Source organism: Lutjanus erythropterus, chromosome 3, assembly GCF_056507025.1.
Source record: "Lutjanus erythropterus isolate fLutEry1 chromosome 3, fLutEry1.hap2, whole genome shotgun sequence".
Classification (NCBI taxonomy): Eukaryota; Metazoa; Chordata; class Actinopteri; order Lutjaniformes; family Lutjanidae; genus Lutjanus; species Lutjanus erythropterus.
This window is the reverse complement of record NC_139319.1, coordinates 12,284,361-12,428,539: the sequence shown is the minus strand read 5'-3', so window position 1 is coordinate 12,428,539 and position 144,179 is coordinate 12,284,361. Positions and strand designations below refer to the sequence as shown.

Below are 144,179 nucleotides of genomic sequence, written 5' to 3'. Positions count from 1 at the left end.
GTCTGTGACAATATAATTATATTGTGGCAATTTTCTACTGCACGCAAATGGCACCATTTTTTTCTTGTCTCGGTGGAAATAGAAAGTTGTAATTTTAGATTCTTATCGTCGATATGTTTGGATGGAGACTCTAATTGTTTGATTTTTTTTAACTGTAGATAAAGCTCAGACACCATTTAGCTGATGTAATCTTGGTAAACCTTGACAAGAAAATCCAGTTTAAGAGATAAACAGTTTGAGTAAAAGGCACATTACTACTGTAAAGTACATCAAGATTCAGCATTCAGCTACTCACTGACTGGCCAGTGGGCGACTACAGTATATTACTGATAGGATGGCAGATGCCCTCACCTTTATAGGTTGCTATTATTTCTAACAAAAGAGACCAGCTGACAGATAAAAACAGACATAGAAAAATGGTTTCAGGATTTTTTCACATTTGATGCATATAAATACTAACAAAGGAATCCTGTCTAAATGGACTAAATGCTGCATAAAAGTCATAATCCTTAAAATCTTCATTAAATCAAATCCTATTTTTGAAACTATTTATGTCTCCGTTTATGCAGCAACACCTATTAAAGGTCCAATGTGTAAGATTTAGGAGGATCTACAGGAGGCAGAATATAGCAGAATATAATGGTCCTAAGTATGTTTCATTAGTGTGCTTGCGGATGGGAACCAGCTCGTCTCACCTTCCTCTTCCAAGTGTGTTGGAGAGGTTACGGTGGCCGTGAAATGTGGAAGGCCGTATCTGAGCTCGTGTTTGTCCGTTCTGGGCTACGGTAGAAACGTGAGGGTGCAACATGGTGGCCTCTGTCAATATAAAAACCTTATTCTAAGGTAACAAAAACGTTTTAGGTGATTATACACAAATAAAAACAATCTTATGAATGTTACACTCTATTCCTACCATATTGTGACAATAAATCCCCCTAAATCTTACACACTGGACTGTTTTTGTATTGTATTTACATTATAGTAGTTTTTATTGTTTGTGGCAGTGTTCTCCACTCCTGTAATGGACTAAAATGATCCACACAAAGGGATTTCCAGAAAACTATGCATGCCTGTAATCCAACATAACTGTTTGTATTGTATTGTATTGTATTGTCTTTGATCGTTTCAACATTTTGTCCTACTGCTAGTTCACATTAAAAGTGTTCATCATGCAAGGCGTCGCTTTTATTGTGAAAGAAGGAAGTACATTGTGGCCCAACTCCACTCCAGCTCCTACACATTTCCACACACGTGGCTGTGGAGGGTCTCTTAATTAAGGGGGAAGGTATAAATACACCGGCAAGCTTTGAGGCGCACCACGAACATTCGTCATGATGAATATTGTAATTAAAGAAATACTTTTCTAAAAGATGATCTTACACACAGCATGGACAAAGATGTAGGTGTATAGTTAATAGCATGGCACACATTAATGGCATAGTAAGCTTGTGAAAGGAAAAAAATATTAATTGAATAAAGAGACTCACTCCCACACTTCTTTGGCCGCATGTCTTTTATTCTTGCACATGTTTTCATTTGCCATTTTCAGTCTGATTAGGTGGTGCACGTGAGGGGAGTGCGGTTTGTAAGCCCACGCTGACGCAGACAGGGCTTTATATCTCATTCCCCCTTAAAGCTAATTGGTTTGTAATGGCACTTAATGTTCTGGAACACCATGCAAACGCACAAACGGTGTGAGAGTGGGTAGGGAAAGGGTGTAGGTGCTGCAACTGGAACTGGGACACTGGGGTTAACACAGACAGTCACTGTCAATCAAAAAGGCATCTACAAAACAGGATTTGCACCTGAGTGTATATACCCTGGCATTGCAGACAAGGACCCAGGCGTCCATAGTCAACACTATTTAGTATTTACACCTGAGGTGTAAATAGCCCTTTACACTCAGGCCTATATAGCCTAGCATGGCAGAGACAAGCACTCAGTAGGCAACAATGCTATTGCACTATGGGTGTAAGCAGCCAATGTGGCTATTTACACACATGCAGCAGAGATAAACCATGATTTTTCCCTAAACGCAACCAAGTACTTTTGTTTTCATAAACCTAACCAAGTAGTTTTGTTGCCTAAACCTGCTATTTAAAACTGAAAAGAATAATTAAGAAAAAACATTATCACTCTCCCGGCTCTCCCACAGGAAAGCCTTGTATTTAACTCTCTTATCTACCTCAGCCTCTATCAGTGGTGAATCTGCTGCTCTTTATAGCTAAAACAAGGTGGTCAGATAGCCAAATAGCTTCCATATGCCTGTTCATACACAAGTGCAAATAGACACTTCGTTTAAAATAATGGCATGATGAGAAAAGGCCAATTATTTTCAGACTTCTTGAAAAACTTGAGTTTGTTTGGCCAAACTATAAACAGACACAGCAGCTGCTCCTCTGTTGTGTTTCTGACAAAGAAGCTGCACAATGAGCGTTTGGTTTAGTATTAAACCACACTCGCTGTCACCACAGGTGTCACCAAATCAGCCAAATCTTAAAGAGGAACTTCACAGATTTTAACATCAAAGTCTGTTTACGGGTCTTGGGGAGTACTACTGCATATGCGAGGAAAAAGTTGTATAAAGACTTTTGAGGCTCCAGAGGGAGCTGCGAGAAATCTGCCTTTGGAAAAGTTCGGAAAGAAGTGAGCTTACCAGACCGCTGTCTGCTCCTCATTTTAATAAATACATTTTATGAAGGAGGCATCAAAATAATCTCAAAAGCACACCATGTTTAGCATTTAAATGTTATTTTTAGAAGGAATCTGAATAAATAACATATGGCCAAGCATAATACACAGATGCCACTGCAGAAGCATTGCCCTCCCTTTGACTTGTGGGTCACAACATCAGCATCTGTGAAGAGAATAAATATATGAATATACTGTATATATATAATTTGTTGTGTGTTTACCACGAACCCACAAACCATGATCATGAGCCTTTAATGATATGCTATGATGCCTGAGCCCTGACCATTCACACACTGAAAAAAAGAGACTAAGGGCATAAACATGCCAGAGATTTTAAAGATTGGACCGCATGTCTCACTAGCCAAGGGCAATTCCAGGGTGGAACTAAATGAATGATGATAATAACTTCCCAGGTCGCCCCTGCAGTTCTGCGAAATATCCCATCTAATGTATTTTTGATTCTCCAGTATCAGCCATGTCCGAGGGCTCTCCAGTCACTGGTGCCCAGTTTGCTGCACGTCTGATACTGCATGTCAGGCTGTGATGAAATGAAAGAATGAAATATTCACTTCAATTTCACTAACTTTGCAAAGGCAATTAAATTTTCATGATTTCTTTACTGCTTATGATAAAATAGTTATATTATTCTTTATCAATATTTCAGCTTCCATCCTGGTGGTTTTCTCAGATTCACATGCAGCACACATGAGTGTAAGAATATTAGGACGCACTTTTTTTGCCTTTATAAGATGTAACAAGCTGTACTTTGTATCAAATGAGACACAAACTAGAAATAATATGTTGTTTATTAGATGGCATTTGACCCTTTATTCGACCGTTAGCACACTTTAGGCTACTAGAGGGTAATTAGGGACACATTTCCTACACTTAGATCCATATTCGACTTTCTTAGAAGGTAACTGGGGACACATTATAACAATAAAGTGTATTATTTTCCACTCTTAGACCCTCATTAGGCTTTATTAGAGAGGATACGTTACAACAGAACTGTGTTTTAAACTGAAGTGAAATGACACATCTGGAACTTTCCTTATTTAAAAACAATATGTGAACCAGATCTACCAAGGGCGAAAATTAGCTAAATATATTAGTCTCTGGGTGACTGTACAGACTTACTGAAATACTGTAGGTACAAAATGTGATTTGATCAGATAAGTAAGCATTGGTCTTGGCTACTACTGCCAATTGACCCTTCGCTAAGCCCCACCCTCCTTAGTTACTGTTGCTAAGTATGCCAAACTTTCTATTCTCGCACTGCATTTATGCAGTTTACAGTGATAACGGTGGCAGATATAACATCGAAACTGGGGGCAATTGTTGAAACACAAGGTCTTTGAGCCCTTCGAGACGTATACAAAAGCAGCTTCTCATTTTTAGCCGACAACGGTGGATTTTGTCAGCTATAATAATGACTCACAAGCAGATTTTATAAGTGTAGCTGGCTGATGTAAGCTAGTGCTAACTCCTTGACTCGGCCAAAAAGTCCATTTCAATGTTAACACCTGACACGTTTTAAGACAACAACCCTGTAAAAGTGTAAATGTAAAGTTACCTAACAGTTGTGTGTATGATATAATGTTAATGCTAAAGACTGAGGCTAAAGCTAGCTTACATCTCAGCAAACATAGGTCGGATGGTAAAATACGGCAGGTATAGCTACATGATGACAGACATACACTCATTAGTGTGGAAAAAGAAAGCAGGGGGACTAGGTCAGAGCAGTGGACTTGGAGACCGGTCACTCAGCCAGATGAGCTGGACCGCAATCACGGAGCAAAGCCGGGATAGGAGCTAAGCTAACTCATCTTAGACCAGAGACAGCAAGCCAGAGTGAGATGCATCGTCATCGACTCACTTTAACTCCGCATGAGGCCACATCTTCCTCCTCAAACCCCCACATAACAAATGCAGATGCAGTGGTATCTAACAAGTTTGGCTGAAGGTAAAGTCACTGCAGCTAGTAAGCTTGTCTCAGTTAGCTGGACATGTGAATGTTAGCAGCTCATGTTAAGGCAGATGAAGACAGAGTTTAATCATTTGCCACGTGTGCTCTTGTGTTTCATGTTTTTGAGAGACTACAGAAAAGACGTCACTGTCCAGACTTGTGAAATGCAGAGTATCGCTCTTCTCTGAGCCTCCTGCACACGTCAACATGTAGAGAAATAGAAAGCTTGTCAGCACTAGTTACGGTTGCTAAGCTATGATTGGACAGTTGTCGTCGGAGGTGGGGCTTAGCGAAGGGTCAGTTGTATGGGACCAACCAAAGAAGGTGAGTCACAAATAGCATGTGATGTGACTTTAGTTTACAGTATAGTTCTAATATGTGTCTTTAATTACCCTCTAATAAAGTCCAATAACAGTCAAACAGTGGGAGACAATGCACTTTAGTTAAAGAACTTTCTTTTCAAGTTTCTGTCTTATTTAATGTAAAGTACAGCTTGTTACATCTTACTGAAAAATAAAGAATAATCACATATTATTCTTTAAAGCTGAGCACATAGACATTACTGTGTTGTGCGCTAATGACCATGTGGGCGAAATAAAACCCATTTGTTAATTCTGACAATTTCATAACTTATAACTGCAGTGAGTCAGTGCTGCACCACATTACATCTGCATTACATTATTCCAGTATAAAGACGACTCCTTGTCTCCCTCCTTATGGTCCGGATCTCCTCAGTTTGTCTTCAATCCCAGAGGAGTTGGGAGATAACTCGGTCTGATCAAAGAATTTGAATGAATCATTCTGTAGTCTGTGGGCCTTCAGCTCCAGGGAGAGTCACAGCCTGATTGGATTTTCCACTTTCAGGAGCAATCCTCTGTAATGTCACTGACACCTCACTAAAGCAACACTGTCACAGTCTGTTATCTGGTTCAATATTCTCCTATTGGCATTTTCCTGTCGGTGAAGAGCAGGGGGCACACCAAGAAAATGAGACAAGTGAGGGAATATTCCCCTTGTTATTTCCAGCCAGCAAGAAATGGAGGGGGAAAAAATGCTGTTTTGTTACATTGACAGAAATACGAAGCGAGCTGCCTTTTTCTCTGCAGGGAGCAGACTGTAACAGCATTTTGATACAGGTAGGTAGCATTACAGAGCACCGTATCAAACTGTTAGATCCACAAGTACAACAGCACTGCATCAATTATTCTCACAGACTAAACATGCAGGCTTATTGGCTCTCTTGGGAACACTCTGTCAGTTCGCTGAGCTCGTGTGTTTGTGTATCCATATCAGAGCGTAATGGCATGCTGTATGTGTTGTGTTTGTTTGTATGAGAACATAAATCATGAACTCTCTGAAGGAAATTTTGACAAACCCGCTCTGTAAGGGAATTCTTTTGGGTCGAAAATGGACAGGCTCTACAGCCTTTTTGTGACTCCAAAATATAGATGGTATAAAAATAGTCCAATTTTCCCCTCTCGCATTCACTCACCTGAAATATGCTGCAAGCTTAAAATAGTAGATGAAAGCTTTCCTGGAGATTAGTCACAGCAGTCTGTCAATTGTACTTATGTTTCCTTATCGTTTTCCCTCTCCGCTGGAACTCACCCTGATCATAATATATGAATATCTGATCCCTTATGAAAATATTGACTTTATGGAGCTCCAAATTCTTCTGATGCTATTCTCTCATTTCCCTTTTTGTCTATTTTTCTCTCAGATGGACTTCTTCTTCTTCCTCTTCTTCTTCAAATGTGATGGGCTTTTTATGAGGAAATGGTTTTGACAATGAACCTCAAAAACAAAACCACTGTGCTACTTATGCCAAAAGAATATGATAATAACTTTAATGGTATTGCTGATGAAGACAGTGCATGGATATTTTTTCTGTAAAAGTATATTCTGTCTTTTATATTACCTACCTCCACTACCTGCAGCAGAGGAGAACAGACAAGGGAGCAAAATTAGTGAAAAAGGAGGAAATGAATATGCTTATTTCTCTCTTTCAGGTGCATAACTTATCCTCGAGGTGTTCCCAGGCCAGGGTGGAGATATAATCCCTCCACCTACTTCTCGGTCTGCCCCTTGGCCTCCACCCAGCTGGACATGCGTGGAACACCTCCCTAGGGAGGCGACCAGGTGGCATCCTTACATGATGCCCAAACCACCTCAACTGGCCCCTTTCTACGCAGAGGAGCAGCGGCTCTACTCCAAGTTCCTCACAAATGACTGAGCTTCTCACCCTTTCCCTAAGGGAGATGCCAGCCACCCTCCTGAGAAAACCCATTTCAGATGCTTGTATCCATGATCTCGTTCTTTCGGTCATGACCGCAGATGACAGTAAGCACGAAGACTGACCGGTAGCCAGAAGGCAAAGCTCTCTTTTAGTCACAACGATGCGGTAAAACGAATGCAATACCTCTTCCAATGCTCCAGTTCTCCAGGCAATCTCTTGCTCCATTGTCCCTCACTCGAGAACAAGACCCTGAGATACTTCCCATATGTAATAATATATAATATGTCACAAGGCTTTTTAAAGGTCCAATTTGTAAGATGTATGCTTATGTATCTGTTGGAAGAATATGGCTAAAATGGAATAAAAGTATGTTTTCAATAATCATCTGAAAATAAGATTTTTTGTGTGCAGGCTGTGTTAGCTTGGCACAAGAACAGAAGGTCTGGGATGTGGTTAGCTTCTACCAAATGAAGAGAAATGCACCTCCTAGTAGCTCAACAGGTGTCTTATTTGCATGTGTCTAATCTGCTGTTGGCTTGCCACTGATAGTTTTACCTTGTTCATCTTTTTTTCTTTTTTTTTTTGAAGATGAGGCATTTCTGGAGCGCTGCATGTGTTCAGCCACCAGGGCTAAGCTAACGTTAATTGTTGATGCTCAGTAAATATCTTGTAAGCTAGCTGCAAGACATCTTATTATTTATTTCTGCTTGTGCTGCGGTAAATTGATAAGATGTGACTTGAGCGTTTGGAGTCTTTGTACTTGTTTAAAGATCAGGTGTGTAAGATTTTCAGAGATCTATTGGCAGAATATGGCAGAAATGGAATATAATACTTGTATTCATAAATGTGTTTTCATTAGGGTATAATCACCTCAAAACAAGAATCGGTGTGTTTTGGTTAGCTTAAAATGAGCCCCTGATATCTACAGAAGACATCTGACCTCTTGCGGGGGGGCCGCCATGTTGCACCAACATGTAACTACCGTAGCCCAGAAGAGACAAACCAAACACTGGCTCTAGATACATCCTTTTGCATTTTCTGTGAGTTTCGTGGCCACTGTAGTTTTTCTTACACGCTTGGAAGGGGAGAGGTGAGGCGAGGTGTACGAAATTTGCAATCTCACCGTTAGATGCCACTAAATCCTACACACTGGTCCTTTAAAGATGAATGTTGTTTTTTTATTTAGGCAGATATATATTCTCACAGTCTCAACTAACACCTCTCACATCTCAGTTCGCCCCCCCCCAAAAAACTGTATAACAACCCCAATTTCAACTTGCTGACTTCTTTCTAGCATCGGTCTGTTCATCAGCCTCTTGACATCACAAAAACCGGTCTGGTCGCTGGCAATTTCACGAAATGAGCACAATTTCGACAAACGCTAACCTTCCCTGTACAAGAAAAATGAGAGAATTGTATTTTCCAATCCCTGCAGGATTACATGGCAGCAATACACCTAGAAAAAGGCGGTGAAATAGAGTGGCAGAAAGTAAATCTGCAGGGGTCAGGGTGACGGATGGTTTACGAGCTTGCTATGTCTTTGTGAGTGAAGTTTTCAGTTTTTAAAAACCTTCCGTTTTTACATACTAAGTTGCTTTTTCATGATTTTAAAGGAGTGACATCTTTGCACACTCACCCACAAGGCACATTTTTACATTTCTGGGTTTGTGCTCATTTCTCGAACTCTTTTGAGATTGTCTCGTCGTACTGACAGTTCTGCTCACGGACTCTGGGAAACTGCCACCGTACAGAACATCCTGTTCCCAGGTGCAGTCATATCAAGGCTTGCACAGGACAGTGATGTTTGAACACCCTAATCCTCAGCCTTCATTCTTCCCAAACTTCAATAGCTGCCGCCGTTGCCACTTCCCCCCACAACAACTGCCTCTGTAATGTTTTGCACACAAACCCAAAGAGGACCCGGGCTGCAAGAAACATTCGTTAGACCTTCAAAGGGGAGCCGAACCTGCTTGATGATAAAACACTGTTTTGACCCATCTCTTTGAAGAATGTTACAATACATGAACTGTACCGAAAGCCTGAGCACACAAACACACACACACACACACACACACACACACACACGGGCATACATACAAAATGACACAGGGAAAAGATGGATAGCAGGAGCGAGTACAGTCCATTTTGCAGCAACCTTCAGATCAATCCCGAAAGGAAAGGGCAGGGTTCTCGGCCTATCAGTATAACAGAGTCTGTTGACCTTTTTAAATGAGTGAAAGATACGCTAAGGTAAAGTAAACAGTGGTTTGTTTGCAGCATCATGGCAAGCTGTATTGATCCCTGTTCTCAGAAAAGGTCATGCACTTGAGAGGTGATTGTTATTAGATAAGCAAAAAAAAAAAAAAAAACAGACCGTGAACTTTTCAGTTTTGCCAGCGCAAAGGCAGACAATGACATTTAATTGTATTAGCTCAGTATAATTTCAGCGCTGGAAGTTTATTTTCATTAAATGCACACTGTTGTGTGGGACTTTAGCTCAGCTTTGGCCGGACATCTGTGCTGAATCAGCGGCAGAGTTTTGTGTGGCAGGTCATTAGCTAACGAGGGCCAGTCTAATGTCTGTTAAATAGCTAATAACTGCAGTCTGAGGGAAGGCAGCCAGAAAAAGGATGAATGTGCTTTCAGCAGTCTCACACCGCTGCATTTAAAGTCTATAATGCTTTGTAGTCCTTTTGGTGATCAGTGCCCAGTTGCATAAAATGACTTCGGCTAAGGTTTCCCTGAAGTTTTCATCTCAGGATGCCTAAGGAGCAAATGATTAGCGGTGGAAAGAGTACTGATAATCTGTACTCACATGCAAATAATGTTACATTACTGAAATATTACTCAACTACAAGTAAAACTACTGGTGCTAAAAAATACTCAAGTAAAAGTATTCAAAAAGTATTCTTCTAAAAACGGAAAGGAGTCAAAAGGAGTTTCTGTTTCTCTAAATAACACCCAGCTGATATGTTGTTCTAGTCAGTGGTCACACTCACTTCTTCAAACCTGTGCCTGCAGCAATGTTTTGCTTTGGGTTTTTTTTGTCCATATGACATGATTTTCATTGGTCCATTTGCATTTGATTAGCTTTACAAAAATGCATTTGTACTACTTAGCGCTCATTATGATTTAAAAAGTAACAATGAAGATTACATGGTGTAACTCATATTTATGTTCAAGCAAAATTAGAGACTTGAAAAAATACTCATAAAAGAATTGAAAAAATATTCAATTACAGTAACTTGAGTAGTTGTAATTTGTTACTTCAATGCTTGAACATGAGTTGCATAAAATCACATAAGAATTTCCTGAGGATGGATATTTGGCGGAAACCCCTATAAGTGTTTGCCCTTAACCACTGAAGTATTCCCTTATGCGTTGCTAGAAGGCCCTTAGCAAACATTTTTAAGGGAAAGTTAAATAATTTGTGGAACATAAGTTGAATTTATGGTCACTGAAGAGGAGGAGGAGATACCAAAACACGCTAACTAACTCTGTTTCATATATCAGTGTAAGCTATATCATTTAATTGAAAAAACATCAGTTTTTGTGTGGATCCTCTGCTTCTGCATATTTGTCTGGACTGTGTGCTTGTTCCATAATTGTCAAAGAGAACAACAGTCTTTTCTTCTCTTCCTTTTTGTTTCTGTTCGTTGTCCAACACAGGCTATCTAAGCATGTCAGCTAAGCTAGCTAACAACTAACAACAATGTTGTCTAATAACACTGAAGAATGACAGGAGTGAAATATAACCATGAAAGCTGAAGTGCACATGTGCTGTGTTATGACACTAACTGCTGTGAAAGCCTTAGACACTCTAAGAGGTTTTTATTTTACACTCCTAACTGAACCTCTTAGCTGGTAGTTTATGCAACCAGGAACTGCTCCTGAATGATGCTTTGGTTTCACTGAAAATTGAAAACTATCTATCTATCGTCTATCCATCTACTGTCAGCTTCTTTCTTTGTTTTTGTCTATTCCTTTTGGATCTGAGGCTCAAAATCATGAATAAATCATGACTACCAAATTGTTCAACAGGCACATAAAGATACCTTCTGTTCCCCAGTATCTTCTCTGTAGGGGGAACCCCTCAGGCGCTGCTCCATCTTTGTACTGAAATTCATGGGTGAGCCAATCACAAGTGACTATACATAACATTAAAGGATGCTGGTGTGACCATGGCAACAAAACATGGGCAAAACATTGTTTCAGTGAGAGCATATTAGCAGGTTTGTATTGAGGTGTGTTTGCTATGATTGACAGGTGTCATGCCATTCCTCTCAACTGGTGCATGTTGCTTGCTTGTCTTCTTTTCCGCATTTGAATTTTCAGGCTTCAGCTGCCAAGATGACAGCGTGCAAATCAAACTCCAGACTTCAAAACATCTGTTCAGAAAGTCACATGTGACATGACAGATGCAATATTCCTATTTTTCTAAAATGTACGACATGAAACGTATTCCGATGCCAGATGTGAACAGCTGTTCCTCTCAACTGGATTTACATGTAAACATAATCTGTATACATGAAATCAGAGGGCATTGGAAACCTTCATCTTAATCCCAAGACTCCTGCATCTTGTTTAAAGGCACCTTTGATTTGCATTACATCTGTATAGCCACGAGGCATTATTCAGTTTAAAAAGCCGTATACGGCATGTAAGACATGAGCAACACTTACACTACGACTCAGTATTAATAATCGGTTGACTGATGTCCCTGATGTGTGCAACTACTTGAACTTTTACATCCACACTGCAAAAATAAACTATATGTTTTAACTTAAGGAATGTGTCCGGGCTGCCTTACTGAATTTGAAAAGACAAGCTGAAGTCATCCTGTTTTCAATAGGAGACAGGTCTGGACTGCAGGCAGGCCAGTCTAGCACCCGAACTCTTTTATTCCAAAGTCATACAGTGGTAAGACAGAATGTGTCTATCGGCCTTGTCTTGCTGAAATAATCAGGGACGTCTCTAAAAAAGACATCTGGATGGCAGATATGTTGCTCCAAAAGCTGTATGCACCTTTCAGCATTCATTTTCAGGATCATGTTGATGTGTGAACTTGCATTTGTAGATGCAGTGACAAACTGTGTTTAGCAGCAACGGTTTCTCAAGGTTTCCGGAGCCCATATAGCATCTTTTGTACATTTCTTTACTTTTTAATGTAGTGCCGAGGGGTCAAAGGTCACAGGCATTCAATGTTGTTTTCTGGCTTCGCCCCTTGCCTGCAGAGATTTCTTCAGATTCTCTGAATCAATTAAAGATATTGTGAATCGTAGGTGGTGAAATCCCTAAATTCCTTGCAGTTCTGTGTTGAGGAACATTTCCCCATGCTTTTTTTCCACAAAGTGGTGAACCTCCTCCATCTATGCTTGTGAACGACTGGGCCTTTTGAAGATGCCCCTTTAATACTTAATCATAGTAGCATTACAGAACTTTCCCAGTCTGTTAATTCCCTTGTCTCAACTTTTTTTAAATGTGTTGCAGACATCCAATTCAGAATGAGTGGACAAACAATACATTTTATTAGTCTGAACATTAAATATCTTGTTTTTGCGATTATTCATTAGAATGCAAGTCAAAAAAGATTTGCAAATCATTGCGTTCTGTTTTTATTTATGTTTAAATAAATCACAACTTTTATGAAATTTTGGTTGTTTTCTGTACTGTATGTTTTCATTGTGTTTTAACTCCCAAACAGTGCATGCTGGCAAGTATTCATTCATTCATTCATTCATTCATTCAACCTTTATTTATTTCTCAGGGAATACATTGAGGGATGGCCCTCATTTTCAGTGATGCCAAGATTATAATTAGGCAACAAAGCAGAAATACAATAGAAACAAAAGAAGAAAAGACAGAGAAATAATAAAATAAATAGCCAGTAAGAAATTTACAATTGATTAATATAATTCCTAGTTAAAACATGCATGTAAGAACATTAAAACTTCTAAGCATATACATATATGATCATATTTCTTTGGAAACTTAATTTAATGGGCTGACTGAGCTCTGTACAGTAAATTCACTCAACAAATCATCTCAAGTCAAGACTTAAATAACTAAGTTCTGTACTGTTCTAAAATTAAATACTAGAATTTTATGTGGGATTAACTTGAATAAATAAAACTTAAAACAGTACAAAGTAGCTCAATATTACAGCAGTATTACCAGTTCCAAGATTTTTTTTATACCAAGAAATCTGAAAAACTACTGAGTAAACCTGCTCCAAAGGCGACAAGTATTTTCTGCAACAAGTATCAAAATGTCAGCAAGTATTGTGTGAAGTCATTCTTTGAGGGGCAAACGCTGGAGACTGATGTATTAAAAATAACCCTGAGCACTGCAAGCGGGCACATTTTACCCCATTATATTTAATTGAATGACAGACAGAGAAGAAAGGGCTTTCACTCATAAAGCAGCTGACAAGCTCCTGCAGTGACGAGGAAGTTGATGAAAATGGAATGAATTATTCTTTCAGGCAATTTTAAATTCTTTTGAAATGTTTACATATGGACTATTGATTTAGACAAAATATGACGTGATAATGACCCTCTGTGCTGTGGTTTGGCTCTGTGTGTGTGTTTGCCTCTCGCTCTTGTCTCTCTGCTGTCCTGAGTTTGCCAGACTGCCGCTAAGAGAGAATGAATCCCATCAAACATTGATGAATGCCACTCTCCGCCTGCTGCTCCACTGATTTGCATCCCTGTCCTGGCACTGATTTCCAGCTCTCTGTCTTAGAGGGGGGACTGTAACACGCAGATGCACGTCAATTAGTCAGTATCTTAGGCCCCGCTCATTTATATAAAGTGTTACACATTTTAAAACACACAAGCTAAAACACAGGCGCGTGCACTTACACACAGTGGAACACACTGTCTTATTACAATGACAATGCTGTTGGGTCCACCAGCGCAGGCCTCTCTGAACATGTCCTGAGGGCAGGGTATTTGCCACCGATGCACTTTGCGGAGACACAATGTCAGTTTCTTGCACATGATACGCCTGAAAATACACCATTCATGTCCCGTGAATATTCGTAACTCTGGGGAGCGAAAGGCAAGCATGAAACAACCTGATCGACGCCTTAGTTACTGTCGCTATGCCTGTCAAACTTTCAGTTCATGCACACGCAGGTTCTGATAATAACAAGACCAGATGTATCACTTGAAATTCTAACATAACCCTTAAAAATAACGTAGGCTAGTAATCTAATGACATGCTCATTGGTTTTGATGGTGATAGTATGCTAGTTATTCAGACATGCTAACATTTGCAGCTAACTTTAGCACAGAAAAAGACTGTTTAATACATTCCTTACACTTTTGCTCTTGTGTTTTTGGTTTTGAAAATGCTCCAAACTGACACGCTCGACCAGCCAACTTTTGCTTGCTAAATTATGATTGGATGGTTGCTGTCTAAGGGGAGGGGTTTAGTGAATGGTTAATTTGGCATAAAAGTGATTCATGGTTTTGGGTTACCTGTGTCAAAAAACCTGGTGATTCACAGACTTCATCAACAAAAACACCTACAATTACGCAAGTGTAATTTGTACCTGCTGTGAAGAAGGGATACAGTCTGAACACGGTGGCCTGTCTGTTTGTTAGCAGATGTGATTACACAAAATATTGTCTGCAGGCGAGGACCGAGCTCCCATCCTCTGCTGTGACTGTGACTGTGCCAAGGACGTACACACATTATTCCAGCACTTAGTCACACAAATGTTCTCTGTTTTGTACACAAGATGGAGAGAGAAAAAAATGAGGGAAACTTTGGTCCTTTTAGGTCCTTTTATTCGCTCCCAGGAGTGATATGACATCCCCGAGATCTGAGGATTAGGAAGCAGTGCGAGGGCCTCAGGGCATTCCCTAAGCTGTCTAAATCTGAGACGCGATATGGCTCCTATTAGATAAGCAAATGTGTCTGTAAATACATAATACATGACTGCCAGAGGACTATGATTGGCTTGTTTTTGTACAAAGAATGCGATTGAAGAGCGAGGCAGTGTCTTGTGGAGACCCGAATGAATACACTGTGAAGTGCTTAATGGTTTCATTTTATTTGCAATTTTCTGTTTTCTGAGCAGCAGTTTGTTGAAGGGAAAATGTGGGCTGGGTGAGAGCGAAAGGCGGCATCATCCTCAGGGGTTCAAAGCACTCCCAATCCTCTGTATCGCAGTCTTGAAGCCCTGAGCTGCAAATGAACATACAGCATTTGGGTGTCTGTTGTTCTGAGTGGCTTGTTGACATGTGAAACTGTCCTTGTAAAGCAGAACGGTTCTGACTTGGGCATCTGTTTCTCGCTGATATATACAAATTCACAACTTTTATGGCAAGAGAAATTATCTATGCTCCCAGGGTGGGAGATGAGTAATGTGTGTTAACATGAAGTGGAGTGCCGCATCATTTTAATGTGCAACAACAAGAAGATGGAGGTTTCTCTACAAACACGAGCCTCCATTACAAGGCTTTACTAATCCATCCATGCAAATCCATGTCCAAAATGCGCCTTTTGTGTATAATCCCGACACAATTTCTGTGGGATTAGGATTTAGCAAGGGGAAAAAAAATGACTGGTGGAATACAGTGCATCAAAAATATCAGTCAGTGTTGTGTTCAATTTGTTTTTTGTTATCCCCCACCGCCTTTATATATTACATCACATCAAAGAGCTGGCTAAAGCTAAAGGAGGTGTGCTTCAGAAAAAAAAAGGAACCAAATTCTGTATGTTGACATGCTGCTTCCGCGTGACAATAAACTGCATAACCAGAGAGTTACTGTGCATGTTAAAGCAGATTAAATTACTTCATCCTAAATCATAACAATTTATTCTGCTTCAGTCTAGCTTTTGCCTGCACTGACACTGCACAGAGAGGCTGCACTGCATATGTTAAGCAGTCATGATATGTTTAGCACGCGCTCTTCGGTGATATTATCTGCCAGAGCCACCTTCTCCACCAGCCAATCAATCAGCACACAAGAGTCCAGAGTCTCTCGGGGAGAGGAGGGAAGGTGACTTGACAATAGGCGAGAAAAAAAAGAGGTTTCAGTGCATCTGAGCTACATGATTAAACAAGACCAATTACAATACTTCTCTGATAAGTGTAATGGGATAGTGCGACATTTTGGGAATTATACTCATTCACATTGTGAATGAGAATTAGATCAATACTATTCTTTGTCTGTATATGAAGCTGCCCTCAGCAGGTCATTAGCTTAGCATATAGACTGGAAAAGGGAGTAAACAGCTAGCTTGACTCTGCCCAAAGCTAGTCTGACTGGGAGTATAAGCCAGTTATTGGTTGCTTAGTTTCAGTCGGCTGCATCCCCTATCTGTGTTTTCAAAGTCCCAGGAAAAGAACAGTGGCATGAACATAAACAGGCTAGCAGCTGTTACATTTTCTTTTGGGGTGATTTAGCCATTTTAATGCCAGAGCAAGAACATGCAAGACTTCCACCAGAACAAGTTCCTTTACGCTGCATCCTGGCCCAAAACGATTGTGTTTAGTTTAAATAAATGCAAACACGGCAGGGTATTTTTTCCCCTAAAGTAGAATGTGCATGTGCCAGATCTTGTGAGATTAGCCCCAAGCTAACAAAAACTGTATTACAGCACCGCTAAAACTCAGTAATTATCACAGATTGTTGCTTTTACAGTTAAATTATTGAGAGGATTAAACAAACAGGGTATAATGTGTTAATTAGTAAGCTTTAGGTGATCATAGAGTTTGGTTGCAGTGACCAAATATCCTTGTTTGTCTGGGATTGTCTTGGTTTCACATCTCAAGTCAACAAATAGCTATAAAAACAGTAAGATGTCACCAGAATTTAAATAATAATTATAATATTGTACTAGTTTTCAGCACTAACATATACATTTATCATGTTCTTTCACACTCATTATTGCCTAATGCACCCCACATCTGAATTCAACATTAATTTGTATGTATGTGTGTTTGTCAAGGCTTTCTGACAGAACCTGTCAGTATGCTAACAGTTAGCTTTCACGTCAATGCTTATGGTGCATGCACATACATGGTTCCTGGTCTGGGGGGTTTGAAAATATGATCACCTGAGGTAGGGTTTCCAGTCAGTATGCTAAGCTAAGCAGCTGCTATTTATTATTCATTTGTATAAGTATGTTTTCAGTCGTCCAACACCGTGCTGGTTTGGGCTGGTTTGCTTTCTTTCTGAAATATTGTAACAAGAGCACCCACTATGCACATCAGCCACCACACCTCTGTTTTTTGTTAGGATTAAACAACAAGTTATAAAATGTTCATTAGTTTATTAGCTTTGGTGCTGCTGGTTATTGACATGTATGATGGACGACATGCCAGCTCCCCAAAAGTGAAGCCAAAACATTTTTATCGGCCCCTGGTGGCTGGCTGCAATATTGGTCATAAACCCCCCTCTCCTTCATGTTAGCAGATGGGACATTGGCCAACCTTAAACATCAGAGAACATGTCAGCTGTTCATTTCCATGCTTGCGACTGACCAGTGGCAGGGACCTCGATACCGCAGCTCCATCTGTAATCATTACCGCACATACTCTGGCTCTAAATGACATCACCCGTGCAAGACAGCAGGTCACATATCTGGGATATTTTGGCTTCAATTTTGCATAGTGGGAGGAAGTAGACGTGTCATCCATATTTATTTACAGTCACTGCTGCTGGTATGCAGATTTTGTTACCTCTGGACAGAGCTAGGTTAGCTGTTCCCAGTCTTTGGGCTAAGCTAAGCTACCTGGTTATAGCTTCATATTTAGCAAACAGATATGAGATACTGTCAAAATATAGAAAAGAAAATACAGTTTTAAAAGACAAAATCAACATCAGTGCCCTTTCTCTTCTCAGGTGACTAGATGGAGTTTTCTCACAGGATAATAAATTGAAAAATCTCTTTGTAATACATTTTGAACGTACTACTGTGATCCACCTGAGGACGTCTCCAGGCACGGCTATTCTATTTGGATTATGAACCAGTGAATAAGAGCTTTGAAAAGCGACCCCAGTCCGAGCCAAATGTCGAGTTTATAAGCAGGAGAAAAGAGGGTGATTTATGTCCCCGAGGGCACGGTACAGGTTTTCGTGATGGCCTTTGTATGCAGAGAGAAGTGCTCTAATCTATTTCACACATTTTATTTTTCACTCGCATGCTCTTTTAACAACACCAAATAAATAATGCAGTAATGTTAACTCTCCAAACAGGTCGTTCCAGATATAGCGTAGTGTATTCTTGTGTAATTTTTTTTAGGTAATTACGGAAGCCTCTACAACCAAGGGGCTTTGCTAAGATAATCTCCTGCTTTGCTTGAGGCAGCAGGAGACTTTATTTTCAGAGCACAGCAGTTTGTCTCCAGCTGCAGGGGAAATGTCACTTGTTTATTATTATTTCTCACGCATTTCTTATGTTATTTTCTAACAAAAAAGACAGGTACATTGTGCGACAAATAAAGATTAATTTTGAGGCCTAAAATATAGCTTCTTTAGTTCATTTTGAGATGGCATATTCTCTTCTTGCCCAAAGAAGAGTCGTCTTAAGAGCAGTGGCACTTGCTCTTGGAGGGTCGGTGTCTTTACTTGAGGACACCACAGCAGGGTAGATATTGAATTATTCTAATCTCTCTTACAGTTAAGCTCTGCCTCAGGATTCAGATTCTACACAGATTGGGTGGTGGGAGAAACAGATACCTGGGTGCTCTATTGCTGCAGGCACACTACAAATCATCTGTATCTCTTCCTGATCTCTATCCAGTTTCAAGTTGCAGGGGGAACCTTCAGCTTAAGACATTAGTCACGGGGAAAAGGAGAAGTAACTCACTCAGCACGCCGGTCCGTGCCCACTCCTAACATCTCTCAACGACATGAGGACAATCTGTAGCGGATTAGTGTGATTTTAAGAGGAAATTGAGCCTGCAGTGTGTTACATGAAAGAAAATATGCAGCATACTGCAGACTCTGTCATAATGAGGTATTTAGAATGAAGACTGACTTTCACACCAGTACGGCACATGAAGCAGGGGCGTAACTGATGTGTCAGTCATCCGGCTATCACAATAAATGCTGTCGAACGGCAGCGGTGGAATGAACATTTACTCAAGTACAAATTTTAGATAGTTCTACTTCACTGAAGTCTTTTCTTTTCTCTTTTTACAGCACTACAGATTTAAACAAAAAATATGAAGAACTTTGAAGGTCAGTTTATGCATGTGCAAATTAAATAATTAGTCCATTAATCAATTAGGTGATGGACAGAAAATGAGTCGCCAACTATTTTCATAATCACTTAAATGACCTGCATGTAGGATTTAGTGGTATCTAGTTCTGAGGTTGCAGACTGCAAACACCTTGCTTCACCCTCCTCTCCTAACCCTTGGGTCACACTGGCTGCTTGTACTTATGTGCGACGGCTGCCTTGTTGAACTGCTGCAGCTCGCCTGCCTGTGGTGGCCAAACAGACAGCGTCGCTACCGCCAGCCCCGTCTTTCGACACTAAGTTTGCAGAAGAGTTTTGAAGAGGAGAAAAGAGGTGTAACCAGAAAACAGAGTGATGTTTCCCCATAGCTCAGAGACAGAATGTAAAGGATGGAGAGAGGAGAGAAAACAGAAAAAGAAAAGGAGAGAGGACACTGGAAAAACAGAGCCCCGATTTTTTTGTCATGGCTGCAACATACTCTACAGATATAGATGCTGAAACTTAAGTGCGAGGTGTCATGTTGCTGGTATAATGTTAATATGATCTGAAAGCAGATCATTTTCACCATGTACCGCGTGCACCACATAAAAAAAATGGATTGGAACTGGAATCTCTAGATGAGGCATGGCTGCAGCCATGAGAGCCGTTGTTTAGTTTGTCCATTCTGGGCTACTGTAGAAACATCGCAGTGCAACATGGTGGCCTCTGTAGAGAGAACCTATGCTCTCTGTAGATTTAAATGCTCATTCTAAGGTAACAATAACACAGGTAGTTTAAAATGTGCTTATGAACAGTGGTGGACAAAATACTCAACCCCAGTACTTGAGTCAAAGTATAGATACTCCTGGTCAAATATTACTCAACTACAAGTGAAAGTTGCTCAGTCAAAATTTTACTCGAGTTAAAGTACTAGAGTTCTTGCTTTTAAAACATGTTTTTAAAAATATTTAAGTATTCAAAAGTACAAATTACAAAGTACATTTTCTAATATCAATACATGCTGTATTGTTTTCACGATGCATTTACAGAACCTTGTAACTCTCTGAAACCATCTAATGATGCACTGACCTGCGTGTAGAACCACTCTGCTACACAAAGCCTATAGAAACACCTATAAAAACTTCAGCATAGAAATGCAATCAAAAACAAGAAGGACAGCTATTGTCATTTTCTGATGTAACTGTATTAAAATCAATGCATAAAATTAGATTGAAGCCGACTGTAAGGAGTTCTCCAAGTCTTAAATAACTGAGAATTCTTTCTGTCTTCAGAGGCAGTATATACATGAATTTTGTGGTATTTTTCACCCCAATAAAAACAATCCAACTTTAAAAGCTACCTGGAATAATTAATAATTCTAATAACATCTTGAGATTTAATTTTGTGTTTCTCCTGCTGTCACCATTAATGCTTTTTGTTTGAATGACAGTGGGAGAGCTTGCTTGTTCTTGTTACAGAGCGCCTGAATGACGTATTTCCACTTTTACATCAGTCCCATTTGAGAGGAGCAACTGTGATTGGTTTCCTTCTGTGAGGAACACGGCATGTGACCAGTTGCATTTTAGAAAAGAAAAAACAGCAGCAGTTGACTTCAAAGCTGTGCTGTGGACATTTTTATTGACATCGGCATTGACTACGTTTTCCTAATTATAATCACATACTTCTTGTTAACGTTGTCAGTGCAGGACTTTAAATTGTACAGGAGTATTTTTAACTTAATGGACCAGTGTGTCGGATTTTGTGGCATCTAGCAGTGAGGTTGTCGATTGTAACAAAGTGAATAATTTTCAGCTCGCCCTCCCTGTAAGTGTGTAGGAGAAACTATGGTGGCCATGAAACCCACTCAAAATGCCCCGTCTAAAGCCAGTGTTTGGTTTGTTTGTTCTGGGCTACTGTAGAAACATGGCGGTTCAACATGGCAGCGTTCGTGGAAGAGGACCTGCTTCCTCTGAAGATATGAACAGCTCATTCTAAGCTAATAAAAGACATCAGTTCTTATTTTCAGGTGATGATACACTAATGAAAACAAACTTAATAATACTATATTCAATTTCTGCTATATTCTGCGAATAGATCCCTCTAAATCTTACACAGTCAAGGATGTGAATATTTCCATCACCACTGTCGGAGTTAATTTAACTTGTTATTAAGGGGCTGGAGAAGTTCCCCAATGCAAACACTATACATCCATAAGGTCTATAAGGCACCGGGACCTGACCCCCAGCAGCCAGGACTGCAAACACTTGGTGAGATCAAAGCAGAGGAAGCAGCCCTGGGCATCACCTGACCTGAATTCAATTAAAGCTTTACAGGCAGATCAGAGGGGAGGCTACGAGAGGAAAAAAAAAAGCTGTTTCAGATACCTAACATTGTCTTGAACAAAACTGGGAGCGAGATAGAGGGGAGACCAAGAGAGGAGAAGAGACATGAAACATTACAACACTTGCTCTCTGACACACAAGTTCAGTCATCCCCCCCCCCGCACACACACACACACACACACATGCACACACACCAAATCCATAGGTCTAGTTCGTTTACTCAGCCTGTGGGCAAATGTGACTTTAATGAGCCAGTGCTGAATGGACATTAGCCAGAGATTCTCACGCTGGACCGCCGGCTCCAACAGCCCCCTCCTCTGCTCTGGCATTTTTTGGCAGCCACTTCACAGCACGGTGTCGGGTTCAGCCGTTAACCACATGTTCAAGGAGCTGAATGAAGACATTAGCTTCTCTTGATGCTCGAGTGCATTCACTGATCACCATTAAAACTACATTGTAGTTTCTCAAAAGAGGCACAAGAACACCATTCATAAACAGAATGAATTGAGAACGTGAAAAAAAAAAAAAAAGAAGATGCCGTGAGGTGGTTGCTTGGATTCAGGAGAGAATAAACACAACAGCTAAGCTACAGGCACCACACTGAGCTGTGCATGCGTGGAATGAGAGAGGAATACATGACGTCAGAGCCGAAGGTGTCAGATCCTGGATGCCTTTAAGGAGATCTGATATGCTCCTACTTTCAAACTATTTTGAAAATGACTTTCAAGTGCCTTTGGTGTAGAAATCATAATAATAATAAAAAATAGGGAAGTCCAGGGATGATAGTAACACCTTTTGCTAGAGTATCAATAATCTCTCAAACTATGAGATGTGTTAACCATATTTGTTTACTATAAATAAAACTCACTTGGACGTCTACTACACAATCAGATTATGTGCGTTAATGTCTAATGAAAAGAGTTCCATTGTTGCAACTTACCCCACTATAGAGGTGAGCTGGGGATAGATGTAATAATGAGAGGTAATTTGGTGAAAAAAGATCCAATTTATCAAAGAACTTTGTTGAAGATTAAAGAATATATGTTTTGAATAAAGTGAACAATTTAAAGGGACAAAAAAGATGTCTGATATGTGCTGGAAAACCAAGACTTAACTCATGTCTGTGCAAGAGGACAGACAGAAAGACATTTTTAAAAGTCTCTGTGTGTTCAGCTCCCAGTACTTTTGTAGCTTCTAACTGAATCTCTGTGCTTTGAAATTTGGTTTCTCTCCTGCATCTGTTTGAGCTTTCAGGTATCTGCTTCATTTTACAATTTTATGTTCGCTTTCAGCTGGATAGGAGTCGTGTGTGGGCTTTTATTGTGAAGAATTTAAGCTGCGCGATTTAAAATGAGCGTGTCACCATAAAGACACACCTTCAAGCCGGTGCAAACTCTGCTGTGCTCTGCTAATGCGTAGAGTAAAACCGAGTCAAGCCAAGCAGGACATGTGCATGAAAAAGGAGCAAAAGAGTCGCTGACTGGAGCTAGAGCCGATAAATATCTGTGACTATTGCAGAGTCATTTGACCCGAGACAGAATCCTGATTGCACTCTTTTCCTCTGAGGACAAGAGCCAGATATTAGTGGGTGTTAGTGTGGTTTCTGTCCAGTGCAATAAGGGATAAAGTGCTCCGTGCACACGATGCAGAAATTCTTATCATTTTAATTAACTGTTGCAGCTATCTCCACCCGAAGGAGCCATTATGTAGCTAACTGTTTTAGCACGTGGGCTTGAATGTAGCATGAATCCAAAGCATAAAATTAAACTAGAGAAACTGCTACTTTAGATTATGCAAATCAAATTATTGTATCCACAATACAACAGATGCTGGGCAAAAATAATCCTGATTAAAAGAATGTACTTTCTCAGCTGGAAATCAGTTTTTAGTCATAAAATCTACATAGAGAATTGCCACTGATTGCCAGTGCCTCTGCTGTTTTCTCACTGGTCAAACTGGCAGTGTTACAACTGACCCAGTGTTACTATAGTCCCCAGTCTCCCCTACTGTAACTAAATGTGTCTTAATGGGTATTTTTGAATGAATCCAACTAAGAAATGGTGATGGAGAAAATGTGTATCAGACACACAATTCACTTTTTAATTAATTCATTAGACTAAGTGGGATTTATCAGCGTGACAAATAATCAGATAAGCTGAAAGCCAAAACAGAAACACATATAGGCTAATAATCACTTTCTCCTTCAGCTGTTGACTCCGCCCCCCCTCAGCAGCTCTGTCAGTTCTCCGAACGGAGACAAGTAGGCAAGAAAATCAGGTCTTTACTGTTTTTTCTACTTTTTCTTTTTTGTCTTCTTGTGCGCCCCTATCAGGGTTGCGATATTTCCGATTATCACCTGAAGGCAGCAACAGCATGCAACTCCACCTGAGCGGCTGGAGAAGAGAGGAGCGAGGCAAACCATAGCCTACAGCTCCACTGTATCAAGCCACCAAGTGAGATGACTCTGAGCGGATCGGAAGAAAAGAAGGCTCTGAAGAGGGACTGAAGAGGAGGAGGAAGGTGACGGATTCTCACAAACAGAGGAGAAATGCCCGCAAAAAAATGTTTATTTACCACAAACTGACAGGATTTATTTGAAAGTGAAGTTTGGAGCTTCAGCCGGCGATCATCCAGCTGGTCTGGTGAGTAGCTCTGAGTAAAATTAGAAGCGTTTTGTTTCTAAAAATGACTCCTAGAACTTTGTTCTCAACTCGAAGCATCTTTTAAAGGGCAATGAGGAAAAGTGAGTGTTTCTATCCTGACTTGTGCCAAACATCCAAATGCGCAAATACGCACGCTTAGCGCACTCTCACACGCACACGCAGACACACGGAAAGGAGCAGCAGTACAAGTTGACAAGTTGTCAAGCTGCATGCAGCAGCTCAGGCTTTTCTGCAGGCGCACCAGCTGTAGCGCTGCAGTCCGGGCAAGAGCAGTGAGACAGCGCCATCAATCGCATAGCAGCCACACACTCCTAAGCTCCTGACTGTGGAGGCAACGTGGTGGTGGTGGTGCAGCTTTTGGACTGAGAGAAACAGTCAGCATGACTGTGTGAGGAGGGGGGTTGATGGGATCAGCGCCTTCGTGGCGAGTGTTACCTCCACCATCAGTCACCCTGCTCTAATGCCAAAATGCAAACCCCGACTGGGACGTGCGCGCTGCTGCTGGGCACTATATTTTCAGGCTATTAAAAAACAATTACATTAGTAAGAATAATGAGAAGAAGATAATCTGCAGAACTGATGCTAAAACGCACAACATGCACCAACAGGAGCGAGAAAATGCATTAACAAGCATTATTAGATCATTAATCATCATCAGGGATTCCCTTCATTCGCAAAATAAGAGTTTCTCCACCTTTTTCATGCTGACAGCAAAATTATGATGTGAATCCGCGGGTCATTTTTCAGCACAGCGAGCATAAATTATTGTCTAATTCTAACTGTCTTTATAGTGTTTGTTTGCTTATCACGGGCTTGAGGTCAAACTAAACTCACCTTTTTTGTTTTTCACAAAACAGCCTCGTCACGGCACATAAGTGGTTTGGACTGCAGCTGTAGAGGTGGATATTGGATTAAGGTTAGTCCCATTTGGGCAGGACAGGGTTTTACCCTTTGTAAGGAAATCTCAGGGGACATATCCCACGTGTCGTCCCATAACCTCAGGAGAACTTTGTTGTAGGTTATTTCAACGGAATGATAAGCAAAGAGATAAAATACATGCAATGGAACTATAATTCATGAATGAAAAAATCACACAGGGAGTAGAGCTGGGCAATATATGTCGATATTATATCAAATATTGTGATACGAGAGTTGATATTATCTTAAATATGATTGTATTAATATTTGTGAAAGTGTTCTTAGTCATTCCTACAATATGACATTGCAATTTCAATGTGATTTTGTCCATCTGCCCAGCCCTATTAGAGAATTTAGAGTCTGTTACCTTAGAGAAAATGTGTATATCTAGTGGAGCCATACTGTCAGTCAACCTACATTATCAGCCTGATATTGGCTTGTCACCATACTGGTCTGTATTGATATCGGTGTGTGTGCTGTCTGATATGTGCCAATGTGGCAACTTTTTTTTTTTAAACAGAACATAATGTTTTTTAGTTTTAGCTTTACAGGCAGGACTTCATGTAGGTTATATTTAACAATTTTCTTAATTCAGGTTTAAAAATACAGGTTAGTGTTTTAATGCCCTCTCATTTTGAACAATAGCATTTATTGTTAAACTGTAAACTATCCTCCCTCCATTTCATATCTTTGTCACAAATAGTAACAACTTAAAAAATATATGTATTCTGTTTCTGTATGTATTCCATATGTATTCTATATCCAATGTATCATGGCCAATACTAGAATTTTTTTTACTCCCTAATACCGAAATGGGCATCATCCCCAAATATCCCTAATATAGATATATATCATATATCCCAAAATAGCATAAAAATATTGAGATAATAGACCTATGTATAATCCCAGAATTACACCTCATGCGCACACTAGCCGAACTGGTCACAATGAGATATATGAAGAAAATAATAATAATACCACATAAAAGTTTTAGTGACATATAATTTTGTTAAAGAGTGACTATAATAAAGAAAATATTTCCTTGTGGCTATTTTAAGTGATGCTTACGAGATTTTGGATTAATGCGCTTTAGTTGCGCGCAGCCTTTTGCCCATTTTCATTAAATTTTCGACCGATATCCGGTGCAGGCGCAGTAAATGACCGCGGTCGCACGTTCAGAGCGGAGAGGTTTTATCCTGCTACCAGTAAGTAGATCCGGACGTGCGCAGCGCGGAGAGATACCGGGCAGCTCGAGTGTGGGAGAGAGAGGGAAGCAGTGAGTGGAGGTGGGGGGGGGGTTTGGAAAGAGAGAGGCTGCCTGCCGCTGCTGCTGCTGCTGCTGGTGGTGGTAGATGGAGTAACGGAGAGGAGACAAGTCCACGTACTACCATGCCGAGATTTGGACTACATAAACTACATGAAAAACCTCCGAATATACGAGACTAATAAAAGAAGAGGTACGTGAATCGTTGTTTTTCTACTCGGCGGTGGTTTTTTCAGTCCGCGGCGGTTGAGCTCCGGCATCTTTGTAACGTTTAAAAAGTTGAGGTAGCTTAGGTCGGCTATTGTGAGCTGCGAAAGACGCCAGTCTCGGTCGCTTTCTCCGTGAAGTTTAACCTCAACTAAACAACTGTTTTCACGTCGGGTTTGATAACGTCAAGAGGTTTAAAGTTTATTATTCTGTCTGGCTGTAGTTTGAGAGTGTTTGGTGTTGTGTTGCTGAAGAGTGGGTCGTTTTCTTTCTTTTTTTTTTTTCCCCCAGCAGATTTGTGCTCAGCGCTCGGCTGCCGTCGCCTCATGAAGTGAATGGCTTCAGTTGGGGGATGGGGTTAGAAATGAAATAGCTCCTAACTTATTCTCTTCAATTTTGTGGTTTTTCTAAATGAAAGCAGGTAATTAGGTGGAGGCTGCAGAAATAAAAGAATATAGCAAATGCTAAACCTGTGTTGAATGTGTAAAATAAACTACAAGTTTTAGTTTTACTTGGGTTTTTTTTTCTCTCTCGCTTTTTTACAATGGTCGCACACAAGCAGATGGTTCTTTTGTACCTGCAGGCTATAGTTTTAGATTTGAGGTGACTTTAGCTCGACTCAGTCACTTATTAACCCTACATAAAGCATTAATAACTAAACCCTGCTCGGGTCATTTTGGCACGCCAAAAGTAAATAATGTAAGGTTTAGGGAGAGCAGCGCTCCTGCGCAGACATAGCAACGTCTTGCTTTTATTTGTCTTTGTACGGACTCCCACGCAGCCCGACACGCTGTAAAGCGGCTGTAAACCAATGAATCTGCAATTTTAAGGCAGTTTCAGACTCATCTCCTCTGTGGTTTGATCAGGGATTTTAGCTCGATGAGATACAAAGGAGAAATCTTGTGCTTGGTTAACCTGCTGGTGTTGCAGGCAGAAAGTCCAGAATATTTCTAAGTTATTATAGTATTTGTTGCTGCTTGTGTAAATTAGATTTTTAAGGCTCAGAAATTGAATTGCATGCATTTCCATACACAAGTAAGACATAGCAGTATTTAATGTGCAGTCTCACGTTAGAAATATTTTTTGCATCAACAAGGAAATAAAATATTTACATGTTTTAATATTTGCCAGTTCTTTTCTCAGAGCTCATTAAGACGATGTGGATAAATGAGGCTCCTCTGTGATGGAGTGCACAGAGTTGGCATCTGGTATTGTGCAGACATGGGAGCAGTGCAGGCTTAGATCTCGTCACCTGACGCACTGCTCTGCTTTATCTTATTTCCACATGCATCCTATTTAACCATGTATCGGCACAGGCATCGCTTGTCGTGACATTTAAAGGGGTCTGGAAAGTGCACATTGAAGAAAGGGATATATAGCTGCAGCAATTAATTGATTATTAAATGACTATTTTAAGGTAGAATCACTAGGGTTTGTCTGAGCTGTTTCTAAACGCATCAGCAAGATAGTTGATTGTTGAGGCTCATTCCCGGGATGTCAAAACAGGATGTTTTGGGTTGTTAAAACGTCCAGAGCACAGCAAAATAGTGACAAAATAAGAAAATACTGGCAGAAGGCAGGATCTCTGTAGACTCAGACACCACCACACACTATTAGTGGGTCATAAGTGATGACTTAAAGAGATTATGTTTACATTCTGTGTTTGGAAAATGTTGCATATCATGTCTTTAAATTAACCGCCAACTATTTTGATAATAGATTAATCATTTTGATTCATTTTTTAAGAAAAAAAAGTCAAAATTTTCTGATTTCAGCCTCAGCCTAATGGTCATATTAAATGGTTTCTTTACTTCTCCGTGACAGTAAACTAAATATCTTAGGATTGTCAACAAAGTAAGACATTTGACAAACATATTTTCTTTCTTTCCAGGTGGTTCTGTGAAGAACACGGTACGATAATGGGGAAGCACTTGGTTTCACTGCTCGTGCTGCTCCTGCAGCTCCTCTGTGGCTGCGCAGGGAACCAAAGGATGATGAGGGCCGCCTCCATGCAGTTCACCCACCCTGTTTACAACGCCACCATATACGAGAACTCTGCTGCTAAGACTTACTTAGAGAGTCACACCAAGATGGGGATCTATATCACAGACCCAACATGGGAGATACGGTACAAAATCATCTCTGGAGACAATGAGAACTTGTTCAAAGCAGAGGACTACTTGCTGGGAGATTTCAGTTTTTTGCGAATAAGGACCAAAGGAGGCAGCACTGCCATTCTGAACCGGGAGGTTAAAGACCACTACATGCTGACTGTTAAAGCATCAGAGAGGGGTACTAATATTGAGTGTCGCACTAGAGTTAAGGTGCAGGTACTGGACACCAATGATCTGAGGCCTCTCTTCTCACCCACATCCTACAGCATCTCTCTGCCGGAGAACACAGCCATACGCACCAGCGTGGCCAAGGTCACGGCGACGGATGCAGACATCGGTACGAATGGAGAATACTACTACAGTTTTAGAGAGTGGACGGACATGTTTGCAGTTCATCCAACAAGCGGTGTGGTGACACTGACCGGCAAACTTGACTTCTCTGAGACGAAGCTGTACGAGTTGGAGATCCTCGCGGTGGATAGAGGGATGAAGCTGTATGGCAGCAGTGGCTTCAGTAGCATGGCCAAGCTCACGGTGAGGGTGGAGCAGGCCAATGAGCATGCACCTGTAATCACTGCTGTAACTTTGGCCCCCTCGGATGCAGACCACGACCCCACTTATGCTATCGTGACAGTGGAAGACGGCGACCACGGACCAAATGGAGAGATAGCATCGTTGAGTATTGTGGCCGGTGACCCTCTTCAGCAGTTCAAAGCCGTGAGAACCAGCCCCGGGAGCAAGGAGTATAAAATAAAAGCAGTGAAAGATGTAGACTGGGACAGCCAGCCTTTTGGATATAACCTCACTTTACAGGCGAAGGACAAAGGCAGCCCCCCTCAATTTTCATCTGTTAAATTGGTACATGTCACTTCGGCACAGTTCAAAGTGGGCCCTCCTATCTTTGAAAAGGCCGTTTACAGAGTCAATCTGAGTGAATTTGCCCCTCTTCATACACCTGTCACTATGGTAACAGCCGTTCCAAAGTATCCCCAGCTAAAATATGCTTTTAGACATAAATCTGACAAGAACAGATTTACTATCAATCCGGATACCGGATTAATCAGCACTGCAGGGCCAATCAATGCTGATTTTGCTCCCCGATTTGAGCTAGATGTGATCACCACTGACAAAAAGGCGGCAACAAAAGTGATAGTTGAAGTGATTGATGTGAATAACAATGCACCTGAGTTCCAGCAGACGTCTTACAAGGCCAGTGTTGATGAGAATGTGCCCACAGGGACCAGCGTGGTTACGGTTAAAGCCACTGATCTCGACAGAGGCGAGAATGGCTACGTGACCTACAGCATCACCAATCTGAGTCCTCAGCCGTTTGTCATTGATTACTTCTCTGGTGTAATCAGCACCTCAGAGGTCCTAGATTATGAGCTCATGCCAAGGATTTACAATCTTAAAGTCAGGGCATCAGATTGGGGATCCCCTTTCCGGAGGGAGGTTGAGGCATCAGTCACCATAACATTAAATAACTTGAATGACAATAAGCCCTTGTTTGAAAATGTTGACTGTGAAGTGACTGTGCCCAGAGATCATGGCGTGGGAGAGCAAATAACAACAGTGTCTGCCATAGATGCTGATGAACTGCAGCTGGTACGGTACAATATTAAAGCTGGGAATGATCTTGACCTCTTTGAATTGAACCCAAACTCTGGTGTGCTCTCACTGAAGCACACTCTGAGTGAGGGAGAGGCAGCTAAAGTCTCCCTTCATAGTTTACAAATCATTGCGACGGACGGCGAGCACGAGACTCAGCCAATGTTCATGAATATAACTGTCATCACGGCACGCAAGCCTGTCCAGTTAAAGTGTGTGGAGACTGGCGTCGCTACCATGTTGGCTGAAAAGCTGCTTCAAGGCAGCAAAATCCACACGCAGACGGAGCCGGATGACAACTTAATGGACATTCACTCAGTCAACCGGTACTCTCCCCAGTTTGCAGAGTCCTTCCCCAGCGTTATTGAAGTTAAAGAGGACCTCCCCGTCGGCGCCCGGATTGTTCATTTAAGTGCCACGGACTCGGATAGCGGCTTCAATGGGAAGCTTGTGTACGTTATTTCAGGAGGAGACACTGAAAGCCGCTTTGTAGTAGATATGGAGACCGGTTGGCTTTTGGTTTATTCTCCTCTTGACAGGGAAACGACAGACTATTACACTCTCAATATCACAGTTTATGATCTTGGCATACCGCAGAAGTCCTCATCCCGCCTCTTGGGCGTTAAGATCCTGGATGCCAATGACAATAGCCCTCAATTTTTGCAAGATTCATATTCAGTTGAAATAAGCGAGAGCACACCTGTTGGGACGGAAATTATTCAGGTGGATTCGACAGACAAGGACCAAGGGGATAATGGAGTCGTGAAGTATTCAATTTTGGGAGGCACAGATCATTTCACGATCAATGAGGTGACCGGTGTAGTGACTGTGACAAAGCCATTGGATCGTGAGCTTCATCCGGTTTACGTCTTGAAGATCGCGGCACGTGATCAGGCTGTGAACGAGCCTCAGTTGGTGTCCACAGTGCCCCTTAAAATCACCTTGGAAGACGTGAATGATAACCCACCTAAATTTGTCCCGCCTAATTATCGTGTGAAGGTGAGGGAAGATCTTCCTATCGGTACGGTAATCATGTGGCTGGAGGCCCACGATCCCGACATCGGACCGTCCAGTCAGGTACGATACAGCCTTATTGACAATGGAGACGGGAATTTCGAAGTCGACAAACTCAGCGGTGCTCTGCGAATCGTGCAGAATCTAGATTACGAGACCAAACAGGTGTACAATCTGACGGCAAAAGCTAAAGACAAAGGGAAGCCCATGTCCTTGTCGTCGACCTGTTTCATTGAGGTGGATGTGGTGGACGTGAACGAGAATCTGTACAGGCCTTTGTTCCGATCTTTTGTTGAAAAGGGATTTATAAAAGAGGATGCACTCATTGGGACTTCTGTGATGACTGTGACAGCGGAAGATGAAGACGGAGGACGAGATGGAGAGATTCGATACTCCATAAGAGACGGATCTGGCCTGGGGATATTTACCATCGACGAGGAAACTGGTAAGTCTCTCTTCTCAGTGCTACTATAGAGCAGTGTGATGCTTTTGTTACTTTCTGAAATAGTCGTGCATCAGCTTGAAATAATTTGCATGAGGAAAGTTTTATGCAGCTAGAGTTTATTCAGTCATGTCACTGTGTGGAACAATGAGGTAAAGGAAGTCTTCCAGGAGATTGTTAAGGTTCCTGATTCCAGTCATTTTTCTTCTTTGGGGGAACTGACGGCAGGAACAGATGGACCAGCTGTCTCTCAGACCTTTGTGAACATTCCTGAGTAGTTGCTGTGGTATTAAGGAGATTCTGTGTGATTTCACCTCCTATTTCTGCAGTTATACTCTCACTGCAGAAATACTCTTGAACTATTCGAAATGTGAAAAATGGTCATATCTGTTGGATTCAAGGTTAAAAGTTTTTTTTATAAGTGCATTTTTCTGCCTTTTTGTACTGAAGGCAGGATTTGCTTGCTTATTATTTTGAAGAAAATATGTTAATACTTGCCCAGCTGCCCAGAATGATTTTAACAGCTGACTCAAATTAGCTCAAAATAAGCAGTCTGGAATTCCAGGAGTTCCTGCCCAAAACCTAGCAATCACCTGATTTGGATGTTTTGGACTTGGCTGGCTGCCCTCCTTTTTAAAACTTGGTAACCACATTCTCGGGTGGCTTAATGTGACTTTTTTTCCCCTATTTGAAATTAAATTTCTCTCAGCATTATACATATTTAATGTCTAAATGAGGCAGTGAAACTTAATGCATAATACATTGATTTCTCTTGGCACATGTAACCTCAGAGGTTCATATCTACATAAGAAAGTTAGAAATGCAGTTTAATAGTCTGCTGCTGACTTTCGCTGTTGTAAAAGTGCTTTAAATCTTTAGTTTAACGAATCAGGTATGTGTGAATTATTCAGGAAGTTGACAGGAAGTCTTCTCAGTGAACCTGTTGGGAAATACATTCTTCTGCCTGGTAAAATTTTGCATGAGGAGATGATCTTTTATGAGGCATCTGTCCTCCAGGGCTGTGTGTCAGCTGTGTGGAGTGTTTGTGATTGTTTCTGTGGTAGTGGTTGGATATTTGATTTATAATAAGATTTTGTTTTATGAACAGTCATGTTGTGATATTTAAAGCTTGAGCTACTGACTGTCTCTGCTGTAGTGCAAGAATTCCAAGTGCTGCTCTGTGTTGTTTTATTGCAGTTTCTTCATATTTATGCATTAATTTGACAGCAATGGAAGAAGTTTTAAGATAAATTGCAGGACTGCAGTGTTAGTCCTGATGGGGCCACATGCAGCCCAGCAGCCAGCCCGTTTCTAACTCAAAATCCTGTGTCGGCTACAGGCTCCGGGAGCCTGGTCTGATCTTCTACTTAATCCCAGAGGCCTATATTAAGTGATTATCAGGAGGTGCAATGATAGGATTGTCCTGGGTTGGGTCCTGTTATTATGGATTACATCTGAGGTCAGTAGACAACTAAATGCAGCCAAGGTGGTAATGCCCCTCCTATCATTTCACTAGACGAAGGGTGCGGTCGTTAAGGCTACCATATGCATTTAGAATATTTTGCTTCTAAAAGGAAAATATAAGCACGGGTGGGTGCGCACCCCGCTATATACTCATTGCTGCAGCTGCATGTTGTGAATGTTAACCAGAATGTTTTAAAAATGGTTTAAAATTAGAAAACAAATGAAAAAGTGGTGCGCGGAAACATGCCAGGAGCCACACACCTTCAGTTATGGAATTTGTGGGAAGGAGGGAGGGAGGACTGTTCAAGTCTTTTCCTGTTTTACCCGACGCTTGTAATTCTAAACCCATGCAGTTCTGTTTGTTAGGAGCACATCAGCATATTGCATGGTTTTGTCTGGGTTGTAGTGTTTTGTTTGCTCTACCACCACCGTATAAATCACTATTCTTTTTAGATATTCCTCTTACAGTGGCATCCACAACAACACAGTAACAACAATACTACTTTGTGGGTAACAAAGTGTTGCTGTGGAAAGCATCAGGCTCTCTGGTGGTTGACGCATGAAGACAGCGAGTGATTCTCACAGAGTAGGTGTATGTAGCAAATGTGAACAAAGGTTGTGTTTTAGAGCAGGCAAACAGGCCGTGCTTGCTTCCCACTTGACTGACGTTCCCAAACCACAAAACGAACAAACGAGTTATTTGTTTGTGAGAGATAGATTACATTAAAAAGTGGCGTCCTTGATTGCTGTTTATTGAATGCCACCCTGCTCTCATTTACACCGATTCAAGAAAAAACCCTTGTATGCAAGCCACGTCGTCTTCTCCAGATATGGTTCCTTTTCTGTCAGGCTGCTGAGGGAGTCCATGGCAACTGTTTGCCCAGACATTCTCTGTGTTATTAAAAACTCTGTGGTCACTGGCTCGGTGCCACCTTCATTTAAACTTACTCTTATCAAGACTCTTTCTTTTCTGGGCCCCTTCCCATGCTGTAGACCAAATTTACCATTCTTTGGAAAATTTGCTAAATGTCAAGTGATTTTTGACTGATAGGGACCTAAAAGACCTGGATAAACAAAACTGAACTTTGATTTACTAATAGCTTTTCAAGTCCTTATGTTTTACAACTTTGAGATTCAGCAGAAACGGAGCAAGTTGGACATGCTGCTGTTGAGAATTAGCTTTTAACCCTTGTCTATTCATCTAACCATAGAGAAAATAAAAAAACATGTTAACATCTTTCTTCTCCCTGGTTGGAATAAATATATTGTTACTGCAAGTCTACCCCATGTGGGGGTATAGCTGATGTATCACAAATGAGTTTCCAGGAGGGACAGAAATATTTTGGTAGCAAACAGAACTGGTTACAAACCTTAAAAGATTTTAGAAATATTAATATTGTTCCCACGATCTTTAAAGTTTCTTGTTTGTTGGTGGTTGGCAAACTGGAACTAGTTTTTCTGTTATATTTCTGGCATATCGAACAGAACCAGTGTCAAAAAGTTATATTCAGATTAGCCCTAATGCTTTGGCACGTGTAAACATGTTTTATTGGATCACTTTGTTTAGTGTACATGTAAACAGTTAAGTTGTAAATTCTAATCAGTAATATTTCAATTGGATTGAAGAAGTATTGTCCATGTAAACATAGTTTAAACACAGTTTGCGAGAGGCTTGAGATCCAGACACTGTAGTTCCTCCCCCATTTTGTGCTGAGGAGAAAGCATATACTTAACTTCTGAGGGCTTGTATGCCATAAGTGGCTGGCTCCAGCCTTATATGTTGGGGCCTTAGAGGTCAGCCGATATGGATTTTCAAGGGCTCATGCCAGTTTTGTGCGCCAAGTGTGGCAAAGGGCCGATGTAATGGCATTTTTTAAAAACCCATTTCCTTTTTAGAGAGGCTTTGCAGCTGGTGCTCTTAAAAACAATTTTTAAAGATGCGAGCCCTCCCCTGTTGGACACACAGCCTCAGCTGACAGTGTGGCTGTAGTGTAATCCAAAAGAGCACTGCGAACTGTATGTGGGTCAGTAGTGAGGAAAGTTGTGAGGATTATAACTCCTCGTGCAGCGCGCACAAATAAATATAGCCGGGGAAGTATGTGCCTTTACAGGGTCAACTACACTGAACCCATCTGAGGTCAGACTCCAGTGCTAGTCTAAACAGACAAGCAATAAAACAATACAAAGTCTCCACTCCTCACCTGACTCACATTCATCCTGACACACCTTACAGGCAGCAACTAACAGATATTGTAAATGAGTAACGTCTTTTCATCTCCTGTCGTCTGGGATGACTAAGGAAGATTGTGCAAAACAGGAAGTTGGGCACTAATTGATCACAAGCTGAGGTAGACGATTGCAATAATATGAAAAGAGAAAAGTATGAAAGCAACCCTCACAAGATGTCTTTTTCAGCACTTTTAGATTTACCAGTGCATGACTTGTTATAGGCTAATGTTGAGTGAAAAATATAGTGTGGGTTTGAACTGAAGGAACTGGGACATTGATGTTCGTGGCTCTACTTTTGCACACTAGCCAGGAATCTGCGGTCAAGAAGATCTGTAGCCAAACACTGCTACCAAATTAGCCCTAGAGCTGCAATGGGCAATGTGTTACATAGTTCAGGAGGTAAGAAAGAATGATAGGCTGTGTTTAGGGTTGGATACTGCTCATAGTGTAACCAATACTGGCACCAGTACCTTGAACAGGGTAACAGTACCCAGTGATAGCTTTTTCGGTACTTGTTGTACTTCAGTACGCTCTCTGTACAAAAATGTAATTTCAGTTGTAAAAGGTAAGTCCAAACTTCTCAATTTCAAAATTGTTATTTATTTAGATAATTTTACACCACACAAAATAAAACCCCTCTTTACCTTCCTCTCCCCCCACAAACCCGTCCCTACAACCTCCAGCCTGTCACAGACTGATGACACAATCTGTTACCAAGGCAAAGTGTGAGAACGCTGTCGTGTGTCTTGGAGTGTTTCCTCAGGTTAAAGGTGTTGCCCTCGCCAGCTTTGCGTCTCACATTACGAGTACTGCAGCGAGTGTTGTCTGCATTGAGTTTTGAAATGTGTAACTTGAACAAGCTGCAGCAGGGGTGATGTAGTCTTACTCTCTCCTTCTCTCTACGCTCTCTATACTCTAACTTACTCTCTCACCCAAATTAGCGCTACAGAAATTTGGCACAGATTGATTTAATGTGAATGCGAGTTTGGTAGTAGGGCTGCACGATGTGGTAAAGTCATATTGCAGTTTTGACTGAAATTGTGTTTGGGATATGATTAGTGGAAATGATAAGTTTTGCATTACAATTTTAATGTTCGGTGAAAAAAAAAATTAAAATCGTGATGATGTGGTATTTATTGAGGTCTGTACCAAGCAAACATCTGGAGAGCAAGATTTTTAGGCAATGTCATCTATGCAGCTCAACAGTACCTCATTATAATGCTGTTTTCTCGTACATTTTCTTATTTTAAAAATAACAATTTGGTTCTGTTTCTGCGATGTTCATGCACTCGGCCATATTTTGATTGTGATTAATTGTGCAGCCCTACTTTGTACCCAACCCTATCTGTGCTTGACTGAAAGTAAAGAGTTACACTGCTGTTTTATACCCATATTTTTATACCTAACTATGTAACTTAAGTAGATATTGAATTTCATTACATACATACATGTGTGTCCTTAAGGTGTAGTCTGTCTTAGATCAAAGCTACAATATGTAAAATATCCACATTAAAATGTCTTCAAACGCTCGACATATGTTGTTATATTTTGTTAAGTTCTGTACTAATATTATCCCATATATTACAAACAATGTATAAATGCAGAGAAATCTGTAATATCTTCAGGGTAACAGTATGTTTCTTGTTAGCCGTTGCTGGCTAGCTGCTAGTTATTATAAATTCCAGAAAAAAGGGAATACATTAGATACGTCAGCAAGTGAGGAAGGAAGTCAGCGTGCCTGCCTAAATGTAATGTGAATAAAATGTTAATATTCATGAAAATGATTCCTGACAGAGTGATGTCAGATTTTCATCAGCTATGGTGGTTGTTTAACTCCCATGATCCCACAACACTTCACAATGTTAACAAACTACATCTTCTGTTATTATTTTAAAATGAGAGCGACCCCTCATAGCAGAAATAACATATTGTGCGTTTAATATACAGTAATTTAAATTTTCTTCCATATCACCCAATCGTTCAGTGAATATCAACTATGTCGCACTGCACTTGAAAATAAAAGCCATACTGGACTAAAGGTGATTACGTGTATGGAGCTAGTCACAACTTACTTTGAAAATTTGTTCAAAGCAAGTTGTGCCCCAAGTTGAAGTGAAGTCATCCAGTATACAAGGTGACCAGAGCAGAGTGTGTTCAGTCTAGATGAGACACAGATGCTGATTGTATAATGTATGCATTGCCCTTTCTTGTTGGATAATATATGCATTGCCCTTTCACTTGAAGCTGTTTGCAGCCTGTGCTGTAAATGCATCCTTTGTGAAAGCAACTGAAACAGTTTGATGCATAATGACAAAGTCCTGTTAGTGTGTTTTTCAATTTCCACCAAAAACATAGCCTCTCCTGCATTTATCTTTCTGCTGTCCTTCTGTCAAAGTAAAGAGATTCTTGACAGTAATGAATAGACGTTTGTTTGTATTTGTTTATAGTCTGGATTTTTGACAGGGATAGTTCGCTAAAAGTGAAAACTGTGGTCCTCTGTCCCTAATTTTCTATTCACTGCCTATATGTTTGAGATAATAGTGGGACTGCAAAGTGGCACATGATTCCAAATAGTCTTTGCTTGAGTGCTGTTACTGTGGAGACGGGACCAGGAATGTGCAGCGGGACGAACTTGATTGTAGGTTGCTAAATGAAAAACACACTTTCCCTAGTTAAAAGTATGTCGTTCTCTCAGTCCATTTAATCTTTTTAAAGAAACTTAAGGCTGCCTTGTGCAGAGGACGTGCTTCATTGTGTGTTAATTGTTGTCATGCTAAGACTCATGAATTAGATTTATACTTTCTATTCCTGCTAATGCACTGTGGATAATGTTGCAGATTTTACATCTTTGAAGCAGTGGGCCCCGGGAAACATTCAGAAGTCTATAATGATGTTACGTACATTTGCTTATTCAATTTAGTAGAATACAATGCTCACATCCCGGTTACATTAAACTGTTTTAGTTTATTGCTTCAAACTTCAAACCAGTGGTGCTAAACAGAACCACTGCCCTAAACAGCACAGCATTAAATACAACCAGCAGTGATATTTTGAAGACATTAGCATCCTCCCCATGGCCACGTCTGAGCATCTTCACCAGGGGGCTCTGAATTATGGCAGCGATAGAAGAGATACTGACATGCCTTTATCCTTTTATTCAAATTTCAGCGACTATTTCAGGCATTTATAGCCAATTTCATGCTGTCTGATACTTGACAAGTGACAGCTCTGACCACAAATACACTCAGGTGCAGTGAAGTGGATGTTGTGTAATACATTTGCCTGTCTGTCAACCAGTAATTGCTGTGGCCGTGTTGGCTATTGCCAAAATTCTTTCTGTCACCTCAAGTTATCCAATACATTTTTTTTTATAAATTTACGTTAACACAATACTGGCTATAATGGTGCTATTTTTAACAGTATTATTTTGTCATTTTTGTCTTTATTCCAAGGTAGACAGAAGAGAAGTGATGAGAGAGGGAGAGGGGAGAATGACATACAACAAAAGTCCCTGGGCAAAAATCTAATTGTGGACGTTGCAGAGTATAGCATGGTGCATGTCTCACAATAACACCGGCACCTATACAAAAAGATCAATTATGGGAAGTTCGCTCATTCACTCTATTGTCTGGAGTTAGATAATTATTTTTATTATTACTATTATTTTTAAGTACTAGCCCCATGGCGCACCAGGCCCCTAAATTTGGTGGCCATAGCATTTTGGTGGGACAAATGCATATTTATGTAAAAACAAGACAAAAGGAACATTTGGCGAACACCTGCAGTATGCGGATAAAGCTACATGGAATATTTGGTGGGCACAGAGTAACTTTTTGTGGCCATTGTTAATATTGAACCCTCTGGAAGACCACTCTCATTTTTGAATGTAACATGAAGGTACAGCCATCAGCTGGATAGCTTTGCTAAGAATAAACTGACTGAAACAGAGGGGAAAATACTTAACACCAAATCTAAATTCAGTAATTAACGTGATCTTGTTTGTTAAATATGTAGAAAAAAGTGTGAAAACACCAAGCTGCATTTTTATGGGGAATTACCTGCTGGGTGTAGTGACTTCAGCCTCCTGTTGTTACAGTGAGGTTGCTATGCAACCAGCAGAGACACTGTATTAGCCATTCATTAGTGAATTTTAGAGGTGCTGGGAGGTAGATTTTTTACCATTGGGCAGAGTCAGGCTAACTGTTCCCCCTGCTTTCAATATTTATGATTAATTAACCTGCCTGGCTGCTGGCTGTAGCCTCATTAAATCGACTTGCACTACACAAACTAGTTCTAACTTAGACTTTGTTGTTACTAAATATTGTTATGTAACTGATGCATAGCTAACTGAATTGACTGGCAAAGCTGACATTAGCTTGCCCTGTTTAGCATAAAGAATGAAAAAGCTAACATGGAATATGGTTGACACATAAAAGTGCTGTTTATTAATTATGTATATTTGCTCATTCACTTTTTTGTCCAGAGTTGGACAGGAAACTGTCTCTCATGTTTGCATGGTAAATATGAAAGACAGTCATCAGCTGGTTAGCTTAGGTTAGCATGAAGACTGAAATGGGTGAAACCCCCTAATCAGCACCTCTAAAGCACAGTAATTAGCATGTTGTAGCCTATCTCATTTGTTAAATTTGCAGGAAAAAAGTGTGAAAATGCCAAGCTGCGTGTTTATGGGGAATTTCCTGCAGGGTGTAGTGACTTCAACCTCATGTTGTCAGAGGCTGGATTTTGTACCTTTGGGCAGTCTTCATTTCCTTTCTTTTCTTTGTTTCCTTTTCCTCCTTTGTGCTAAGCTAACCTACCTGGCTGCTAGCTGTCGCGTCATATTTACTTTTCAGCCGTGAGGGTGTTATCAGTCTTCTCATCTAACTTTTAATTATGTCAAATTATTCCTTTAAAGTAAATACTGCAGTTTTGTAGCTAATATTGTTTTGCCGTATTGAGTTGTGTTGTTCAAACTTTTGTTGTGACCGTTAAAGAGTTATCGATCTGAAGTTATGTACTACAGTGTTTGGCTTGGCTTCATGGACAGGAAGCCCTCAGGTCACTGAAGTGGTACCTGGGGAGAAAGCATGAATCTCCACTCTTATTATGCTGTCTTGGGGAAATTGTTTGCTGTCAGCTGAAAGTCAACATGCTCCTTTGGCCAGGCAGGATTGCCGTTCACAATGGGAATACAGAGAGAGCGACAGTGTAGGAAGGTAGAAGAATATTCAGAGTGGTGGGGGCATAGAAATGAATAAAGACGGACCCCCTCATTGTTATCAGAGGCAGAGAGCTCTTCAGGGCAAGGAGGTATAGTAACTGCTCCTAAATAACACTGTGATATTGAATCAAGGAGCATTGCTGTGAGGCCTGTTCAAAGGCCTTTGAAATAATGCAGTTCCCGGTAACAATGGAACCTTTGTATCGTCAGCTAAGTCCCAAAAGCTATCTCAACTGGAATTAATAGCCAACTTCTTTTTTAAAAAACGAGGAAGGAAAAAAACATTCAGTCATACATCACAGAGATGTAACAACTGTATCAAAAGATTATTTAATTTCTTTCCAGTTCTCACTCTCACTCAGCACACAAATAATCATTTTTTAGGTTTGCTTTAGATGTGAGTTTTTCATACATTACGGCTAAAGAAATTCTGAAGTCATTATCAGGAATTGTTGAGTCTCTGTAAATAACATTATAAAGACCACAGTCTAGATCTTCTCTGTATGAAAAGTGCCCCGAGATAACTTCTGTTATTACTTGGCAGTATAAATAAAATTGACTTCACTTAATCAGTACTGGAAACAGTTTTATATCCCACTGAAAACAGACAAACAAACAATAGGATTACACTGACACACAGAGTATCAGTGTTCTTCATTGTTAGGCTGGTGAAATGATGGGGCTTGTCTTATAAGTACCATTTCCCCTTAAGCCAGCTGTTGACAGCCATTTTTCTGCCTGTACTGACAGTATACAGCGTGCACAGTGATGCATGAAGTGGAAATGGCTCACTGGCTCAATGGGCCGGGATACTGAAGGAGATAAGATAGACATGTTTTTTGTGTGATACTATATCATCATTATGATTATCTCAGAGGCTCTTTTTTTATTTACTCCGACCCCTGTGTGCCCTTCAAACAAAACAGATGTGAGTGCAAGGCTGAATGACTTTGAAAAAAAAAGAAAGTCTGCTATAATTGCAATTGATTTGACTGCAATTGCGATATTAGAGGGATAATAATTTTTAGGCCCACATCAACATCATAATTGTGTGATTTCTGGAGTGGATCTGTTTCAAATAAAGATGCTTTCTCAAGTCTGTAGAATATATTGTGTAGGCCAGAATAAACGCCTGGATATTTCATTAAATATGGTATTTTGCACCTCATGCGACTTGAAAGTTCACAAGGTCAGGTTGTGATTTCAATAAAGTGTTTATAAACTGTTCTTTCTTAATTTCCTGTAACCCCTGTGTGCCCTTCAAACAAAAGAGGAATAGGTCTGAGTCTGAGAGCCGTGGTACTTGCTGTAATCCTGTTCACATTGTAATACAAGATCACCTTACCATTGAAACTCTGGCCATGATTGCTTCAGATTATTTAAGATCTAATTCCATACGACAAGGGAGGAAAATAGGTATTGCTAAAATAATCAGCTCAATGTAGGCTAAAAGTTAGCTTACTTTCAATGCAAGTGTTTCCAAAGTGGAGATTTAAACCTAAATTAAAACAAGTTGCTCTACAAAACTACTACAATTTCTAATGTAAAAATGTTGTTCTTACTAAATATTTACATCAAGTAACTGCCCAATGTAACTGTTGTTTAGCTAATGAAATTGACTGACAAAGCTAACATTAGCTTGCTAAAGTGTAGCCCATTTAGAGTCAAGAGTAAAAGTGATAATACTGAATATTGACCCAGTTTTGTTTATTTATGATTATTTATTTAGTATGTAATTTGAGGAGAACTGAATGAAAAAAGTACAGATTTTTCATTTTGCAAAAATGATAAGATGCCAAAAGATACTGTAACTTTTTGCTAAATTACCTACTAACATTAGCTAGGTTAAAGCTATAATATATAACATTTATGCATTAATAACTGTCCTAGTTTTGTATGTACATTAGCCCACAAACTATGTCTTTCATTATTGTTTTATTATTTATTTGACACCGCTAGCAGCAAAATTTACATATTGTACATTAAACATCATCAAATATTTCCCAACTACAAACAATTATTTCTTCATCTTGACAGATATGCAGAAATATTTAAGTGATTTAGTGAATCACTTGTTTGAAACTAGCCTGTGCAAACCAGTGCATTTTTCTCTAATCGCATGAGAAATGTCTTTGAATTCAACAAGAGAATATTTCTGTTGACTAAAGATTTTAAATCTTCTTTGCTTGTGACTCATAAGCACTGCATCACGCTGCACTAAAACGATGAAATCAATGCTTCAGGCGATGCTTTTAGTATACACCAACTAAACATCTTTTTTGCCTTGGACCACACTTTAGATCTTTGAGTTTTTCGATGGTTTCAGGCATTAATACCAACAGGCTTAACATCTTTGAAGCACAGATCTTGGCTACAGATGTCTGGGAACTTTGGGATGATGCGATATTAAGTTGCTGGGTAACAAGAAAGCTCAGTTTAGGACTCTTTCTATTACACTAGGCCTTACAACGTGGTAGAGGAATTTGAAGCATTTTGCCAGGGCTGTGGAAAGAGAGGCGGTGGGGGGAGGGCGGGGGGGGGGGAGAAGCACTGAGAAAGTTTATGTAAGCATGTGAGCTAGAGGCCTGAGAAGGCTGAGGAATGTGGGGAAGGGGTGAGCGGAATTAACGGAGGTAGTTCAAAGCAAGCCCCAACTTTTCAACTACAGAGTGAACAAGGAAGTCCTGGTGTACGTTGAACTGGCTGCACATAATCACAGCATTCTGGGTGAAGTGTTAACGGCTAAAGTTTCCAGAGTCGGGGCAGAAATGACAAAATCCGAACAAGAGACAATCTGGATTTTGTCTTTATCTTGTATTGACAGCATGTTCTATATTTAGCGTTCTGCTTTGTCTCACCAGGCAACTTGTGACATGCAGTGAACAGTTTCAAGCAGCTTTTCGAAAGCAAATTTCACCCTCTTCAAACCGTGCCCTCCCTGTGACTGTAGGTTTGCAGAGAATGAACTCATTGTGCATCTGTACAGGACGTTGCTTCAAGTACACTCACACGTAAAATACCTGCTGGCCTTGATAATTTCAAATCCTTCCACCGTCTGAAGGCTCCACTGCACTGCCACTGCGCTCAAGCAACTTTGAAGAACAAAGCCAGAGGGAGAAGAAAAGAGCAAGGGGAAAAAAAAGCGGAAAGCAAATCTGGCAGAGGCTGGTGCACAGTCTGTTTTTTTTTCTTGTGGCCTAAGGGCAGGTTTTGCTTCTGCCTTAGTGGATAGGTCAGGTTTATGGGAAGGGTGTGGCAACAAAATTCTTCAGATTCACCTTTCACGTGCTTTGTTTGTATCTATTCAGCCAAAGGCCATGGCAGACAGTTTTTCGTGTTCTGTGCCGTTTTACACATTTATGGTTACTTAGTTTTAGAGTCTCTTCAGAGATAAATACAAACTAAAGTGTCACTGGCATTGACATTCAGCCTGAGAAGACAGAAGTGTGGGCAGGGACATTCCTCTCGCAGCTGCAGTTGTATTCAAGTTTTTTAACAGCAAAATATGAAGTTATCTGCCGTATGCTGATAGATACAAGACAAAGAGCTGTGAGCAAAAAGCATGACCCCGGTGAAAGTGGAATTGTTCTGCTACGCTGGTGTCTGCCAGTCAAACAGAGGAGCACTCAAGCATGGGCATCTCCTTGGCAGAGGCACAAAAGATGTCTCATACTTTCCCTTTCGGCTCCTCTTTTCTCTTGTACTTTGTCTTATTAACACGTGTGCCTGTGCACACATGACCACCTCTGCTTCGCTGTACCTCGTCTCCTCACGCAAAACCCCGTTAACCATTTTCACCTACCCATTCACTCTCCTGAATCATTTTTCATCTATTGTCCCCTTTTTCCACTAATTCCCTTTCTGCAGGTGTGTGAAAAATTCATCCTCTTGTCCTTTTGTGTCTCCGCTCACATAAGCATCTACATATCTTATTTACGTCTGACATTTGCAATTTTCTGGGCATGTTTTCTCCCAGTAGCGATCCTTGTTATCCATTGCAAGTTGCTTCAGTAATATCACAAATTTGTCATTATTACAGCGTTATTTTATTTCTATATTTTTAAGCAAATTATCCAGTCCCTCCAGGATTTCACCGGCTTTTTTTTTGGATTGTTACAGCCTAAAATGCCTGATTTCGGGGCAGCTTTTCTGAAATATTGTGATTCATATTGTGACGTTTTTTTTAATGAGATTTTGAGAGTAAATTACAAAAAAAAAGGTTGTGATTTACTTTAAAAATCAATGGCAACTTGTTCCAGGAAGAATAAAACCACGCTCTGTTCTGGGCGTGCCAAGTAACTTTAGCAGAAAGGCTCAGAATTATACAAATTCTCACAAAATATGCTTTATTTGTAAATGAAGAAGTGCACCTGGGGGGTATTCCACAAAATAGTAACATCTTTTTGGAGCTCAACCTCGGTCAAAAATGCAAACACAAAATTAGAATATATAAAAGTGCACATGACATTGATAAATGTGTTCTTCTCAGCAACAAAACCAAAAAAAAAAACAAGACATAATAAATAATAAATCATTGAGTCGATTCATTGAGATGTACATTTATGACTTTTAAGTGGGCGGCTGCTGTGATTTGTGGAACGTGCGGGAAGCAATGTTGTGCAGAATTCACAGCATTGGTTAAATTTGTGTTAATTGATGGTCATGTTGTATCCCGTACTAGCGCTTAAAAGTTTGAAATTTTATCAAAATTGCAATATGGCCTGCTGCAATTTTCAAATCATAGGAAGTGCGACATTTTTGTTAAAAGGTGAAATGTGTGTCAGAATACCATTTTAAGTTTAATATTGTTGTGTTGCAGAGATGTCCTTACTCAACAGAGTTAAGACGTCTTTCTTTTGGACAGATCTCTGCAAAAATCACTTTATAATTAATTTATTTTTTCAACAAAGATGAGAATAATGATGTTAAAATGATCATTCCCTCTAATATTGCAAATCACATTGCAATTGCTATATCTATCAAAATAATCGCAATTAGAAAAGATGTATTTTTAAATGGTTTGACCCTATCTGTTACCCCTTTTCAATGATTTCTCCAAATGTTTGGTTGCGTTTCTCTTGGCATATTGTCAGCTTTAAGACAAATTTGATTATACAGTCATCTAATTTGCATTCTTGGTGTCCTGGTCGATGCTGTTTTTGCCGTGGGGCTCCTGGCTCTAGGAAACATCAGGGAGCTACCTATTTTCCCTCGCCTGACTACCCTTCTTATTACATGCTTCGAGCTAAGTTGAGAGAGCTATAATGATGACTAATGACAAGAGAGGATCCCAGGCCCAAAATGCAGGGGGACGTTAAAGTAAAGCAGGGCAAGAGAATAAATGAGCTGTACCCCCCACCCCCTCCTCCGAACTCCCCTGCCGTGTTAAATTTGAGAATTTTGTGACAAGTCATTTGGAGTGTTATCTCTTTTCTGAGAAATCTGTCACTTCCCCCAGGCAAGTTGTTTGGCTGCTCTCAGTTACACTCCTTCATAGCAGTTCATCAAGTTACAGTGGGTGAACAAAGGCGGCAGCAGCAGCGGCGGCAGAGACAGGCTACGTAAACTATCTGAAACGTGTCCTTATGTGTGTATGGTTTTGCCTTATCTGGGCCACGAGTAACTGTAAGTGTGTTATAGATTCAGACTCATTGTTGCAAATGGACAACACCCATACCTGATAATGATATGGGTGCGTCTGTACAATGATTCACTTTTATTAGTTTCAGATGATGATAAAATCAAATAAAGCTATAAATTTCCATTGCACTCATAAAGGTCATATGGGTATTGCATATGACACAGACACGAAATGGTTGTTATGATAGACGTTGTCAAGGTTTCCATTGTCTGCAAGATATTTTCTGTTTTGCCCTTCGCTGGCTTATATTTTGTGTTTGTTGAAATAATAGGACCTCACACTAGTTTAAAAATAATATAGTGTTGTTTCCTCTGTTTTCGCCCTCTGAGGACCTTATTTTGTTTTTGCCAAAGCAACAGAAGAAAACCCTATCAAAATGTCATTAATTTAGCATGAATTAGTTTGTTTATATTCACATTCTAACCTGATTACAGTGAATAGCCAATCAGGGTGACTGTTATATTATGGCTTTCGCATGTCTCACAACTAATTAATGTCTGCTCTTGATGTGCTCGTTTGAAGCCAGTCGTCTGAAGCCATCAGAAAGTTAACAACATGAGACAAGAAAAAGGAAGAAACTTTGTTTTCATGTTGATGAAAATAGATGAAAACTGATGTAAATGTTCTCATTCATTAGTTGTAACATGATAGCCTTTGTACTGTGGCTTCCAAAATGACAGCAAAAACTGGTGTTTATAGAAACGCTGCTTTACATCAGGTTCACTTGTGAAGTTTTTCATGCTTGTATAGAATAAAAATGAAAAAAAGACATAAGGCGTCAGATGTTATATGACAGCAGCAGTAATTAAGATATCTTCGAAAGGACCACCCACACCAAGAATGATAACTATAACAATAACTGTAAATATACCAATCTAAAAATGGTTCTAACTCAAGTGCATGGCAGAGTAGTGCTGTGACAGTATGGAAGTTTTCTTACCACGGCCAAGAAAAGTTTTCGTCTGTCATTTCCCAACTGCTCCTGCAGGGGTTAGCCCTGGAGTAAGCTCAGCAGGAAAGGCTAACATTAAGCTAATGCTAATGCTGGCATTTTTCCTTACAGTGTCGTGTATAATATTGATATATTACTCGGCCCTATGACATATTTTTAATTATTGCTATAGTTGTGGTTCTTGGTGTGTATGGCAGTCTGTTTATAACTGAATTATCAATGTGCATTAAAACACATTTTCATAAGCAAACTAACAGGCTTGTGCACACGTCTGACTGAAACACTGCTACACCTATTTAAACAGACACACTGAAACCTACACACACACTTAAACCCTTCCTTCAGTCCAAATGTACCTACTGAGCACCTGGTGAGTGCTTGCAAGTGGGGTCGGGTGGAGATGAAAAGCACTAAAGCAAATTCACTTCTGTGAACTTTGCTGTTAGCTTTTCCTCAGAAAGATCAGCAAGAACGCTCACGCTGCAGGCCAGATTCAGCCATTTAAACACCTGAACTGCTGCTGACAGATGCTTTATTTGCAGGTCAAGCATTTATCTTTTTGTCCAACAGAACTGCATTGTATGTATTGTATGCTGCTGTTTTAGTAAGCCAATTGCATCCTAGTTTCATGACATTTAGATACTGATGCAAAACTTGCAGCTCTGATCAGAATAAGACCGGTTTTGCTTCAGTGGTTAGAGGTGTACTTACACAAATCATCCGTGTTATATTTAACCTTCTTGAATATTGCATTTAGACTTTTTTATACCTTCAGACTCTTAGTCAGTCCCCTATTTTCAAAGCCAAACCTCCCCATCCTCCACACTTTCATTTAACTATTGTCACCTTATACAACTCACAGGCTGCTGAAAGCTTTTTTGTTTGCTCAGCTGAAGGCTACAGCCCCCACATGGCAGTAAAAAAAAACTTCCCTGCCAGTGAATGTAAACAGGAGAGAACTGACTGGTTGTTGTTAATATCCCACCTTGACATGTTTCAGTCAAAGCGCCCTCAACCAACCCTGCCTGGTCGGTGGCAGCTGGTGCTCAAGCGCCTGTTCTCTTCATTTCCACAAATCGATTTCGGAGATCACTGATAGTTCAGGCAGTGTTGTGAGACTCAGGGCACGTGTTGCACGTAAAAATGCTCCCTGACTGACATGTTGAAGGCTAAAGAGTTTGTTTATGTCTCATTTCTTAGGTGTCATCCGTACACAAGAGCTGCTGGATCATGAGACGACACCTCACTACTGGCTCACGGTCTATGCAATGGATCGTGGTGTTGTGCCACTCTCTGCCTTCGTCGAGGTCTACATCGAAGTGCAGGATGTCAATGACAATGCACCGCAGACCTCCGAGCCCGTCTACTACCCCTCTGTCATGGAGAACTCCCCTAAAGACGTGTCAATCATCCAGATAAATGCAGTTGATCCTGATGCCAACGCCAGTGACAAACTCACCTACAGGATCACCAGTGGCAATCCCCAGGGTTTCTTTGCCATTAACGCCAAGACAGGTAAGACTGCTGTTACTGTGATGGAAATTCATGTCACTATAAATTGCATCCTCAGAGCAGGAAGTCCCTGCTCGGAGTCATGGCTGATATTGAATTCCCGGACGGATTGTAACCTTGAATATGGCTGCAAGGGTTGAATGATTGGACAAACATATTGGCTGAATCCATCGGCAGTTGCTTTTTTTGGGGGGGATGATTTTCGTCCGTTTATTTGGGTAACTTAACTGTTAAAATGGGTGAGAGCTGCTGCTGAGCTACTTTCATTTAGCTCAGTACAAAAACCCACTGAGCCCAAGAACAAGTGGGAGGAAAAAACCCTGTGAGCAAAAATGTTTTCACATCTAACATCTAATGGAATTAAGTATTTATTTTGACTAAACCAGAGCTGCTAATTGTTGGAATAGTGGAAAGACTAGCCAAGATGGTTTTGGGGAGTTTTATTATGTCTGGGAACAACAACAATCACCTGCGGAAATATATTGGCAATTGGCGACACTTATCTCCCCATTTGTTACTGTCATGATAATTTGGTGCAGATTTGATATGCATTCTAATTCTTAATGCTTTTACAGGGAACCTTCATATTTTGTTGGTTTTGGAGGCTCCTGTGGAGAAGAGTGGTAGTATTTCCACCATAATAATCCCAAAGTATAACGCCCGAATTAAAATCATCTGCCTGGGAAAACGTAAACATTTCCAGGAGAATCCGACCCAGTGGCAGGCATTAAGAAGAAATAGCCAGTCTTACCGTGGTTTTGTTTGCTTATGTAGGTCATATAGACCCATCAGTATTGAAGTGAGACTGTTTCAGAACCAATTAAAAACTCCATATATGAGAGCTGTAAGTATTATGATTCAATATTGTGATTTATTGTGATTTTTGTTTGCTTTCAAAACACTAGACCATTCAGTCATCTTTCCAAAGTTTTTCATACACTGTATATGAAAGCAGTAAATAAAATACTTGATGAAGTAAACGTAGGCTGTTCCACATTAGTTCATTTCCACAGATCAGATGAAATATATGTGAAAATATGAGTACATTTTGTTTATGTTGAGCATGTGTAGTAAAATGAATCAGTTCATTAAGATAATATTACACTGATTGCGACGCATATTTCTTTTAGCATGCTAATGGTAATTCCCATGATGTCTTAGCGTGAAGCTAATGGACTAAGTTCTTGTTATTTATATTACAGCAATTAAAAAAATAATTCAGGAATAAAAAAAAAAAAGAATTACAGTGCTTAAGAGAATAGATTTTTTTCTCCCACGCCTGCTACAGAGACATCAGCTGACGGGGAAGCTTTGAAATGCCATTTTTCCACTGTACGGTTTATCTAACCAGTATCTAAATGATTAAATATTGAAAACAATAACTTGCTGTACAGCCTTACGTTGCTAAGGTCACATCTTATCCTTTTTCATGTAGGCAGAGATCAATTGGGATGTTGTGGCTTATTCGTACATTTAAAGATCAACAGAAATTTATCATGAAATGCCACATCAAAAGCCATCAACAACTTTAAAGGTCATGAACACGAAACATATAGAAAGCATTGCGCTACATATTAAATTATCCCGTGGGACTCGGGGCCAGGTTTTGAGATGTTCTGTAGTGCTCCTGCGACAAGCTGCAGAGCTCCCTGTTCCCGTTCTCGTGAAAAGAAAGAGCAGTGTGAACACAATATTTTAACCCAGGACAGGAGTGGGTTGAGCCTACAGGGGTTTTTCCACTCTAACACTCTAAAGTGTGTTCTCATATGGTGCTCTGGAAAGGGTGTGATGATTAATATTTCATTGGGTTCTTTTAAAGTTGCAGGAGCAGGCTATGTTTAGTTGAATAGCAGAGAAAATACTTGTAATAGGTGCAAAGTGAAGCTCCATGTACAGCTCAGAGTCTCTCTGTAAACGTACAGATTTATTCTTGTTACTGCACTCAGAATTCAAGTGTGATTCCATCGAAGAATTTGCTCTACATGTGAGTATGAACCCACTCAGCGCTTTTAAGTTTTATCTCTGTGATTATACAAATATAAAATAAATCAAGGACATCCGCTAGTGTAGATTTAAATGACTTCCATTTTGACTAACATAGATCACAGTCACAAAATGAGATGTTTAAAGTCTGAATCCGTCTCTGGAAGTGCCAATTATTGAATTTGTTATTCTTTCTAACATAGTTTACACACAGGTGTCTTATTGCTGCAAATGCAAGTGCTCATTAGACTGAAATGAGGAATGCGTAGTGAAGCAGTTGCTCCAGTTTGTCCTCACTGACGTGTGTGGTCCTGTTTCCTGAGGTTGTCACATCAACAAACTGGAGTTATTTTTGTTGGAAGTGGCAATGTGAATTTTCTGACCAAATAAGGATTGATCATGCGGCGTGCCTCCCAAACAAGCCTCGCAGTAAGGCTGGGCACTCTCCACTGGACAGGAAAAGAAAAAAGAACAAATAAATGATAAGGGAGAAGAGGAAACCTTAGGTATACACACACACGAGGTTGGTGTTTCGTCTGCATGCATGACAAGATCAGCTTACGTATGCTGATAAGAAGTCTGGGAGACTGGAAAAGGAAAAGTGCTGGGGAATCGAATATTTATCTCCCAACAAAGCAGTCATACATAACGTTATTTTAACAAGGTAGGCAGACGTTGAGCTGTGAAGAAAATATCTTTGCAATCATTTCTGTCCTCAAGATATATTCTATTTTTTTGCCCTTGTATGGCCGAGTAACCTGTGATAATATGGTGCCATAGCTGGAGAGGCATGTTTAGACTGAAGCAGCTGATCTTGAACTGAATGGCATTGTTTTTTGGTGTTTCAGTTTACCACACTGGACTGTACGGTAAATAGGGGTGCAAGAAAATAGCAATATGCTTGAATATGACAATATTATGGTTTGTGATCCTGTATCGATTCTCAGTAACACTATATTAATACTAGTAATAATTACTGCCATTTTCAAACTATCAATTTAGTACAGATTAATGCATTTTAATAGTTTAAATTCCTAAGGTTAATCTTTAACATCCCTGTTTTATAGACTAAATGATTACTTGATTAATTGTGAAAGTAATCAGATTAATTTATAATCAAAGTAATTGTTAGTTGCTGCCTTCAAAATCAGTGTTGTTTATTATTACTGTTCTATTTGCACTTTTTTAAACTCAGATTTCATGCATATGGTTGTGTGTTCCTCAGTTTTCCTAAAATTAGATATGTATCGTGATACATATCTTATCACCAGACTCTTGCAGATACACAGCCCTAATGGTAAAGTCATAGCACATCACTTATTCAGCAGCTGAATAAAGTCTTCTTAGCCCACATATCTAAAGTAATTATGTCTTTCTCTGAGGATTACAGAGTTTTTATGAAGCTTACGGTCAAGTCCACTGTGGGCAGAACCTCTTTACAGTAGAACTGGCTGTTTACAAGCATCAGAAGAGCTCTTTGAAAAAAAAGCAAACTGGTTTTATGGAGGACATTGAAGCATAAGGATAAGACCCATTCATGCATATCAAAGCATGTTAAAACTTTTATCAATGGGACACCAGAGCCCCTTGCGTCAGGTTCAACAAAGAGTGGTTTGGACAAAGAAAACTTCATTAAATCACAGCTTGGTTGCTTTGATTTTCTTTGCTATTTGTTTTTGAAGATTGCAAAGAGCAGAGAGTGGAGGTAGAAAGGTAGGTGGGAGGAGAAAATGCTGGAGAAAACCGGGAGCCAAATATAGCTGACTACTAGAGAAGACAGTGATTTATTTAGAGTGTCAGTTAGAATGACAGCAGCATGTTTACATAGCCATTTTTTTTGGTTGAGAATTGAATTGCATGTCTTGAGGAATGATTAGATTTATTTTCTATACCTGTGGTATTAAATAAGATCAAAATAGACCTGATATCTGTCCACATTATCAACTCAATATGGCATTCTCACCGCATATTACAGGTTTTTGAAAATGTTTAAATTTACAACATGCAAGTCTCTGTAATTATATGTTCTAAAATTGCATTGGAAGCATAGGCCCTGTCTTGGCATATCTACAAAGCTCTACAAAGGGGTGGGAAAAAGGAAAAGACGTTAAGGCCTATGTTTTGTTTGTGGGTTTTGGAACTTTATAGGCATGTGTTTCCAAGCTAACTAGCTAGCCTTCTATCATGGGCTACAGTCTTGTGCAGCTTCCCAAGCAGCCTGTTAAGCTTTAGACACATATGAAGGCTTCGCTTGACGCCTTGGGTGGCGTTGGTTGCCCTCTTTCCGCACAGAGCCACATTGGCTCAGTAAAGTCAAGGATGAAAGGCTTAGGCCTCCTTTATTTCTGCCAAGTAAACAAGTCCTGCTGTTTTGGCTGTTCTCTGACTTTAGTTTGTCATTAAAGTGCAAGGCCAGCTCTTCTCTCTTGCAGACACTATTGCAGTCCCAACGTCTCAGAGCTTAGAACTTAACGGTTTGATATAGCCTCGCTACTGAAGGGATTGGCAAAGAGAGAAGAAAAAACACGAGGCAGGGCGGGGTGGGGTGAAAATTGTGCCAGTCAGCTGGATATGAATTATGTGTTCTAAATCAGTAAGAGATCAGTGAATTTGAATAATGCTGCTCGGGTGTGAAATTTTAAAAGATGAACCAGTGCTCAGTTGTCTGGTGGCACAGATCTCATCCCACCCACAGACACGACCGCGGTTGTTCCCGGCTCCTAAGCCCTGATTTGGCGGCTGCAGAAACTTGTATTTCCTGGAAGACTCATAGGCTTGTTGTCAACAGATCACAACAGAATATGCATAGACGTTAGAAGAGGAAGTGGACAGAACTTCCAGTTCTGAGAATGCCAACAGGGGGCAACTCCACTGGTGGCAAAAAGAAGTCAGATTGTATTAAGTCTTATGAGAAATGGCCCTACTTCTCACTGGATTTATGACCTTGAGTGAACAATTTCCTAACGAGTTTATGGTTATGGTTATTATGGTCTCTTTTTGAGGGTATGATTTGGGACATGGCTACTGTTTGACTCAGTGAGTCCTTACACTGCAACTCATGAAACTCAATGCTGATCAAATATGGATCAATATTCTGTTACTGCATTATGTTTTTCACGCTTAAAAAGTTTTGTTTGGCTGTAAAATGAGAAAGATCCCTAAACCAGATAGTCAGGTCCTGTCTAGAAGGGAACTCAAGATTTGCAAAACTCTTGTTAGATGTGTATGTGTTGTTTCTTTATTGTGCACGTTGAACAACCTGTGGTTAAAGTCTGGGTAGGTTTAGGGACGAAAAAAAACCCCACCTGGTTATGATTAGAAAACAATCATGGTTTGGCTTTGAATGATCACTCTCATGAGATCTGGGACTCCCTTACAGGCATGACCATGCCATTGTGTTTCTAGGTTTCCAGCAAAGCCTGGGATCAAACAATAAAGCGAAGGAGTGCTGATCAAATATGGATAAATATTCTGTTACTGCATTGCCTATTTTGCACTTAAAATATGTTTTCAGAAACATACTTTAGTGACTGTTTTAGTTGTAATGTGAGAAAGACAGCAACTGGGCAGTCCGCCCTTATTTCCTGCTAAACCAAGTACTGTTCAGTTGCAGCACGTCATCCACCAGCTCCACGCTCTTGCCAATACTGCTAATGCTCTAGTTTAAAAAATAACAAGATTGCAATCGCATAATGTCAAACTCTTCAGAACTGTTGGGCACAAGTGACAACACAGTGGCTCTGTCCACCAATATAATATATTGTTTATGTTTGTGTGAGACAGGCAGATACATAATTGTACAGTATGTCAGATGTGTAAAATGTCACTTGGTTGCATTGTAGAGTATTTTTTTAGAGTTATTTTAGAGTTATTTGTCACTCAGGTGTAGATTTAGAATAAGGATGTTTTTTCCACACATTCAGTACTTGAGACAGCCAGCCTACTAGCAGTCTAGTTTTATTTTCTGTTAATAAAGGAGTTGTCAGATCTCAGAGGTAGTTCATCTGAGGTTGTTGACACGAGTTGCCCACTTTTTCTGTGGGGAGAGTGAGCTTGATGAATCACTCTCTCTTCGCTGAAATGCCGTTACTGTGGTGTGACGTTCTGACCTTAGCGCTGAGCTCTTATGCATGAACATACATGTGTTAGAAAAGGGCAGTCAAGCAGAACGTGCTGTCAGAACACACACACACACACACACTAAACACACACAGGAAGTTTTTCATACCTAAGCTAAGGTGAGAGAGCTGGAGCAAAGAGCACTACGATAATGATCTTATCTTGCTGAATGCCCATTACTCCACTTCCTGTTGTACCCATTCTACCTTTCTCTGTTCACTATTAGTACTTTCTAAAGCTTCTCTAATTGTTGCAGTGTTGGATATTGCCTTTTGGGAACATACTGTCAAGGGATATTACTGAAAACAATTTTTTTTGTCAGTTAAACGGAAATTTTAATTAAGACTAGTTGACAAGTCTAAAAGTAGGAAAACACTCAGAAAACTGTTCAGATTAAGCACAATTTATTATTTGATAATGTTAAACATTGTCCAAAAAATATTGCACATATTAAGAGCAATTTGAAGCCGTTAGTCACATTCTACAATAAACAAATCATATTTTAAATGCTGCAGAAATGTGTGGCACTTTGCACCGTGCATTATGAACATTGTACATAATCCTACAACAGCATGACAGTGGCTCACTATGTGCGTCAACTTTTCAGACCGAGCAGGATATTTTACCCAGAGCTGCCATGGTGGCTAACTTCAGCAGTGCTAGCCCAAGTAGCCTGCTCTCCTTACGGGTTAACGTCCACATGCTCGTGCTGAATGTGGTTACACATCGCTCCAGTTGAGTGGTTATATGCCAGTTTATTCTAGCACAGCCTACATACAAGCTCATATTCATTTTCTAGATCAGACCGTGCTGGTTTTACGAGCTGTCGTGTGTCCCAATTAGTGGATAACAACAGGGGAGGAGGGAGTAAGAAGAGAGTGTGGCTGCTGTCTGTCAGGGCTGCAGCGGCAACTAGTGGCAGGCAGCTGTGTAACATCTTAGAGGCAAAAGTTAATTGGCGTTGCACACTAATGAAACATTAATAAATAATTTAACCGGTGCTGACTAGTGAGGGTGGCGATGTTTAATCATTTAGTCGACTAATTGCACACATCACCAATATTATCATTAGTCTATGGTGACCGGACAAATGAATTTGTGCTCAGAGCACCTAAGCCTGTTGAAAACTCCACCCTATAATGATAGCGCCTTTCTGTATTTGTCACCAGACAATGGTATCGTTAAAGCAGACAAGTGCATGCCTTTAATAGGATATGGCTGCCTATACGTGATTGTGTTTGCCCTTTAATGGCTGCTTTCATTCCAGTGGTTAAACCCGAATGAAGCAAGTAACACCCAGGTGAATTCTTTCAGTCGTATTAAACAATTTTGGCCCATCCTTTTTCTTTGCCTGGAGCCAGCAGCTCATTGTCATCAATCGGAAGAAGGAATGCCGTGGGTAATGCTTTGGCAAGCTTGGATACCTTCGACAGGTTTTATGTGCATTTGTCATCCCCGGGGCTGAATGAAAAGGTAAGGGAAAACAGCCACTGGGACTGCAGCTGAGAATCAGCCACTTCTCTTGTTGCTCATATCAACTTTCAGTGACACCCTCTCTGTTTGAGGGAGAAATCACACACACACACACACACTCTGTGGTGTTATCAGTGGTTTACCAAAGCCCCAACGACTATCAGGGGAAGTGAGATAGGAAATGGATACTTCCAACAACTTCCTGATGTTTCCGGTGATTTAGAGGCCAAACAATCGTCACAGCTCTCAAAAGAGATTGTGAGAAGAAAATGTGGAAATGAAAAATGGCTGATTTTCTTCTTAAAACTTCAAAGAGTGGTCACGGTGGCTTAGTTGGCTAAGATCCAGTTTAACCACAGTATCTCTGAAACAAATCCAACCTGGGACCTTTGTGTCATGATATCTTTAAAAAGCGTTTTTTTCAAAGAGTGCCAAAGAAGTGCCACATCTTGGCATCGTGTCAAAAAGGATGGATAAATCAACATTTATTTGCCTCTTGGTTTTATAACAACAATATAGGAGAGCTGTGATTAATTCTGTGCAAGGTGAAGGCGTACAGAATCATTATGTGCAGGGTGATCAGCCATCAAAGAAGTCAAGTGAGGTAAACTACAACACAGTGAAATTACAGTGTTCAGTGTTTTACTCTGAATGATTTATCACTTGAAATGTCCCTGCTCAAGAGTTAATGTAGAAGTAGCTCTGAGACACATCTGTTAAATGGGCCAGGTCACTGTTGTTGGTGCACATCAAAATGCCCCACCTACTCAAATGAACTTCAGCGAGGGTGTAAAATGCCTTGAAAAATAAGGAGACTAATGTGTGTGAATTTGAAGGCAGCGACACATTTGAGTACTTGTATTTTGTGGACTTTAAACTTGATTCTTAATATACTTTTCTCCTTTGGCTCCAGTCTTTCGACATATGCGATTCCTTTTACAGTCCAGTTCACACCAGTTGGGCTTGGAATCGTGAAATTCATCTTCCTGAAATATTTTGTTCTCGAAGTTTAGTGATGCAGTGACTACTTGCAAGTGCTAGTTTGCGAACTGTTCTAGCTGGCAAGCTAACTGTGAACTCCCAGCTCATTTCTGTTTTCTCTACTGTGCTGTTTACTCCCTCGGGGCATTTTTTGTTCTTGGTGTTGTGCATCACTTCATTCAACAAAAAGTGTTGTCAAAGAGGGAAATTAAAGTGTCCAAACTAACAGGCCTGCTAACTGTCAGACACCAGGCTCTGTTTCTAACAGGACAAGTCCACACAGTTCATTTAAAAGAACATATTTCTACAATCGACTCTCTTCCTCTTTTGTGGAGCAGTTTATACTCTGGTAGTGGAGGTTATAAATGAATGTGGATGTACCACAGCCAGTAAGTTACAGTAATTTACTTCATTTTGTACTCTCCAGCTCAAAGGGCACTATGAAGACAGTTAGGCTGTTTAAGAAAATATCGATACACTCGAGTATTGTGATATTATATTCTTTTCTCATGACATTGTGACACATGCAAAGGTGGCACCATTTAATTTTGTGTTGTGTTTAAACCTCCAACTCCTAGATATCAGGGGACTTATGTGTCCTCACTGCTCAGATTGCATAAAAAACAATTTTAAGTCAGATTTTATGCATATGTTGGTATGTTGTGTAGCCTAACTGTAACTGTTTTACTGGAATTTGATTTTAAAAAAATAGCAATACATCACCTTGATTACAGTCTCAATCTCAATATACCACGATATATTGAATCGTAACCCTTGTATCGTGATACATATCGTATTGCTAAATTCTTGCCATTACACAGTCAAACATATATTCACCAAATCTGTCAAAAGGACCTTGCTGACGGACTTCAACATGCAGTGAGAATTGTGAATATGTGATCTCTACAGTTCTGCATTTCCTTGCCAAAGATTAAATTTGAATAAATTATCAGCTTTTCCAGATCCAGTAGATCAACTTAAAATGTTTTTATACTCAACAGAGAGCATTTGATTGACAGGTGGTCAACGGTCTAATTGGCCTTCGAGACTTATTCTTAAGATACGTTCACAACAACACTACTTTGGTGGTTTTACATGTAGATTTGACAGATGCCTAATGACCGCTGTGGAACCCACTAAAGTCTATGAGGGCAAGAAGGGAAAATCATGAAACAAGATGGTCTCTGACTGAGTGTACACGGCAAGCAATATGTATCGAAACCAAATCATCTGCCTGCAATCTCAACATGCATAAATGTCTCACTTGCGCAGCCAAAGTGCCCACACAGTCTCATACTGTTACTATCTGTGATGCCTTTTCTCAGCTGCTCTGCTGCTTCCAGGCGCCCCATCCATTTGCACAACTCCTCATAACATTCACCTTCACAAGCACTTGGGAACCCGAATCTCCTATAGCGCAGAGTCTTCCATGGCATGGGTGTCTTTTCAGATTACGTATAAGCCTCGCAGCTGTGAGGTGCTGAGATATCTCAATCCTAATGTAAACAACGCTCCCCCCACGAAATGCCTTTTACTCATTTTCACAAAGACATTCATGTGTTTGCATAAGCTCGTACGACCTCTTTTAGTTGCATTTGTCAAATTCTGTGCATTTATGGACATCAGAACTGGACTTATGTTGGTCTATACTGCCTTTTAAATGACATGCCAAGCATTGCTTTCCTCCTCATTAAAAGAGAACAGGCAGCAGCGCTCGTTCAGCCGCATTTTGGAGACTTGGGTTATAAAGAAAGCGACAAACAGCTCTTGGTTTGATATAGCAACCTTTCTTTCTTTAACTCCCACAGTCCTTTGGATTTTGCTGTCCCACAGTTTTCATTTGAGTATATAGATGCCATCATGAGCTGTGAAAGCAGATACTTTTCACCGTGTTGTTTTAGGCTCGAGTGGCACACACTTAACTCATAACAAAGCGGAGAATATTGATATAGTCGTCTGGGGTTCAACATCGGGTCTCAGGCTAACAAATGTTGCAGCCTGCATTCGTTATTTTCCTCACAGGAGAGAGAGGTAACAGGGGTTTAAATAATGCATTTTCATAGCTCGGTGTCAGCTCGTCAACAAAAAGACTAAATATCTCAAGGTCTTTTTTACACAACAAGTCCAGCCGCTGCAGACACCCAGCGCATTCCCGCATGTCTAGAGCTACAGCTAAATGTGTGTCGCATAAATATGTGTGTCACTCTCAAGACTGCTAATCACAGCGGCAATGCCCGGGTATGAACCGGCCCAACAATGTCCTGGACTCCTCAACTCCCTCCAGGCCTCCATTTTGGAGCAGTGGATGTAGCGCTCAAGGACATGATTGAGAGTGCCACTGCTGCTTTGCTGTTGTTTTTCTCTCCCTCTCAAAACAGCATGGCTATAATTACTGTCGGCCCAGCTCAGCCCACGCCTGAGGATGGCTTTTGTGAGTGTGTATGTGTGTGTGTGTGTGTGTGTTGTGACAAAGACTGTGGGTTGGAAGTGCAGACTTCTCTGGTAGCTCTGGCTTACCAACCAATCATTTTACAGTTCCTTAACGTTTAGGTACAGATCGAGAGGTATGCACCTTTACTGGCTGGGACTCTGGTGCCAGCAGGGTCCTGCGTTAAAGGGCTATTCCTGGTGAGCATGTAGCCTTTTCATCAAACTCTTGAGTTTAAACGGATTTGGATGTTAAAGTTTAGTTTTTTTGGAGACAAGTTGTTGTGAATTATTTTCTGAGAGTGATATCAGTGCTTGGATATTAGAGTGGGTGGCAGGTCCTGTGGTCAGAGATCTGGCAGCATGTCAGACAAAAAATGGAACAGAAGCAAACAAAAGCAGTTTAAGCCGCAACACAAATAGCTTTACTCATCCACAGTAGATGCAACATATTTTTTGCATTTCAGATTTTATTCTTCTCCCAGACATCTCTGCATCTTGAAGTGGATGTTGGTTTCATGCTCCATCAAAATTTTTAAATACTCAACTTTAAAAATGTGAGAGAGCAGTAAAATCGAGCTTGTGGTTCAAACCATTTTCAGCAAGAGGCCATGCCCCAGAACTGCTGGGTTCACTGTTGTAGAGCTGCAACAATTCGTGAATTATTATTGTTGATCAGTTTATTAACAGCACTGTTTGACAGTTTGATTTTTAAGTCATTTTAAGTAATTTTACTTGAAAAATGCGAACTCCAGAAGATTAGCTGCCTTCATCTAACGTGAAAGTAGAACTCTTGACATGTAAAGATGTCACATTGGGTTTTAGGGAAGAGTGGAGCACATTTTAACTATTTTCTGACACCAAACAATCTGTTAAACTACTGCTGAGAGATAGATCATATTTTCATTGTAATCGTGATACATATAAACACAAAAAAAGACTGTCTGAAACACAATGCATTCACACTCAGCATGCAAACATTTGATCTATCAGATGGAGCCCTGGATGCACCGGCCATACATTCCCACCATTAGGCCAATTTGGTGGCGACTGTGAGGTTAGCTAGAACGAAGGCTGAGGAAGGTGTGAAGAGAGAGGAGACTGTTGATGAAGACCTTGTGGTGATAAAGAAGAGCACTTGTGCTATTTGGAATTATTTCGAAGACCGGTGACTAATCCAATCCTATATCAGTATCAGCTGCAGATACTGACATAATTCACTCAGGGGAGATCAGACTTATGTCACAGACCCACATACTGATCCGCAACAGAGTGAGCTTTTGACAGTTAACTGATTCAACGTTTCTGTAGTTTGGAGAAAAGCACCGAAAAGCAAGACATATAATGTGCTAGAGTTGGCAGATATACAAATTCAGGTATTGGAATCAGACAGGAACTGAAAAAAATGGATGGTGCAGCCAACAGTCAAAAACCTAAACACTCTATTTACTATCAGAAATGACAAAGAAAAGCAGCAAACCCTCACATTTTTGCTTAAAAAATAACTGAAACAATTAATCGATTATCAAAATAGTTGGCAATTAATTTACTTTCATTCGGCTAATAGATTAAGAGCCTAATCGTTGCAGCTTTATAAGCATTAGTTGCTGCATTAGACAACTCAGAACACCTGTGGAACACACTTTAGGCGATTGAAAAGAGGAAACTAGGACAGACCATAGGATTAAAGACAGATGTTCACTATATGATAGGATTGTCTGTTGCATTTGAGATGTGTATTAACACAGTTTGGCAGGAAACATTGCTGCCCTGCTGTGAGCGGTTCGGCACCCTGCTGTTGCCAAAGGAACAACAGTATCTGGAAGGAGTCCCGTATTTATCAAACATGCCTGATATTTATGACACCTTGCCAATTGTAATGCCTCTCTGGACAATGGAACTTCAGCAGGGAGTAATACATGAAATCTGAGTGCGCCTACTCCCTGAGCTTTGCTGTTGCTATTTTTACTTCAGCAAGTAACCACAGTGAAATGAGCACCGAATAACTTTTCGCTTCCTCTCTACTTTTGCTTTCTTAATTGCCTGTGCAGCTCATTTAAAAAAACAAAAAAACAAAAAAAAAACAAATGTCCCATTCGTATTTCCAGCTGGAGGTAGCAGTGCTAATTTGTGTGTCAGGTGGAGAATTAGATTACTCCTGAATCAGTAATATACATAATTTTTAAACAAGCACATATACCCTCAAAAAAAGGCATCCAGTAATGTGCTACCCTGTTTCATTAACATATCTTCCGGTGCGCCCACTGTTGCAGCATCAAGGTGTAAATTATGTTTGTGAGATGGGACTTCTCTGCTGTCTGTGCAAGGCAGAACTAAAACCACAGTTATGTTCTCCAGTGTGGGCTTTGGATGAAGGCCAGTGGTTTTGTGATTTCATCGGTTTCACTAATGCTGTGTTCGTTGCTGTGCTGTGAGTCTGTACTGGGAGTATGCTGTTTACATTACGAGAGCCGTATCTGTTATGGTACCCAGTCAAGTTGCGATTAGGACGCCGACTTGCAGAGGATTTACAAATCAGAGACGCACTGTAGACTCGGTGTGGTTAATACTGTCATCTGTACTCTGCTCTATAATACATGTACAGAGAAAGGAGTTACCTAACACAGCACACAGGGGAGCTTAAAAACATTATCATCCATCAGCTCCAGCCTTGCTAAAGCACATGAATAATTAGTCAGCGTGGTCTGTTTTGATGTGGCACAGCAGAACTATTAACTTTGATGGTAATAATCTACAGCTCGCTAACTCATGTAACCCATGCTGATCCTCTGCAAACTTTCTTGCAGACAAAACGCAACACTGCAAGCAGTAATTCCTGCCGGTCGTATAAATTCACTAAACTTAATTTGCGTCGTCAGATATGGAACATGTCTTTTCACTCAGTGGGGGGTCGTATGTAACAGTGTTAGAAGTGGGGTAGAGGCAGGTTTTCTCTTTGTGTTAATTTAGATTAATCTGTCGTATTTGCACCTGCAGTAGGTGCTATTTTATTTTATTTTAATAAAAAGCCCCTTTTACTCTGCACAAAAAAAACACAAACGCCCACTCACACCAGTCTTTTGTCTTGAATGAGAAAGGGTGCAATCAGCATTCACTCCTGAGTCAGGTGACCCTGCAGTGGTCACAGGTATTTATCAGCTCCAGATCCAAGCAAGAGTGATATAATTGTAGCACCCAGGCATGCAAATTTTCATCCTTCTTCGGCAGAGGCAAGGCTTATTTTTTCCATGCTGTTTTGTTCTCTTGATGCATCAGCCCAGTACAGCCTAGATTGCACCTGTGTGAAGGTCTGTATTTACTGGGACGTGCTTGTCTTAAGTCAAGTGTCTGTAAAACAATGGATGTTTCATTTACTATAAATTCTTCGGGAAATGTTGGGTATTCATTAGCAGTAACTTAACATGACTTATAGCCAGCTGAAAGCAATATGAAACAGTAAAATGAAGCAGATTCCTGAAAGAACAAACAGCAAAGGAGGAGAGAAACTGAACTCCAAACCACAGAAATTCAATCAGAAGCTACAAAAGTACCGAGAGCTGAACACACAAAATTTTTAAAACCTCTTTCTCTCTGCTCTCCTGCACACACACGAGTTGAGTCGTGGCTTTCCAGCACACAAAAGCAAAAAAACAGAAAGGCAAACCTGTGTACTGTCAGTGGGAAAAGAGTCAATCACCTGTTTTTAGCAGGTTTATGCATATTTAAATTTTGGGGCAAAATAAGCATAAGATTAACTATTAACTAAATTTGTTGCTTGTCAGTATGTAGCCATGTTGGGTAAGCAGAGCAAAAACATGGGTTGCACCCACCGGAAATGTTTGGTGTTTTATGTTTTTCTAACTGAGTATCAGTAGCCCTATATCTTTGCAGCTTGCTGTGAAGATTAAATAAAGCCTAAGAAGGGGAGGATAAAAAAGGGGGAGCAAAAGCGCCTTGCTCATGTGCCTCAATTGCAGTGCTGAGGAAGGGCTATTTCAGGACCTGTAAGTTGTGGCCTGCTATTCTCGTTGCAGGCATATGTGCCATTGATGGGCTTGGGTTTCGGAAATCCTTTGCTTTATGCTAATCAGGCGCAGTGTGGCAAGCAGACAGCTCTGGTGCGGTTGAAACTGGCATGTCTACTCTACACTCAGCGTCTCTGCAAAGTTGCAATTACATTGGTAGTGAGAACAGAACGCTGCTTATAACGTAGCCATGTAGCAGTATCCTCCCCCCACTTTTCTTCTTTTTCTTCTCTCCGTTTGTGAGTTTGATTCAAAATCGGATTAGACGGGAACTCACGACTCGAGCTTGTTTTATCTTTACTTTTGTCAAAGCTTGGCTTAACAAAGTCTCCTCTGAACGATTGATGTCACAAGACATCAATCCCTCCACTTAAAATGAACGATAGAGCTCAGAAAGACCCTTGAAATACTTCAACCAGCAGCTGGATCTTTTCAGAAGTTTCTGTCTCTGTGTTTCAAAAAGTGCTCAAGACTGCGGGCGATGTCTGCCCGACGGTCTATTTATTCAGCGTGTGGACTTAAACGTAGGGTGTCAGGGCTATGCTGCTGTTTGGGCTCTATTTTGCAGACCTTTGTGATATTTCACATATGCAAGGCACTGTGGTGGGCTGTCTGGCAACTGGTTTGACCAAAAACAGGGAAGACCTACAGGGAGAGCACTCCTCCAGATGCAAACTCTTAACTCACGGGTGACTGATGAGATAACCAGCAGGGTTCAGATTATGTCACCCAACAGTGAGTGGGAGGTTGTTGTTTTTAGAGTTCTGTTTATCAAATATTGTTTCTTTCCTTCACACTATCCAAGTGCTTTCTCAAAGTTTTTTTGTTGGCTCTGTTTTTTATTTAAAGGGGAAGAAACAACATGAGCTACAAATTTAGTTAGTCCACTGTATATCCGACTGATACTGGACTTTTTTTATGATTATATTAAATTACTATGGATGTAACAATACAATAAGAAGTCCACAATAGAATTTTTATCATAATATTAAAAACTGCAAAAAAAAGAGAAAAGGACGTGACATGAAAATGTCAAAACAAAGTGTTAAATAATGAATCTAGAGCATTTTTTGTTTTATAAAATTTTCCTCTTTGATGAAATAAAGTAAAATTAGCCAACTATGACCAAAGCATTTGCAAAAGAAAAAAAATGCTGAGCACTGTCTTTGGAAATGAATACTTGAATTGCGTATGCACAAGTGCAAAACAAAAACAGTGCAGCAGTCAGTAGCAGTCATTTTATAAAATGAAATAAAAACAATCAAATAATGTTAATAATTAACATAATGTCATGGTCAAGTGTCACAGTCAGGTACAGTATTGAGACATTTTTTTATTGCAATATTAGATATATTGTTACATCCCTACATAAACCAACATTTCTGAGAAAGGTCCCTATAATGGGACATTTTACAAACGAAAAATACGTTTTTCAGTGCTCTCTGACAGACAAACCGGGAGATGGAGGCACTCCTCAAACACCTCTTTAGAATTTCTTTACAAAATTTCTTGTTCTGTCAGTGTACACTGATAACAGTATATCCACAATGAGCTAATATTGGCTGATGTTGGCTGATATATCGTCTTTCATCTCTAGTCCAGAATTTTCAGTGATTTATTTCATTTTTTTTTTTTTTTTTTTTTTTTTTTTACAACCAACAGGGTCATCGTAGGTAAACTGAAATGCTTAACATCATGTAAAATAAATAATGAAATGAAATTGGAGTACGTTGCAGTATCAAGATCTTTGATCTTTGCGTCCACGGTTGTCTTTTGAAATCTTCCTCATGATCCGTGTCTCTGATTCATCCAAAGCCAGGGTATTTTTGAGGAGGGAGATGTCTCCCACTCATTCATACCTTAAAATCCATTCTGTCGGTCTTAGCTCAGTATATAAGCGTATATAAAGAAATGACCTCTGATTCAATTACAATTTCCAGTTTTTCTAGTGCTTTTCAGATTTGTTAGTAGCATATCAATTCTCATGTCATATGCATTCAGGAGACTCTTTCAGTGTATTTACTTTGTGGTGTGTGTGCTGATGTGCTTATGACACAATAAAAGTAAAGATGATGATTCACGTGTTTGTTCCTTGACATAATTAAGTCTATAGCCGTGTGATTAATATTATTATCATTGATTGTCTCTTACAGGTCTGGTCACCACTACTTCAAGAAAACTGGACAGGGAGCAACAAGATGAGCACATTCTCGAGGTAAGCACTTTATTTTGGCACATTTTCCACTCAAAAGAAAAAGCTGGAGACGGGGTCGGTGTCAGCTTTATTTATTTATTTATTTATGAGGACGTTAATTAGTATTATAATCAGAATCTCTCAAGGTCAACATGTTCAGTTCGGTTTAAAAGGAGGCTTTTTGTCTCTGAGGTTTGGCATTTGCAGCCAACTCTGGTTGAGTGCCACATGTTGCCAACAAAAACAAGTCTTCTTGTACATGCACGAAGGGTCCTTTTGGAATAATTTTTCCTTGTACTGATTTCCGGATGGAGTGGGGGGTGGGGGTGGGAGGTGTGTGGGAGATCCTGGTGACTGTTCCTTTGTTCTTTCCCACTGTTCCGTCTCGCGGACGGAGCAAGCCGGGACAGGAAACTGTTGTCAAACCAAGAGGCCGATGTCTAAACTTGTGGGTTTTAATTGAGCCGGGCTCTGTTCTCTCCCGATGCTTCCCTCCCTCTTTCTCGCCACACAGCCGAGGTTGATAATAGCCACTTTAATTGTGTTTCCGGTACTGACAGGGAGCAGATTGGACAGCTTTTAATTATTGTTAGAAGTTACACAATTCAGTGATCACTGGGTGACAGTTAATGCCGGTGCATCTGGTGCCAGCGCAGTGTTGTATTTCATACTCTGATTGTACATTGCTCTGCACTAATTGCATTACAGGACTGAGAGTAAATGATAGGGATGAAAGTGGGGAATAAGGGAGAACTGTATTACTTTAGAGAAACATCAAGTTGATAATGGCAATTGAATTAACAAGATATTAAAAGAGTCCTTTATACTATGCATGTTGAATTTGTGAAGAGTATTGGGCATCAAGCATGCACTTTTTAAACTGAAACATGCACTTCTTTTCTCGTAGAGCGTTTTAATGCACTGTGCTGCTAACAATATGTCTTAGTTCTATTCTACATCTTTAATTTGCATTGTTTTTTTAAGGAATATTTAGATATATATTTTTACAGGGTTCAATATTAATGCTTTTTTTCACTTGCCTGGTTGGTGAGTGGAAATCTACTTGCCCGGCGTCAGTTTTTACTTGCCCTGTACAAATTGTTTTATTAGCAGTTGCCATGTTTAACTTAGAGCTGCAGCATCTATAGAAAATATATCAGTCTGTCTAAAACTATTCAGTTTAATTTGATAACTGATGAAGCAAAGCTAGTCATCTCCATATTTGAGGGGCTGAAAAAAACATGCTCTGCCATTTTGTATGAAACATTACATTAAGAATTAATCTATTACCAAACTAGTTTAATAGTTTGATTCTTTTACCACTTGGCTGGTCAGGCAAATGATTTGACAGATTTGCTTGACCAACATGACATTTTTATTGTCCTAAGCAAGCAGGCAGTCCTGAGCCCTGGTTTATCTTTCATTTTACATTGCTACGGGCTGGAAAGAACGGCATTTTGCTTTTGAACTATGCAAATAAACAAGAGACTAACAATAGACTAAATCTTGACTCTTAAAGATCAGAAAAAGATGCAAACCCATCCCAGCCCAAAGCTCCTCCGTCTAGCAGTTTGCTGTAGACTTTAAATTGCTACCTCCAACATGTGGCTGAAAGCTGTTGAATGACTACTTTCGAACTTGTGTCTGAGGCAAAGTCTTTGTATCTGTAAAAAAAATAAAATAAAGAAAACAAAAGAAAAGCTAATTCCCGCCTAAGCTGAGTTCATGAATGTTGTTCATTTGTCTCATTTGACAAAATGCCTCCAGACAGACATTTAATAACCACATTAAACACTCAAAAGCTCAAACTCTGGTGCTCTTTAATGTTGCGCCAAATTCAACACGCCTATTCACTTGATGCTAATATTCTTTCTTTGTTTATTACCAAAGCTTGTAATTATATCAGATGCTATAATTCCAGTGCAAAAAGAACCAACATTTTTCTGAAAAGTAACTAATCAAAAGTTTCTCTTACACTCCTGTTTAATTTGAATATGAGATGGAGGGATAATTTAAAGCAAGTAACTTCTGACCTAAATAGGTTGAAAGTGGCTGAGTGAACACAGCCTGGGAAGAGCTGTGTAACCATGGCAACTTAAGAAGTTTGTGCTTGTTGGTCACTGGGAATCCGACAGGAAGCTGTTTATTGGGCTAAACATTTGTGGGGCATGAGCACAGACCCCTAAACCCTGCAATTTGCCTTCCCCACACCGACGCACACTCAAACACCTCAGCGTATCCTCAGGGCAGCTAATCGAGGGTTAATCATGACTCAGAAGAATACATGTGTGCACACATGCCTTTGTGTGCGAACTGGGTGCTGGCAGTGCAAATCAAATTGCAGTCCTGGCTGGCGTTGAAGTTTTTGTGCGAGCTTGTTGTAGGAGAAGAAACGAAACATGTGGGGCCATGTGGAACATGTGGAGCAATTAGGGTGGGGGCTGTGTCAGCATTGTTTGCACCAAATGCCAAGAGGAGGTGGAGGGAGCACAGGGGGCCTTCAGCTTTTATGATGAGATGGATGGGGGGTTGGTAGGTGGGAGTCGTGTGCCTGTGTGTGAAACAGAGAGAGAGCTAAAGGCAGAAAGGCGGTGGGGGAATTTGAGAAAAAGGCAAAGCTGCTCCTGATGGTCTGAGTGTGGGCTCTAGCGGCAGGATGAGAGGCCTCCATCCCAGGAAGGAGGGGGGTGGGTAAATAGCTTAAGTGGGACATGCCAGGACATGCTTAGGATTCAGGCCTGGGATTGTAGAGAGAGCATCATAATGGAAAAGCAGAGGTGAATGGGCTGTTCACATCTGTTGTCTGGAGCTTTTCCCAGCATGCAGCTGGCGAGATGCATGGTACACCCTGGAAAGGTTGTTAGTTTGGCCTATTTGACTCGGATATCAGATTCTACTGTGTAGGGCTGTAATCAACCAAAGAAAATGTTGGTTGACTGAAATTTTTGCCTACTCTTTAACCAATCGACTCGTCAGTGGGGAATAAAAATCATTATCTCTAGTTTAACGGGGCTTGTACAGGTGTGGGAGATCTTTAAAAACACTCAAATTTTAATGTAGTGTTTTCAAGGTTTGAAAAGTGCTTGGAAAGCAGACAGAGTGAAACTGGTTGAAATTGCAGTTGCACTTATTTTATAATAAATTGCTACCTGACTGAATAGTTCACTTTGTAGATAAATAAATAAATTATGTAGGATATTGGCTCAGCCAGGCTGAATAGGACACTTTGACTTACAGACAGGTGACACATTTAGTTGTGTTTTCCTCTAATTTGTCACTCCTCTGTAAAATACTATTCCAAAACATAATTTTTGTTGTTTTTAGCACGATAGCATTTAATTTAATGTAATTGGGAGCCTGAACTGATCTAATTTTGAATATATGCATGTAAATATGTTATTTACCAGTGGTAAAACTTGAAAATGCAGCTTGACAATTCTTGAAAAGTGCTTAAATTTGACTTTGGAAAAGGTGTAGGAGCCAATCGGCATTCAACCTACCGCTCTTGTTATTTAGTTGGCTTCATTTCCTCTTGACTCTCTTTTAATATTAACATTAGTTCAACGTCACTCCAGCCTTTGAGAAGAGCCACATTAGCCATACATGCTAAGGCCAAATTCAACAGGATGACCTAAACATTGCAAAACTTAGCAACAGTTTTTGAGTTTGAAGTCAGGCCATTGACAGCCATTATCGATCTATTCTTAAGCTTGAACTTTTACCGTGACTTGTTGCGAAAGCAGTCTGGCAAAGTAAAATCCCCACGCATGATTTGTGGTACTTTGAAATGGTGTAAATTAGTTTCGTCCTCAGTAAATGTTAAATAAATCACTCAAACGATCTGCATATATCCTTAAAATAATAGCATAACAATGGACATTTTATAGACCAAACAACTAGTCAATTAATCAAGAAAGTAACTGAAAGATTCATTGACTGTGAGAATTATTGTTCATTGCAGCCCTAATTGATTAATGGACTGACACAGGGAGACTGTGGCTGAGGACCCACAGTGCTTCATCTACTGATCACAGGGCTAGCAAGCTGATCCCCACCGCCGTCTGCGCTCAGGTTGCTCTCCAGCCACTGGCGATGCAAGATCCAGTGCATTCCTAATTGCCACTTCCAAACACGGATAAATGGGGAGGGTTACGTCAAGAAGGGTATCCGGTGTTTAAGCCTATTCCAAATCAAATATGCGGATCATCAAAATGCCATGCAGGGTTTTTACGAGGCCCCGTTGGCCAGTGAGACACAGATGATCTGCTGTGGCGACCTGTAATTATAGAGCAGCTGAAAGAAGAGGAATTAATTGACACAACAGTCGATCACACTATATTAAGTGGCAGCTATGGCACAGGAACAGTTTAGATTAGAACTGATTTTTGAAAGCTGATGCATAGCCTTTTTTGACTACATAAGTTCCAGGCACTATGAAGACAAAGGGACTATGCTCAAGCCCTGGGTTCCTGAGCTACTGGGAAGTACTTTTTGCAGGAACAAAATCACACGTTTCCTCTGGTTGAAATGCTTTTGATTAAACTCCTCACCAACATGAGTTCCTCAAATGTTTCTTGGTACCCCGGGAAAAGTTCCCGCAGTGGAAACATGCTGCGAGTAACAATCTTCTAACAATGAGATATTGTTTTTTCTCTATTTGATTCAGCGGTTATTACAATGGGCATTCGTATCTCCTCTTCAATGAACGTTTGATAATTAAAAAAAGAATGCGTTGCTCTCTTTGAACAACTGGTGTGGAACGTTGGCTTCAGTTCAGCTTCCCCATGATTACAGCCAAACACAATCTACATATGTAGAGTAACTAACTTACAAAGTCCTGCACAGTGCATCCCAGTACCCAGGTTATTTTAATTAATACAGAATGCATTAAAACACCATCACTTGCATATGGTCGGTCAGATGAAGCTAAAAGTTTTGCAATAGATAATCAGAACATAATGGGTTGGCTCAGTTTGCTTCACTTCACAGCAGTGCTATACTGATGCAAAGAGGCACACTCCCTCTGGTGTAGCTTCTCTTTCTGTTGTGTGGTTTGACTAATTATCAAACAAAAGGCTTTTGATGAAAATGTTCCAAAGAGAGACACATGGTGATGGATAGTGTGCATGGAGACAGTTAGACACATAGCAGTTTTGTTAAGGTATCATGCCGGGACATTTCATTTCAATTCTTTATGTCTCCTTCCATAAAGAGAGAGCCTCGAGGTATTTTATGTAATCAGGAACATCAGGCACTATACCGACGTATATGAGGCCAGAAAGCTCATGTGATCATAATGGAAATGTTCATTACACGGCACAGAACGGGCACCAGCATATCCTCCCTGAGAGAGACATTCACACTCAGGTTTCTTGTCAACCGATTTAATTAATTCTGCTCATGTGAATAGCACGGACAGCTGCAGACACTGCGAGAAAAACAAAAACACATTACTTTAGTAATTGAAACTATGGTACCAAATGGTGTGTGCATTGCCCTGGACTCTCACTGTTTTTAGTGAGGCACTTAGCAGATGGTTTTAAATGACTGTGACATTTGTTCTGCCCTTCTACACTATTTTGCAGCTTGAAGCTAGAAATGCTTGCATCTCTGCCAGTGCTCAGACGCACAAACCCTAGAGCATATCTTTCTGGGACTCGATTGAAAATAGAAAATGGTGTTTGTTTAGGTCAGCCTGTGGCTCTTTGCTTTTGATTAAACTCCTCAAACTGTGCACTCAAACGTCTGAAGACACATAATCATGGCACAAATTACAAAGCGTTAGCATGCCGCCAGTAACACTTGATGTCATGGCTTAAATTAAGGCCCCATTAATGATTCAGTTGCGCGACACTGTCTTTTATACTGAGTACGTCTGGGGTTTTAAATAGCCCCCGGCCTTCAGCGGAGGCCAGTAAGTCTTAATGTTTATTAGCAGTGCAAAATCTTTGTTTGCAAGTTTGACACACAGCAGCAGAGTCAGTACAGCTGGTGCTATCAGAATGAAGAGGTGCAGCTAATTAAAAATAATTAGCTCTGGTGGGTTGTTCGTGTAGCAGCCATACGAGCTACTGTTATGATGATCACAGGCAAAGATATTAAATGTTATTTCAGATTAGGAAAGTTTTTAGTTCGCAGTAGCAGCTTCCAGATGAAACAAATCATGTTTAGTTGAATACACCAGCTCTACATATTAACTAGCAGCAGTAAAGTGACTCTCTGCTAAATCAAACAGGCTCTTGCACCTTACATTTTACTGCTCAGCATCAGGAAAACCAAGGAGCTGGTTGTTGCTTTTCGGAAAGAGGAGGCAAAGACGGTCAGGCCCCTGTCTACATCAGTGCGGCTGAGCTGGAGCAGGTGAACAGTTTGAGGTTCCTGGGAATTCACATCACAGAGAACCTGTCATCGACATCACACATCTCCACTTTGGTCAAGAAACGGCTGTATTCCTCAAGGAAACTTAAAATTCCTGTGCCAAGTCCTCGCAAAAGACAGCATCCTGACTGGAAGCATCACAAACTGCCATGGAATGGGCACGCTCCAGGACAGGAAGACTATGGAGCGGGTGATTAAAACCACCCAGGCATACCATTACTGTTACCCATCTACCGGGCAGTAGTGATATCGGGTGGGTGAGATGCCTGCGCCGAGCCAAAGGATACTAAAAGACAATCCCCACCCCTGGCACAGGCTGCATACTGCTGCCATCTGGCAAGAGATACAGAAGTATCTGTTGCAGTACCACCAGACTGAAGAGCAGCTTCTTTCCTCAGGCTGAGACTAAATTCATCCTCACCACTGATCCATGTAAAATAGTTTTTAAAAATAGTTTTAACTTTCATCTCTTCAGCCAATCTACTGTATATTATTTTTTAGTGTTTTCCCATGAGTAGCAACCCTTTTGTATAATGATAAATAAATCTCTTGTATCTTACATCTAAGAGCTGCTGTTAATGTCATGTACTGTCTCTGTAGCAGGGATGAAGATACATAAAATTCTACTTAGTCTATTTTGTATTTTTCTGTCAGAAATTTTTGCCATACAAGACTCAGGATTAGTGTTTATATACCAGGGATTTGTATTTGTAGTTCTGATAAAGCCCCTCTTTTACAGCATGAATGCTCTATAGAGTCCTTAATGACTAAGTGTTTGGCTGGATTTGTTCATTATACTGCAGAGATTAAATTATTAGGTTAAAAAAATCCTGCAGTAGACGAGTGTAGAACAGCCTGCTACTGATGCGTATTTGTTTTTCTAAGTGAAGAACGTGTAGAAAGATTAGACCCCCCGACAGCAAATCTCAAGAGGGAACTGCCTTTAATTTTGGCTGCTAGTAAAGTTTCAGAGGAAGAAGTGGAATGAAAGCATGATGAAGTGAAAAAGCACACATCCCCCCCCTTTTTTTTTATCTCATCTTTGATTAAATTTAGACTTTGGAATAATGAATTTCTAACAGCTGTCTTGATCTTTACAAACTCTCATGATAGTCGTACATAATGTTCAATGATATTGCTGGAATTATAATTTTTGTTGTTGTTATTTACTGCCCCTCGTTGCCCAACATTGTCACTATGGAAGAGATTCAGGGCTTTGCTGCATCCATGTTTGAGTGGAAAAGAAAAAATACCTAACAAGATAAGAGAGATACAGAAGAAAGAATCCGACAGATGAACTTATAATGAAGTCCAGGCGTTATTGAGCATTTGTGCCGACAGGAATTGCTGCTCTGTGTCGTACAAATCTGTTGCTTTATAGGGCGTAGTTGTTGTATAGTCAAATAGAAAAATTACGTGTAAAAACAGCTGTGACTTTTTTCATACGTTGGCAGACTAATTTGCCTAATCTTCACAGGCTTTTAGACTGTGGTGGAAACAACAGACTGAAGGAACGTTTTAGTTCTTAATTCCGTTAAAAGTTTTTCTTGGAACTAAAAGTTTAGGGTACTTCAAGTGGAAACGTTGCTGTAGAGCGTGATATAAAGTTTACTTCATCAGATATTTGTTTCCTTCTGTTCAGCTTCAAGACTATGGGTCAACCTACTTCTAGGTCTGAGTTTTTGTATTCTTTCCCCTCAGATCACTGTCACCGACCATGGTGTTCCCGCCAAATCCACCACTGTCCGCGTCATCGTCCGGGTCCTCGACGAGAACGACAACAGGCCGCTGTTCCTGGAGAAGATCTACAAGATCAAGCTCCCAGAGCGGGAGAGGCCAGAGAAAGAGAGAGCCGCGAAGAGAGACCCCGTGTATCGGGTCATCGCGTCGGACCGCGACGAGGGACCCAATGCCGAGATCTCTTACAGCATCGAGGAGGGAGATGAAAACGGAAAGTTCTTTATCGAGCCCAAGACTGGCCTGGTGTCTTCCAAGAAGTTCTCTTCTGCTGGAGAGTACGACATTCTTACAGTGAGTATCTAATCCCGGGGCTTCATCCTGCCCTCAGTCTGATGGTCTCTCAGTGAGCTGTAAATTTTACAGTAAACAGGTGCTTCTTTATTGTTTTACTGTTGTATTCTCCTATTCCTCTCAAATTTTCTTCCCCACTTTGTTTCTTGGGCCTCTCTTTTATCCATTTTTGTGTTTAAGAACGCAGTAAACAGGATAATTGGTCCACTTCATGTCCAGAATACTACTGGCATAAAGCATCTACTTTAAATTTTAAGAAGCATGTTCCAAACACTAGACCACATTATCCAATTAAGATCTAGTTGTTAAAAGGATACACAGTAGGCATGCTTTATTAACATGGTCCTATGACTGTCGTGCCTTGGTCATTAAAGGGATAGTTCACCCAAAAATTAAAATTCAGTCATTATCTATTCACCCTCATGTCGAGTGAAGGTTGGGTTTATTTTGATAGTCCATAAAACACTGCTGGAGTTTGGCAGGAAAACGGTGTTGCAGAATCTCCCAAACAATTGAAGTAAATGGTGACCAGTTTTCAAACAACCGAAAAAACCCAGAAAATGCTTCCATACTTCTCGTCCGGTGTAATCCAAGTCTCCTAAAGCGTGACATGCTGTTCACACACCCAGTTCAGCCTGTCCACACTAAGGATCTACAATGAAGATTTAGGCTTAGGCTTATATTTTTTCGATTGTTTTTTACGTCTAAAAACGATGGAAGGTTCTGCAATGCTGTTTTCCTGTGAATCTCCAGCAGTGTTTTATGGACTGAAAAACAACCTTTAATCGCCATGAGGGTGAGTAGATAATGACTGAATTTTCATTTTTGGGTGGACAATCCCTTTGAGAGCCAAATTTGTCAATCATAGATGTGACACTTCTTTTACAGCACTCATCAAAATCATTTTCTACTCATCATGGCAGCTGTTTTTTTGCAGAGTATCTTAGAATTACTGGGAAACGAAAGTGTTATATATGTGTGAAAACCATCGTTATCTGTCAATCTTCCACCTCTAAGAGAAAAAGCAAAAATCTACCCCTGTTTAGTCATCACGGTTGGCTGTGAAAAATGCTGCGGTGATATTTAACACTCATCTCTTTTGGTTTAAACTGATTTTCACCCAGATTTCATGTCTTAACACAGCCAAATTCATGTTTCCTGCTGCATGAAGACGCTGCTCACCACAGTTTACAGTCACTGAAGTCCCTATAAAAGGTTGAATCAGAAAAGAATACCACACAAAAGGTGTTTTGTTTTTCAGATTACAAGGTTGCCTTGCCATGTGGAAAGCTCAGAGTACAGAAGAAGAGCTTTTACAATTGAAACACAACTCATTCTCTGGCTTTTGTCTTAAATCAGCAGTTCTACTTAAAGTATGGTGGCACTGTGTGTAAAATATAATGTTGTTTACTGGTGTTTTATCTGTAAGCATTAACAAGCGCGCTCCATAACCAAACTTTCTTGTGTATTTACTTCTGAAGAGTTTCAGGCAGAGGATCCACCAGAGAGCCGTGCTGTGCAGAAGCTAATTTGCAACAAAAATGTTGCATAACACTGTGTAACAGCCTTTCATTCTCTGCCTCTCTCAGATTAAAGCTGTCGACAATGGACGCCCTCAGAAATCATCCACTTGTCGTCTGCACATCGAGTGGATTCCCAAACCAGAATTGCCGGCTGATGCGGCTCCTCTGCTTTTTGAGGAGTCCCCCTTCGCCTTTTCTGTCATGGAAAGCGACCCTGTGGCGCACATGGTGGGCGTTGTTGCCACCGAGTCCTCTGATGTTCCTGTGTGGTTTGAAATCACAGGTACTGCCTCCTTTAAATTCATCTCTGTTGTTGTGCTCGTGCATGTATACTGTAGAAATGCTTCACAGGTAGAAAAGCTCTGACACTTTAGGACTAACATAGTGTTTGTGTGTGACTGGGAAATATGGAAATATCCTTTAAAAGAAAAAAAAATAATAAGAAGAAAACAATAATTTCAATATTAAATAATGTTATATAGTATATTAGGAGTTTAAGTTGTTTGTTATGTCAGACAGCGTCAGTGAGAAGTCAAATTTGAACAGCCATTTTCAGCAGGAGTGATCATGCAACTAGCTGCATACTAGCAGGGAAGATAGCCAAAGGCTAGCCTCAGCTCAGCCTAAAATTTCTTAGTAACATCTTAATAAATGTTGTTCTACACAACTAAATGACACTGCATATAAATCCAAACATGATGGGGGAAAAAAAGGAAACTACCGCTAATGGTAACTAGCTTAGCATAATGGCAGTAACTGCTGTTTCAGCTTTGACTCGAGTCGATTTCAGGTAAAGTATTGTGGTCAAGCTCTGTTATGCCTCAGCAATGTGTCATTTTTGTAAAAACATCATAAGAAAATGTCACAGAGCATTAAAAGCAGGAGAGATCAGGCAACTAGCAGGAGGCTAACAGGGAAGACAACCATGGTTAGCCTCAGCTAAAGCTAAAACTAAATTTACTTTCTCATTTCCACCCCGGCTTTGTTCTGTAATGAAAAATTTCCATTTTGATGAACCAACATCTTACTAATTGTTATTCCATACAAATAAATAAAGCTGTATATAAATTTAATGATGATGGAGCAAAAAGTTAAAACCTCTGCAAATTGTAATTAGCTTAGCATAGCAGCAGTATCTGCTGTTTCAACTATAACTCCAGTGGATTTCATGAGAAGTATTGTGGTTAAGCTACCTTAAAAATCAGATATTTAAACGTGGTAAATTGTTGACTAATTTATTTTTTGTTTAAATGCTGTGTAAATATTAACAGTAGGCAGACAGACTGAGCTTTTAATCCCTGTAATTATGGACTATAATCAAAATAAATATTATTTTCTTTGAAAACTTAGTTTAAATGGATGAGAATGCTCAAAGAATATGTATTTTTATAGATCCTGTTTTGTCCTGAAGATAACCCAAATGCATTATGAATTTGTAGGTGTTATGTATGTTTTATGGCAGCCTAAGTAGTTTCAGCCTAAGTATGCATAAAAAGAAGGCAGTTCTACTTGTTAAGCATTTTGCCAGCCAGCCTCAAAACTTCTCAGTTTCCACATTATTGTTCTCTGCCTTTGTAGAACAGTTTAGATAAGAGACTTTTATCACAAACAATTGTAAATATAGACACTTTTCCCATCTTTCCCATGTGAGCCGACTGAGATGCTATATATTTCCTTACAATTGTAATTGCCAACTCTGTTTTGAAGTGTTAAAACATAATTTGTAGTTTCTCGAATGTGTTTTCTGTAAAACTTATGATAGGCACTGTATGCATGAGAAGACTTAAATTGAGTGCTTTCAAAAATGCTCGCCTCTTCTCCCTTCTTCCCAGCCTGTCCTCCCTCTAATCAATGTCTGACTGACACGTCTCTTTTCTTCTCTTCTCTCCTCTCTTTCTGTGCTCTGCCACTGCTTTCCTCTTTTCTCTGGAATGTTCTGTTTGGTTGGATTTTTGCAAGACGGCATAGAGGATACTGAGATGTTTTACATCCTTCAGATGGCTTGTGACCACAACTGTACAGCAGAAGGTAGCTGCTGTGATCTCCTAATAGGCTGTGCTGTATTAAGAGATCATCCTACACTGTGTGTTGGTGCTGCCTGTTGGCTGTGGTTGAATTGTTTTGTGCCACTGGATTGATGTTGTGCCACATTTTTCCCCTTAAACCTGTGACCTGATTAAAAGTCTCAAGAGAGTCAGGAACCCCCACCCCTCTCCTTACCTTTGTGTGAATTAAAGCTCCATTTTATATCCACTGTTGGATGGTTTATCCCTGAGAGTTTAGCAGCCTTTTGTAATGGATATAAAAGGCTGCTAAAAGGATGTGTTGTTCACATACATTCATCGCTTTGCATTTATGTACCTATTGTGTTCGGTTAGGGTTAATTTCCTTAAATGGCTATTATGTGCACTCTTAGAAATAAAGGTTCCAAAAGGGTTCTCCTTGAAGGGCTGAGGTTCTACCAGAACCATTTGCTTCTGAAAGGCCCTTTTTAAAAGAAAAGGTTTGTCAAGGTTTCTTTTTGAGACAAAAGCCGGAAATATACTCACTTTTAAATACACTGTTTGTATACACATCCCTATGCATCATGGCTGCTGTTGCGTATCCTGTGTCCATTTGAAACGATGGTTGTGCGCCTCCTCAGAAATTAATGGTTCTCAGTAGAACTCCCAGATGAATTCTAGATAACACCTTTGGAATATAAAATAGTTTTCAGTTGAACCTTGCGTGTGGGTTTTAGATAAAACGTTTGGAATAATAAAAATAGGTTCTCAGTAGAATCCCCTTGGTGTGTTCTAGATAAAACCCTGGGAATATAAGAGGGTTCTTGGTAGAGCCCCTCTGTGTGGGTTCTAGATAAAACCTTTGGAATGTTCGATTTTTTTTGTAGGATCTCTTTGGCAGGTTCTAGATGAAACTATAAAAGGGTTCTTGGTAGAACCCCCTGGGTAGGTTCTAGATAATACTCTTGAAACATAAGAAGGTTCTCAGGAAAACCCCTTTGTTTGGTTCTAGATAAAACTTGATTTGAACTTGGACAGATTCTTGATATATAACCCCCAGAGAGGGTTCTCAGTAGAACCATGGTGTACATAGAAAAGTCCTCTGTAGAACCCCTCGTAGGAGGTACTGGATGAAACCTTTCACTGATGTTTCTATGTCAAACCCTTTGTGTCTGGTTCTAGGTAGAACCCCTTGAAAAAGTTCCAAGTGGAACCTATATAAAAGGTTCTAACAGGAAAAAAAGAGGGTTCTCCTATGGGGACAAGCATCTTTATTTCTAAGAGTGTGGATAATATTTAGGTAAACGGCAAACCTCTCCTGACAGTTAATTACATCATCATTATCATCCTCTACATGAGAAAATTGATGTTTGTATGTCCATCTCAGCAGCCCCATTCACTGTTTGTGTAACCTTGCTACATGCAGACAACTAAACGATGATTTGTCTCTAATCTTTTGTCCTTCCTTGTTGTTTGCACAAAAAAAAAATAATTCCACAGGTGGTAATTACGACAGCCGCTTTGACGTGGGCAAGGCCAGTGGAACCTTGATTGTAGCGCGGCCCCTGGACGCAGAGCAGAAATCAAATTACAACCTGACGGTGGAAGCCACAGATGGGACACGAACTGTCAGCACCCAGGTAATTGAAACACTAATGAAACGGTTGGAGGCTGATGAGGCAGTTGTCATGGTTCTGTTTGCCTCATGTGAGGAATAGCGGGAAGGAAAGGGACGGGTAATGAGTGAAGCGGTGGCCAAACTGTCCTGCTTGTTGCGATATGTTTATGTTGTGATGCTATCATTGCCCTCAACGGGAAAATGACAGTTTATAGCTTTGATTCTCATTACATCTGTACATGACCTGACTTCTAAGTGCACGCGGCTGCTGTGGAAAAAACATGAATAGATAATACAAAAACAGAGGCCGAGATATGATATGGCTGTTCTGTATTAAGAGATCTTATTATATTGTCTGGCGCTTCCTGTGGGATGTGGTTGAATTGTGTTTACTGCAAGATTTAGTGCTGCTTTTCACTTATCAGCTCACCAGATAGGAAGACAGATATTTAAAGGAAAATTGTTTCACATTTTGGAAAATATGCTTATTCTCTGGTCAGTATAAGGCTCCTGTACAAACAGCAGCTGTTTAGTTTAGCTCAGCAAACAGCCTGGAAGCGTAGCTCTGTCCAAAGTACAGATGTTCCAGTACAGTGTTTTCCCTCCTGACACAGAATCTGATGCCTGATCTTTAGGGTTGGACATTGAAAACAGGTTCAAAATTAGAAGGAGTTACAAAATTTCAAGCATTCGAAGGAAGCATTAAGAAATATTCATTTTGATTCTGCTTATCGGTTGAGTATTAATAACATTTCTCAAAAAATACCAGTTTGCCAGAAAGTCTAATTTTCATCTGTAGTACCCTTCAAAGAATCAGCGTTGGGAATCATCAAGAACCGAAACTGACGACGAAGAATCAGAACAGCTAAATTCAAATGATACCCAACCCTACTGATCTTTACATACTGGCAGATACTGAGTCCCGATCACTGCGTCAAAGAAAATAATTCTCTGAGTTCAATCCAGTTTTTTCCCCAAAACCTCAAAACAGTTCAGTCCAATCCAGTTCACAATCACGAAGGAAAATCATTTCTAAAAGTCTGCCAGGCATCCCCACAAAAAACAAATCAGGAAACAAAGATTGAAATAAGTGCAGAGATTATGTACAGTATATACAGTGGGCACTCACTGTACAGATGGTCAGTTAGTCAGAGAGTAACTTGGAGAAACTCCAGCTGGGAAATAGACAATCCACCAGATTATTCCTCCTCCTGACACAGACTTTAGAGCCCTTCTGCTTACCACGAGCTGGCTACAATAATGCTGACTCTGCAATCTGATGCCGAGCTAAAGCTGGTGTTTCTCTCCTCCACTGACCATCAAATTTGGTGCACGAGTCGCTGCTGGAAAGTAGCAGGGCCCCTTTTTCGGGACTAACACATTAGATAGTATTGAATCGGTGCATAGACTCGCGTATTCGCAGGTACCTGATGGTGCAATTTAGGATTATTGGAGGTATTTACTGATAATGGCATCGAAACAACTAGTACAAAAACTACAGTGCAGGAAAAGTGTAAAAATGAGTGTGGTTGTGGTTTTACAGTGATTGTGTGTGGGACTGTTTCTTCAGGCTAGCTGTTTCCCCATTTTTAGTTTTCATGCAAAGCTAAACTAACCATCCTCTGGCTGTAGATTCGTATTTACTGTGTAGCATCAGTCTTCTCATATAACTAGGCTAAGAAAGCAAATAACTTTAGTATTCCCCAAAATGCCAAACTGTTCCTTTAAGTTAAACTTAAATTGACATGATTGTTTCTGTTGTTTGAAAAAGAATGAAGGGAAAATATTCCATGGTAAACTTGTGCTTTGTGTTTTCAAACCATGATATGGGTCGTCATTGTTCCTCCTCCTCTGTTCTCTGCCACCTCAGTTGAGCGTTGAACTTTAGGAATCTTCCATTGTCTCATTCCTGACGCAGAGCCGCTGTGATGATGGTGCCGTCTAGCCAGAGTTTTTTTTTTTTTTAAAGTGTACATTCTTGAGCCCCCACCACTCCTCCTCCCCCTCTGCTGCGTCTCTCTGAACCTGTGAACCTCCTCTTACTTTTTTGAGAGGAACAGGCCGCCTTGTTCTTTCCTGAATGGACTTTAAATAACTTGATAAAATATATTACACTCATACATAATACAAGTATGCTCATGCCACAGTCTGGAAAACCGCAAAATCAACTGAAAAGATGCGTTTATGCGGAAGAAAAATAGAAAATGAATTCTATACTCTAAACTATATGACCCTATGTGAGCCATTTTGATGAAAGATGAAACTAAAACTTCCCAAAAATCTTCCAAAGCAGTTGCATACTTTCATTTTAATATATTAATATGCTGATTTATTCCTACTGGGATGTATCTTGCTCCCCAGCTGATTCCAAAGCTGAACCGCCACGATGAAAGCTTTTAAACATGCAAGTTGTCTTTGCTTTTTGTTCAGATGGTCATGCCTTGTCCATGAGATTTTGAACGTTTTTACATGATAGTTTGGGTCATATGGGATGGTGGCATTCAAAATGTTTTGTCCTTTGTCCTCAAAGGGGAGCTTCAGAGAACTGTAGCTGGAAAAGAATCTATTTGTTGTCACTCCGTATGAATAAAGCCTTTCATCATCTGGCTGCTGTGCTCCACTGAGCCTCGGATGAAGCGCCGCCTTCACTGGCATTTTGCAGCTCATCCGAGGAAGCAGCACGTCCTTTAGTTTAGTGCAGAACCTTAAAAACAGACACCGAGTGCCTATTTTCTCAGCCGTGATTTTCTCTCCCCATAAAGCACTTTTTTAAAAGCCCCAGCAACAGACACTTATTTAAAAGTCTCTCAGCGATACTACATGCAGTGGCATTTTAAGTCAAATTAATCACATTCAAAGGTTAACCTGTTTAATGGGTCTTATTCTCAGTGGGCCTTGATTCTCAGCGGGACGCCTGTACAAGCAACCTTTTAACATTACAGAGAATTAGTGGTGGGCAATATGGCCAGAACCTTTGATTACATTATATGTAATTTTATATCACAGTAACTGAATTTTGATTATTTTTTTATTTGGAACTGCCTCACACAAGACGACACTTTGGTTAAAAACAAAAGACTCTTACGCTTAGGGACAGGCATTGAGAAAACCACCACCGGTTCTTATTTTGATACTGACCGGCTCTACGTCGAGGTAATTATAATATATTGTTACATAAACAGCCGACAGGGCAAACGTTCAAAAGTGTGGGCTTACTATACTGAATGGAATTAAGATGCAACTAAATGCAACCACTCTCCATGTTTTCTGGTCATTCTCTTTGGCAGCAGTTGGCAAACCAGCTTGGAGCCGCCTTACTGCCACCCACTGTCGTTCTCACCTCATGTGAGAATGTGGTCCTGCTGCCCAAATCACGTTACCTTGCAAGGCTGCTGGACTAGCAAGATCATGCAAGAATCTAGACCTGATTTGCTACATAACCTGCCTGAATATACAACAGAGACACTAAGGGAAAGCGCCTGTGGTGGAAACAGTATTACCAAATCTCTACCAGTGGACACACTCCACCGTAGAAATGAGACGATATGAAATTTTTACATCACAAATGAAATGACCAAAATCACCATGGTTATCAGTTTCATCATGGTATCGTCAGATGTGCTGAAAATGTTCAAAAAAAGTACTGATACTAAATCATTTAACAAAGTTTTAGTTTGAAATTGCATGATGTTCTTTGCGATTAGTGTTTCCATGGACACAAAACAAACACCTGCATCTGATAGGCTGTTTGCATCTTTGGTTGACACTTGACTTTATTTACCACAGATTTATCAAAACTATAATATTAACTGTCAGGAATCGTACTGTGTTTTGTTTTGTGAAACTGGTAATTGTTTTGATCCCTACTCCACAGAAAAGCAAAGCTATGGTATTAAATACAACAGCAATGTCATGAAATTTTATTGAGGCTGCAGCAGAACACAGTGTGCACACATACTTCTCCTTCAATGCTTGAGCACAGGTTGGAGTGTTAGAAAATGTGTAGTTTTTCAGTCTGCTGTATTTACTTTTGGTAACTTCTGCAGTAAATGTCAATATCCTGAAGCCGATAAACTTACAGCATATCATACTTAACACACTAACCTTGAATTTCCCTTGTGAGATCTAACAGTGTGATGGCAAGTTTTACTGCTAGTTTCACTGCTTGATGATCAGCTTTATGAATTCCATCACAGATCAATTGAACCATGAGTTTCTCACAAGAAAATGGGTCAAAGAATAATCACTCGTACAGTATATTAGATGAAGCTTATTACCTGCAAGAGTGAACTCTTTCTCACTGCCTGCAGACTTTGAATGTGCATATCTCTGAAGACGTTGTTAGAGCTGTGACTGATAGGCTCTTGCAGATGAGTGCTGGTGTGTAAGATAGAGCCCTGTGTAACCAGCTGACCGCTGTAGGTCAGCTGTTTTCTGTAGGGGGAACGGATTTACTGAATTTGTGTGCTCCATAAACCACACTTTGAGATTTAGGCCAGCTGCCTGGGATATGCTGAGAGCCAAATAGATGATTGAAAGAGACATCCAGTAATAGCAGAGACAGTAGCAATTACCCAAATGTTACATGCTGGTCATAAATAAATCCCAGAAAGTAAAAATTTATTGTTGTCACAGATTATTTTCCACCGAAAAAGTGTTGAGCTCTACGCTTTTACTGTTTTTAAGATCAGAATTTAGGTGATAAAGAACCATATGTCTTTAGTGTAGTGTAGCATTTATGTTACCTGCATTGTCATATATTATAGTGCCAGTAGGCTGAAAAGGGATTGTCTTAAATGTCAGCAGCACGCTGAGCGCTTCATGTTCAGAAAAGCCATCTGAGTGTTTTGGCTACTAACTTGTTTATCCGATAACATTGTTCTGCTTCTGCTTTGGCAGTATTTGCTCTGTTAGTTGGGGGTTTTAACAGACGCTGTAAATGCACGTCTTGCTCAGTGATGTTTACATGCACGCTAATTTTCCGCTATTATTCCAACCAAGACAATATTCTGAATTTGGTACAGGTTTAGTAAACAGCATATTCCATTTGGATATTCTGAATTGTGCCTTATTATAAATGTAGCATTTAAGATGTGGAATATGCCAGTATTATTCAGATTTTAGGAGGATTCTGGACATGTACTGTTTACCGTCAGCTCTCTGCGAAATCAGAATGTAACCAACTAACCAACAGTTTGCAGGGCTGGGGTAGAGATGTGTGCACAAAAAAGCCCACATTTCTGTCAGAAGGAAAAACACACCTACCTTTTAACATTGTGAAAGACGTGGATATTAACAGTTTTTTTGGATATGGACAAATATTGCACACTAACCTTTTCAAGAAGGTGGTTGAATGCAGACGGTATGACCCTAAAATAATATAATGATATTTTAGGACATTCTGCAATGATGCTGTTCTTGAAGATATGACAAAATACTGATAAATATTTTTGATTTTCAAACTCACAATAGCTGAGCTCTCCGTTTTGGCTCGTCCTGTACTCAACTGGGTGTTTCTACTTGAGGTGGTGAAATTAGTTTGTTGTATTTTCTTCTTTTGCTGTTACAGTCTTCTTGCACTAATGCCATATTACCATGTCTGACCTTTGTTACCCAACAACTTCCACACTAATGAAGTCACTTCCCTTTTTGGAACCAAATCCACCATAATATTGAAATTATCACAATATGATTTTTTTTAATCATGAAAAAAATTCTAATGATATATTATGAACGATACGATATGGCACAACCCAAGTTTGCACAGTCAAACAAGTCTGCCATTAGTGAAAAATGCATAGAAGCAAAATTTTACAGTCAGGGTTTGCAAGGGCTGCATGGCAACGTAAATATCAGAGGAATATTTGATTTATTTAGTCATATAAACAACTAAGTTGGGATATTGTGCTTGTCAGAATAAGGATAAAAACTCTAATGTTGAAATGTATTCATTTAACTTTTTATGGCTGAAAAGAAATATTAACACCTTAGTAAATCCACCATTGAAGACATTACAGAGTGTTAAGATAAACCATTGGATTGGATAAAGTAGATTATGATATAAAAAGCAGATGTGGAGTAATCGATTTTCTAAATCTGTGCAACATAAAATTAATCAAAGAAGAGAAAAAATCAGTAGGAAATCATGTGCAGAAGAGTCTTTAATCATTTGTTCCTTAGTATGAATGTGTTTATGTTGGGGACAGTGTGTCATTTACCTTTAAAAACACTCATACAGAATTTCACTGCAGATTAGATCTAACCGATCACACACATGCAGTGCACCTCGTGAAAGCTCAAAGTTGGACTTATCTATTCCTCAAATCAAAGTCATGTGGAAGCTGTGCTGCCAGACAGGCTGGCCTATTTTCTCTCTCTCCTTGGAATGTTTTTTTTCCCCCCTTTTTGTTCTCTGTCTCTCTCGTTCTCTCTATCCCTCTTTGTCTTTCTTCCTGATTTTCTTCCTCTCCATTTCTCAAAAAGCTCCACGTTTATTGGCCAGGCATGCAGAGCTGATGATTATTCTGTTTGGGTAGAATAAAGCGCACACAAGAGCGCTGGATCTCTGTGGGTAGTGGGCTGTGTTAATCCTGTTTTGGGAACATGTCGGAGTGCCCGGTGCCAGTGCCCTGCCTTTGCCCAGAACCTGCCACCTGGCAGGGGGGCTTCCTCTCCTACGCTCTGCACAGGAGGACAATGAGCACAATGAAAGCTCCCCCGTGTCCTGTTCTGGATACAACGCTAAAGGTGTTCCGTAATTCAGGAGGCTCCAGGTGCTTTGTGGTCTCTTAAGCACGCTTTTGTTTTTGAATGTTTATTTTATTTGACAAAATATGAACTGAAAATTGGAAATCATTTTATCCGACCTTCCTGCCACATCAGTATGACGCTCGTGGGCTTTGGGAGGTATGTGAGACGCAGTGTGCCTCTCCGTTGTGGACTTTCCATTAAAGCTGCAACGATAGGTCGATTAATCTGTTAGCTGTCACCTTTAAATTAATCATTAACTATTTTGATAATCAATTAAACATTTTGAGTCATTTCTTTAAAGGAGAAATTTATAAAATGATAGAGCATATGACAGGGAGCTGTCAGCTGTGGAAAAGTGACAAAGTCTCCTCTATTTTCAGTTCTTTTAATATTGACGTCTGTGCTTTAAACTACTACTACTCTGCTACAGATGTTCAGCTAAATGTCAATATCCTGAAACCTTACAGCATATCATACTTAACACACTAACCATGAATTTCCCTTGTGAGATCTAACAGTGTGATGGCAAGTTTTCCTGCTAGTTTTACTGCTTGATGATCAGCTTTATGAATTCCATCACAGATCAATTGGCACCATGAGTTTCTCACAAGAAAATGGGTCAAAGACTAAACTGAACTAAATGTCATTCATATGCACTGTTCCTGTCAAATAAAGTAATTAACTAAGCTAAACTAGTGAAATAAAGTCTTTTCAGGATTTGGGAAACAGTGATCAACACTTTTCACCATTTTCTGACATTTTGTAAACCACACAAGGGCTGCAGCTAACAATTATTTTCATTATTGATTAATCTGTCAATTGTTTTCTCTGTTTCCCAGAGCACAGGATGACATCCCCAAATGTCTTGTCTTGTCCAAAACCCAAAGATATTGAGTTTAGAGGACTAAAAAAACAGAGAATATTCACATTGAGAGGCTCGAATCATAGAATTTTGATTTTCTTTTCTTAAGAAATGACTTAAAACGATTAATCGATTATCAAAACGGTTGGAGATTAATCGATTAATCTAGGAAATTGTTAAAAATGAGTTGCAGCCCTACTTTGCATTTGACCGTTGCAGTTCCATGAAGGCGTCTCTGAGGTATCAGCTGATGTAGACGAGGGGTGCCGCATTCTTGCTCGGGCACCTCATAGCCAGGAGCCGCGCCAACAAGGCAGCCTCGGCATGCAGCCCAGCCTCCCCTCCCCCCGTCTCCAGCTATATGACATCCTCCCTTGGCTGTGCAGAAGCACCTCAAGCTGTTCTGCTCACAATCTGTTCCTGGTCTCCTGTTTCTCGTGTTATCTCAGTCCACGTTACAAAGACTCTCTTTATGTCTTACTCGACGGTTCACCTTCGTCACTCGTACTTGTATGTTTTCTAAGCTTCACTATCAAAGCTGACTATTTTATCTAGGACTCACTTTTTGTCTTTTTACATAGTAAGCTCAAATACATTTTGTTTGTACTTTTCTTTCATTCCCACCCACAACCTGTGTTTTCTAAATTTGACCACTTCCCTGAGATTTCTTTGGTTTTTCCGCTGTCACTTCTCTTCCTTACTCTCATCTCACCCTCACAGCACTTTTTTTTCTTTTAGTATCTCCATCTGTCACGTCTGTGTCTCAGTCCCAATCTCGTTCCTCTCCAGCATTCCCAGAGGAAGCCGTATACAAAGACTACAGAGTTTTTTTTTCTTTGCACCAACATTTCTGCTGCAGTCAGGCTGGATCATGCTGTTTTGTGATGTTCGGGGGCAAAGTTGCTTTGAAGTGTTGTAGAGCCTCGTTGAAAAAGGGAAGGCAAGTTTGTGTGCATATGGGGGATGGGGTGGGGGGGCTGAATAGCCTTTTGTGTGCTTTCTAAAGCAATATGAAATAGTACATTGTGGACAGATGCGGATACTACTGACCAGGTTCCATTCCTTTCTGCTTCTTGACAGTACTATCAGCTCTCGGCACCTCGCTCGCTATTCACAAGACGTGTTATCTGACGCTGGCCAGATTGAGACACGTTGGACAGCCTCTTTGTGTGGATGTGTGCATTGTATGAGCATGTGTATGTGTGTGTGTAAAAGGTGGATTGTGAGACATCAGGGATCTGGTGCTATATGATGTCTGGCATGACATGAGAAGACATGCTTGGAATGAGATAGATTGTCAGCGCGCTGAGAGTGCTACACGCACCAGAGGGCCGATTTCATACCCTTTTTCAGGGTTAGCGTATGATTAGAAAAGTGTATTTATTTAACATTACACGTTCTGATTAGCTGTGTGACACGGGTCGCTCATGACACATGACTTGTGGCAAACAGCCAGCCTGCAGCACTGACAGACAGCATGCAGCCCAACGATCCCCCTGCAAGATGACATCTGTGAGCCTCAGCAGCATTGCCAACATCACAGCACACAGCAGATTGTAAATGTTATCAGTGCTGTCAGGTTGAGTCTATATTTGTCTCTGATATAGGCTCACGGTGCTCAACAAACAGTATTATGACGAAAAACAACAGTTGGCAGTAGTGTTGACCAGAGATCTGACAAATCCTGGTCAGCTAGTGAGCTGTCAACTGGTCAGAGCTTTTGTGACGACGGTCCCCTCTTCACCGTTCCTGCGCTGAGCGGCTCGGCCCTGTCTGTTTCCTTACGGGACATCACCCCCTTGTGTTTGGTATGCAGGTGTCTAATCTGGGCTGATCCCTTTGTTCCCCATGTTTGGCAACGGTAGAAGCCCCCTTGCTGGTCTGGGAAGCAGAGATGGCATTCCAGCAGCTCTCCATAATCCTCTGTCGGAAGTCCAGTAGACGAGTGGCTGGTGTTGATAAAACATGCTCCCAGTGGAATTTTACAGTTTGGGGATGTTGTCTTTGTTGTGTGCGGGGGGGAAAAAAAAACACAATGACTGCACTTTTTGCTGTCCAAAGCATGAAGCATGTGCGTAGAATTTTTTTTTCATGGATTTAAGTTTGTGAATACTTTAGCAGACTATTTAAAGGAGCAATATGTGGCAATTGCATTGCAGCCCATAGACATTATATTAGATAGGTTGAATCCCTATTTAAAATACAGTCTCCTCCCCAGACTTGAGGACGCTCAGGCTGACTGCAGGAACTCTGGATGAGTGCAGGACAAGAATAAGAAAATATGAATTGACAATAAAAAAACGAGGACAAGTCCTACGTTGTAAGCTGATAAGCTGTTATAACTGTCAGTTGTCTGTACAACTTTAAAGTAAAGCCTGTTATCCTGAAAACAAAAGTCCACTGCTATAAAAATACCCACTCTGGAGTTGGAGTTCATTGGCTGCCTGTTTTAATGTCTTCCAGACTTAATTAACATGTTGCTCAATTTAACCGTTATAAAGATCTGCTCCTTCTAAAAGATTATTAATGTTTTCGTATGACTCATAAACAGACACTTACTCATTCGGCAAAACATTCAGCATTAATTTGAACTCTTAATTAACCTGAAAGAGGCAAAACAAAACAGTCATTCTGGATAGGAATTTCACAGGAGGATACAACGGCTGTAGCTTTGTTGACAGAGAAACTAGTATTTCATTTTAGCAAGTTTCCTTAAGGTCTCATGGCACATCATTGTCATTTTATAAAAAAAACAGTAAATATATTACAGGTTTCTCCTTTAAACTTCTAAACAGTCACACGAGAACATGTTTTACCATCTAAAAGTTCTATTAGTTTTTAGACGTGTTATATATTATTAATATCCCCAGAGGCCTTCTCACTTTTCCACAGTTGACAGCTCCCTGTCACATGCTTTATCACACATGTACTCTCAATTTAATCACCCGCTCCTGTACGCAGCTCAGGGTTCATTTAGATGCATTGTGGTTATTCCGCATTGATTTCTTGTTTTCACTGTTAGCTATATCAAGTGGCCATTCAGTTAAAATATTGCTTTTGCCATCATACGTATTGATCTGGTCTCTATCTACACAAGGCTGCTTATTACTGGAGAGAGTGAAAGAAAGATTTGGAAAGTTTACAGCGTGTGTAACTGTGTGTGTCTGTTTGTGTGTATTCACATACCTTTTGACCATTTGAATGCCCTGAACTCTATTTTTCATTGAATACACTACAGTTATCTTAGTTTTAGTAATTAAATGTAACATTTATTGTTTGTTAATCACTATTGTCTTTAAAATGGTTTATCATTTTAAATGTACAGTCACACTAGTATTCTGGTTATTATCGGCTTTTTGGAATATCTAATATGCTTAACCAATATGGGATTTGGGCAGGATTATTGAGCTGGAATAAAAATAGACCATATCTATGTGGCTTGTACAGTGAATTTGCACCAATGTGACTATGCAAAGGTACTCAGAAGGCTGATTTCTTAAAAAATAACTTCATTAAAGAATATTATATATTATATTTAGCAGATTAAATAATTTAACCTGCGTCCTGTGTCAACCAACTGTAGAAATAAACACAGAGAAAATAAAGAATTAATACAAATGAAATAAATACCTAATAAACATCAGTTCTATTCAGCATATTTCAATACTGCCAGTATTCGGGGCAGATTGTAAAACAAGAAGCACAGCTTCCCAGCATTTGCCCCTGTCAGGGAGCTCCACTTGTCCTCAAAATGTTCCTCACTGTGCTCAAGCTAAATATCAAATCTCTTTGTGTTTGTGCACATGTAAATCTAACCCAGACCCTTATAGAACCATAATCCAGTTTGGGGACCACTGGTTTAAAATTACCCTCTTCATGCAACTTGTAACCCTGGATATATTTTGACTGATTCAACCATCCAATTATTCTCTGAAACATGACAGTCCTTTGTACACGGTAACAAAATTAGAAGAGGCTCAGATAATAATTACTTTCACATGCATGATTTATGAAATGATTTAGGAGATGGGTGTCTAACAACAGCTGGCAAAAGGATTGCGGATGAAAACTAGCCTTTAGCTCACTCATTTACATGCATTTGAATGCTGATAAATATGCAGTGCCCCTAAATTCACAAGTTAAGTGTTAACGAAAACAATATTCTCTTCAATTTATTCTTGTCCTTTAGGTGCTTATCCGTGTCATTGACACCAACAACCACAGGCCAGAGTTTTCTCAGAAGTGGTACGAGGTGAATGTCTCAGAAGACCAGCCAGCGGGGACCGAGGTCTTGCAGATCAGCGCTGTGGACAGAGACGAGAAGAACAAACTGACCTTTACACTCCTGAGCAGCACTGATCCCTTCAGCCTGAGGAAGTTCCGACTTGACCCGGGGACAGGCACCCTGTACACCGCCGAGCGGCTGGATCACGAGACTATGCATCGCCACATCCTCACTGTCATGGTAACAGCAGTTTGATGAATTCTGACAAGTCCCTTCATATGGATTAATGTTCATGTTGGAAATGTTTGCTTCATTGTGAAATGAAACATCCATGAAATTAAGATAAGCTCGTTTGTTTCAAAATATGAGTAGTTTGCTGTTTTGTTATGCTGCTGTTCAAGAATGAATTATCCCCTGAGGGCTCTGACGCTCATCTGTCTCTGTTTTCTTCCTCCCTCCTCTGCCTGTCTGTCTCAAATTTCTCCTCTCTAGGTTCGAGACCAGGACATTCCAGTAAAGAGGAACCTTGTGCGTGTTATTGTCAATGTGGGTGACACCAATGACAACGCACCCTGGTTTATAGGCACACCTTACTCTGGCCGCGTGTTTGAATCCGCAGCCGTAGGCTCAGCTGTGCTCCAGGTCACAGCTCTCGACAAAGACAAGGGCCACAATGCAGAGATTGTCTACAGCATTGAATCAGGTAGATGCACACAAAAGATGCAGGACTTTCCAAGGTTTTCCTCTCATTGCAGAAAGCTTTCATTGTAAAATGCAAATGAAATCAGCTCGTAAAAATGTATGAGTCATGTAGAGTCCTGCTGCCCACTGGATCTTGATCATGAATGGAATACTTTACAAAGAGAAGGAGAATATTGAAGACTTTGTCTAGAGGATCGCAAAATACGTGGGAGATGGGCAGATCCCCACTCAGAATTTCCCACGATGGATTTCTCCTACAATAAGCTTTTATATGAGAACAAGAACATGCGGCTCCTAGCTTATTGCTTGAATGCGTGCATGTTTGAAATAGCTGAGATGACTTAATGTAATTGAATTGCAGCTTACTTTGTCTTGAGTCAGACTGAGGACTTAGCATGACTGGCTTGAAAAGGACATGAACATTTCTGGCAGTCTTATTGATTTTCATGTGTGCTGGAAATCCTTGAAAACCACTTGAATTTTTAATGTGATGTTTTCAAGGTTTGAAATGTGCAGGGATTTTGGATAAAATGCTGGAAAATGCTTGAAGGTGTAACTGCATTACTTTCATAATAATTCTCTGACTGAATAGGGTGCTTTTCAGATAAAGAAATAAAATAAGTCTGAGAGAGCCTAATTGCTTTTTGCCTTTTGCACAAAATGAAATTGACTCTGCTCAAGCCTGGCTTTCAAAGGGAGAAGTTATTTGTCTAGCGATTGTTTGAATGTTTATTTATACTGGCTCAGCCAGGTTACATAAGATGCCACGTCTACTTACAGACAGGTAACACATTTTGAAACTTTGTTTTGTTCTCCTTTCTCACCCCTCTGTAGATTTCTATCACAAAACATAATTATTTTGGTTGTTTCTAGCACAATCACATCTAATTTAATGTGTATAAGAAATGAAATGGCACTGAGCTGTTTTAAAATGCATAATGAAATGAATTTGACTTTGGAAAAGGTGTAGGAACCCTGTTTCTATTATTGAAAGGGAAAACATTGATATTACACATGCTTGTCAACCACAGATTGTGATTTTTTTCTTTGTTTATGTTTTGAAAAAACATTTCCTGTACAGCCACATCCATATATAATTCTTTTGTTCTCTCTTTCTTGCAGGAAATTTTGCAAACTCATTTGCCATCGACCCTGTTCTTGGGACAATTACCGTTGCTAAGGAGCTCGATCGCAGCAGCAAGACCCAGTTTGAACTCACCGTTAAGGCATCTGACAACGGAATAACTCCACTGTCAACAACAGCTACTGTACACATTGTGGTAACAGTTTCTGACAATGCAGCCCCTAGATTCACTGAAAAGGAGTTCTCTGCAGAAGTCAGTGAATCAGCCCATCCAGGAAGTTTTGTCAGCTTGGTCACAGCTGTCAGCCAGTCGTCTGTCTTCTATCAAATAAAAAGTGGCAACATCAACAATGCATTTGATATAAACCCAAACTCTGGAGTGATTGTGACCCAGAAAGCTTTGGATTATGAGACCGTCCCTCAATACACGCTCGTCATACAGGGCACCAACATGGCTGGACTTGCCAGCAACACGACACTTCTGATTCATCTGAAGGATGAAAATGACAACGCTCCAATCTTCCTCCAGAGGGAATTCAAAGGAGTAATCAGCGAGTCGGCCCCCATCAACAGTGTTGTTCTGACCCGTGAAAACACTCCTTTTGTCATCCGTGCCTCTGATGCTGATTGCGACCAGAATGCCATGCTCATCTATCAAATTGTGGAACCTTTTGCACATAACTATTTCGCCATTGACTCAAGTACCGGAGCCATCAGGATCACAACAGCTTTGGATTATGAACAGAGGAGTGTTTTCCGCTTCACAGTCCAGGTTCACGATCTGGGAATGCCACGCCTGTTTGCAGAGACGGCGGCCAACGTGACCATTGAAGTAATTGATGTTAATGACTGCTCTCCAGTTTTTAGCCAAGAAGTGTACGAGACAACCGTTGTAGTGCCAACATACAAAAGAGTGGAAGTTATTAAGGTCAACGCTACAGACTCAGACTCTGGGCCTAACTCCAAACTTCTCTTCTCCATCTCTGAGGGAAATATTGGTGATAAATTTAAAATGGATCCAATCACAGGCATAATCTCTATCCAGAATGTCACGCAGCTCAGGAGCAGATATGAATTAAAGGTTAGGGTTTCTGATGGTAGATTTGCCACTGTTGCTACAGTGAAGATTAATGTGAAGGAAAACAAAGAGAGTAAGCTGAAGTTCACCAGGGAATCCTACAAAGCCTATGTCCAAGAAAACTCCTCTGAGAGGAAAACACTGGCAGTCATTGCTGCTGTGGGGAACCAGGTGAACGAGCCTTTGTTTTACAAGATTTTGAACCCTGACAGCAAGTTTGAAATCAGCCGCACATCTGGAGTAATCTCAACCTCTGGGATTCCATTTGATCGTGAGGCCCAGGACACATTTGATATAGTCGTTGAGGTCACCAGAGAGGACAAATCTGAAGACGGGGCTCATGTTCTAGTAACTGTGACAGTGGAAGACGTGAATGACAACAAACCTATGTTTGTGAACCTCCCCTATCACGCCCTGGTCCAGATGGACGCAGAGGAGGGCCAGGTCATCCGACAAGTCACAGCAGTGGATAAAGACATAGGCCCGAATGCAGATATCAATTATTACCTGAAGGAACACCAGGAACACTTCCAAATCAGCCCGTCTGGCGAAATCTCCCTCAAAAAGAAATTTGAGAAGGAGTCGCTTAATACAGACTTTGTAGTTGTTGTTATTGCAAAGGATAATGGAGAACCAGCACTCTCGGCAGAAGTAGAAGTGCCAATAACAGTAGTGAACAAAGCAATGCCTGTGTTTGAGAAGGCTTTTTACAGCATTGAAATCCCCGAAAACATTCAGCTGCACACACCTGTGCTTCATGTACAAGCCAATGATTCTGAAGGCCCTCGCATTGTGTACACGATCTCCGAAGGCGATCCTTTCAAACAATTCTCAATTGATTTCAACACAGGTGTAATTCATGTGATTCAGCCTCTGGACTTTGAGACACATCCAGCCTACAAGCTAAATGTGAGAGCCACAGATTCTCTGACTGGAGCTCACTCTGAAGTGTTTGTTGATATCATACTGGAAGATGTAAATGACAATGCCCCTGTGTTCCTCTCCAAGACCTACCATGCCAATATTTCGGAGGCATCTGTCATCGGCACATCAGTTTTGCAAGTTGATGCCAAAGATTTTGATACCGGTAACAACCAAGAAGTTTTCTTTCAGTTGGTTGAGGAAAAGGGGAAGAGTTCTGATTATTTCACTATCGACCGTGACACTGGCATAATCTCTACGGCTCAAGTTCTTGATCACGAGGAGGTCCAGCAGCACAAGCTGAGAGTCCGTGTTGTGGACGGAGGCGTTCCAGCCCTCTCTAGTGACGTCATTGTGACGATAGACGTTACCGACCTGAATGACAACGCTCCAGTATTCACAGAGCACACTTACAAAGCTACTGTTAGTGAACTGGCCCCACGTGGACACTTCATCACCCAAGTCCAGGCCTCCGATGCTGATAGCTCAGACTCAGATAAGTTGGAGTTCTCCATTATATCCAGCAACGAGGATCTGAACTTTTCCATCGACAAACACACGGGTGCCATTGTTATTTCAAACCACCGTCGGCCACATATGCAGCCTCTTTACAACCTCAATGTGTCAGTATCAGACGGTGTATTCAGAAGCTCAGCCCTTGTCATGATAACAGTTATTGGCGCCAACTTCCACAACCCCACCTTCTCTCAGGTGGACTACGTGGTAGAGCTTGTTGAAAACTCCCCTGTTGGCACTCTGGTAGCAGAAGCAAAGGCGACAGACGATGATGAAGGCATTTATGGACAAATAACATACCAGATTGTGAACGACTTTGCAAAAGACAAGTTCTCTGTCAATGAAAATGGAGAGATTTTCACTCTAGAGAGCCTTGATCGTGAGAATACAATTGAGAAGGTTATTCCTATTTCTCTCATAGCTAAAGATGGTGGTGGAAAAGTAGGCTTTTGTATAGTCAATGTAATTCTCACAGATGTCAATGACAATGCCCCACAGTTCAGGGCAGCCGAGTACAAAGCCACTATTGCATCAGATGCCCCGAGGGGAACCTCCGTGGTTAAAATCGCTGCTTCAGACATGGATGAGGGAAGCAATGCTGACATTGAGTATTCAATCGAAGCAGACGTTGAAAACGTGGAGGAGAACTTTGAAATCCACCCAACCACTGGGGTCATTGTAACCAAAGAGAGCCTCATCGGGCTGGAAAATGAGCTCTATGCGTTCTTTGTTAGGGCGAAGGACACTGGGAATCCACCCAAACATTCTGTTGTGCAGGTTTACATTCGGATTGTTACGCCAGAGACCCCAATTCCCAAATTCACTGAACCACATTACCGCTATACAATCGCTGAAGACCTTCCCATAGGAACAGAGATCGATGTGATTCAGGCTGAGAGTGAGCAGCCGGTCGTTTACAGCCTTGTGAAGGGCAACACTCCTGAGAGCAATGAAGACGAGGTGTTTGTTGTAGACAGAGACAGTGGAGCCTTGAAGCTTCAGAAAAGCCTCGACCATGAGACGACCAAGTGGTACCAACTCACTTTGCTTTCCCAAACCAAACACGAGAACTACGACGTAGTGGCATCTGTGAACGTGAACATCCAAGTGAAAGATCTTAATGACAACAAGCCCCTCTTTGAGTCTGACCCTTACGAGGCCGTCGTTGTGGAAAACCTTCCAAGCGGGACTCAAGTGATCCAAGTCAAAGCCAACGACCAAGACTCTGGAACCAACGGCCACGTTGTGTACAGCCTCGACCCCAAGCAGAACTCGCAGGAGATCTCCGAGCTGTTTGCCGTCAATAGTGAAACTGGATGGGTGACCACCTTAAAAGAGCTAGACCGCGAAAAGATGGAGAAATACACAATCGCTGTCGTAGCCACGGACCAAGGCGACAAAGTCCAACATGTTACCGGCACCAGAGTTGAGGTGACAGTCGCAGACGTGAACGACAACCCGCCCCGCTTCACTGCTGAGATCTACAAAGGCACAGTCAGCGAAGATGACCCTCCTCCCAGCGGGGTTATCGCCATCCTCAGCACCACAGACGATGATTCCGAGGACATAAACAAACAAGTGAACTACTTCATCACAGGTGGGCATTTATTATTTTGTGAAACAGATAATTAGTAAGCCCAGAGAGTTTACTCCCCACTCCTTTGTGTAACAGTTTTTCACAAACAGAGCTTAGGGGGGATTATCCATTTATGCCACTTAATATGACGATAATATCTCATCTTTGAAACATTACACAGTCCTATTATCTGTTAGGAGTTATCAGCTAATCTGCTGAACCTCAAGGCAAATATTTAGGTCATCAAAATACAAAAATGTATAATTATCTGAATAATGCTTTGAAATAAACGGGGGGAAAAAATATTTCCTCTGGTGCTAATTAGCAAGTATGAATAACTATGCCAAGTCTGGAAATATCATAAACCAGCACTCTCATTAGTACATGTACATTTTCTGTAGTTGTCAGGATTGCTTGTGTACCAAGTATATTTGAGTTTGAAGCCAGGATGAATATTTTATTAATTGATATTTAGTAGAATGTAGTTTATGATTCAGGACAGATCCTTATCCTTGTGTCTTTTTAATGACTCAGGCTGCGTCCTGCTTTCCTGCGTCTGAGTTGTTGATCATTCTGAAAGGGTATATTTCTTTTTAACACCAAACAGGAGGGGACCCGCTCGGCCAATTTGCCATCGAACACATTCAGAATGAATGGAAGGTCTCTGTCAGAAAGCCCTTGGACCGTGAAGAGAAGGACAATTATCTCCTTAACATTACTGCCAGTGATGGCATCTTCACTGCCAAAGCCACTGTGGAGGTCAAGGTGCTGGATGCCAATGACAACAGCCCTGTGTGTGAGAAGGTAAATTAATTTTTTTTCCTCAGTTTTTCAGCTCATAATTTCAGTTTGTTGTGCCTTTTTATCCATGGCATTCATTTTAATTTTTTTCCCTCTCCATTTTCCTCGTGCTCTGTCCGTCCCTCAGTCCTTATACAGCGAGAGCGTCCCAGAGGACTCTCCTGCCGGCAGGCTCATCTTGCAGGTCTCTGCCACAGACGCTGACATCCGCTCAAACGCTCATATCTCCTATGAGCTCCAGGGAGTTGGATCTGAATTGTTCATCATTGACGCCGATACAGGTGTGTGTTAACAGGAATGGATGCAAATGTGTATGTGAATGAAGAAGAGTATTGATTGACTGTGGTTACGTGGGGAGTGTAAATTTAGCAATACGTTTAATATTTATATATTTTTTTAAAAGCACAGTTTTTAATTTCTACCACAAGGGGGTTTTCTCATGTCAAAATAATAACAAAAGGATCATAGGAGTCGCTGTCTTCACTGTTAAAAAAAAAAAAAAACACTGTTGGCAAAAAATCTCTCTGACTTAAATCAGGCAGAATGCATGTTCACAGACAGGGCAATGTATTCAAATTTAATTCACGCTTGGTTTAGTCACATTTTCCAACTTCCTTACAATTAATAGGTGACCTCATGAAACTCACCATTAGCTTGATAACATAACAGATATCTGTGGGTTTGAAGATGGTCAAAATAGTAAGGGAAAATGTAAGTACACAAATCAACAAAATATGTAACAAATGTTGAGTTTTTCTTTTTTTGGACATTTTAATGGGAAAATGTTGCATATTATAAGTTTGAAAAAGTAGGGGTGGGAGTGTATTATGATTCATTTTTTACGATTCTTGAATCAATTTTTTGAATACTTAATCTATTTTGTCTTTATATAATTGACTAGCACATGGTCCCTTAGCTCAGTGCTAACACATAATTGGAATTCCCATTAGCATGCTAACAGAAATTAGCATTGCATTCACCGTAATGTTATCTCAAACTGATCCATTTTACTTCATATGTTTTGCATAAAACAACACGTGTGCTCCTGCTTAGAGGCATATATTTTCTTTACTATATGTTCTATATCTAATAGCTGCTGACTGTTTATAGCTAACTTAGTCCGCTCCTCTGCCTCCAACGCTTCACACTGAATAACTACAGCAACCTCAAGGGGTCAAAACTCTCATTTGTGCTTTGTGCAGTAATTTGGCCACAACATTTTATTTAACTTATTATTTTATTATAACGCTAGCTTGATGCGAAGGAACAGCTAAATGTGGCTCATGATATAAAGTGTCTAAAAGTGGTCTGGTGTTAAAAAAAGCAGACAAAATCGGATTATTGAATCACAATACTTGTGGAATGGCAATACATACACAAATCACCACAGGGTATCATGATAGTATCGAGTCGGGAAATAACTGTCCCAGCTCTATTAAATATGTATATAAAAAATATGTATAGAATTTTGTCCGCAGTAATTGAGTCAGATGGCATTCTTGCTGTGTTATCAGCAGGTTATTCTGAATATTTGGAAGCTGTATGTGGGACACTCGTGTTAAAAGTCTCTTGTGAAACACTCTTGGCCTCCTGCTTCAAACCTCAAAATCAAAAAGACAGCTCAGCATGACAGCAGTCTTACATTCAGCACTCTAAAGATTAGAGAATTCTGATCCCTCTGCAAAATGTTGGTGTTTTTTTTTTTTTTTTTTTTTATTTGTGTGTCTGTGTGAATCATTATTAGTGATGGAGGGAGGCAAACATGTTTTCTTGTGCCCAGTTGTTACTTACTTATTCATTTATAAAAGAGCCGAGAACATTTCCCCGCAGGGCAACTGAAAGACCCACAGTGGCACTAAAATACAGAGTTGCACACTTTAAATTGAATTTATGACTGCTATACTTCTCGCCTGCAAATAATTTCTTGTGGGAGACCCATCTTAAATCAGACATTCCATCTGGCTGCTGGGATGCAAAAAGAAAGAAGAAAGAAAAAAAAAACAGAAAAACAATGACGGTTAATCACCACCAACCTGATTTTAAAGTAAATGCAAAATAAAAGTGTGAATAAAAGGACAAAACAAACTAAGCCAGTAGATTTAAACAGATATACAACACATCTGCTGCTGCCTAGAATCCTGAAGTAAATTCAGCCTTGATACGCTGAGAGACTGACACCAAGGCAAACAATAAGACAACAATACCATCCAACTGTCTTTTGGCAACCCTTGATATTGAGTTACCAGCGGCGGTGCTACTGTTATGGAGAGGCTTTGTTATTTTTTTATTTCGGTGCAGACAAGTAGGATTATTGCAGATGAGGACTGCCAAGAGGGTCCGGGAGTTTTCCAGAGAGGTTGTGGTAATGTTGGCTGCCTCACATCCCAGGACACTTCCAAGCTGCTCTTAGCTGCCAACTCTGATGGGTTCCTTCATCAGGCCGCTCTGTTCGCTATTTGCTCCTTCCTGTTGTGCTTCAATTACTTATTTATCCCCCTCTTCTCTCTCTTAAAAGCCATTAGTTGTTTGGATGTCTTGTACTTGGTTAGCAGACAGTAGACGAGGGGGTTGCAGTGCTTTTGAGCGTACATGGTTTGTCTTCTTGTACATAAACTCAGTCTCTTGATTAACTGCTTACACAGATTTTATGTCTGTAAATTTAATGTTTTTTTATGTTGTTCTTTAAATATAAAATGACATCCATCTACTCCCCAGAGAGTGTGTGTGTCTCTGTGTATTTTGCTCAATGTCTTTCTGCTCATCTGCAGGGGAGCTGAAGACCTCACAGCCCCTGGACAGAGAGGAGCAAGAGGAGCACAGATTCAAAATGAGGGCGGTGGACGGAGGAGGGCGGTACTGCGAGGCCGACATCCACATCACCGTGGAGGACGTCAACGACAACCCGCCACAGTTCTCGTCTGATCCCTACACCATCACGGTCTTCGAGAACACGGAGACGGGCACATATGTGGCAAAACTGCTGGCAAATGACGTTGATACCGGTGAGTCCTCAGGCACAGTTCTGTAATGGTTTACAGTGACAACAGGGGCAGATTTACTACTTGGAGTTTTTGACAGTGGTAAACAGAAGAAAGATTTCTCAATTCTTGACACTCAACATCTCTCTTTCTGCCTGAAATGACGACTTTTCACTCAGGCAACTAGTTAACCTCATGAGTAAGTTGAAAGAGCTGTCTCTTGGTGACTTTTTAATGTCTCCAAAGAACACTATGAAAAGGGTCTTAAATGTCAGCATTCTCATCAGTTCATGAGCTTTTATGAATTTGGTTTTGGAAAGGCTAAAAAACTTTAAATAATCTATTGAAAAAAACTCTCTACAAATGCTAAATATCCTTTTTATTACACTCCAGTGCCCACTGATGTTACACTTGCCAAGCCATGATTGGACAATTGAAGTTCAGTCAGGAGACAATTAAAAAAAAAGGGATCTGATTTTGAAACCATTCATTTCACCACTTCCCCTATCAGGACATTTAAAAATTAAACGTTGATGTTAAATGTTGTGGTCCTGGCAGATGGCCATCCACCATTAAAAAAAGAGTCCGCATCCGCTCGTGGTTTCTGCCTGTTAAAAGGACATTTTTCTTCACCACAGTCAGCGTACGGCTTGACTCCACCGGGAAAGGTTGCGCCGCATTACGGCTGCACCACGTGAGCCGGAGCTCATTGCTGCCATTCTAGACAATGCTTGTGATTCCGCCAGCAGCGCCTCGCCGCCTCTCCGCTCCACTTCAAATATACGTCGAGTCTGTCTTTGATGGATGCCTGTCAGTCCGCACAAAGCAGATCGAGCAGGCAATAAAAGACCATAAAAACAAACAAACTATGTAACCTCGTTATCCATGGTAGAAGCCCAAAGAGCAAGGAAAGAGGACTAAATCAGCAAAATCTGAGCACATAAACATACTCAGGCGGGCAGAATGCTACGCTCCTGAAATGCTTCTGAAATGCTGCTGGTAGGGGCATGCAGCTGTGGAGAGGATGGATCAAAACCGTGGCGCAGATGTGCCCAGTGGAATCAGCAGGTTGGTATTTGCTCTTGGTTGGAACTATTTGGTTTGGTAAGAGTATCATCTACACCTGCTACATGTGAAAGTTCCTTGGGATACCGCCCTACAGCAGCCTTACTATACTGAAAAATTTCATGCAAAACTTCAGACTCCTCTATTGCTCATTATTGCTGTTACAAAATGTGCATTTTAGAAAACAGTATTTTCACAACTGCATCAGTTCACACTGATAATACCAACAAATTTGATTAGCAAACACTATTTTAGTGTTCCTAAGATATTAATGCTTGAAATGGCAAATTTTTTTACCTTGCAAACATTTTCCTAAACACGCCTCTATAATATCCCTAAAATGCACTTAATGGCAAACAAAAGCATCAGTCAAGTACACAAGAAAAAAGCTCTTCTAATTCAAGAACCTTTAAAGGGTATTCAGCATCGTGGTATACAGTATGCATATGCATCTTGGCTGAATGCTGACTCACAATGCACAGGTTATTATCTTTCCTTTATGCCCCAGCCGCATTACACTAAATGGCAAGAGGGAGGGATAACAAATGTGGGATTTCATGAATGATCAACCCCTCAAATTAAAAGCTCCATTACACTCTAATGAAATTCTTCTCTCTTCAAGCCGAATTCTCAGAAGGGCTGATTGCAATTTTCCATTTGCCTGGTGCAAAGCCACAGGGCCACATATTTATCTGAGGCGTCTTTACCTTTCAGTGAGCGTTGCCAACCACTTAGAGGCTCGCAGGTGGATAAGACCGAGAACTTAAACCACGTAGTTTAACAGCCATTTAAGCTCCTAGAGACTTAACTCAGGAAGCCAGCGGACCTGCCGCTCCAGATTACACCTTTAGTTTAGTGGAGCAGGACATTCTAGCCTGAAGAGCCTTTTAAGCGTGTTCACTATCAGAGAATCGACGCTCTCTCTTTCTATTTCCCCTTTTCAGTTGTTCATTTTCGCTGGACTGACAGCTTGACAGAATGAAAGGGATGCCAGAATCGGGTCCCTCAGAGTATAACGTTAGATGGTGAACGGAAAGAGCTGATATTAAGACATTTCTTCCCTGAGGCTTTGCTGGCACAAAATTTACTTCAAATCTTAAATATCAAGGATAAGGGTACTTGAAGGAGAGGTGGAGAAAAAAAGGTGCTCCCTGCCGTTTAGCCAGCGGCAATAATTATTTAGAGTTACACTGAGTGAAAGCAGAGGGGCATTTGATTAGTATTTCCCCCACATGTGAGCGTATCGCACACATCGAGAGTTCTTTTTTGTGTGTGTCTGTCTTGTATTTTTTGATTTAGGTGCAAGCTTGAAGCACAACGGGCAAATCCCAAGCAACGTGTAGAGTGAACAAGAAGAAATAGGCGTTGTAGCTTTGACCCAGTTCACCGAGGCTTCAGTCAACTGTCTCTGCAGCCAACCATCAAAATGTGAAGCCCTAATGCAACCCTCCTCCTCAGAGAAAAAAAGTTGCTTTATCCAACATTGATATTTGACTGCATATCTCTGTGAGGACTCATTCTTGGCACTAGCTGCTGTGTGCCACAGCCTCTGTGAGCTGCCTGCCCATTTGGCTGGAAGATGTCTGATACTTACCCACATCGCTGCTCCTCGGTTCAGCCTGCTGTTACAATCTCTGAAAGGCAGCACTTATCAGTGTGGAATGGTTATGAACCAGACAGACAAACAGACCCAAACTGGTGCCCTTGATCTTTGATAAACTAAAGTTATGCGACGAGTACACATTCCTCCCCGGATTCTGCTTTGTCCTTTATCACTCTGCCTGGACTGTAGTGTCTCTCTTTGCCCTCTGTTCTGCCTCGCTGTTGTTATTTTCTTCTTTTGATTTCTCATGTCGGACCAATGTGGAGGAATTTAATCATTTTCTTCTTTGTCCACCTTGGTGCTGCGCCAGATTCATACAAGTTCTCAGCAATCTTGCCTCCAATACTGCAGAGAAAGATGTCTTAAAGTACCATCTGTCCTCAGAATGAAATCTGTCCGTGTTGCTTTTAAGATCAGTGTGCAGTAAGCACATTTGCTTTTAGCAGTATTACAGAGATTTACACGAGTAAAGGTGCTCTACAACACTGCCTTTAATATAGGGTTGCAGCTAAGGATTTTTTTTATAAATATGCTGATCATTTTCTTGACTAATCACATAAAGGTCCAGTGTGTAAAGTTAAAGGGGACACCGTAGTTTCTTCTACATGCTTAGAACAGTTAAAAGAGAAAATGTAAAACGGCTGAATAATAATAACGTTGAGGTGCAGAAATTATTTAGAAAATACATGTTAAGTGATTACTAATAACAGAAACTTTTTTCACCTGTTGATTGTGGAGCTTACAGAGAACCGTACTGTTGCGTTTCTGTCTAAAACTACTCTTTAGATGATCATGAGCAAGATTTGTTAACTGCAGCTTGTTGTATTGGCGAATCCATGCCTTGACTTGGTGCGACAGTTCTTTGCAATGCATCAACGCACATTATGCAAACTGACATACTTCCTTAATCAACGATTTCCCTTATGTCGACAAATGGCTGCAGACATACTATCCACTAGATGTCACTAAATACACACTGGTCCGTTTTTTTTTTTTTTTTAATTATTACATAATTTTTATGATTTTCGATAGCCCATGATAATGTAGTTAGATTGTATTAAAGTTTCCAATTCACTTTATATCAATCAACAAATCATTCCTGCTCTACTGTGATATTAAATATTCCAGCCACCGGACTGAGATGAGCATATAATCATAAACATATGTGTCTGAGGCGATACAGCCAATCCAGATTCAGCCCAATTCACTTAACCGCCATTTAAGCAATTGTCTCAAGGATGATCAGACCAGATAAAAGTTATGGGAAACCATATAAGCAGGGCTCCCCCTGGTAGTCTCTCCAGCACGATAATGAGATCCACGGAGGATGAGGGCACTTACCTGATAAATGGGAATATAATAGCGTATTCCAAATGGGGGCCACCTGCAGAAAGGCATTATGATTATTATTGTGATCCGTCTCTGTCTTGTTGCTGGGAGCGTCTTGCTAGTGGGAGGACATGAGTTATGAGGACGGCATGGATTAGACATTTACAGCTCCTGTTTATCAGAGGCTGTGTGAAAGATGGATGTTTTGAAACGAGAATAGAAAGCGATGATTTTAATCATTCAAGAATCAATACGTCAATATAAGAATCAATATGCATGTTCACGCCCTGTGCTTAAAGGAGCGTTTCTCCCGATGTGGCCATTAATCTTATGGTTGAGGATAACATTTTACTCACCAGCTTAATTGTTGAGATGTGGGTAGTGAGACAAGACAGACATCAACAGACAGACAGTCTGAAAGGTATTACATTTCATAACGAACAGGCTTGACTGTCAAAACAACAAAAATGAGATTCATGTTGCAAAATAACCATCAGTTGTCCTTTGTCTGTCATTCCAGGTCTCAACAGCGACATTCTCTACTCACTGGTCGATTCTGCAGATAGCTTTTTCACCATTGACGAGCACACCGGCGTAATAAGCCTGGAGCGTCCCCTGGACCGCGAGGTGCAGTCTACTTATGAGCTGAAGGCTCGCGCCAGTGACCAGGGCTCCCCACGCCTCTTCTCGCTGTGCCAGGTGGTGATCTCCGTCCTGGACATCAACGACAATCCGCCCGTGTTTGAGCACCGTGAATACACAGCGACCGTGTCCGAGGACGTGGCGGTGGGCACACAGCTGCTCAGAGTGCAGGCGGCCAGCCGCGACACGGAGGCCAACAGCGAGATCTCTTACAGCATCATCAGTGGCAACGAGCATGGCATGTTCAGCGTGGACCCACGCACAGGTATGACATTTCTTTAATATATTAATTTATCTTCTTACCTTTTCTCTTAGCTTTTTTATATACTACCTCTAATCTAATTACATTAAATACTGAATTCTAAAAATAACTTTTGATCCTTTGTTACCATATGAAATCAAGTACCTTGCTGAGTTTTTGACAATTAGTAGCTCTGTGGTCCATTGTTCTAAGTGGATCCGGGGTGCAAAATTAAGCTTTTTGTCCATTAGCCAAATGCCTTGTGAATGTTCAAATTTTAGCAGCCACTCAATAGAATTACCATGATTTTTTTCACTGGTGCCCTGAGTAGACCCCTGTGTGTTTCTGTGTAGTTGTACTCAATTTCTACAGCAGGTTGGTTTCTCTGTGAAATTGGATGAAAAAAGTCTGTTTATGTTTTTTTAGCTAAAGTTACTAATTTTTACGGTATATTTTGTGGTTATTATGGTGGAAACACTACCGCTTTTGTCCACGGAGCATCCAAAATCAATAAGGCATGAAAGCTCCTTTTAGCTTTAACAGCACTACTATCCTTGTATGGATGTGATATGATTGCTATCATTGTTGTTTGGTCTGCCTTTGTTAAAAAGAACTGACGTATGGGACGCTGATGGGAGTTAATAGGTGCCTGTTTCGGAGCTAACAAATTGCATTATATTGGATTACATTGGTGCATAGACTCGCCAGTCCCCGTTCCAGCATTTTAGGCTGCATTTCCAATCCTGATACAAGTATTGGATCAATTGGAACAAACAATCAAAAAGTGGCAGCATTTTTAAGAAATCCCAGACATCTCATACTATGTGTGGATTTTTAGAAATAAAAACAAATGAAACTCACAGCAAACTGTGTTCAACCATCATTGAATTTCACTTGAATTTCAAAAACAACACACTGTTTTGTCTCGGGCTGAACTGCGATTGGCCGGCTGCATCTCTGCAACACGACACTAGTAGCCTATTTGTGTTCTTACAAATAGGATACTGTTCTCTTGTCTAGCTGCAAGCAGTAACGCAAGTTGAAGCAGCTGAGTCAAGCATAAAAGTTTTGAATTTCAAATGAGAGCCAATGATGGATGACTATTTGAATTCTGGTTTGTGGTGAATTTCAGCCAGCTGACAAAGTTACAGCAGGAGCAGAAAAGGGAATGACTTACTTTTTAATATATTTATGTATGTTTTTATATAACATATCGATATTAGAGTGTGAATTCATGACCTGCCTCTCTGACTTTCTGCTGTCTTTTTGTCCTCAGGCGACATCTTTGTTATTGAGCCGTTGGACTACGAGGTCTCCCATGAATACTACATCACTATAGAGGCTACAGATGGCGGCTCACCACCGCTCAGCGACATGGCCACTGTGAACATCAACCTGACTGATGTCAATGACAACAAACCTGCCTTTAGCCAGGACATTTATACAGCTGTCGTCAGCGAGGACACAGAGCTGGGAAAGACCGTTTTGGCGGTAAGAATATACTTACTATCATTAGGAACATGTTTAGAAAAATAACACTTATGTATTTTTCATCTCTTTCTTCTCTTAACTTTCCTTCATTTGCTCGTCTTCTCACTCAGTCATTCTTTTTCTCCCTCACAGCCTCTTTCCTCTCTGCCCATTACTCACCGCATACACTATCACATATCTGCACCTGTGGCAAATCACCATCTGGTGGCACAGCTAAATTAGGACCAATGCTCTTCATGCTCACTGCACCCCTGTTCGCGTGCATTATCTGACACACATGCTGAAACCGTTTAATTGAAAGGCATTTGACTCATTAAGCCCCTATCCAAGATAAGGCATTTTCTGCCTTTTGCGTATTACATTTTCACTCCATCTACCTCTCACCCACCCCTCCCCATAAAAACCTCAGCTTATGGTCATTTATCTGTGTGTCTAATGTACCTGAATATAAATTATCCATCAGAAAATTAGATTTTAATACCTGCCATTGTCTCGTACTTGTAAATCTTCTCTGTCTGCTGATTTCCCCTGGGGATGCCTTTCAATATGTGATGGTTGGTGGGTTTTAAGACTGTGTGTGTGTGCGTGTGTGCGTGTGTGCGTGTGTGCGTGTGCGTGTGTGCCTGCATGCGTGCGTGTGTGCGTTTGTGCTGCAGGAGAGTGAACAGGAAAGAAAAGGTTATATGCATCAGTATGATGTTGCGATAGTAGGGCTGCAGCTGACAATTATTGTGTTTATAAATCATTTTCTTGAGTCTATAAATAGTCACAAATGTCAAAATGACATCTTGTTTTTTCTTAAACCCAAAGATATTCTTATGACTGATATACTCTACTGTGGTATAAAACAGAGAAAAACAGAAAATTCTGACACATTGGAGAAACTGGCACTTTGCTTGAAAAATCACAACAATTTAAATATTATTAAAATAGTTGCTGATGAATTTTCTGTCAGTTGACATGGTCATATCAAACCAAAAAAAATCAAAGGAATCAATTGGTACCCACCATGTCATGCTAGCTTGTCTGATTCCTTTGCAAAATACCGCTCCAGTAAGGCTCAGTTGTGGTGAATGAAAAACTGGCATGCAATTTTTAAAGGAATTCCCGGAGGTGTTCACTGCCAAGAAAAACATTTGGAGATTCTTGCAGAAATCTCCAAAAATTTCAAAAGATTTTGATATAAAGTCAAAGTATTTTCTGTGGTGTTGCTCAAGGTTTTTGTGTCTTAACGGTATTTTCTCAAGTCGTCAAAAATGGTTGCACTAAATCTGTTTTTAATAAATCATATCAACCCAAAAACTGCTTCAACTATTTATGAGACATGATGAAATATCATGGGAATGGACATCATATACCTCTATCATAATGTTCCAGGCCTCTAAACACTAAACTTTCAGAACAGGAATACTCTCCTGCAGAAAGCACAAAGTTTATTACAGATTTATGACCAGAAAAAATTGACGCACAGCTGAGCTGTATCTCAAATTAATGAATTAATGCTCCTGGAGTTAAAGCTCCTGAAAAAGTTCATGTCAAATCCAACATTTTTCTCTCTTACAGCTGAAGTTGTATAATGGATTCAGCTGATTCTGATAACCGATTATTACCTGCTTCTCATGGCTGATACCGAAAAGATAACCAGTAATTTCACATTTTTGTATTTTAAAAAGAAGTTCATATAACCTGTAGTTAATGCACACCTGAGGGTAAGAAAGACTGTGATCAAACCAATTCAAACAGACAACAAAAACAAAGAACAGTTGTGACTCACCAAATATTCATTCATTTTTTTATAATATGCTATATATATGATGACGAACTACTTTCTTGCTACGGTAGAAAGAACTTATTTCTTACATGAAAATGCTCACAACAAGGTCTGTGGATTATCTTGAGTCACCAGGTCATGACTTCTGGAAAGAGACATTATTTTTAAAATGTATTTTTTTGGCACTTTGAGCACCACAACCTGAGTATCATTAAGTCCCATTATATTCAAGATCTCCAAAACCCTGCAACTCACACCAAAACTGTCCAGACAGATAAGTTGCACTAGAAGTCAGAGGATTTCGGGGTTATCTGTCCCTTTAAAACTAAAAACATTAAACTGTAATCAGAAGGCATCTTTCGGGGGTTGACGATTGATCTTTGTTTTGATTGATTTGCAGGTGATTGCTGAGGACTCTGACGGTCCCTCTTTTGATCACGTGCGGTACTCCATCGTGGACGGTAACCAAGGCAGTCCCTTCACCATCGATCCGCTCAGAGGAGAGCTGAAAGTTGCTCGCCAGCTGGACAGAGAGCGAGTAAGAGATTGGGCAGATACAATGCTGACTGTACACATAGACTTTAATCCACTGAGCAGCTAATTGCACTCTATGCAGAATCCAATCAGAGTCATGTCAGGCCTAATAGGAAAGCTTGTTTACTGATCTCTGCTGCATTATTGCTTACAAAAGCAGCTTCGCCTATGTATGTATGGTAATTCACTCTGTTTTTCTCAGACTTCAGGCTACACTCTGATGGTGGTAGCCGCAGACAACGGGGTGCCCCCTCTCTCCAGCAGCGCCATGATCAACATCGACATCTCGGACGTCAACGACAACCCTCCGCTTTTCTCCCAGGCCAACTACAGCCTCATCATCCAGGTGAGAGGAGGGGAAAGTGGTCAGCGTAGATGGGTGATTAGAAGGTGGAGAGGATGAGAACGAGGTAGATGGGGAAGGGAGAAAGAGAGGGGGGAGGTGCAGAGGTGGGGGATTGCAGTGGACACAGAGAGAGGGATTAGCAGGGAGAAATAATGGGAGACTGTGCGACCAGAATGTCAAGAAGCAAGTAGGAGGATGGAGCAAGAACAGAGGTAAGGACGAGGGAGGAAGAAGGGGGAGTGAGGGAATTGTAAGACAGAGGCTGCATCTTAAGTATAAGAATGCAGATAAGAGATGGAAGGAGACTGTAAGGCAGGACTGATGGAGAGTGGGAATGTGCAAGATGCTAAGCTGATAATAGATGGCAGACTGGGGTAAAGGGGAAAAGTGTAAGAATGAGAAATAACTGCACCTGTATTCTAGTTTAGGAGATCAAAAAAGAGAACAAAAAAAGATTCCAAAGGAAAGGCAAGAAGATGATTCATTTCCAATTTTCCTGTCTGTTTAGAAAACTGAAAAAGCAATTTATGAGATACTGCGAGGAGGCGCGGTACACATTGCACACAGCTCAAGCACTTCAGGATGAAACATTGTTTTGCCTCCGAAAAAATCCTGACTGGCTTTATTTTACTCACTATGTGGAGCCTTGATCAAAGTGAAGCAAAAAAGAAAATCACACTAAAACAGAACAAGAAAGGGAAAAAAAAACAGTACACATACTGTACACAGCAGCAGGAATATCAAGAGATTTCTCTCAACACTAGAGAATAAAAGTGAGCTCTGAGTCAGGGACTTGAAAGAATCAACAGACAGGACGGAGCTGACGCTCATTCGGGGGACACTAAAGACAAAAGACAAAGCCTTTGCTGTGAAACTGACAAGTTGCCTTTTACTGGGACTCATCTGAAGCCTCACTACAACATTTTGGATGAGGACGACTAATACCAGCACCAGATTTAAGGGCCAGTCCATCTGCCTCCTTTTTTGGGTTTTTCAAATGGGATCGCCCACTCAGCAGTTAGCTATTTGCATGTAAGTACACTTATCAGAAGCTAAAGAATGATTTAAAAACCTTAAAAAGTATAATAATAGACCCATCCATTAATAACAGTTGAAGAAGATGAAGACATATTTTTCTATTAAAGCAATCGATCAAATGACAGTGTGTGGTGTTGTCCGTAGTGTTAAACGCTCTGGTAATTATTACCCGTCTGTCAGGTCATTCTTTTGGTTTTCTTGCCCTCAACTTGACTGATAACTGATCTCAGCAAAAAGCACTAAAGACCATAGACCGCACAAAGCATGAATGTAGTCTCTGTGGTGTCACCCATACGTTTCTGGAGAGCCTTTGTGAAGCTGTCAGTGTGATGGTTCCAGTCTTTGCCATCTTGGCCTGTCTCCACCTAACTCCAGGCTAGTCCAAAAATTAGCAAAGAGGTGGAGCGTTGCTGGAGCTGAGGCAGGCCGAATAAAGTAGCTACCAGGCAGCAGGCCACCTGTGACGTCACTCAGAGTGGATATGCCCTTAATCACGCATAAGTCCTTAATTATTATAATTTCAAAAGAGTTCTATAAAATGAACAATTTTTTTGTATCAGGTTGTAAACATGTTTATCTCTGGTGTTGACTCACATATGGACACAACCTCAAGTGGCCATATGAGGAACTGTGTTGTTTTTGCCACTGTGTTAGCTTAATTTTTAAACAACAGAGGTTGCTTTTTGTGGAAAATAACACTGTATGCTACCTGACCCGCATCAAACAGCAGTCAAAGTTAGCAGCTAAACAGTGGAACATTTAGCTAATAAATATATTTGCCTCAGGAGTTGGTGGAGACCAAGACGGAGCTAAAAGAGGAATGAATATTGGACTTGAATTTGTCAGGTGGACACAAATATGCTGCTGTCTAAATAAACAACTGTTTGCAACAAAGTTCACCATGACAACATGTCAGTTTTGTGTTCACATTGTGTTTCTGCTGCTCCCAAGTGGCCAAAACATCAGTCCTTGCAGGTTAAATTAAAACAGACAGGAGGCCAAAATGTTAACAAGTTATACTAAACAGTTTTTCCATTTTCAGCTGGATAAAAAGTCCATTCAGTCAGCGTTATGTTGTCTCCCCTGATGTGGGTGCAGAGCTGAACACATTCCACCATCAAACATCATAGAACTGAAGAGCATCAGGAGAGCCACCTCCTCTCACCACGAAATATTAAACGCGCCTCTCTCGTATCCCACAGGAGAACCGACCAAAAGGCACAAGTGTTCTTCAACTCACCGTAACCGACCGGGACGCTTCGCACAACGGCCCACCTTTCACCTTCGCCATCGTGGATGGGAACGAGGGCGATGCTTTCCACATCAATCAGCAGGGAGCTCTAGTGGCCGTGGGGGCGCTGAATAGGAAAAGTAGAGAACACTACCTACTTCAAGCGCAGGTGAGTCACAACACCGAGAAGAAACCACAGTTGAGAGGTTATATTGATTTAACCGTCAAGCCAGAGCGACCCGATCTATTTGTCTTTCCCTCTTTTCCCTCTCTGTACCTTTTCTCTGTCATGCTCACTCATTTCTTTCTCATCTTTTCCCAAACTAGTCAACATTGCATGTGTGTGTACTCTGAATAAAGCTTTTCCCCTTGTTAACAACTGTATATAAGATGCAGAATTGAAATCAGCATCAGTGAGCATCTCACAGTGGAATCATAAATCAAAGACATTTGCTTTGAGTTGGCGTGATCACGTGTGCTGCTGGGTGTTGATGTGTCACCTTAGAGGAAAGAACAGAGGAAAAAAAAACGAGTGGGCAGATGGGATATGAAATGTAAGTGTGATGTCTTGTTACACACGAGATGCACACTCAGATTTGAGTCAGAGTGTTTTTTTTTTTTCCTGGACGAGCTGATGACCATCCGTGTGAAATGTGTGAATGTTAAAACGCACGATCTGAAGATGCGTTTGTTGGCTTTAATATCCAGTGCATCTACAGAGTGCAGCTGCTGTCAGCTCAGGGTTAACAGGGGAAGAGCTTGATTGCCCTCTGCTGTTGGAAAAGATAAAACCTCCACAGTATCTCCTCATGCATGTGTCTCTTTCTGCTTCCTCTTGTTCAGGTGTCAGACAGCGGCAAACCTCAGCTCTTTTCCACCGCCTTCATCAGCGTACGCATCATCGAGGAGAGCGTATACCCTCCTGCCATCCTTCCTCTGGACATCTTTGTCACCACCGCTGGCGATGAATACCCTGGAGGCGTCCTGGGCAAGATCCACGCCACTGACCAAGACATCTACGACACTCTCACCTACAGCCTCGCCCCCTCTTCTTCCTCGTCCTCGGACGAGAGCGGTGCCATGTTCTCAGTTTCCGCGTCTGATGGGAAAGTTATTGCCCTGCGACCGCTCGATGTGGGCCACTACCCGCTCAATGTGACGGTGACTGACGGGCGCTTCACCACGGCTGCCGATGTCACGGTGCATGTCAGGCAGGCAGCTCGTCAGGCTCTGGACAACTCTATCGCAGTGCGCTTTGCAAATATTGCTCCTGAGGAGTTTATCGGGGACTATTGGCGCAACTTCCAGAGAGCACTAAGAAACATCGCTGGAGTTCGAAGAAGTGAAGTGCAGTTAGTGAGCCTGCAGCCCTCAGAGCAGGGAGATCTGGATGTGCTGCTGACCCTGGAAAGATCTGGCAGCCCCTACCAATCTCAGGAGGTACGAGCGGCCATGATTTTATGTTTCGAAATGTAGAACCTTCCTTCCAGTCCAAGGAGGTCTGTTGTTTAAGCTCCAGGTTTTATGTTTTAGGCTGCAACAATCATCAATCCATTAAATGTTTAGTCTATAAAGTGTCAAAATTTCCAAGAGCTCAAGATGATGTCTTCAGATTACTTATTTTGTCCAACCAACAGTCCAGAACTACAGTTTGCGGTGGCATAAAAAAAAGGGAAAAGCTGAAAATCCTCACATTGTCACTCATCAAAATAGTTGCATATTAATTTCCTGTCTGCTAAAAATGAGATAATTATCTTTAGGGCCACAGAGAAATATTTTCATTAAAGTAGTGTAGTCTAGAAAAATCAAAACATTATGACAAATGGTCCTCACACATAAGTTTCCCAAAGACCAATGTGACATCTTTACATTTCTCATTTTGTCCCATTAAGCTGAGGGCACAATATTTTTTATTTTTTTTTGTAATGATTCTGGAAATTACTTTCTAGATGAAAAGCCTAATTTCATTTAAAAAGAAAAAGTGTCCATTAGAATTTCCCAGAGCCCAAGGTGACATCTTACCATCTTTCCAAACTCAAAATGTATTCAGTTTCTATCATGCATGTCAAAGAAAAACATCAAAACATCACATTTGTGAAGCTGGAACCAGCAAATATTTGACCATTTTTATTGGCAGAGTTTCAGTCTACAGGCCTACATCAAGTAAAATTGCGACTGATCGACAAAGATGTTTTGGTTCCTTTATAGTTTCTGAGCTTTGTAGAAACTGTGCTTAAAAATCACTTAGATGCTTAAATGATTATCAACATAGTTTCAAGTTAATTTCTGTCAATCAGCTAATTGATTAAATTGTTTTAGCTCTGCCTGTGAATGTTTTCTCCTAATAAATGACCTCAACCATTTATCAAATATCCAAATTGTTTCTGATTGATTTTCTGTCATTTGACTAATCATTTCAGCATTGATCCCCTTTATCGAATTTCGGTGCTCTTGCTTCAATTGTCTTCAGGTCGTCTTCCGTAAGCTGAACTCCTCTGCAGCTGTGATCGAGGAGATGACCGGGGTTCGGATTGTGCGTGTGGTGCAGAAGCTGTGTGCAGGCCTGGACTGCCCGTTGCGTTTCTGCGATGAGGTCATCTCCCTGGATAAGACCGCCATGTCCACTCACAGCACGGCTCGCCTCAGCTTCGTCACTCCGCGACACCTGAGGACTGCAACCTGCCAGTGTGAAGGTAGACTGATCGCACCTCATATACACACAGATGGAGGCGCATTTACACATTTATCATCTGTTAGAGGCTCCCATTCTGAGGGAAAGTGTGTCTGCATTCAGGTGGCAGATGTCCTGTGGTGAACAACCTGTGTGACAACAGCCCCTGTCCTGAGGGGATGGAGTGTGTGGCAGATCTGAGAGAGACAGCGTACAGCTGCGTGTGTCCAGAGGGCAAAAAGGGCAAATGCTCCGGTAAGACCACCCACCTCTTAATCTGTTTCCCAGATATCGTTACTCCTCACACAACCTCTTCTACTGCAGGCTTCGTACAAAGTATTGAAAGTTTGGAAAATGCTAAACTTTAACAGTTTCAGCTCCTTGAAAAATGCTTGATTTTCAAAATAATCTGGTGTTTAATATATATAATTAGTCTTTTAATATTTTAATACTTTTAATATTTGAAATGGAACAGTCATATTTGTCATCAATAGTTAAAGTCCTCTGTTGATCCCTCAACCTGGAAATTAAATAATCATGATCAAAACTCAATCAAAGTTAACATGAACAACTGGTAAAATAAACATGACCATATACATAGATTGCTGTGGGTATAAAGGAATTTGCAGATGCATTTACATTAATAATTTGGATGTGATGATAAAGGCACTGAGAGTCTTAAAAACTTTTGGTTTTGGTATCTTAAAAGTAGTGTTGCACAGTGCACCAAAATTTAGGTACATTATAGATACTTTGATACCAAAAAACAGTTCATTATCTGATTTTTGCCTTGTGCAGTTTTGCACGAGGTTTGCTTGTAAACGGCCTGTTGGTAGAATCAGGGTTTATTTTAATAATACATGGGCATTGCATATGGCAGGTCTTTAATACAGAATATATTAACATTTGACCCAGTAAATCTAACTATAGATTAGCAATTTTGTGTTCATATGCAGGAGATTAAAAATGAAATAGTTAAGATTTTATTGTAAATGTATTTTTCACATTCAGAGTCAAATTGGTATCAAATACAAAATTATGGGTTGAAAAGTGCTTTATTTTTACTCTAAAAAAGCTGTATGAATCTGCTACTTGCAGTTATAACAGAAATAATATAAAGACGATGCTGAAATTTTTAATTTTATTAGTTTTTTTTTAAAGGTTTAATCCCAGCTCTTCTTAATACTTGTCTGTTACTTCATGTCAGATGGCCATTCACTGACATTCAGCGGCAGCGGCTACGTGAAATACCACCTGATGGAGAATGAGAACAAGGAGTTGATGAAACTGTCTCTGAGGCTCAGGACCTTCTCCAGCCACGCTACCGTCATGTACGCCAAAGGAACCGACTACAGCATCCTCGAGGTGCGTTTGTATGACGTCTTACTCATCCGTGACCGTGCCTTTATTCCTCCAGTCACTGTAGAGGCTGACATGATGACCTCTCTTATCATAATTAAGTCTAGACTGACTGTCCCTGCTTGTCTCTGTATCACCGCCCTGCATTTCCATATCAGAATAAACATACAACTGACCGGCCCTCCCATGAGACCATCCAGTCCAACTATGCTGAAGGGTTCAAAAAGCCATTTTAAAAACCTGTTTCACATGAGGGACTATGGGAATGTGGTGGTGGCTTGAAAAAAAAAATCACACACAGGAGCTATTTTAGTACTGGGAGGGAAATAGAGAGCAGTTTTCCACACATTCCTTTCAGAGTCTGTCTGGTATAGCAGTCTGCACGCCAGACTTTGGACTAAAACCTGGCTGGCAGAGAGGCAGTTATTGTTTATCAGACTGCTATGTAAAGCTTTTAATATTTGCACACTGTTGCAGGATTTTTTTTATAGCGATGAGCAGAAGTTATCAGGTTTTCCTGTGTGATATCATCTAGATGAAATTGTTTGCTCGTTATCAAGATAAATTATATCATGGCGTGGCTGTAAATTGATGCACACTGTATTTTCTGATAGGGCGTGATTCATGACATTGCCAGACATTGATTTATAACAGTGACTTGACGATTTGATTATGATTTCTCCGCCCACGTTTTAATCTTGTGGAGTGTTAATCAAAAAGAGAAACAAAGAGAAGAAGTGATGAGATGAATATCCTCCTTATGTCTGATAAATGCTGAATGCTTTTAACGCTTTGTCATGTTCCGACTCCATATTTTCTCACTCCAAAACAGATTGTGAACGGCCGTCTGCAGTACAAGTTCGACTGCGGCAGCGGACCCGGCCTCGTGTCAGTCCACAGCGCTCAGGTTAACGACGGGGAGTGGCACACCGTCTCGCTGGAGGTGGACGGTAATTACGCCAAGCTCGTGCTGGACCGGGTGCACGCCGCCTCAGGCACAGCGCCAGGCACCCTGCGAACCCTCAACCTCGACAACAATATTTATTTTGGCGGTCACGTACGCCAGCACGCCTCGGCTCGCCACGGACGCAGCCTCCCGGTGACCAACGGGCTCCGCGGCTGCATGGAGGCCATCACCCTGAACGGCCAGGAGCTGCCTCTCAACACCAAAGCTCACCGCGCCCACGCTGTGCTGGAGGACATCGTGGATGTGGCCCCGGGCTGTGCACTGGCACCTGCTGAGAGCTGTTCCAGCAACCCCTGCACCAACGGAGGCAGCTGCACCTCGCTGCCTAATGGAGGTACATAATGTCTCGCTCAGCTCATTGCACTCAATCAGAGTTTCACTGGAGGAGCTTAAGTTAAATTTCAAGTGGTTCCTTTTTGTGTGTTGCAAATGAAACATAGCTTCCCTCCAACTGAAGACCCGCTCTTAAAGACAGGCATCTCTTATCATAGTTTTGTAAGAACTGTGTTCCTGTGTTAATTTGCAGTGAATGCTGTTTGCTTATTAATGCAAAGTCAACACTTCTGCATCTGTTTCACATTAAAAACCTGCCAGAGGTTCAGGGAGCGTAACTTCTCACCGTCCCTGTGAGGCTTGGTAGTGAAACATCTGCAGGATGTGTTGAGTTTCAGGAACATCAGCTCAATTTAAAACTAGCAGAAACAGTGTGGTAAGCATATCGTGTCTCCCCATCATTTTATTATTGGAATTAATGTAAATTATGCAGAATTAACCGAGCGAACCATTAAAGTAGAAGTAATTTGTTTTTTCCCCTAACCTTTATGCCTGGCTGACCTTGGTGATTGTTTCCAAACTGGCTTCGATTTGAGAATTTTACAGTAGTTTAAAAGCACCCATTTGCTCAGTGTCACTGTTTTCATAAGTTGTATTTATTTTCTGAATGTCACAGGCTACTTCTGTAAGTGTCCTGCCTCTTTCATGGGCACCCATTGTGAGATCGGCATAAGCCCTTGTGCCTCTAACCCTTGCCTCTATGGGGGCACCTGTGTACCTCGTGCAGACGACTTCTACTGCCAGTGCAGAGGGCAGTACTCAGGACAAAGGTATGACAACTTTTTCCTCTTGATCGCGATTATTAAAAAAATAAGGTTGTCCACAAGCATGCAGCATGATGAAGCTACACGAAGATCAAATGAACAACTGCTAGGCTACAAACAAGGCTTACATAGTCTTTTGCAGGACACATGTTGGCCTTTGTCATGGCTCAGAAACTGACATGTTTAGTCTCATCTGAGACTGGAACATCTGCAGATTAGTTCCATACCTGATATGTTGTGATCCTCTGAAGACAGGCCCAGTACAGGATGAGTAAATCCCTGTTTCATTAGACTAGCTGCCATCTCCACTGTGCACCCACAATCCACCATATTGGAACATTCAAGATCCGCTAATAAACAATAAGAGATGCAAACTTCACTACAAAATTAACTGTTTGCACTTATCATCTAGTTTATTGTTTTCCCAAGTTTATACAGTTAGGTGAAATTAGGACTCTTGGTTAAAATATTGGAAACTTATTCAAAAACACTGTCAGTTGTGGTAGCATTGCAGTAGGTGCTTCACCATCTGTTGCTTGGCAGAGGTCTGCACTCTTTTAGTTTTACCACTGATATTGGAATTGATACTTGATACTAATATTAAATGTTGAGCAGTGATATTGAAAGTTTGAGTTTGTAGACCAGTAAGCTGCATTCATGAATTATGTCTCACCCGTGACTTTACACTGTAGAATATCCTGCAGCAACATGAAATGTATGGGTGTGTTTTTCAGTTCTCTACTGAATACAAACCTTTCACACTTCAAAAGCATGTTTTGACATTTTTGGGGTTGTTTAAGTGAACTTGTTTTGAATTCAGGTGCCAGCTGGGGCCGTACTGCAGAGACAACCCCTGTAAGAACAGTGGAAAGTGCATCGACAGTCTGGATGGTCCAGTGTGTGAGTGTGAAGTGGGCTTCCAAGGAGACAGGTGTGTTATTTATGAGTTCAAATCCATGAGGTGAACCAGCTAAATCATTTAACATCTCCAAAAAGACAAGTCTGATCTCTTGCACCAGCACTTTGTAACCTACAAACACACACACTCTCAAACACACTAACCTCACTGTGTTTGTCCAGGTGCCTGAGTGATGTCGACGAGTGCATCAAGAACCCGTGTGCCAACGGCGGCCAGTGCCAGAACACATACGGCTCCTTCAAGTGCAACTGCTCAATGGGCTTCAGCGGCCAGATGTGCGAGCTCCGTGCCGAGGTCCGCAACGAATTCGTCTCCACCTCCTGGAACATCGGCCTGGAGGAGGTGATCGGCATCGTGGTCTTCGTGTCCAGCATCTTCATCCTGGTCCTCCTCTTCATCATCATCCGCAAGAGGGCCTGTCGCAGCAAGTCGAAGAGTGACGACGACAAACACCCCGGAGGGTCGAACGTGCCTCACTCCTTTCTCCAGAGGCCGTACTTTGACTCCAAACTCAACAAGAACATCTACTCCGACATCCCGCCGCAGGTCCCCGTGAGGCCCATCTCCTACACTCCCAGCATTCCGAGCGACTCCAGAAACAACCTGGACAGGAACTCGTTTGAGGGCTCAGCCATCCCCGAGCATCCGGAGTTCAGCACCTTCAACCCGGACTCTGTGCACGGACACCGCAAGACCGTGGCCGTGTGCAGTGTAGCGCCCAACCTGCCCCCTCCTCCACCCTCCAACTCCGTCTCAGACAGCGACTCCATCCAGAAGCCGAACTGGGACTACGATTATGATGGTGAGTTTGCGTCTAGGCGGTTACACCTTTCTTCCGTTGTGACATTTATAGCCTTTAGGGCGTTCGACTCTGTCCACAGAACGCTCTTTTTATTCAGTGCACGCGGTTTTAGTGTCGTTGGCCTAAAGTGTCAAACAGTCTGTTAATCCTGTACATGAACTGAAACAGGAGCAGGCCTGGACGATTCAAAATTATCATTATCATTTCAATGGAATCCAATCATGATGATTCTGGATAACACTATTTTTATGGGTCCATAATTTCCTAATTACCTTCTTGGAGGTTTCCTGGAAAGGATGTAATTTTGTGGTAATTATAGGGGAAATAGAGGCAGTGTTTAATTGGTGCACTTCCAGTTAAATAATTCCAATTATTTGCTAGTTTAACCTGTAAATGTTTCTACAGACAAGCCTTCAATTCAGCATACACGGACAATGAAGTTTCCAAAAATGAATTAATAATCGATTAATATTCATTTAGGTTTAAATGGAGCAGATTTTTCCTCTGGAAACGCTTGTAAACTCGTCATAACCGACTAAAGTCTATTAAGATAACTAGAACAACAGAACTTTGTCTCGTTTTCTCTCTTATTCTTTCCAAATTGTGTAGTTTTTTCCAGGAGACTTGCCAGGAGGTTGTTAGGAAATAATGGACCCTTAAAATAAAGTGTTATCAAGTTAATTCCAAACTAAATTCCAAGACAATTGTGGTGGTTTTTCTTATGTGGAGTAAAGCACAGTCCATTGAACATAAATTTGATTATATTATACAGAACTTCCCATAAGCACCAACTGCCAGCCAGACAGCTGACTACTCATTTATGTGCAGCCTGCTGCTTTATTATCTTAATTTTCTATTCTGACAAAGATGTTTTGATTAACAAGTTGCTGTTCACTGTGCGTGTATATTTTATAACCAGTAGCCTCCACTTTAAAACAATTCGAGCTTGATGAAGACTGTCTGTCTGTCTGTATCAGTTCCACCTCCCACATGCTCTGCATGAATGTGTGTGTGTGTGAGAGCTCAGCTGAGAGGTTGTGTCAGTCGTCTTCAAATATTTGACAAATATTAGCAAAATAAATGATGACAAAACACATGAAAGGATCACTGTCTATTCTAAAGTTGACACAGGTCGTTTTCACACTTCATCATACACTAAAATCAAGCTGTGCTTTCTCCTGCAGCTAAAGTGGTGGACTTGGACCCGTGCCTGACCAAGAAGCCCGTGGAGGACAGCGCCTGTCACCCCTACAACACCAGGGGCAGCATGTCTGAGGTCCAGTCCCTCAGCTCCTTCCAGTCAGAGTCCTGCGATGATAACGGTACGCTGCCACACGACTCTCTCCCTCTTTGTAGAAAAACTAACAAGACAGCATACCGCAGTTTGAATATTTAATAACATGTATGAGATGTCATTTTGCACTTGTGATGACTTGTTACTGCTTCTTTTCTTTTGTCTAATCAGCCTGCAGGGTTTTTGCGACAGTTACCTTTGTCTTGTAGAGCCTTGTTGATTTTGATGATGCTAACACTGTTTCTTTGCATGCTCTGAAAGAATGGTGGCTCTGGGGTCACGTGTTCTTTTCTCTTTCTTTTTGCTGCGGGGCTTCAGCTCCCATATGGATCAAATCAGTCCACAGATCCAGAACAAGGTTTTAAATAGGGGGGTCCAGCCTGTAAGTCCTCAATCACCACCGGTACAGACGGAAGCAATCACAACAACTTGTACTGTGTAATTCTCCCGGGATTATATCTGTTGTTTAAAAAAAAAAAAGCATTCTGACCCTGTTTTCTATTCTACCGGATCTCTCAGTTTACCTGTGTTCAAAAGGAGTTTGATGACTTACTCAGAAAGCAGTTATGTTCTGTTAGAAAATCACTCACGAGGTCATTGCATTTTTCTTTTTTTTATTTACAAGCATGCTTTTTCTTCTTTTTTTGTTTGTCTGTTTCTTTGTTCTTTTTTTTGCAAAATATAGCTACAAATGGATGTTTTAAGCAAACATCAAGGAACATATCACAAGGGTATAGACACATATGTTACGTTCTGACATTTCCTCTTCATATCATCTTTATTAATCCATTCCATTACCAAGGATACTAAAGGAGGAGGAGGCGCCATTACATCACTAAAGAACATTAGACGCTCGGCTTGGTATTACACTTTGGTCCCAGCTCTACTGAAGCCTGTGGGAGACGGACACTAGAACACTGTGTGGCCTTTGATGAAGCAAAGCCTCTAAAAAAAAATAACCAGTCCCTTCAGGATTTTGCTTGTTTTTTTGAGGATGGTCACAGCCTTAAATGCCTATTTGTAGGGCAGCTGTTCTAAAAAAATCTAAAAGCATGTTGTGATATTTTTAGGCATTTGCTATGAAAATGCTGGAGCAAGTGAAAACTGAAAAAAAAAAACAAACAAGGAAAGAAAGAAAAGACTTGTGCTTTATTTGTAGTAAATGAAGAAGCGCACTTGGGAGGTATTCCACAAAGAAGCAAAATCTTTGTTTCACCCTGCCCTCTGTCTCTATTACCTTATTTTCACATCATTTTACTCGGGACGCTCAGGACCAACCCAACAGACTGGTATTTGACATCCTGGCATTTCTCTGGTGCATTTACAAACAGTTTGGATAAATCCTACTAATTCTACCTTTGATTGTTGCAAACGCAACGTTGCAACTTTCCGGCCGGACTGAAACATTCAGACTGATTTTTTTATTTGTTTGTTCTCCAAATAGCATAACTGGCATTGCATCTTCCACAAGCTTCAGTAGAGACTCCAGTCTGCAGTGTAGCGTTCAGTAGTGATATAAGGTCCCTCCTTTCTCTGTTAGTTTCCTTGGTCATTACTGGGAAATCATGACGGGCATCGTGCTGCTCATAAGTCATCAAACCTTCATCTCTTCCCTCAAAAACAATCTGAAATTAAATTACAAATTGAATATTTCCTAAACAGGTCATATTTGTGTTTCCTCATTTCCTCAGTTTGTTGTCTAAACACACGCAGGCTTTTCTCTGTGTTTGGGGTTGGAAATGCTTTCTATCTCTGGGGAATTTCACTGATTCTTCCATCTGTACTGTCAATGGCACCCCGTAGCATCTCAGTATGTTGTTTTTGTGTGTTATCTTGCACAAACAAAACCAGTCGCCCCCCCCCCCCTCCTCTTCCTCTCTTCCTCATCACTATGTCGCCTTCCACCATCGTCTTGTGCCAGCCACGAACCCCCTCCACCGCCACCGCCACCCCCCACATTCTACCTGAAAATAAAAAAAAGTCTGTCCAACGACATCTGTGGGAAGTGTCGCTTGTGTTAGCATCGCTCCCACCACCATGAACTCCATATTTGCTTTGTTTTGTTATTTTCTTTTTCAATTTATAAAAGCATTTGTACTAATGCTGGATCTCTTCCACCCACTCTGCTCTCCTCTACCTCTCACAAGCCTCCATAGTGACAGTAATCCACCTTGTCAACTCTGTTGTTGACACGGTGGAAGGAGAAGGTACTCTTTTATTGCTTCCATCTGCCAGTATAGTTTTGTCCTTGGTGTTGGGATGTGAAGTGCAGGTTATAGAGCTGCCATTATCTTACACTGACAAATCTCAGCCAACCCTGACGTGCTCCTTTTTAGATTCAGCTGCTAATTAAAAAGATATGCAAATACTCGGTTAAAGAGGGGCAGTATTGATCTCTGCCAACTTTTGATTTACACACCTCAAAAAGTCTGTTTAAGAAAATGGCAAACCTGTTGTTCATGAATTAGCCTGTCACTCTTTTATCATCATTTCAGTGTTTCATTGTCTTCATTTCATTTGTGTTCTTAGAGGATTGTTCTCTCCTCTCAGGTTTTAACTTGTTCTTTCTCTCTTTCTCCTCCTTCTCGCTTCATATAAAGAGTCTTTTTTGGCTCATGATCTCAAGAACCCAAGAGGTGACTTTTTACGTCTTTGTTTGCCTGCTGTTCACTGGTGTTCCCCCCCCCCTGAACCCACCCCCCTAACTCTTAACCACTAACCCCGGAGACCGGAGTGTTAAAACCTCCTCTGTGAGGCCGAGCTGGTGTGACACTGAGCACTTTCTGCACCAGTGGCCTCATGAGGTGTTATGTCTTCCTCTGTAAGATTATTTATAATCCCAAAACATTCCCATGCATGACTTTGATCCTGTGACAACATGAAAGGAAATGTTATTCCGACCATTTAATGATCAAATGTTATTCAGTAACTAACTGGAAATTTAACTGACTGGATGCAAGTTTGTGTTTGTGTGTTTATAATAATACATTTAAGGGTGTTCAAAATACTGGAAACCCTGAAATTTAGTCTTTGTTAAAATGGTTTAGGTTGATTTTTTTTAAAAATATGATCTGTTTGGTGAAGTGGTGTTGGGAAGGACGGGTCTGCCTTCAAGTCACAGTGAAACTGAAGTTAGAGCGTCTTTATTCTGTGTAATTTGACATATTAACTTGTCAAACAGATTATGTTGACAAGGTACAATTGCTAAAGGAATCAGATCCTGTAGATTTGATTGGATTGCTCGGAAGTGGGCGTGGCAAACACACAACACTGCCAACTGATATTCAGACACACAGCTGTGACCCATGAGATCACTCTGCTAGCGACTATAACCAATGTTGTCAAGTCAGATTTTACAGGGTTTCTATGGATCCTTAAAAAGTCTAAAATTCATTCATTTAAATTTTAGTCCCTAATTTTTTTAGTCCTTAAAAATTGATCAGATGGTTAAATGAACATTTCTCTAACAAAGTTACATTAACTTCAGTCTCACTTTTAAAAGGTTTTTCGGGAAATATTTGTATAAATTACATTTTATCAACTACAGCATGATAATGAAACCAACATGGCACCAGTGACCTCTAATACAAAATATGTGACCAGGTCCAAATTTATCAGAACAAGTTATAATGATCATAATATTCTAAGTTAAATTGTTTCTGTTAACGTTCCTTTCATGGGTATATGGGTAAGTGCAGGTTTAGTATGGATGGTAATAGGTCTTTAATTGCATTCATAATTCAATTCATATATTCATAAAGTTCATAAAAAGTCTTACGTTTAAGTTGTAGAAACTTGCAGAAACCCTGTTTTATATGTTAGGTGGCGTTTACATGTTACCTCAAGTCACATTTAATTGGAAAAATTCATTTATATGCTGATGACGATTGATCAAAAAATATTTACATGTTTTATACAAGGAAAAAAGAGGGATTGTTTTAAAAAAATATTTTTTGTTTTCACATTTTTGGCATTTAATAAGAGAAAACTAAAGCAAATAACACATTCAGGCAGTGATAAATCTTGTATTTTCTATTTCATTGTGTCTGTGAACGTGTCTGCCGTGTGTTAAAAAGTTGCCCTCACAAAGTGTCATTAAGTGTTTATTAATGAAAACTCATTGTGTTGGTGTGACGTTGTATTGTGTAACTGTTGCATGGTGTGGGTTTTTAATCTTAACATGACGGCGATTGGTGGATTTTAACGATTGACCCTTCCAGAGTCCCACCTCTTCTTGCTCTGTGCTCCAGTCACAGTTGAACAAGCTTAGTACGTCAGTTAACTGTCTCCTTTTCCTGTAATATCAAAATATACAGTCACATCTTAAGGTAGCTAATGTTAGCAAAACTCTAGTCGACTAGCTAGTTAATAATTGATGTAGATTATCTACCTGGTTAGCTAGCATTTCGCTAACATTGATACCGAGGTTAAGATGTGAATTTAACTTTAAATTTTGGTTTTCTAATACAGGAAACAGGAAAGGAGAAAGTTGACTGAGGTACCAAGGTCGCTCAACCATTGGAGCATAGAACGAAAATGGGCGGGGCTTAGGAAGGGTCAGCTGTTCTGACTGTGATGCATTTATCTAATAACTGTGTTTGTGCTCTGGGCTTTTCAAACAGGATATCACTGGGACACATCTGATTGGATGCCAAGTGTTCAACTTCCTGGAATCCAGGAGTTTCCACAGTATGAGGTTGTGGAGTCGCCCGCCCCTCTGTACAGTGACCCGAGTGCCATCGACACCGACTACTATCCCGGCGGCTTCGACATTGAGAGCGACTTCCCTCCGCCGCCGGAGGACTTCCCTGCAAACGACGACCTGCCGCCGCCACCTTTGCCAGAGTACGGCGACCGCTGCGACACGCTGCGGCCCCTGGGCAGAGATTTGGACCCGGCTGTGACAGGTCCGGGCGGCTCGCCTGGGGTCCGCCAGCGCCCGGCCCTGCCCCAGCTCTACAGCCTTAACCAGTACCTGCCACAGCACTCCTACGCAAGCGACACAGGCGACACCGAGGGCCAAGGCGCCACTTCCACCTCAGCCACCACCACCCCGGCTTCCACCTTGGGCACCAGCGGCTACAGAGGGGGCTACCCTTTAGGTTGTAGTCGGGACTTTGACTCCTCAGCACTGGACAACATGTCCATGTCTCTGTACACGTCCACAGCCTCGTGCTCGGACATGTCGGCGTGCTGCGAGGAGTCCGAGGTGATGATAAGCGACTACGAGAGCGGCGACGAGGGCCACTTTGAGCGTCTGGTCATCCCGGGGCTGGACTCCCAACAGCACACTGAAGTCTGACACTGGATCCAAACAAAAGTGCCTGAACCCACAGCTACACCTTATGTTAGCCCTTCACACACCACCCACACCACACACGCACAGGATGTGTACACACAACACACACACACACACACACACACACACACACACACACACACACACACACACACAGGATGAATTGAGTCAAACACCGGGGTTGTTGAGACTGGTTGTGAAGGCCAATCGGCTGAGAAGATCTCTTGAAGCTATGGGTGAGACTCTGTAGCGTCTTAACATCTGCTCAGTCCAACTCCCGCCCCCACGAGTTGGCAGTGCCATTGCTTTAACTGTCATCATACACAGGAAGTGGATTGTCTGAAGGATCAACATTTCAATGTAAAACAGGAAAAGCATCATGAAAAAAAAAAAAGAATATTTCACCACAATATCTTTGTTTCTATAAATAAAACCAAGCAAAATGTTTTTATACAAGTCCTCATTTTCAATGTAAATTTAACTGTACAGTTTTGATTTCAAAGTTTACTAGGTTTTGTAGATATTCTATGCTTTTATTTTCAACAAAAAAGAGTTCAATGGTGTGACATTATCAGCCTTACTGTGCTAACATTCACAAAAAAAAAAAGAAGAAACATTAAAAAAAAGAGAAGAAAAGAGCGTGGCGTTTCCAAAACACAGTGTACTCGTAAAGTTTATTGTCTCCTGCTCATTTCAAAAAGGGTCTTCAATGAACGACTGCATATTCTTGTGTTGTTTTTTTTATTTGTTTGTTTGTAAATTTTGACTTTGGAACCTCTTTATTTTTCCACCAAGAAAATGGGACCCAATATATTTATAGTGCAGAGTTATCCATGGACACGTGACTTTTTCAGGTGTCTGTGTGTGTGTGAGCAATGCTATGGTCTTGTTAAGGTTTTTATTGAATACTGCCACAAGCTCACGCTTTCCTACTGGCAATAAATTATTCCTAAAAAATATCTGCTGTCTGCGTGCAGTTATTTCTGAAGTAGATTTATGAATAGAACCAAAGCAATAAGTAGTAATGTGGTTACTGCTTGTGCAATAACGTGTTTGAAACAAACAAACTTTTTAAAAGGTCAGTTTGTCGGGAAGCTGCTGCTGCCACACCAGAAAAACATCATGAAACATTTCATGTTATAATGTGGTACCTTATTTTTATAACATTTTAGATTATACGTGACAACCTATATTGTTATAATGTTATAACTTATATTGTTAGAATGTCATATAATAATAAGTAATCACATTATAACAAACTTTTCATGTTATAATTTGATACTGTGCCACTGGATTTCTTTTTCATTACAATTAATCTGTTGCAACTATTTTGATAATCGAATCATTATTTTGGTAGTTTTTTAAGTTAAAATGTTTAAAATTCATTGGCTCTAACTTCTAAATTTGTTGATAATTTGTTGGTTTTCTTGGTCTTATATGATAACAAGTCAACAACCATGAGGAGTTTTGGAGTTTTTGTTATACAAAATGTTGATAAATAAATAGATTTAACAACTTTTAGCGGTTTTGGACTCTCGACTGTAGAAAGTGTTCATACGTCGACATTTAAACTTGTCATCTTGTGCTTTTGGTAATTATGATGGCCATTTTTCTCTTTTACAGACCAATAATTAGAATATCTGATATCTTACTGACAGTTAATCAACCGAATATCATCAAACGAATCAGTGATGAAATACATTTGAGGATGTCATCTTGAGCTTAGAGAAATAATTTTCACTCTTTTCTGATATTTTATGAAGCAAACAATTAAATTGATTAAGCAACAATGAAAATAATCAGTTTTAGCTCTTATCTGAATCTTATACACAGTAACATAATTATATCTGTCAGAGCAACTAAACTGTTTCAACTCATAAAACTTTATTTTTAAAGGTTTTCATAGATCAAATGTGTCTGTGCGGCTGAACTTTTGGGCCAAAGTGTATGAAATGTTACAGAAGACATCTTGAATATTTTGTTTTGGATGGAGTCTTGGTTTTGAATATTTCACTCAGTGTAAACGTCTTCAAGCCCCAATGAAGAGAGACAGAATGTGTGAAAGCAGATGATTTGAAAAACGTCAAAGCTTCAGCACATCGGAGGAAACTGCATCTATTTGAGTTAAAATCATGAACTCTCCATCACATCTTGTTTGAGGCCTCGTCGCAGTCTGACAGCGCCGCGTCACCTCCCTCCTCTGCCTCCCCGCGGCTGCTTGTATCAATAAACCCCGGTCGTCTCACACGAGGTTGATAAACTAACATGACCCCGATACCTCGAGGCCCGGCCCGCCGCCGCAGTCGCTGTGAGCTCTGTGTGTTTTGGCTCCGCGCTCTGCGCTGACCTGGTCACGGCTCCACACAGGACCGACTGTTCCTCCTCCCGGGCCCGGCGCTGGTGTGACGGTGACCTTCTGACCTTTCAGTCGGGACAGCGGAGTCACTCCACATCTGCTGTTACAGGCCGGCTGCTGTCAGGACATGTCCCTCCTCAGTCTCTCTAATGAATCATATCGTGTCACCAACATGTCCGACTGTCTGCAGGATAGTGATGCCTTCTGTCCCACAGAGGGACGCGGAGTCTGTCAGCGCTGGGTGCACACTGAATAAAACATCAGTACCACTTTATTATGACACATACTAGACAAAGGCTTTCTAAATAACTCCTGGCATTTTATAAAGGTTATTTATTAATGCTGAAATGACTGGTTACAACTAGAACAATTTTTGAGTTGTGACATGTATTTAGACATTTCGTTGTCCAACATAACTTCTTTAAATCAGGAAGATCTCTCAAAGGAACTAAGAAGAACTTTTATGTGATTTTACTCCAACAACAAACTAAAAAGCTGATCTGCTGTTCTGTTTTTTTGTGATGACACAACAGCATTTTATAGTGCAGAGCTTCAAATACTGAAAGACAAACTGTAAACCTGAGGGATTACTGTTTGTATCTGTAACCAGGGTTTGAAGTAACGAATTACAAATACTCAAATTACTCCAGTTAAGTAGTTTTTTGGGGTACGTGCACTTTTGTGAGTAGATTTTCAAATCTGTACTTTTACTTTTACAAGATGTAATTTGCTTAGTTACTTTAAAGTCATGAATTAATTTCTAATAATCTGCCGAGACTGTATTAATAAATTTAAAGGCTTACATAGTTAAACATTTTTGGAAATATGCTGATATGATTATGAACATATTAAGTATAATGAAAATGCAACAGAACATAAAGAGAAAGGACCCACCACAAAAAGAACAGAAATTAGGCCGTCGTAGAGCCAACGCTGCACTCAGCATCTCCTCCATACTCCGCCTCAGAAAAAAAGAAATCTGACCTACATCAAACAAAAAGCGATAACTGGACTGCCAGTGGTCTGCAGCCCAAACCAAAATAACAAAACCCAACAATTTAAAACGTGCTGAGGAAAGAGGAAGAAAGAAACTCCTCACAACCCGTCCAGGTGTGTGTGTCCGCTGCCTGAGTGTTCATTGATCCCAGCTGCTGCAAACGAGGCAGGCAGAGAGGACGAGACAAAGAAACACATCACAAGAGGTGTGTAACAACACGAAACATTTACCAAAAACAAAAGCTACATAAATCCATACATCTTAAGAAAGTGGTACTGAGTTGGAGGGTCATGCTGTAGATGAAATCACGTGGTAATTTTGACCAAACCACAAAACAAGTATTTAGATCTGTGAACTGAAAAGCCTCCCCTGTATTTTGTCTGTGGAGCTGAAACCAAAGTCATGTGTTTCTGATGCTGAATACCCAAAGATAAAAAGGAAGGACACACAGATCTTCAGGACAGAGACTGATCATAAATTCACCAATTTATTCTGGCCTTGTCACCAAACATGGTAACATTTTAGCCCAGCAGCCTTCATTTTTCAGCTTTGTCCTGAGGATCTGCATGTGTTCTACCTTTTTACCTTTGGATATTCAATGTTCAAGAAAAAAATTGTTTCTTTTTTGTTAAATTTTAAAATCAGAACACTTTTGTTTTTCCTCCCACGTTTGGAAGCACATGTTAACACATCACGGCTGCACAAAAAGGCACCCATTATTTAAGTCTCATTGACAATAAAAGTCACATCAGTTAAGTCTGACGAGAAAAGAAAATGTGTTCAGCAATTCTTGAAGTGCTTTCACAGAAGTCGTGTCATCACGCTGCGCTGCTCCTCTGAGCATCAGAGCGCGGACGACGCTCCTCCGTTTAAAAACTATTAGCTCTATCTGTGCATTTCCCCTCGACTTCTCTGCATTTTCCACCCTAAAAGGAGGCTGTTGCTGACACTGATTAGTGGACAATTATTTCCCAGTTGTGTTGCAGAATTAAAAACAAATTAAAAAAACAGAAACAGGAACAACGCTCAGGTTCCTCATGTGGAGTGAAACAGCTCCACAGTCTGTGGGGTATAATGGGGAGAAACGTATATTCCAAACTCTAGAAGCGGTTGGTAATCGAACCACTTTGCAGCCACTCATGTGCTGCTTAATCTCATGCTTGGTGGATCCAATTAACTCTGGAAATGGCACCAGGTGTTTTTCCATTACATAAATTAAGATTTTTGTACCTAATAATGCATTATTCATATTATGGAATCATGAATGCAGCTCTGTGGGAAAGGAGGTGTTCTGCTTCAGGGGTTGGGGTTATTATAACGCGCGCACCCGGGATTCTGTGAGTCTGTAACGCCGCACGACGGCCACAAGATGGCTGCATATGACTGCTCTCAGAAGCTGAAGGAGGACAGGACGTCCAGAACAACCCAGCGAGAGACGGGTTCAGTCTCATCAAATTCTTTCACTCGGAGGATCCTTCTGGCTGAATGAAGGAACACAAATCAGCCGAAACAACCGATTCATGGATCAGTTGGTATGAAAACCTGCAGTGACTGATTATGTGATGTAAACCCTGCATTTTTTCGCCCAAACTGCTCCGTCTACCCCTGATAACACCCTCCTCTGCCCCTTTCAGCCAAAGCTGCATTTGTAAAATAAAAAAACAGGTCCCTATACGTTACACAGGAATTCTGTGTTAACGACTAAACTTAAAGTAAAAGTTTTATTCATTCAAATTAATTCAACTTAAAATTTATTTTCAGAGCACTTCAGAACTTAAAAGCATGACTTCTTCTAACTTGAAGTCACTTAAATTAAGTGCCTAAAGAAACAAGATCAGCATATTAGCAGACTTCCCAGCATTAATTGCTGTAGATTTTCTCTTTTATAGTTTGAAGAAAACTCAGTTTCTTACAGGATGATTAACTTTTCAATGAGAAAATGTAACAGGAAATCAAATTTCTTTGTAATGTTTGTCAGTGTGACTGAACAGTTGTTGGTTCAACTTAACATCTTGAGTTTATTGAACATGTTGTCTCAAGTACAACTTAAGTAATATCATTTATTGTTGTGGATCATAACAAAATTCACTCCCAACTTGTCTTTTCAAATTCTGGTATTTTAAAAGTTTAAGGCAGTCTGGACATTAAACTTTTTTTGTTGAGTTTGGAAGCCTCTGTGGACAAAATGTGCTGTATTTCCACCGCCATAAACACAAAATATTATGTCAAAGGTGTATTAATTATTTAACATACATTTATTATATTTATTATAATTCAAATGTGCACAACTCACTGTAACTTTAGCCTGGGAAAATGTAAAGACAAGCTCAATGAGAGTCTGACCCGTCAGCAGGCATTAAGAATAACTATATAGTAATAGACAGTTTTCTCACTGATGCTCTTGTTTGCTCATGTAGGTCGTACAGAGACACTGATTTTAAATTGAGGAAGTTTTTTACAGTGTCTGTCATTCACATACTTTGTAAAAAGAAAATGTCCTCACAGAAACTGAAACAGTCAGTTTAATCCAGAGTTTTTGACAACAAGATTAGTTTTCCATCAATCACACCTCAGGCGATGATGTGCTGTTTGCACAGACTGTGTGCACAAGACTGTTAATAAATGCAAGTTGGGGTTCCTCGTACAATATGCAAATATATAATACATCAAATATCAAGTTGGATCAAGCAGAAGTGTCTGAGAGAAACAGAGGCGTCTGAGGGTGGAGGAAGACGATTAACAAGAGTCGATCGTGTTGTTCAAACGCGGTCGTGAATGTCTGCCCAGTCATTCATGAGGAATATGTTCACAGCTGCACTCGCACACAGAAATAGGAGGAATGTGGTGCAAAAAGAAGAAGAGTGAAATTTATTCAGCAGTTTCTCACACAATGACCAGATCACTGTGAGTGTGAAGTACTCCTCTGACTGTGAGAACAGTTGTCCTCTGTGTGAGTTTTGTCAAATCTGAGAAAATAACAAACACGATGCCACGGTGATATCATGAGAGGCCGTCAGCTTGGAGAACAGCGTTATCAGTTTAGCCATTTCAGATGAGGCGACTCTTCACACCCCTTTAGCACAGTTTCTAGTTTTGAGTTCTAGTTGCTAATCTTTCTTAGTGAACTGACTGCGGTCAGTGAGTTGGAAAGAGCAGCAGCACATTAATTAACATTGTTGATGCCATCAGCGATCAGCGATCGTCAGCAAAGAATGAGCTGCTAATGTGTCGACCAGAGCTCCTAATGACCAAACACTAATCCTCATCGTGAGCTTGAGGGACTCCTTCATTTTTGCTCTCAGTGAAATAACTTTACCATTTACTTCACCTGGATTTTATCTGTCACTTGATTTACCTGTAATAGTTTGCTATCTTTGTAAAGATGTCCTGTCTTCGCCAGGCCAGATTCTAATCTCGAGAGACTTCCCGCTTAAATAAAGGTTAGAAAAAATAAAATACTCTTATTTACACTTTATTTAGTGCTCTGAAATCTAAACACCATAAAAGTAATAATCATAGTAACTGCAGCTAATGAGAAATTCAGTTGCATTAGATTTTGAGTAAATCTGTTCAGTCTTTTAATCTTATAATATTAGATTGATGTGCAGATATCTGGGTGATGATGTCATGCAGTTGCAGAACAATCAAAACCATTTGATGATGAATTTCTATGGGAAATATTCTTTCTATAAGAGCACTTTGCCCTTGTGCTATGCATATTCTGATGTCTGATGCCAATTTAATATCATTAAAAAATAACCCTGTTTTGCTTTTTATATATTAGGAGCCAGTCAGACAAAATAAAAAATCTGTCGTTATACAGGAAAAAAAAAAAAAAAAGAAATAGGTGTTGATGTTAGTCTGTCTCAATCAAAGTGGACAAACCTGACATACAACTATTGAATCTCCAGGTAACGTAATTCTGACATCACTTTTTCTGTCAGTAAGACACTTTATTTTTCTGTTCTGGTTGTCTGTGCAACGTGATGTTATTGTAAACTGTATCACTGTGGCGAAATCACTGTGATAGCTGTTCGTGCTTCTTTCACGACAAGCCGAGAGAATTTAAAAACAGCTTTTTACAAGGGTCATCATTAAAAGGTAGATGACCATCATATTTTTTCACAGTAAAAAGTTTAGTTACAACGTCACTAAGACTATTTTGTGATTCACTTTGATCTGCAGGCTCAGTCGGCACATGAAAATGACTCACTTTACAATAAAAATAGTTAGAAACATTGTGAGCAACACATTTTTTTATAGAAAGCCTGTGTCACAAACTGGAGGTGTTAAGTTTTAAAAAAGTGTGCATTTACTGGACAGGGAGAGGCTAATAATATATTACTGGGAGATGTAGGATTCAGTATTTTGGGAGTTTTACGCTTAAAGTGGAAATAGCTAACTTTTCTGCTTTGATTTGTCATTATGAAGTGACTGTACAGTACGGTGTACTGGCTGTAGAATAATGACACCATCCACATTTAGACTGGTTCCCTATAAGCTTTGCTTTCATCTGTCTGCCACAGGGTAGGATTTTTTTTTCCCAGGAAAATTTCCATTATAGACTAAATTAATGAACAGATTCATGCTTCTCTCTTAATGTTATCGTCTAACTTTAGTCCTCTTCCACCCTGACACCCCTGTTGGTTTGAGTAATAATATGAGGTAGAGTCAGAAGAATTTGTGTGGACTGTTTCTAAATGCATCAGGACATCAAACGCTAACAGTTTGGGTTGGTGGAATGTCCGGAAAACCATAAGAAAAAAATAAGGAAATACAGGCAGAGAGCAGGGTCTCTGCAGATACAGCCAACAACGAGTCTATACGTGTTTTTATTTTTGTTGTTTTGGAAAATGTTGCAGTTTATAACTTTAAACTATGTATGCCCACCATCATAATAGCTTATGCCTGTTTCCAAATTCAGTATAAAATCGGGACAATTTCAACGAACCTCTTCAGGCTTCTTTCTTCCCTCTAATCTCTTAAATGGTGTTGGTCGGTAACGTGTCAGAGTGTCCATCTGTCAGATTGTGTTTCTTATAGTGGTGCCCTCTGCAGTTGAAGTGTATAGGTTAAGGTTATAAGACATAAAAGTGTATGTTATGGGGGAACACATACTGGTGGGGAAACAGATTTCAACACAACACCTGCTGTCAGCAGGACAACAGTAATACCACTTGGAAACACTAGGGGGCTGAAGACTTGTCTGTTTCCACTTTAAGGTCAGGATATCTCATCCTTTGCTGCTGTTGATTATTTACCCCACTAGACCCCAGAGAGCCCCAGAGGACCCATTTTATATTTCACTATAGCGCCCAGGAACGCCCGTTAGTTTAGGATCATCTCCGGTGTATTAAAACAGAAAAAAGTCCAGAGCTTTGTGTTGTAGATACTTTAATTTGATGAGTCGAGACATTGTGAGGTTTTTTTTTTGTTCAAAATCACATCAAATAATCAGCATCAGTAAACAGCAGGATGTACTTGGCTCTAGCTGCCTGAGATGGAAGCTTTTTTCTAGGGTGAAGTGCAACTAAGAGTTGGCATGGACGACTGACCAGGTCTCAACTTTTCAACATATAAATTCAGCGATTTCTCTCTCATAAGTTTATTTGTTCTTATAACACTATTGTGTGGGGTTTAGTACTTAGTGTTTAGTGCTACTTGTTGTTTTGTCCAGTGTTGAATCAAACTTGGTCTAAAAAGCTACAAATTCCACATATTTGGTATCAAATTAAAGGCGAAATTGTGTTTTTTCCCCAAAGAAAACCACATGTACTTGTCAGTTTCTTTCTGTTTTTGAGATAGAGCTGATTGTTTGGGTTGAGTAGGAAAATTCTCATGTAAGTGAGGATTATCAGTGAACTGTGCTTGCATTCTAAAATTCTGTTTAAACACATAAAAAACAGTGTAAAAACATAAAAAAAAAAACAACCCAAACATTACTAATAACAATCTCAAACACGACATAAATACGAACCCATAAAAGATGAAATGTACCTTCAGTCTGGGGAAAATAAGCTCTTCAGTTCAACTCTCCAGGGGTTGAGAATCCGCAAATTAAACAAAGAAAAACAAAAACAGAACTTATTGTCTGGCTCCATTCATGTTGAATCAGCTACTGTATTGTTATTGTGTTTGTGCATAATCATGTGCTGTGAGAAAACACGTGTATGTGCGTGAGAGAGCGAGACACACACACGCAGAGACCACTGACCCCAATAATCCTCTTTCTACCGGCATACACATCTCTTTCCTGGGTGGAGCTCCGCTGTTGTCATGGCAACGGGCCAAGTGGTGGTGGAGGAGGAGGAGGAGGAGGAGGAGGATGGGAGGACGGGGATGGTGGGGGGAAGAGCAACAGCAGATAAAAGCAAACACTCTTGTTTCTCTGTGGGATGTAGTGATGACCAGTGAAGCAGCAGAGACATGCCGGGGCTGTGTCGAGAACGCACTCATTACATTACTTCTGTCTCCTCTCCTTCATTTTGCTGACAGCTCTCTCAAATGAGAGACACGAGCAGGAGTGTGTGTGCATATGTGTGTGTGTGTGTGCGCGCGCTGGGGTGGGGGGGTCCTCTCGGCACCCTCCTGTCCTCATCACGGGTGAATCTGCCCTTTTCCCTCCCCCACGCACAGCACTTCTCTCCCACTCTCCTCTTTCGTCTTTCACCCTTCCCCTTTTCATCCCCTCCTTCCCCCACAAAACTCATAACGGACTCTCTCCAACCTGTTTCTCTGATTGCCGTGATGGAACCATACAGAACGCCGTGCGTCTCGCCTCCATCTCTCTCTGTCTTTGCAATTTTCTACCTTTTATTAAACCAACGAAGTGCAGAACCTTCTTTGGAGGTATTTTTAGGAAGACAGCACCTTCATTTGTCTTCATTCTGCTCTCTGTCAGTTCGATTCACTTTAAATTCAAAAGATGCCTAATTGGCATAAAATGCAAAAAAAAAAAAAAAAAGTACTTCTGTCTCAACTCTTACCTCTGACGTTCTTCTGAAGACTAAAGAAGAAAATGGCAATATGGCATAAAGCAGGCGTTCTTTAGGACCATTTTAGTAAAAGTAAACCCTTGTAGCAGTGGTATGCTTTCCTAAAAGCATGAGAGTCAAAACAAAACACAGTATCCCCTGCAGATATGTCTTTCTGCCTCTCAGATGCCTGTTCATTACTTGTCTTGGAGTGAGTTACATGTTCTATGCTTGCTCCACTGCCGCTGAAATTACTGATTTATAAACAGGCTTCAATTATCCATTAGATAAAAGTCTCATTGCTCTGGATGCTTATAAAAGCACAGCAGGGAAAACAGTGAATCTGGGGCTCCAACAAGGGATAGAAACTCAGCAACTGATTTTCAGGAAGAAGGACTTTGGTGTGCGTGATTGCACTCAAATCACTTTTGTTAAGAAATCAGTATGTGCATTTATATGGGCAAAACTGTAATTACCAAAAGGAAGAAATCTAAGCTTTATTTAAGCTTTGTTCCCCAGAAGATGTTATGTGATCTTCATTAGAAAACTTTTTTTGGTCTACCAGCTGATATATTGCCATCTTTTTAAACATTTGTCAGAGTATAGAGAACACACCACCATATGCATTACATTACAAAAAGTTACAGAAATTTAACTTTTTTGCAGTCAGAATGGCAAAGATAGATAACAACATGGCCATCCAGCAGTCAGCTGTTTAAACAACATGAAATGGATCACTGCCATGAATCTTTGCATAGTATCACAATATCATATGTTTTTGAGAATCAATGCTGTATCACAAAACATAATATCACAAGATTCAATTACTGATATTTTCTTGCACCCCTAGTTTACACCCAAAGTACAGTGTAAAGACCTGCAAAGATTAATGATGGCTGTTCTTGACTCTCGCCAGGCCGTCTGTTGTTGGTGTGTCGAAACTCAATGAACAAAAACAAACTGGTTTGTATCTGGAGATTTTTAAAAATGGTGGCCGAAATAGTAATCAGTCAAAGATCAGAAATCTTCACGGCTGCAGGCCCCACCCCAAAAGCTCCTATGCTTTTGGAAAGTACTACCCCCCAAGCAGGGACTTTTATTGGGGGTGCAAAATAATTCCCCCAGTACTTAATTTTGAAGTGGAAATGCATTTCCTTCAAAGGTCCTAGTCCCTGGGGAAAGTTCCTGCTGTGGCAACCTGGCCACACCCCCTTGTGTGGAAAGCTCACTTTCATAAAACAGGAGAAACAGGAAAATGCAGAAAAGCTGCTGTGCAGCAGGCTGTGAAACAAATACACACACAGATCCATCATGATCTCTGGCTCTACAATCTTCCTGGAAAGGAAAGGATCCCAAAAGGAGAAAAGTAAGAATTTATGAGCCTCCAGAGAACAATAATTGTTAATACTGATGGAGAGCTAACGTTAGCTTGTGTGTGAAGCTGCTGGAGTTCAGTCATAATATTACAGTACAGCAGTGTTAGACTGTCATAAATCTCAGCCTAGCTTAGATCAACAGTTGTCTACTGACAGGCTTTGTTATTTACAGACAACGTTAAGCCAAACAATACTTGGCAATTCAGTATTATTAGTGTCTGGCCACTGTGATCCACTTGAAAGGTGAAAGACTGATGGGACATGACGGCTGACTGATTCACCTTAATTTATGAAGAGGTCACAAATGCTCCGGTTCAGGTCACAGAACAGTTATTAGACAGCTGTTTAAAACAAAGGTTTGTTTAACTTGACATGAATTCATACAAATTTGCCAAAATTGTAATTAAAAATTCGTCAAATTGCATTGTTAAATGTGGGAATGTTTTTCTATCCCCCAAAAGGGGGCGCAGCCTGACCTTATGGCATAGCCGTTTGTGCCGTGTCTGATGTGTAACTCTTCATGGAGTGGCGCGGTGGTGTCGTGGTTAGCATTGTTGCCCAACAGCAAGATGGTTAGAGCCTGCTTGCTGCTGGTCAGTGACTGTGTGGATTTTTTCTTACTGTGGTGACAAAGCAACATATTCCCACAGGATGGCAGTTTACTGTGACTGCCTAAAAAATTACACATTTATTGACGTATAGTGTCATATGCATGACGTAGCTCCTTTAAGTAATAGGGCAGTGTGAGCGGAGCACAGAGAGCGAGCAGCAGACTTACAGTGTTGCTCATAGCGGAGCAGAAACTTAACTTGTTTCCCAACTGCTGGAAAAGGGACGGGGTTAGCCCTGAAGTAAGCTGAGCAGGATAAGGCTAACATTATGCTAACTCCAAATCTAGCATTGTATCTCTACAACATCAGCTCCAGTATAATCGTTTCCCTTTCAGAAGTTTTGTAATCCAGCAATTTGCAATACAGCATCTGTTTTGGAGTGAAATAAATCTGTAATGATGAATACAACATTGAATGTCTTCATTTTCATGCTCCATCCATTATTCCAGAGGTGTTCATGACTTGTGTATGACAGCAGTAATACACAGATGTATTAATAGATCATTGTGCCGATGTCAAATGCATTGTGAGATTGACCCTTCAAAGTAAAATTTGTGGGGCAATGAGCTCAACCCTGCAACCTCAGGACTGCAGCAATGCGATAGTTATCGTCACAGCCCTAACTGGCTGGCTCGGGCCTTTCTACATGGAGTTTGCGTGTTCTGCCTGTGCCTGCACTGGTTTCCTCCAGATGCTCCGGCTTCCTCCCACAGTCCAAAGACATGCAGGTTAGGTTATCTGGCAACTCTAAAATAGCCTGTAGGTGTGCATGTGAGTGTGAATGGCTGTCTGCCTCTATGTGTCAGCTCTGTGATTGACTGGCGACCTGTCCAGGCTGTACCACGCCTCTTGCCCAGTGTCAGCTGGGATTGGCTCCAACTAGCTAATGGAATGGATATCTTCAGCATGTATCTAATTATTAATATATTAGGAGGCAATAAACATGTCCTCCACTAAGCACTCAAAGAGAGAGAGAGAGAGAGAGAGAGAGAGAGAGAGAGAGAGAGAGAGAGAGAGAGAGAGAGAGAGAGGGAGCAGTTGGAGATGGTGTTGATTTGGATGTTAATGCTGAGGCAAATACTGCCAAACTCACACTTAAATGTCTTAAAACTATATGTAACATTTCTGCATGTATACATGTAATGAATAAAAAGCAACTAGCTGCAATAACCTCCATAAAATCACGTGATATATCGGATAAATCACAGAGAGGGGAAGGAAATCATGTGATTAAATGTAACATGAATAAAGCTTTAATATGTTACCTTATCTGTAGTGGTTGACAACAACTCCCATGATCCAACGCTACTTCTCAGTGTCATCACATTATGTCTTTTGGTATTGTTTTGATGTGAGAGAGACCCTTAGTGGCAAAACTTACACGTTGTGCATGTGACAAAACAAAACAAAGAAAAGTTTTGTTGCAGCCTGCAATGATTCCAAGTTAAAGTTGATATGTTATGTTCATAAAAGCCTATTTTTCTCCAACAATTAGCTTTTAATTGCATAAAAGCCTATATTTAATGCACATTTCTTTTCCCATGACAACCTTATTTGCGGGTCTTATAAATCCCATATGTGCTGTGATTACACCTGTAAAGCATTTGTACTACAAAACTGACAGTTGCAAATAGAGTGACCTCAGTAAATCAAACGTAAGACATAATCAACGTCTGTTAACGTGTCTCCACTATTATTTGCATGATCTTCACTTAAATACATGTACAATGACATGCAAAATGCGACTCCAACCTGGTGCGTCTGCTTGATGAATACAGCCCATGTGTTTGGGGCAGAATGTGTCACAGCTGTGCCTGAAAAACAGGCGTAAAAAGTGAATGTGGCCCTGGGTGAGCAGGAGCTATCAATGGCTCAGTATAGACAGACACTAATAGAAGGAAACCTCTGGCGAGAATCAGTGATAGCATTAGCAAGCTGGCTTAACTAGCACTTTCTGAGTGGAACACGAGCCTGACAGCATGATTGGTCCTCCTAAATGTTGTAGAGCAGCAGATGCTTTAAGTCACAAACAGTACGTGATGAACGCCATGGGGGCTTGTGAGAAAACACACGTGTTGTATTAAAGTTCGTAGCTTACGGGGCTATGACGTGCTCCCCTCGGTAGGAAGTGAGCTGTCGATGACTCAGCAGATGTTGAAATAACGTGAATGAAAAGTGATGCCAAATGAGAATTAATGCGAAGCCTACAGACCCTAATACTCTTTCAATGGCTGCCATGAGAACCGCCCACCCAGAGGCCTGAAGCTTAGATGTCATTTCCATAAATATGTCCAAAAAAGGTTTTGTCTTTTGAAAAATTAAAAAAACAACAACTGCAGTCTCATTACAGTTCATTTACACAAAAAGGGAGAAGGTAAAAAAAAAACTGGGTAGAGTTTAAATAGTTTAAATTGAAATTGTTTATTTAATACTGTTTGCAACATATTAATTTGAAATAACAGGAGCATCTCTCCACAGTATTCATGACTCAAGCATGTGTAAAGACTCACACAATTCTTTACACACCCTGACTCCCTAATGGGTGAAGCAGGGTTTAATTTAAACAATTAACATTCAACTGTAAACCGTAAAATAGTCAGAGTCATTTCCAGTAAGATAAAGAGTAATACTTCCCTGTTGATGTTGAATCATGTTCAAGTTCACGCAGTTCTAATTAAGTAGCTCTAAAGCTTCTTTTATCATGAAACAAAACAGAAATTACTGAAAAGCAACGAATGACAAAAATCCAGTCTTTCCTTTCATCCTGCCTTCTCTCATTCCTCATTTAGTGTTTAATATGATTGCCATACTGTCCCAGTAACTACTATAATTATTCAAAATCTGTCCTTTTTCCTCCTTACACTTTATTTTAATATACGGCAGAGCTCTGTGATGTTTTAAATGCACCAAAGATGACAGAGTATGCTGATCAATGTCTGCTAGCAGAGCAGTCCAGTGATAAAAACAGGCTGACCTAAAATGAAACACAGAGAGACGCACAGAGAGAGATGATCATCATATTTTTCATGAATTCAATTCACAAATTATTGATATTAACGAGCTGTTTGTGTCTTAAAATTATATGACCAAAAAGAGACGAGAGGGACAACAAAGGAAGAGTTCAAAAGGCGGATCAGGATTATTATGGCTACTATTTATTGTTGTTGACATAATAAGGGGCAGACAGGAATGAGAGTGTCCTCGGAGTAAAAGAAAAGTCAGAGCTTGATCATTGTGTTACACTGCATTTACAAATCACTGCAACATGCACAAACACTAAACACTAAAAAGAGAGAACTGAATGACTTGAAAGGGGACTTCAGCAGAAAGTTTGAACATTTTTTTAATTCCAAAGTTGCACTACAGACGACTATAAGTGACAAATTTGTGATTTGTTTGGCAGCAATGAATTCGTGGCCTAATATTCAAACAGTCCATGTATTTAGTTATCTCTTTATAGATCTTGTGCTGTAAACCCAAATAGTTCAAAGCTTTTAGGTGTTTAGCTCTCAACAACTCCAGCTTAGCATTTCCAGCTGTAGGCGTCTTGATGAATAATGTAACGAAACCAAATGTTTTTCTTTTTCAGTGACAGACAAGGACAAAGACAACACATATTACAATAAATGAGTGAATACTACTACTACTACTACTACTACTACTACTAACAATAATAATAATAATAATAACTTTTTACTTTCTTGTCATGATCACAGTGATTAATTGACTTGGCATTAACAAAAGCAAAACATATTGACAGTTTTATTTGTTATAGTGCTGGTGAACAATAATGATTATTGTAAATTGGCTTAAAGTATGGAGTAATCAATAACTTATGTCTGTCAGTGAATTGTAGATCTATCAAGAAGTCACTGCCAGAGACAAACTGGAACAAGGTTTGAAGGTTTCAAGATTGTTTATGTATGTGTGATCCTGTTTTTGTCTTTTTTAATTTATAGTTATTTATAATTAAATATACCAGTGAAAGTTTACTGCTTCAGTACTTTGATGTCATTTTAGACAATTACGTTTATGTTAAATGCTAAAATGTCCTACCTCCATTGAATATCTTACATATCTTTGGCAGAAGTGTTTGACAACCTTATTTGGGGCATCATTACAAAAAAATTGTCTTTTTGTATATATTCTATATTCTGTATATTATACTCTGTAAAGAATATCGGCCAATAAGTTGTTAATTTTTTTTCCTCCCCAATGTAGGGTTGGGCTGATGGACAGTGCATCCATTGCAATGGCCAACAGTTATTGACCACTGATTCTAAGTTCTCTTTTTGACATGTGGGACAGAAAATAAATAGAAGCTGTTGCTGCTGTTCATTGCACTCAATGTCTCCATGTCATGTTTTATTATTTTCTTGTTAAACACAACTAACTTATGGACATGTGGTGCTGCAACAAAGACCCTTTTAGACCCAGCAACAATGTCATCGTCCATCGTGATGTTTCACTGTGGAGAAGTCATGAGCCAAGTTGGCAGACATTGACCGACCCTGCTCCAATATCTGTGTCAGCATCAGTTGAAAAAAAGTACAATATTGGTTGGGCTCTAGCAAAAATCTACCAGGAATGAGTGAAAAGGCAATAGAAAATCAACCCCAAAGGATTACATGATGAATCTAAGGGGTTACAATACAAATGCTGATAGCCATTTCTCTATTCTTTGTTTATTTTTTTTTCTTGTGAACATTCCCATAATACTTCCTTTTTAGACCTACAGAAACGACCTAAATAATAATTTTTGACTGATTTGTAACTCTAACACTATGGATACATATAGCACTTTACAACTGATAATGATGTTTTGCACAGTGACAGTCTACAAAAGTTGAGTCCCGCTTCTGTATCACGATCCTGTAATTACAGGGGGACTAATTTGGACTTGATGATGGGGATAGTGGGCTGCGGTTCTGTCACAATGGCTAGATTGACATGCATAGATAGTCAGACAGATTAAACTATAGTCTCTCTCAAATGTATTTTTACAGTATCAAATTTGCTCAGATTTGCAGATTGAAATAAACCCTTCGATGACAGTTCTCACCTTTTATTATGACAACCTGTCATTTTCCAAGACAGCTCAATAGGCTGCAGAAGAGAGTGCATGTGTGTTTGTGTGTGTGTGTGTGTGTGGGGGGGGGGGGGGGGGGGGGGGGGGGTGACCCATTTATTGTGAACATCATTAACTAACAATAGCGTTATGGCCATTCATTGTATAAATATCTCATCC

The 144,179-nt window shown here is 40.5% G+C and overlaps 1 protein-coding gene across 8 annotated transcripts; it reads left to right on the top strand.

The window, feature by feature from the left end:
* Window positions 1–24,046: 24,046 nt before the first annotated feature.
* Window positions 24,047–127,576, top strand: fat1a (FAT atypical cadherin 1a). Of its 8 annotated transcripts, XR_014769830.1 has the most exons (32): window positions 26,309–26,459; window positions 28,365–31,654; window positions 48,359–48,673; window positions 65,832–65,893; window positions 73,952–74,281; window positions 75,871–76,087; window positions 77,764–77,832; window positions 79,308–79,447; window positions 91,227–91,502; window positions 91,755–91,965; window positions 93,087–97,160; window positions 97,747–97,943; window positions 98,068–98,221; window positions 100,709–100,942; window positions 105,436–105,822; window positions 107,075–107,289; window positions 109,461–109,598; window positions 109,797–109,940; window positions 112,181–112,378; window positions 113,053–113,649; window positions 114,680–114,902; window positions 115,004–115,135; window positions 116,088–116,245; window positions 117,072–117,540; window positions 118,156–118,309; window positions 119,124–119,234; window positions 119,384–120,024; window positions 121,209–121,346; window positions 121,637–121,700; window positions 123,466–123,525; window positions 123,919–123,954; window positions 125,941–125,968. XR_014769830.1 is itself a non-coding variant. In XM_084715054.1 (31 exons), exons 2-31 carry the CDS (start codon window positions 28,393–28,395, stop codon window positions 126,618–126,620), a joined length of 14,022 nt encoding a protein of 4,673 aa, XP_084571180.1. In that variant the 5' UTR covers window positions 26,310–26,459; window positions 28,365–28,392; the 3' UTR covers window positions 126,621–127,576. The 8 variants fall into 8 exon arrangements, 6 of the variants coding, with proteins under 6 accessions (XP_084571176.1, XP_084571180.1, XP_084571175.1 ...); XR_014769831.1 differs by lacking the exon at window positions 123,466–123,525 and having other exon boundaries at window positions 125,941–126,045; XM_084715054.1 differs by lacking the exon at window positions 121,637–121,700 and having other exon boundaries at window positions 26,310–26,459; window positions 125,941–127,576.
* Window positions 127,577–144,179: the final 16,603 nt, after the last annotated feature.

Bases quoted from the DNA above. Each gene is read 5' to 3' on its own strand.
- fat1a (XM_084715054.1), top strand. From the start codon at position 28,393: ATGGGGAAGCACTTGGTTTCACTGCTCGTGCTGCTCCTGCAGCTCCTC. The intron at 65,894-73,951 runs GTAAGCACTTTA...CTTTCCCCTCAG, and splicing joins AAGATGAGCACATTCTCGAG to ATCACTGTCACCGACCATGG. The intron at 76,088-77,763 runs GTACTGCCTCCT...GATTTTTGCAAG, and splicing joins TGTGTGGTTTGAAATCACAG to ACGGCATAGAGGATACTGAG.